Below are 137231 nucleotides of genomic sequence, written 5' to 3'. Positions count from 1 at the left end.
ATTTTGCTCTGTGCTGGGGTGCAATATGGGCCTGCCCAGTAGCCTCCTGCCCAGCTCCAAAGGAGAATGCTGCGGGGCTCCAACATCTACAAGCAGGGCCACAGCCAGGACAGCCACTCGCCGAGGCTCCATAGTGAGCAACTGTGTGTGTGTGTGTGTGTGTGTGCGCGCGCGCGCAAGCTGGGGGAGTCAGATTGGAGGCAGAAGTGGAATGAATCCTTTCCCAACGAGCCTACGCTGGCCTGGAAGTGCTTTAGGACCAGCTGTCTCTCCAGCACAGGGCTCTTGGGCAGGGAAATTGCTTTGGCTCTGGGGGAGCCAGGCTGGCAAGAAGGAAGCCAGCTCTTCAGCAGCTGGGTGGGGGAACTGGGGTCCCCAGTTGCTGGGCAGTGCTGGCCATGGGAGGAGCTGACCTCTGGCCTCAGCCTTCGCAGGCCTCCTGACCAAAGGCAGCCCTGCCTCTGCCTAGCCCATTCCTACCAGCCCATTCCACCAATGGGGTGGCCCCCGTAGGCCTCACCCACCCATGCCTGGGTGCTGCCTGGGGGCCCCTCTGTGCCCAGGCCCCCATGCCTTGCCTGACCATTCACTGGCTCTCACATTCACTCATGCCCTCAGTCAGCCAGCCCTTTACTGGGCAGCCACTGTGTGCCACGTACTGTGCTGACACGCAGTTTGTGGGGTCTGCTAGGTGGGCCCGAGTCGTGAAGGCAAAGAACAGCAGGCTAAGGGGGAGAATGTGGGGTGGTGACTCGGAAAATTCTCTCTACAGAGATGGACAGGTGCTATCATTTTTTCTGGCCCCCTACCTGAGTTTAGGGACACGCCCGTGGGAGATGAGGACATCTGACCCATAGTCCCCTTCTGTCCTCGTGCCTGCTGCTGGTCCACAGCTGCTCACACCCACCTACCCTGGGCGTGACAGCGTGGCAGCTCCTGGCAGGGAGAACCTCAGCCTGTTCCAGAGGTGCACCTGAGAGCTTGGGCAGCTATGACCGGGAGAGAGGGACCCATCTGTTCCCGGTGATGGGAAAGGACCTGAGCCAGGCAGGTGACCCAGGGCAGGTGTTTCTCCTGGATGTGCATGGTCTGGTAGACCCCTGCAAAGACGTTAGTTGCACGGTGACATCCGCCTACTGAGCAGGCTAAGTTTTAAAAACTAAACATAGATCTGTGCTTTGGCAGACCTGTACACGTGTGCATGTGTTTGTGCTACCCACTTCTCGGCCTTGCCCCGAGAACTCAGGATTGAACCATCAGCAATGGATGTGCAGCCCTAGCCTCGCTTCACCCGCCCTGGAGAAGACCCTCTGGACAGGGACCGATGTGTCTTGGCACAAAACTCTCCAGAGAGCCAGGTATCCATCTTCCTGGTGGCCTTTGGCAAAAGACATCTTCACATCAAATCACTTGTGCCCTGGCTAGAACCAGCAGGTCAGCGCTGAATAGGAGTGTCAAGACTGAGCTTCCTGCTTCTGGTCTTGTCCCAGTGTTCCGTGACGTCAGCCTCAGGTGTTTGGGTTTGGGTTTTTTTTTGGTTAAATGGTCCGGGAATCGAACCCGGGTCTCCTGCATGAAAGCTGGGCATTCTAACGTGTTTTTTTTTGTAGACATCCTTTATCACATAAAGAAAGTTCCCTTCTATTGTAGTTCGCTGTGAGAGCTTTTTTAAAAAATCGTAAATGGGTCCAGTGAGCTTTTATTCCATGGTAATTATTATTTTTAAATACTGTACCCCAGAATCTTTTTATTTTTTTGCAGGTATGCAAATAAACTCCCCTACCTTTGTCTCTGTTATACAATTCTCTGTACCAATTTGCTTGCTTCATCATTGTATTTTTTTTCTTTCTTTTTTTGGCACGAGCAGGCTCCAGAATTGAACCCAGGTCTCTAGCACAGCAGATGAGAACTCTGCCACTGAGCCACTGTTGCCTGCCCCATTACCGTATTTTAAAACAAAAAATATAAATGAATTTAGAAAGTGGTGCCCCGAGATCCTGCCTTTGTGTCCTAAGTCTCCTCTTCATTACTCTCCATCTGATGAGAAAATACGTTCTGGACTGACTTCTCTTACTATCTGTTTGCAACTGGAAGGCCTGGCTTTGACTGCATCCAAGAAGCTCTTTGTAATCGTGTCGCTTGAGAAAGGATTCAAACCTCAAACTTCCTGGTCATGAAGCCATAAAAGAAAACAAAGAATTTAACTGAAAGGAGAGCCATGCACTCTGGGGAGCCGGGGGTGCTCAGGAGTTCCCTTCGCTTCCCGGCCACCCTTCTAGGACCTTGAGGCTGTCTCCCCTGTCCTGCTGAGCACCCCCAGAGCCCTCAGCACCTCTCACTGTCTTGGAGGGGGCCAAGAACCCTGCATCCATCGTGCCTTGTCCTTCAGAGGGTGGGGCTCCCTCCCCATGGCCGGGGTGCCATTCAGCCAGTTTGTGGGGCTGCCCTGTCCCCCACTGCTCCACTTTGCCAGCCTCCCGGGCATGGTGCTCAGGGGTGTCCTGGCTGACCCCCCTAAACACGGCTGTCCTGTAGCAGGGTCAGGGGTCTGGCATGCCCTGGGGATCCAACAAAACCCCACCCCAGTGGTCCTGGGGTGACACTCCGAAGAGGGGAGGCCGCATGAACCTCCTGGCGCCCCGTGCCCCGTGGAGGAGCTGCAGTTGAGCAAGTGCTCTTCTGCAAGAGACATCCTCAGGAGTGCGCCCCACTAAGGCCTCTCTCTGAGCACCCCTCCTGGCGCCCTCCCTGCCCTGGCACAAGCTGGCACAGCAGGGGGCAGCCAAGGCCCTGCCCCACGCCCCTCCCCCCCACTCACCTGCATGCTTCCCCCACCTGCAGGCTCCCCAGCTGGCCAGGTGCTCCCTGCCCTCTCCTGCTTTCCCACTGACTCATAAAGCCTCGTGGGCTTGGGGGGAGTGGTCGGGGGGTGCAGGTCCCCCTGGGGACCCCTGGTGCGTCCATCCCGCCAGCTGGCTCCTGAGGTCTGTCTCTAGGATGATGAGAGCTTGGGGCGCCCCAGGCCTTCCACCTGAGTCTGGGCCTGTGAGACTTCGTACTGCGCCTCTGCCCTCTCGGTGACCTGCCTGGCCTTTCACTGCTCCTCGGTGCCTGTATTATTAGGGTTCTCTAGAGAAACAGAATCTACAGGGAGCACTCGCAAATATAAAACTTATTAAAGTGTCTCATGTGACCACGGGAATGCAGAGTCCACAACCCGCAGGGCAGGCTGTGACGCTGAGGACTCCAATGGAGGGTCTGGATGAACTCCACAGCAGAGGCTCGTGGGCCGAAACAGAAAGACCCTGTCTCTTCTGAATCCTCCTTAAAAGGCTCCAGTGATTAGATCAAGCTTCACTCATTGCAGAAGACACTCCCCCTGGCTGCTTACAAATGGAATCAGCTGTGGATGCAGTCGACGTGATCATGATTTAATTCTATGAAATGTCCTCATTGCAGCAGACAGGCCAGCACTTGCCCAACCAGACAAACAGGTACCACCACCTGGCCAAGTTGGCACATGAACCTGACCGTGACAGTGCCCAACGTGGAAAAGCCACTTGTCCCAAGACCAGCACTTTGGGGTAACAGTAAGAGGGTTTGACTGGGCTCCTGTAGGGTGGCGACAGGTCCCCGGGCGGCCTGGGTTCACGTGGAGCAGGCGGGAAGAGGCATGGGGAGAGACATTGCTTGTGCTTCTGTCCTCTTCCAGCTCCCACTCAACCGACCAATCCCTACAAGGGGGAGGAAGGGAATTGGGAGACCCCTCAACGCTGGAGGGATCCCTGACACGATCCCACGTGATCAGGCTGCACGTGGGAGCTCTGGTGGCTGTCACCAATGACCCAAGAAAGGTCAGTGCGGAGGTGCTGCTGAAGGGCTTCCTGTCCGTGCAGTCGGCCATGCGGGGCCAAGCTTGACCCGCCCAGGGGACATGGGAAGCAGGAGAGGGCCCGCGGGGCAGCTCCCTGTCGCTCAGCACACTGCCCTGATTGGCCGGTCTGGAGGGTCTTGTGTCCAGAGCATGTGAAAGCGCAGGGCTCCCGCCTGCCCCACACTGCTCATCAGGAAGCGGGGCCCAGCACAGAAACGCCCCCCTGGCCTTTTCCTCCCACCTCCTTCCCTCCCGCTGTCTGGGACTGCTGCCCCCAATAAAGCACTTTTTCTTTTTTAATATTTTTATTGAGAAATATCCACACATGTACAGTCTGATGATATTACACAATCAGTGGCTCACAATATCATCACATGGTTGTGAATTCTTCACCACGATCATTTGTGGAACATTTGCATCACTCCAGAGTAAGAACTAAAAAGAAAAAAAAAAAGAACTCATACATCCCATACCCCCACCCCTTCCTCTCAGTGACCCACAGTGTTCCAATCTGCCCAATCTTTACCCTTTATCTCCCCTATTATTTATTTATTTATTTTTTATTAATTAAAAAAAATTAACAAAACATTTAGAAATCATTCCATTCTACATGTACAATCAGTAATTCTTAATATCATCACATAGTTGCATATTCATCATTTCTTAGTACATTTGCATCGATTTAGAAAAAGAAATAAAAAGACAACAGAATAAGAATTAAAATGATAATAGAAAAAAATACCTATACCTCACATGCAGCTTCATTCAATGTTTTAACATAATTGCATTACAATTAGGTAGTATTGTGCTGTCCATTTCTGAGTTTTTATATCCAGTCCTGTTGCACAGTCTGTATCCCTTCAGCTCCAATTACCCCTTCTCTTTATTTATTTTTTATCCTTATTATTTGTTTATTTTACTCATCTGCCCATACCCTGGATGAAAGGAGCATCAGACGCAAGGCTTTCACAATCACACAATCACACTGTAAAAACAATGTAATTATGCAGTCGTCTTCAGGAATCAAGGCTACTGGAGCACAGCTCAACAGTTTCAAGTACTTCCCTCCATCTGTTCCATTAGACCATAAACTAAAAAGGACCATCTATATAATGCATAACAATACCTCCAGGATAACCTTCTGACTTTGCTTGAAATCTTCTAGCCACTGAGACTTTATTTTGTCTCATTTCTCTCTTCCCCCTTCAGTCAAAAAGACTTTCTCAATCCCGTGATGCCAGGTCCCAGCTCATCCCGGGAGTCAGGTCCCACATTGCCACGGAGATTCACACCTCGGGTGTCATGTCCCATGAAAGGGGCGGGCAGTGAGTTCACCTGCGGACATGGCTTAGAGAGAGAGGCCACATCTGAGCAGCAGAAAAGGTTCTCTGGGGGTGACTCTAGGCATAAATATCAGTAGGCTTAGCTTTTCCTTTGCAGGAATAAGCTTCCTAGGGGCAAACCGCAAGACTGAGGGCCCAGCTTATTGAATTTGTTGTCTTCACTGCTTATAAGAATATCAGAAATTTCCCAGATGGAAAGTTTAATATTTCTTCCTTTCTCCGCAGTCCCCCAAGGGATTTTCCAAATAGTTCTTTATTCTCTGCCTGTGCCGGTTTGAAGCTATTATGTACCCCAGAAAAGCAATGTCATCTAATCCTCATTCAGTATTGCTGGGTGGGATCTTTTGATTGTTTCCATGGGGATGTGACCCCCCATCCCAGGTAGGGTTATAGCACTTGTTCTCAAGCCTATCCTCACACCATCTTTTCCAGGGATCTTAAAGTAAGACGGCTGACATTGGAAACGGTTCTGGAAAGCAAACCCTCAAAGTTTGACTTTGGACTTGAACTGCCCAATGGTCTCAGAGCCACAGGCCCTAGTTCCCAGTGGCAGGTGGGGCTGTGATGACTGGGGGTCAGCAAACTACGGCCTGCAGGCCCAATGCAGCCGCCACATGTTTTTGTGTGTCTCAAGTGCTAAGAATGGTTTTCACATTTTTCATAAGGAAAGGAGAGGAAAAAAGAGGATAGGCTACAGAGCACAGACTAAACTGTTTTGTCTCTGGCCCTCCACAGAAACATTGTCCCGGCTTGTGACGCCTGTGGGGCAGCCTCGCTGTCGCCGGGGCACAGGGGACCCGATAGACTTGATGGCCAAGGGGAAGGGCAGCTCCTGCTGTCCCTATCAGAGACCTTGAAAGAAGGAAATGATCAGCTTAGGACAGTTAATTGCCAACCGAAGACCGATTCTGGAAGCATTAGGGCCTCCATGGCAGCTTTAAAGGACACGCCTGTTTCCTGTGGCCCCTGAAGGACCTAGAATCTGATTATAAGGGGGGGCAGAGTTACACAAGTCACAGCCTCGGCAGGTCTCCTATGCCAAGGTCAGGAGCCAGAGAGGCGGGGGCGGACAGTTGGGCCTCAGATGAGCTGAAAAGCCCAGACCTCCAGATTCCCCCAGATGCCTCCAAGCCGGCCGACGCCCCGCTCCCCTCTAGGTGGAGGGCAGCCTGTCCTGCTCGGCGCTGCACCTGGAGCAGGGGCCTTGCCGTTTGCTGCCTGCTGTCCTCAGACCTGCCCTCCCCAGCCCTCACCAACCTGCCCTGCAACCTGGTCAGGTCTCAGCACGGCGGGGCAGGGGCGTTGTGGCCCAGCTCTGGCAGGAACCAGCCTATGCCCCAAGGGCCCTGCCCGCCTGGCTAACGTCCACCCAGGAGGACAGTGCAGGAGTGCGGGACCCGCGGCCGGCCTAGGGGGAGACGGTGAGGTGGGGCGGGCTCCTGGGGGAGGGGCCTCTGGCAGGGGCGAGCTGGAACCCACACGCGCTGGGGTAGCGCCCGCGGGGACAGCCAGCGGCCGGCTGCAGCACCTCTGTGACGCAAATGCTCCCACCGGGGCCAATTTCCAGCCACCAGTCTGGCATCCTCAGGAAAGTGCTGACGCCTCCCCGGGCCACCTGCGTGGGAGAAGCCCCCCCACCCCCCACCCCGCGCTCAGTCCCGCGTGGCCTGCCCACACAGGAAGGCAGAGCTCCGATCGGCTGCGAGGACGGACGGGCCCCTCGAAGGCCAGCGTCTAGAAGGCCATTTTGAAAGACACTGCTGTCGCTGTCATCTCAGCCATGCGGTCATCGTACAGCAGGGACAGCTGGTGGGTGGCGGGGGGGCCCAGCCACCTGGGTGTTCTAACATGGCTCTTGGCCGTGGTTTGTGGCAGGCACCGCACAGGAGGTCAGTGTGTGGCCCAGCCCCGCGGCTCTGCATGGCCGCCAACCTGAGCACCAAGGGGGTCCCGCGGCCCGGGCCCAGGGGAAGGAGGGGTCTGGGCCACCAGCCACGGGCACTTTGCAGGATGCAGAGTCCGTCCCAGCGTGGAGAGTGGAAGGCAGGGCTGACCTTGACCCACACCGAGTCCAGCCCTTGGGTCAAAGGCCATGAGAGGTCAGCAGAAGTCCCGGAGGCCAGGCGACGGGAGGGTGGTGAGAACTGGCCACCGTGGGGAGGCTGGGCCTGAACCCCCCCTCCCTGAGGGGTGCAGATTTGCAGCTCAGGAGAACATAGAAGGACACGCCTTTGGGGTCGGGTGGATGAGTTACCAGCAGTCTAGGGTTCCAGGGGGTGTGTCTGTGTGAGTGTCTGCAGAGGAGGCACGGAAAGGAAGGCCCAGCTTTCATGGGGATTGTGGGCAGTGCTGGGTGTCCTCCCTCCGTTTGCAGTGTCCTTCCTGTGTTCTGTGATAAGCTTTTATATGGTCTCTGCATGTACATAAACACCTAATGTATGTCCATAGATACATAGGTACTAAGGTGAGCATTTTTTTTTTAATTTTTAGTAATTTGTTCATGTTCATGTTATGCAATATGAAGATGTGAAAATAAGCCATAATTAAATTAAAAATCTGGAGATATTTCAGAACCAAAATGCCAGGCAAAATGGATTAATTTATATTACTTTTTAAATTTATTTATTTATTTTTATTTATTAATTTAAAAAATTAACAACAAACAAAACATTAACATATCATTCCATTCTACATATATAATCAGTAATTCTTAACATCATCACATAGTTGCATATTCATCATTTCTTAGAACATTTGCATCAATTTAGAAAAAGAAATAAAAAAACAATAGAAAAAGAAATAAAACGATAACAGAAAAAAAAAGATTATACATACCATACCCCTTACCCCTCACTTTCATTTATCACTAGCATTTCAAACTAAATTTATTTTAACGTTTGTTCCCCCTATTATTTATTTTTATTCCATATGTTCTACTCTTCTGTTGATATAGTAGCTAAAAGGAGCATCAGACATAAGGTTTTCACATTCACAGAGTCTCATTGTGAAAGCTATATCATTGTTCAATCATCATCAAGAAACATGGCTACTGGAACACAGCTCTACATTTTCAGGCAGTTCCCTCCAGCCTCTCCACTACATCTTGGATAACAAGGTGATATCTACTTAATGCATAAGAATAACCTCCAGGATAACCTCTCAACTCTGTTTGGAATCTCTCAGCCACTGACACTTTGTCTCATTTCACTCTTCCCCCTTTTGGTCTAGAAGGTTTTCTCAATCCCTTGATGTTAATTCTCAGCTCATTCTAGGGTTTTTCTCAATCCCTTGATGCTGAGTCTCAGCTCACTGTAGGATTTCTGTCCCACATTGCCAGGAAGGTCCACACCCCTGGGAGTCATATCCCATGTAGAGAGGGGGAGGGTGGTGAGATATTACTTTTTTTTCTGAAATTTTCTTTATGAGATTTTTTTTATCACCACAATTGACTTTTTTCTTTCTTTTCTGTGAAAAATAACATACATACAAAAGAGCAATAGATTTCAAACCACAGCACCACAATTAGTTGTAGAACATATTTCAGAGTTTGACGTGGGTTACAATTCCACAATTTTAAGTTACTGCTCTAAGATACTGGAGACTAAAAGAAATATCAATTTAATGATTCAGCATTCCTATTCATTTGCTAAATCCTATCTTCTCTGTATAACTCCACTATCACCTTTGATCTTTCCATGCCTCTCTCCAGGGGTGTTTGGGCTATGGCCATTCTAACTTTTTCCTGTTGGAAGGGGCTGTCAGTAATGTGGGGTAGGGAGACAGAACTATCTGATGTTCTGGAGAGCCTGGGCCCTCCTAGATTTCAGGACTTTTCTGGACCAGGGACCCTTGTGGAGGTTGTAGGTTTCTGGAAAGTTACTCTAGTGCATGGAATTAAGTGCATGGAATTTTTTTTTTTTTGAGATTATGAAGGAATGATTATGTAATTAAAAATTTTTTTTTATTAATTAACAGAAAAAAAAAGAAATTACCCCAACATTTAGAAATCATACCATTCTACATATGCAATCAGTAATTCTTAACATCATCACATAGATGCATGATCATCGTTTCTTAGTACATTTGCATCGGTTTAGAAGAACTAGCAACATAACCGAAAAAGATATAGAATGTTAATATAGAGAAAAAAATAAAAGTAATAATAATAGTAAAAAACAAAACAAAACAAAACAAAAAAAACAAAACAAAAAACAAAAACAAACAAACAAACAAAACCTATAGCTCAGATGCAGCTTCATTCAGTGTTTTAACATGATTACTTTACAATTACGTATTATTGTGCTGTCCATTTTTGAGTTTTTGTATCTAGTCCTGTTGCACAGTCTGTATCCCTTCAGCTCCAATTACCCATTATCTTACCCTGTTTCTAACTCCTGCTGGACTCTGTTACCAATGACATATTCCAGGTTTATTCTTGAATGTCCGTTCACATCAGTGGGACGATACAGTATTTGTCCTTTAGTTTTTGGCTAGATTCACTCAGCATAATGTTCTCTAGGTCCATCCATGTTATTACATGCTTCATAAGTTTATCCTGTCTTAAAGCTTCATGGTATTCCATCGTATGTATATACCACAGTTTGTTTAGCCATTCTTCTGTTGATGGACATTTTGGCTGTTTCCATCTCTTTGCAATTGTAAATAACGCTGCTATAAACATTGGTGTGCAAATGTCCGTTTGTGTCTTTGCCCTTAAGTCCTTTGAGTAGATACCAGCATTGGTATTGCTGGGTCGTATGGCAATTCTATATTCAGCTTTTTGAGGAACCGCCAAACTGCCTTCCACAGTGGTTGCACCATTTGACATTCCCACCAACAGTGGATAAGTGTGCCTCTTTCTCTGCATCCTCTCCAGCACTTGTCATTTTCTGTTTTGTTGATAATGGCCATTCTGGTGGGTGTGAGATGATATCTCATTGTGGTTTTGATTTGCATTTCTCTAATGGCCAGGGACATTGAACATCTCTTCATGTGCCTTTTGGCCATTTGTATTTCCTCTTCTGGTAGGTGTCTGTTCAAGTCTTTTTCCCATTTTGTAATTGGGTTGGCTGTCTTTTTGTTGTTGAGTTGAACAATCTCTTTATAAATTCTGAATACTAAACCTTTATCTGATATGTCATTTCCAAATATTATCTCCCATTGTGTAGGCTGTCTTTCCACTTTCTTGATGAAGTTCTTTGATGCACAAAAGTGTTTAATTTTGAGGAGCTCCCATTTATTTATTTCCTTCTTCAGTGCTCTTGCTTTAGGTTTAAGGTCCATAAAACAGCCTCCAATTGTAAGTTTCGTAAGATATCTCCCTACATTTTCCTCTAACTGTTTTATGGTCTTAGACCTAATGTTTAGATCTTTGATCCATTTTGAGTTAACTTTTGTATAGGGTGTGAGATATGGGTCTTCTTTCATTCTTTTGCATATGGATATCCAGTTCTCTAGGCACCATTTATTGAAGAGACTGTTCTGTCCCAGGTGAGTTGGCTTGACTGCCTTATCAAAGATCAAATGTCCGTAGATGAGAGGGTCTATATCTGAGCACTCTATTCGATTCCATTCATCGATATATCTATCTTTATGCCAATACCATCCTGTTTTGACCACTGTGGCTTCGTAATATGCCTTAAAGTCAGGCAGCGCGAGACCTCCAGCTTCGTTTTTTTTTCCTCAAGATGTTTTTTGCAATTCGGGGCACTCTACCCTTCCAGATAAATTTGGTTATTGGTTTTTCTATTTCTGAAAAATAAGTTGTTGGGATTTTGATTGGTATTGCATTGAACCTGTAGATCAATTTTGGTAGGATTGACATCTTAACTATATTTAGTCTTCCAATCCATGAACATGGTATGCCCTTCCATCTATTTAGGTCTTCTGTGATTTCTTTTAGCAGTTTTTTGTAGTTTTCTTTATATAGGTTTTTTGTCTCTTTAGTTAAATTTATTCCTAGGTATTTTATTCTTTTAGTTGCAATTGTAAATGGGATTCGTTTCTTGATTTCCCCCTCAGCTTGTTCATTATTAGTGTATAAAAATGCTACAAATTTTTGAATGTTGGTCTTGTAACCTGCTACTTTGCTATACTCATTTATTAGCTCTAGTAGTTTTGTTGTGGATTTTTCCGGGTTTTCGATGTATAGTATCATATCGTCTGCAAACAGTGATAGTTTTACTTCTTTCTTTCCAATTTTGATGCCTTGTATTTTTTTCTTGTCTAATTGCTCTGGCTAGAACCTCCAACACAATGTTGAATAATAGTGGTGATAGTGGACATCCTTGTCTTGTTCCTGATCTTAGGGGGAAAGTTTTCAATTTTTCCCCATTGAGGATGATATTAGCTGTGGGTTTTTCATATATTCCCTCTATCATTTTAAGGAAGTTCCCTTGTATTCCTATCTTTTGAAGTGTTTTCAACAGGAAAGGATGTTGAATCTTGTCAAATGCCTTCTCTGCATCAATTGAGATGATCATGTGATTTTTCTGCTTTGATTTGTGATATGGTGTATTACATTAATTGATTTTCTAATGTTGAACCATCCTTGCATACCTGGGATGAATCCTACTTGGTCATGATGTATAATTCTTTTAATGTGTTGTTGGATACGATTTGCTAGAATTTTATTGAGGATTTTTGCATCTATATTCGTTAGAGAGATTGGTCTGTAGTTTTCTTTTTTTGTAATATCTTTGCCTGGTTTTGGTATGAGGGTGATGTTGGCTTTGTAAAATGAATTAGGTAGTTTTCCCTCCACTTCGATTTTTTTTAAGAGTTTGAGGAGAGTTGGTACTAATTCTTTCTGGAATGTTTGATAAAATTCACATGTGAAGCCGTCTGGTCCTGGACTCTTCTTTTTAGGAAGCTTTTGAATGACTAATTCAATTTCTTTACTTGTGATTGGTTTGTTGAGGTCATCTATTTCTTCTTGAGTCAAAGTTGGTTGTTCATGTCTTTCCAGGAACCCGTCCATTTCATCTAAATTGTTGTATTTATTAGCGTAAAGTTGTTCATAGTATCCTGTTATTACCTCCTTTATTTCTGTGAGGTCAGTTATGTCTCCTCTTCCATTTCTGATCTTATTTATTTGCATCCTCTCTCTTCTTCTTTTTGTCAATCTTGCTAAGGGCCCATCAATCTTATTGATTTTCTCCTAGAACCAACTTCTGGTCTTATTGATTTTCTCTATTGTTTTCATGTTTTCAATTTCATTTATTTCTGCTCTAATCTTTGTTATTTCTTTCGTTTTGCTTGCTTTGGGATTAGTTTGCTGTTCTTTCTCCAGTTCTTCCAAGTGGACAGTTAATTCCTACATTTTTGCCTTTTCTTCTTTTCTGATAAAGGCATTTAGGGCAATAAATTTCCCTCTTAGCACTGCCTTTGCTGCATCCCATAAGTTTTGATATGTTGTGTTTTCATTTTCATTCGCCTCTAGGTATTTACTAATTTCTCTTGTAATTTCTTCTTTGACCCACTTGTTGTTTAAGAGTGTGTTGTTGATCCTCCATGTATTTGTGAATTTTCTGGCACTCCACCAATTATTGATTTCCAACTTCATTCCTTTATGATCCGAGAAAGTGTTGTGTATGATTTCAATCTTTTAAAATTTGTTAAGACTTGCTTTGTGACCCAGCATATGGTCTATCTTTGAGAATGATCCATGAGCACTTGAAAAAAAGGTGTATCCTGCTGTTGTGGGATGTAATGTCCTATAAATGTCTGTTAAGTCTAGCTCATTTATAGTAATATTCAGATTCTCTATTTCTTTATTGATCCTCTGTCTAGATTTTCTGTCCATTGATGAGAGTGGTGAATTGAAGTCTCTAACTATTATGGTATATGAGTCTATTTCCCTTTTCAGTTTTTGCAGTGTATTCCTCACGTATTTTGAGGCATTCTGGTTTGTTGCGTAAATATTTATGATTGTTATGTCTTCTTGTTTAATTGTTCCTTTTATTAGTATATAGTGTCCTGCTTTGTCTCTTTTAACTGTTTTACATTTGAAGTCTAATTTGTTGGATATTAGTATAGCCACTCTTGCTCTTTTCTGGTTGTTATTTGCATGAAATATCTTTTCCCAACCTTTCACTTTCAACCTATGTTTATCTTTGGGTCTAAGATGTGTTTCCTGTAGACAGCATATACAAGGACCCTGTTTTTTAATCCATTCTGCCAGTCTGTGTCTTTTGATTGGGGAATTCAGTCCATTAACATTTAGAGTTATTACTGTTTGGATAATATTTTCCTCTACGATTTTGCCTTTTGTATTATATATATCATATCTGACTTTCCTTCTTTCTGCGCTCTTCTCCATACCTCTCTCTTCTGTCTTTTCGTATCTGACTCTAGTGCTCCATTTAGTATTTCTTGCAGAGCTGGTCTCTTGGTCACAAATTCTCTGAGTGACTTTTTGCCTGAGAATGTTTTAATTTCTCCCTCATTTTTGAAGGACAATTTTGCTGGATATAGGAGTCTTGGTTGGCAGTTTTTCTCTTTTAGTAACTTAAATATATCATCCCACTGTCTTCTAGCTTCCATGGTTTCTGCTGAGAAATCTACACATAGTCTTATTGGGTTTCCCTTGTATGTGATGGATTGCTTCTCTCTCGCTGCTTTCAAGATCCTCTCTTTCTCTTTGACCTCTGACATTGTAATTAGTAAGTGTCTTGGAGAACGCCTACTTGGGTCTAATCTCTTTGGGGTGCGCTGCACTTCTTGGATCTGTAATTTTAGGTCTTTCATAAGAGTTGGGAAATTTTCAGTGATAATTTCTTCCATTAGTTTTTCTCCTCCTTTTCCCTTCTCTTCTCCTTCTGGGACACCCACAACACGTATATTTGTGCGGTTCATATTGTCCTTGAGTTCCCTGATACCCTGTTCAAATTTTTCCATTCTTTTCCCTATAGTTTCTGTTTCTTTTTGGAATTCAGATGTTCCATCCTCCAAATCACTAATTCTATCTTCTGTCTCTTTAAATCTATCATTGTAGGTATCCATTGTTTTTTCCATCTTTTCTACTTTGTCCTTCACTTCCATAAGTTCTGTGATTTGTTTTTTCAGTTTTTCTATTTCTTCTTTATGTTCAGCCCATGTCTTCTTCATGTCCTCCCTCAATTTATCGATTTCATTTTTGAAGAGGTTTTCCATTTCTGTTCGTATATTCAGCATTAGTTGTCTCAGCTCCTGTATCTCATTTGAACTATTGGTTTGTTCCTTTGATTGGGCCATATTTTCAATTTTCTGAGCGTGATCCGTTATCTTCTGCTGGCGTCTGGGCATTTAGTCAGATTTCCCTGAGTGTTGGACCCCACAGGTTGAAAAATTTTTCTGTTAAGTCTCTGGGTTCTGTTTTTCTTATCCTGCCCAGTAGGTGGCGCTCGTGGCACACATTTGTCTACGGTTTCCACCAGTAAAAGGTGCTGTGGGTCCTTTAACTTTGGCAAACTCTTGCCGTCGGGGAGGTTCGGCAGCCGAAGTGACTTGGAAGAGTGCCAGCCAGCCCGGGGGTCCGAACGCGGGGAGGGTCGCTGGCCGCCGCAGCCCAGGAGAGCGCCCGACCGAATTTCCTAGTCGGCCCGGGGCGCCAAGCGTGGCGGGAGGGTGCCAGCCGCCGCGGCCCAGGAGAACGCCCGTCCGAATTTCCTAGTCGGCCCGGGGCGCCAAGCGTGACGGGAGGGCGCCAGCCGCCGCAGCCCGGGAGAGTGCACTGTTCCCAGCTGGACCAGGGAGTCACGTGTTTGGAAGGGGCCCCCCGGTCACCGTTCTCCGCGGTCTGGGGATTTCTGACCCAACTCTCTCAGTTGGTCCGGAGGGCATCGCGTGGTGGGGGCGCCAGCCGCTGTGGCCCGAGGGGACTGCCTGCCCAATTCTGCCAGCTGGCCTGGGAAGGAGGAAGGGAGGGACTCCGGCCGCTTGCCATCCCACCCGGGAAAGCCCGCGCCCCTCGGTAATCTCACTGGAGCTGGTTCTCCCAGACAGTCAGCCGTTCCAGGATGGGGTACGCCGTCCCTTTGATCTCAGTTGTGGCTCCGGGAGCTGCTCTGTATCGTCTCCACTCCCCCAGTAACTGTTCTGGAGGAGGAAAGGTGAGGGTGGCAAGGCTGTCAAAGCTGGTGGCGGAGGAGGCGGTGAAGGGGGAAGAGGTCACGGTGGTGGTTGGAGAGCCGCTGGAGCAGGAGGAGAAAGGGAAGGACAAGATGGCTGATGGAGCACCGCCGGAGGAGAAGGGGGAAGAGGGAGAGGAGGGCGGGCTGGCTGGTGGGGTGTGAGCGCCGCCAGTGCATGGAATTTTTAAAAGCAGAAAAGTATAGTTTAAAATGTTATAAACGATGAAATAATAAAATAAAAAATTAATTCCAAATGAGTTGTTTACCATGAGTTTGAAATGGATTGATTTGTAGTCCCAGCTGTGTTCACAGAGATGGAGAATTGAGACTGGATGAATGGAAAGCAAAAGCACCAAATTCTTCTATTGATACATTGTTATTTTTATTTTACTTTTGTTTATTTCTAAGGTTTTGTATTTAATAATTAGGTAAGTATAAGGTTACTACTATTCTGAACAAGCACTGCAGGAAATTTCCAAAGCTTACAATTGTCCCCAAACCTTTGCAGAAATTAAATAAAACAAAACAGTTTGTTGAGCAAAAGTCAGATGCTTAAACAAGTTACTACAAAAGATAATTGGACTGGAAGAGATCTGGCTGCTAAATAGAGCCGGGAGCTCTCAGCAGGGAGTGAACACAGCTTCCGTTGAGATTTGTGCCAAGACTAAATGCTACAAAAAGGTGAGACAAAACAGCGGGGTGGTTTATCTGTGAAACAGAGAGAAAGCAGGGGTGCCGATACGGATGACAGCTTGCATCTTATATTTATGACCACATGAAACATTCAAGCGATGTGCTTGTGTTGGGGGGCAGGTGGGAATGTCCCCTCACTTGGCCCCTCCGTTTTGGGCCTACAGGCCGCCCAGGGGAGGGGTTGCTAATTCCCAGTTCTCTTCCTCACCGGATTTGTTTTCACACCTAAGGCTGTTTGCGGAAGGCTGGACCACAGGGCTTTCAGACAGTTGCAGTGGAGGTTTGTTTGGAGCTGGTGGGTGTCCCTGGGTCAGAGCTTCAGAGCAGGAGGGGGTGCCCTGGAGGGGGTGACAGCAGGCAGCTCATCCCCTCCAGTTCCCTGCTCCCGACGTGCTCCCCATGACGGAGCCCCGACAAAGGCTGGGTTGGCGCGTGGCACCCCCTTCCCCTGAGGCCCAGCCAGCACCTGGATCTGGAAGCAGGCCATCCTTCTCCGAAGCTCACACTCTTTCCAGGAGATTCGTCCCAGCCCCGTGGGTCCTCTGGGAGAGAACCCTGAGGCCCTGAAAGGATCGATGGGAGCCGGTGCTGGCTGGGGGCTGCTCACGGAGTCCTGCAGTCACAGAGCGAAGGGCTCGCTCGTTCTCCAGCTGCCGCTTCCACCGGGCCTGGCCCTGCCATGCCTCTCGTCGTCCACTCTGCTTTGCCTACGTTCATTTCACCTCCTCTGCACCCGCCCACCCCTCAGTGCCCTGGGGCTCTGCTCCCAAACACAGATCTGGCCTTTCTGGCAAGACTGATCTACACCTGGGATAAGGGGGGAGTTTCATTCTTAAGAATTAAAGTGGTCTCTCCTTGGGCCACACGTCCCAAAGTATCCCCAGGTCGGCTGGGGATGCACTCAGGATGAAGTGACCTTCCCTAGTTTGCTGTGGTGGCCACCACCACAACACCTGCCCAACACCTGCTGGGGACTCTCACCCCCATTTCTCCTGCTCCCCCCAGCATCCCGGTCATCAGGATTCCAGGCCACGTTTATATAACTGCAGAGACCAATGGTCGTGTAAGAAATCCTCTGCCTGCCCGCAACCTGCCGAAGCCTCTGACCGCTTGCAGCTGGAGTGAGTCAGTGCAGACCTGCAGGGGGACCTGCCACTCTGGAGAGTTGTCCTCCCGGTCTTTGGCAGGTGTCGGGGCCATGGTGGTGTAACACCTGGGGTGAACTGAGCTCTGTCCTGGCGGCTGAGGACCTGGACTGCAATGAGGTACAGTGTACATGTGTGTGTGTATGTGTGCTTGTGCTGCATGCACACGAGTGTGCAGTACGTGTGTGCACGCACGTGGACATCTGCATGTGTTTACACAGTGCATGTATGCCTGTTGTGTGCAGGTGCGGGCACATGTGTGTGCACTTGTCACCAGAGACCAGCGTCTCCCACTGGCCTTAAAAGACTGACCCATTTTCAGAAATAGGCTTTTGTGGCCGGTGAGGGCTTTGTTTGGCTCTGTTGGGAGACGTGAGGTGGGTCTCCGGTTGAACAGAGGGTGTTTGAGAGGCATGTTGGGGTCTTGGCAGGTGGGAAGGAAGCTTGGCCTTTGCCAATCTAACCTCCTTTCTTCCTGGAAAATGGTCAAGACTGTGTTTACCTTTTTCTCAGTCCCAGTGTGAACCTCTGTTTAGATGCAGCGACTGTCGTGGACAATGGGGACAGAACCCCCTTAGGTCTGTGAAAGCCCCCAGGGCTGGGGGTGCCCGGCAGGTGTCAGGGTGGGCTCTGGCACTCTGCCACGCCCTGCACCTGCCACCTTCCGAGCCGGGATGAGGGAGAGGGCTCAGCATTTGTTGAGGGCCCGCTAGGCCTCAGTAAGGGGAAGTCTTTTTTTTTTTTTGTAAAATTTTGCTGCACTTAAAAACGATCGCTTCACCCTTGCAATATGCCATTTCTCCTGCATGTGGCTCCCCCAAATCCTCCAGGGTGGGCCTGCCTCATGGGGCGGCTCCAGCTCTGCCTTCTAGGCAGCACGTGCTCACCTGTCCTACATTTATAGCAGTGGCTGAGTACATCTAAAGTCTGTCTATTGGAATTAGAGAGAATGGACAAGCCTGAAGTCTGACTTGTTAGCCAAACATTGAGTTTCCAAGGGAACGCGTCACTCCTGGGTCTCTGTCTGGAAGTGGACCTGTGCACGGGGCGTGGACGGGGTGTGGATGGATCCCACGCCACCAGCCCAATCCAGGCCCCCCCGCCCCCCCCACCCCCACCCCAGCGCCCAGCTGCGTCCTGGGCACCCTGCTTTCCAGGTCCTCACGTGACTCCACTCTGGATCTTCACCTCTGCGCAGGGGTCCTGCCTAGGTGCCCTCTGACCCCCATGGCACACAGCTGCCGCACCTCCCCGCGGGACCCCGGTCCCCTGTACCGCAACAATACAGGAATTCAGTCTGTGAGAACCCTCCGCTGGCCTCTAAGCAGAAGGGAAGACGACGCGTCTCTCATGTTCTCAAATGATTGTGCTTAGGCCTCTCGCCTGGTTAGCCGGGTTGTGCATGCAAAGGAAAGTTCTCGAGGGGAATTTCAGTGCTGCTCTGGTGAACACAGGGATGCTAAGAAAGTGTAAGAGCCTACTGCTGATATGGGGGAAGCTGTATGGTCTGGATAGAAGATCAAACTGGCCACGGTGTTCCCCTCAGCCTAAGCCTCACCCAGAGCAAGGCCTAGGTCTGCAGCCCCATGAAGGCAGGGAGACATGCACTCACGGGGGTTTGGAAGGAGAGACTTCCAGACCTCCTGGGGGACTCTCAGGGGTTCCCAACTTCAGTGGGGGAAGTGACTGCAGATGTGGTAGAAAGAACAAGAGAACTAGAATCTGAAGTGGAGCCCGAGGATGTGGGTGAATGGCTGCAATCTCTTGATAAAGTTTTAACAGACGAGGAGTTGCTGCTTCTGGACGTGCAAAGAACGTGGTTTCTTGAGAGGGAATCTCTTCCTGATGAAGGTGCTAGAGCACTGCCGAAGTGACAATGAAGCATTTAGAATATTACTGAAACTTGTTGATAAAGTAGTGGCAGAGTTTGAAGGATTGACTCTAATTTCACAAGAAGCTCTACTGTGGATAAAAATGCTGTCAAACAGCATCGCCAGCCACAGAGAAGTCTTTTGTGAGAGGAAGAGTCAATCAATGCAGAAAACTGCTTTGCTGTCTTGTTTTAAGAAACTGCTGCAGCAACCCCCACCTGGTCGAAACTGAGGCGAGACCCTCCCCCAGCAAAAGCCATCATGACTTGCTAAGGCTCAGCTTTTTCTAGCAATAAAGCTGACAGGCAGTAACTGTTTGCCCTATCCAAAAATAAGTGTGGTCAGGGCACAGAAGATCAGCCAAGATACACATGTTGAAATTAAAGATTCCTGCCAAAAAAGGTGGCAGTAGACAGGCAGGTGAGAACCAGGAGACAGACATCTGGACAAACGTCTGCACAGACTTCTGCTTCCGTGCTGACCTGGACACTAGCTTGGCAGACTCCCTGGGAGAGCCCTGGGTGGCACTTTGTCCCACAGCAGAAGGTTCTGCCTCTCTGTGAGGGAACCAGCCCCTCTGCACTTAGGATGAGGGCTTCAGACCCTCGCTCCATGAGTGTGCACCTACACAAAATATTCTGCACATTTTCAGGGACTTACATCCCCTGTCCTCCAGATCCCCAGACCCTGGGAGCGCCTGCTTTCAGCGGGCGCTGGTGGAACCTGCTCCCATCCTGCTTCTTCCCAGCAGAGCTGTTGCTCAGGGTTTGCAGTAAGGCTGCTGGTTGGAGGAGGCCTTGGAGCTTATTTAGTGCCCGTCCTTCACTGTCCTAGTGAATAACTGAGGATCGAAAAGGCCAGAGTTGCTTGAAGTCCACAGGCAGTTAAGGGTAAAGGCCTCTGAAGGTGAGAACTCTCCTGACTGCAGGCCCAGGAGGCTCTCCCCTGTATCGCACAGGCCCAATCTTGTAGGTGACCTGTCCAAAAGCCCGTGACATAGGAATGGCCATCTGGTGCAGTAGCAGCAAGGAACCCCCGTATCGTGTTTGCCCCTAAGCAGGCTTCTCCTCTGACAACTAATTTTTTTTTTTTTTTAACATTTGTTTCTGATTTCAGGAGTTATTATTTATTGATAAATAAATTTAGAAGAAAGGGGGCAGGTCATTAGGAAAATGGTATTGGGAACACGTTCTGGATGGACATACATGCCAAACAACACTGGTAGGTTCTAGAGCCCACTACAAACACTGGCCTTGAAAGCTCAGGAGTCCACTATAGAGGGTCATTTTCAGCTTCATGCATCAGCGCTGGGAAGGTGGCAGGAGAAAGTCTCTCAGCGTTGGTGTAGAACGATGTCCTCCATCCTTTGTCCTCTTGGACCTCAAGCCCCACCCCCACCCCCACCCCCAAAAGAAGCCACTGCTTCTTTGACCTCTTGCTTGGATCACTGCAATGGCTTTCCCACTGGTCGTCCTGCTTCTTGCCCTCTGAGAGTCTGTTCTCAATAATAAATGCTTTGAAAATGGAAGTCAGATCACGCTGCTTCCTTTGCTGAGAACCCTGCAGGAGCCGGGGCTTCCCCCTCACTTAGGGCCCTGGCCATCTGGCTCTCACCACCTCTCTGGCCTTCTCCTGCCCCAGGGGCCGCCCTGCTCCTCCACTGTCCTGGCTTCTCAACTGCGCTTTGACTTGGTTTTAACGTCTAGTTGGTTTTCTCCTTAATGAAGGAAGGAATAAACTCTTCCACGTGTTCCTTTTGTATTTGTATGAGAGTCATGATTTTACCATTTTGAAAATTACCCTTTAGCAGTTTTGAAGTTTCCGCTGGGACGGCCAGGTGGGTTGACCTGCGGGGGCCGAGTCAGCTGCTTTGCTGGACAAGCCCACCTCTTGGGCTGCTCAAACCCACCCATGTCTTTCTTGGTTCCTGGAGAGAATAAAGGCAGCAGCTTTCCCTTTGCTAATTCTCTCTTTTTATCCTACTGGTTTTGTGTTTCTGGTTCACTTGTGATTGATACATTATCCCTCACTGGTGGCTGCATGCAGGGAATTGTATTTTTTTTTTAACTTGGGTGACTTCTGTGGATGGATGTGGGAGATGCATGCGGGTGAGAGACAGAATCCAGTTTTTTGGTCTTTTTGCTTGTTTGCCTATTGTCTACTTGTGAGTCAAATCAATTAAGCTTTTTTGCTTCTTGGGAAGGAGAACAATTCTTTGGGATCTGGACTGGTGTGTTTCAGTGTTGGTTTTCGGCCTGTGGCTGAAGGTACAGATCTGCAGTTACATATATATATACTCTGTGTGCTCATGTGTCTGCTCAGAAGGGACTTTTCCTCTCATTTTGTGAGGATAAAATAACACACAGTATTTTTCCATCTCTAGAGGGTACTACTCAATTAGATAAATACATCTCTTAAATTAACGGAGCTCTGTTGAATTTGATTTTTAGAGATAGATAAGAGTTTACATAAACAGAATATTCTAAAAATTTACAGGAAATCAAGAATCTGAACTCTGAAGTCTCTTTAAGTTTTTTTTTTTAATATGGGCAGGCCCCAATAATTGACCCCGGGTCTCTGTGAAAACTCTGCCACTGAGCCACCATGGCCCACCCTAAGTGTGCTTTTATTTTAGGGGGAAAAACCCTCTTACATTCACAATTGCCCAAAGATGGAAGCAACCCAAATGTCCATCAACCGATGAATGGATAAACAAAATGTGGTCTGTACACACCATAGGAGATTACTCAGCAGGTAAAAGGAATGAAGTTTGGATACCTGCGAAAATATGGAGAAACTTTGAAGATACCCTGTTGAATGAAATAGCCCAATTACAAATGGACAAATTTGTATGATTTCTCTGATGTGAAATAATTAAAATAAGCGAACTCGCAGAGTCAGAATCTAGAATGTAATTTACCAAGGGGTGGAGAGGAGATAGGGAATGGGGAGTGAAGGTTTAAAATGCGCGGAGTTTCTATTTGGGACTGTGGGTAAGCTTTGGTAATGGATGATGGCAATAAAAAAAGAAAAGAAAAGAAAAAACAAACATTTGGCTCAGAAACCCCACAGGGAGGTACACAGGTATAAATGTGTTGACCATATTTTAATAAAATACTGAGTATCTTTTCTTTTCTTATGAGTGTCTTTTTAAGTTGAATGTGTTTAGCTATGTGCTAGTGAGGAAAACAATCTGCGCCTCTCATATCAGAAGGTGTGAATGGACGAAGCTGGGGGCAGCAGCTCAGATCTGTAAGGCACCTTTGAAGTCCCGCAGCCCGAGACTTTCAAACCCATCTAGGCCCTGCTGGCTAATGTTATCTCCCTTGACCGAGAGATGGGGGCCACCTGTGCTGACCCTGTCCGGGGGGGTGCCTATGGACCCACGTCCCTGGGAAGGGGGAGCTGTTGGTCCGTTCTGCGGCTGCTAAGTCCATGGGTCATTGGCCTTCCGTGGCCCTGCCTGGCTTCTGCAATGGGCCTGTGAATGGAAGCGGCCATCTTGGAACACGGTCTGGAAGATGGAAGGAGCAGTTCTTGCTTTGCCGGGCGTGGTGTGTCTTAGGGATAAGGCAGGCGTGGAACTTAGCACACGGGAAAGGCTCTGAGAAGGGCGACTATGTGTTATCACGCAGCACCCAGTTACTCACTCGGCACTCAGCTAGGAGTTACTGAGATCCCAGGTAACGGCTTCGGGCTGTGCATCTCTCCCTCAGTCCCCAATATATTTCAAGGTCATTTCCTGGTGTTGAAACCTTCAGCTCTGCCTTTGGTCATTGTCCCAGTCGCCAAGCTCTGCCTTGGTTGCAGACTGTTCTTGTTTTTCCAGGGAGCTCTCTCTTTCCTCCCACTGCCCAGTCCCCACAGTTCCCTCCAGCCAGCTGTGGCCCATGAGGCCGCAAACTGCTCTGCACCAGAGGTCAGCTTGCACCGCTGCAAGTCTGTGTCAGAGACCCATCACAGCTCCTGCCCTGCTGGAGGCCAGAGAAAGTGCTAGAGTGTGAGAGTGAGCTCCAGCACCCCCACCTCCACCCCGTTACTATTGACTCCCAGGGCAAAGGCTGGTGCAGCTGTGTGTGTGTGTTTGTGTGTGATTGGTGGAGCCAGGTCACACCACCAAGCCCTGGTGCTTGGCCAGCTGAGAACTCAATATTTTTCTTTTCTGGATTTTAGAAGGGCAGAACCCTTACTTTGTACCCCAAAATGGTGAGGCAAGATGCAGCAGTAACAGACGTTTCCACCCTAGGGGTATCTGCCTCCACTGGGCTTCCTGGGCCCAGTCCACCTTCCTTCAGCCCAGTGGATGGGCGTTTGGTTCCCCAGCAAGAGTTATCGGAATTAGCATATGAAGATACTGGATGCCCAGTTCCATTAGAATTTTAGATAGAGAATAAATATATTTCTTTAGTATAAGTATATCCCAGATATTGCATGGGATATACTTATACTAAAAAAAATTATTGTTTATCTGAAAGTCTCATGGAGCTGGGTAGCCTGTATTTTTCCTGGCAGCCCCAGCCACCATCGCCACTGCCCCTGTAGGCCCAGGGCTGCTTGAGTTCTCCTCCTGCCTGGAACCTGCCCCCCTTCCCTCTTCCTGACCCACTTCCTGGGCTTTCGGCAGATGTGGAGCTCTGGGGTTGGTCCTGCCAGCCTCGCCAGGCCTTTGTCGCTGGGAATACTTGCCTCAGACACAGGGCCTGAGAGCTACCCTGCTTTGTGTTCCTCCCCATCTGGGGTGAGTCATGGCCACGATAGCTCATTCATTCATTCAGAAACTACTTATTTCAAAAGCATCCCCTGCCAGCTTTTTATTTTTCAAACGTTTTCTTTGTGGTATTTTTCTATAGTTATTCAGGCGGTTCTCTGTGTTTATGAATGACTCTGTTTTTTTTATGCTCTCTGCCTTTCCCCCCAGCGCTTTCAGGACTCTTTGGCGAGTGTGGAGGTGATGTAGGCCATGTAGCCGCTGCCTCCCAGCACCCCCCAACAGGAGGCTCCATCCCACGCCTGCTGCACAGAGGCCCTGATGTCCAGCGTCCTCAGCTGCGTGTTCCCACACGCGCTCTCCGGGGCGCGGGCTTGGCCCTCCCGGGGAGCCGCGGGCCCACCAAGGGGCAGTGCCCAGGCCGGAGGGAACGTGGTAGCCGGCGAGGCCCGCGTAGAACCCAAGCTCCCCAAGGCCTCTGGGTTGTGTGTCCACCCATGGCCAAATCCTCCAGGCCGGCTCCCCATGGGGCCTGCAGCCATGCCCCGGACCCCTCCAGACGCCCCAACGCGTGCACTGGGGCTGGGCCACTGCCAGGAGGCCACACGGCCTTATACATGGCATAGTCTCTCTGCCCTCCAGGTCTTCGAGGCGGGCAGGAGACGTCATTTCTCACTGGATGGCCAGAGGGAGACCCTCAGAGGCGCCACGCCAGAGGCAGGGGAGCTGTGGCGCCTGAGGGCCGCAGCGTCCTCATGGAGTGGAGGGGACCAGCCGCGACATCTTCCCTGATCGGCCCGCCGCGGCCACACTGGGAGCCCAAGTCCCAAGTGCGCCATCCCCTAAGCAACGGATGCCGGCTGGGGTCGGCCTGAGCCGGGGCAGAGGGGGACTCAGTGGTTGCTGACCTTGGCTACTGACCCGGAGGCCCTGAACACTGTTCTAAGGCAAGGCCTGCCCAGTCCCACCCTCAGAGCTCACGTCAGGTGGACGCGACTTCGGGGCCCGGGTGGCAGCAGCCCCTGGCCAGCAGCCAGCTTGCCCACGGGCAGCTAGCCTGCACTGAGGGCAAGGCGGGCGTGGCCCTGGAAAGCCCCCAGCCTTTGGCATCACACCCCAGGACCCCACACCAGCACCACATGAGGGGACAGCCCGGCTCTGCTGCCCATGGCCTGGGGAGAGCAGAGAAGCACCCAGGTCCCAGAAGCCTGTGGCGTCCCCGTGCCCAGCCGCTTGGGAACTGCAGGGCACAGAGAGCCTGGATGATGAGGGCCAGTGTCCCGGGGCCCGGCCCGTTCCGAAAACTTTCTGGGAGGCCTGAGGTGAGGTCAAGGGGAGAACTGTCGGGAAATTAACGTTTATTCCTGGGAAGCGGGATGCGTATCAGCTACCGGGGTGTGTGGACAACCAGGAGAAGGAGGGGGCTTTGGGCAGCCCTGGAGGGGCCCCCTTCGCGGCGACCACCAGCAGCCTGGCCTGCTCCAGGGCATTAGAGGGCCGGGTGCCACCTGCGGAGCCCTGGAGAACGGATGCTGAGGACTGTGGTGCCGCAGGAAAGGGGATGGACGCTGGAGGAGGGCAGCCCCCAGGGTAGAGGGTGGTGTTTCCTGAATGTCGGGAAGATTCAACAAGGCTGGGTCAGACAGAGGCACCTGGCCAAGGGTGACCTGGAGGTGGGGAGCAGGGGCAAGAATGGAGGGCCACCCAGGAGGGAAGCCACCCAAGGGTGCAGTGCCTGGAGGACTTTCTCCCGTGGACCCCAGGCGGTTCGGTGGGAGATGTTAAACTCCCTCCTTGAGGGCTTGTCTTCTTCTTGGGTGTTTCCCAACCTCTCTGGAACGTCTCACGCAGCTGGCCCATCTGTGTGGTGACAAGAAGCAAGGTTGATGCCTCTGGGGGGAGGTGAGCCCTGCTCCCCTCACCCACCCCTGCCCGGGTCCAGGATGTGATCAGTGGCACAGAGAGGGGTGGGCCCAGGGGCAGTGGACAGCAGTGGACATTGCTTACTAGGAGAGCTGTTCCTCTTTACATCCCGGCACCTAGACAGAAGTCAGCTCAAAGCCGTGATGCAATAGATGCTTGGTGACACTCTGTGGAATATTTTTGTCAAAGGTATATAAATGGACACAAAGCAAGTGAAAAATGCTTAAAATCACTAGTCATCAGAGAAATGCATGTTTAAAACACAATACAATACTGCTAGAACCACTACAATGACTGTAGTTAAAAAGACGGATGATGCCAGCTGCTGGCAGGCGTGGGGAGGAACTGGAACTCCTGGCCATTGCTGCTGGGAATGAAAAATGGCACAGTCACTTTGAAAAGAGTATGGTATATAGTTAAACATATTCTCACCACATTATCTTAGTTTGCCAGTTTTCTATGACAAATAACACACAGTGGGTTAGTTTAAACAACAAGCACTCATTGGCTCAGGGCTCCGAGGCTAAAAGACTTCCCAAATCAAGACATTGGCAGGGCTTGCTTTTTTCTGGAGTCTGGAGCATTACAGTTGCTGGCAAACCTTGGGCTTCCATGGCTGGCATCTCTGCCTCCCACCACATGACAATATGCTTTCCTTTCTGGCTTCTATGACTTCTGGGTTCTCTTTATAAGGCCAATAATATGGATTAAGTCCCACCCTGATTCAGCTGGCCACACCTTAACAAAAATAACATCTTCAAAAGGTCCTATTTACAATGAGTTCATGCCCCCAGCAATGAAGATTAAAATTAAGAATATGTATTTGTTGGGGGACACAATTCAACCTACTCTACCATACAACCCAGTAGTAGGAGTAGACTCCTAGATATTTATCAAAGAAAAATGGATTATATCCACAGAAAGATTTGTATGTGAATGCTCATAGTGGCATTATTCATACATAATCAAAAGTGAAAGCAATCCAAATGTCCATCAACTGGCAAAGGGATAAACAAATTGTGGTATATACATGCAGGGCATATTTATATGTTACAAAAAAGAATGACATATTGATACATGTAACAACATGGGTGAGTCTTAAAAACATTATGATAAAAGAAAGAATCAAACACAAAAGCTATGCACTGTTTTATTCCATTTATATGAAATTCTAGAAAAGGCAAAATTATAATGAAAAAAAATTCATCAGGGTTGCCTGGGGCTCAGGGTGGGGCAGGAGGAAACTTCTTAGGGTGCAGGAACTGTTTCCTACCTTGATTGTGGTGGTGGCTATCTGATTGAATATAATTACCAGAAGGTAACAAAATGTATCACTTAAAAATGGGTGGATTTTATTGTACATAAATAATACTTAATATAGAATTTAAATTAAAAAACACATCTAGATGCATCATAGTCAAACCTCTGAAACGCAATGGCAAAAAGAATATCTTGAAGGCAGCCAAAGAAAAAAAAGTAACTTCATAGACAGAATACAGTCAGAATTACAGCAGATTTCCTGTCTGAAACTATGCAAACCAGAAGCCAGTGGAGCAACAGCTTCAAAGTACTGAAAAAAAAACAAAAAATTATTTCTATCCAGAATTCTACATCCAGTGAAACTGTCCTTTAAATGGAAAGGTGCAATAAAGACTTTGCCAGACAAACGGTGAGAGCACTCATTGCCAGCAGCTGCGCTGAAAGAAAAATAAGAAGTTCCTCAGACAGGAGTGCGGTGTACCAGATGGAAGTTTGGATCTACACAAAGAATGAAGGACTTTCAAAATGGCAGAAGTGAAGGTAAATAAAAAGTTATTAAGGCATCCATTCGAAGAACTAGAAACCACCATAACGCTTCCAAGGTGCTAGAAGGATTTAGCGGTGAGCCTGCGCATGGCAGACGAGGCCCGCAGGGCCGACCACGGACCCCGCCGGAGCACAGCAGCTCGGCTCCGCAGGGTGGGCGGCCACGAGGTGTCACTGTGCACGCCGTGACACAGCCTCACCTGGCTGGGATGGGGGTCGGCTGGGCAGGTGCGCTGTCGTCCTATTTTACAGGACCATTCACGGGGTCTCAGAGCACACAAGGGCCTTGCCCAGTAAAGCCATAATCAGTAACAGGTGGAAACGGCGTTTCCCATTTCTGGTCTTTTGAGATAACACGCCCGCCCCCCACCCCTCCCCCGGAGAATCAAAGCCGAGGAGAGCCTCGGAACTTTGGGGAACCGCCAACCCAAATGTTGGCGCCTAGGTCGCCGTCACGCAGCGCTCGGGCCCCCGGTAACGCGAGGAGCGCTCGCTCTGCATCCTGGCCGAAACGGGGCGGCGGCCCGGGGCCCCAGACCCGCCTCCTTCCTGGGGGGGCGGGGCGGGGCGGGGCGGGCGGCGCGTCCGTTGCTAAGGCCGCGCTGCCCTAGCGACAGAACGCCCGGCGTCCTCCGCGCAGGCGCCGTGGCGTGCGGCGGTGCACTGTGGGATGGGACCCCGCGGCGGCCGGCCGGGGCGGCTGGGCAGCGCGGCGGGGGCCGGACCGGGCCGGCTGAGGGGCGCGGGGCGCCGCCATGAACGCGGCGGTGGTGAGGCGCACGCAGGAGGCGCTGGGGAAGGTGATTCGGCGGCCGCCGCTGACGGAGAAGCTGCTGAACAAGCCCCCCTTCCGCTACCTGCACGACATTATCACCGAGGTGGGCGCGGGAGGCTGGGGCCCGGGATCGGGGCCGGGCTGCGGGGGATCGAGGTCCGGCCGGGGCCTGGGCCGGGCACCAGCGGGCATGTGGCCTGCGGTGCGTGCGGGGGGCCGGGGCCGGGCCCGGGGTCGGGGTCGGGGTCAGGCCGGGGCTGGGGTCGGGACCGGGGTCGGGGCCGGGGCCGGGGCCGGGGCCGGGATCAGGCCGGGGCCGGGGCCGGGGCCGGGGCCGGGGCCGGGATCAGGCCGGGGTCGGGGTCGGGACCGGGGTCGGGGCCGGGGTCGGTGTCGTGGCCGGGGCCGGGGTCGCGGCGGGCGGCGCGCGGGCCTCGCGATGCTGTGCGCGGCCCTGGACCTGCAGCCCGAGGGGCGAGCGCTTGGGCTCGACCTGTTGGTCGCGGAGGCCCTGGCCCTGCCCCTGCCCTCCAGGTCTCGCCCACCCTCCTGTGCCGTCTCCAGGGAGCGCGCGGGCGCCCCAGGCCCGGCCTTTCCAGGCCACCCCTGTGTCTCGTCGGAGCGCCTGGTGTTCTGCTCGGCAGAGCCACTGCTGTGACTTTTCCCTCCAACCGGGGCGCGGCCCTGTGTGCTCCCCTCGGTTACCCCCGAGGCCTCGCGTGTGGAAGGGTCCCAGGAAATCCTGGGAGAACGGAATCCTTCCTTCTGTTTCTCTCCCTTTTTTCTTCCGCCTAGTTTCGCGGCCCACTGCAGAGAGGGCACCACATTTTGGATGCTTGGTCTGCACCTGTTGGAGGAAGTTGTAGGGGGACTTGAATGTTAGTATTTGTTGATGGTCCGCCCGGGACGATTTAAGTTGAGATTGGGTGTCTGTGTAGCTTCCCCCCACTGGATTTTGAATTCCTGGATGGCAGAGACTGTGATTTGTTTGTCTGGGTGACCTGCCCTGGGTAAGGTACATAGAAGCTGCCCCACAACATTCACTTGTAGAATGGAGTTGCCGGGGCTCCTGCAGCTCTCCAGAGTGTGTCTGCAGAGGGTGCTGCATCTCCATGGTGCACTGAGGGACTTGGGGTGTTCTGTGGGAAAGGGAATCGGTTGCCTCCAGGGCTGCGTCATCTGGCCTGATGTTCGGCCCACACTTAATTTTCCTCACTCTTTTCAACAGGCTGGTTGCTTTACCCTTCTATACATTTTTCTTTACCCGTCCTCCCTTAGCTTATAATGTGTACACCCCTGGGATGTCTCGGGGGTGAACATCCTACTTGTGCTGAAAAACTCTCAGAGCCTCCCCAAATCCCAAGCGTGGTCTTACCTGGTCTGCTCATCCCCCTGGCTGGGCCAGTACTTCCAGTGCATCCTGGACAGTGTTTGGGGAACGCACAAGCTGCAAGGAGAGCCTGCTGGGGGCTGCTATGCCCTCGTGGTCAGCACAGAGACCACCCCGTGAAGTCAGCAGGTGTCAGAGTGGTCAGGACGTGAGCCTGGCTGGCCTCCACTCTGTAGGGACTTCTCCTTTTAACTTTTATTTTCTGCATTAGTCCTGACCTCCTTCCCCCACCCCACCAAAATGTGGCCAGAGAAGGGAGGTGGAGAGAGTAGGCCTCGGACTTACCTTGCTTCTAGGGCACTTAGCCTCTTGCTGGAAAGGGGTTCAAATGGGAAAGGGAAGAGGACAGTTCAAGCAGGAAGGGACTTGGTTCCGTAGGAACGTCGTGTGCCAGAGGTTATACGTTCCGAATCAGCAGTGGCTGCCCTGCTTTTTCTTTTAAAGGTTTTTGCTAATCTAATGCCAAAATTAATTTCTCTACCTATGTGAAGATAACCATTTAGTTGTCACCTATTTGATAAAGAAGTTAGAATGATTGACATATTGGAAAGCATTTTCAGATAATAGCTGAAAAAGCCTCCTATGAAAATTCTTCACTGTTTGCATATTGGATTTAAGTCACTGTATTAATATTTTAGCTACAGCTAAACACACTCTCCCTGTTTCATAAAGCTAAGTGTTGATCCTCTGACATGACAATCTCTCATAGTTCACAATTATTGCTCCTACTTTTAACTATCAGCAAACTGAGAAAACTTCAAAAGGGACCAGATGAAAATATTCTGGAAATATTAAATGCAGAACAGTTCCACTTGCCTGTCAAGAAAAGCAATAACATTACTCTGAAGTAGTTTGGTGTGAAGTGAAAACGTATCTTTATTAATAGATGACAATGCAAAGTTAGTATTTGTAGCTTGATCGCAGAGAAGGAGCCAGACATTAGAATGGGACTGTCGTTTTTTGTTTTGTATATAAATCTTAAAGTAGTGAATGCAGTTTATAGCTGACCTGGGACGCATGCGTATGTAGGCATGCTTGTCCTCACTGCATGTGATACAGTCTGTTTTTGCTGTTCTGTACATGTAAGAGGCCATCTGTTTGGGTCCTTTTGTGCTTTAGAACCTTCCAGGACTCCTTGGGGCTAAAGTTCATGTTCCCTACCGGCTCTGAGGGCCATCCTGGTTAGGCCCCCAGCCAGTGGCCCTGGCCTCAGCCTCCTGCCGGCCAACTTCGTTGACCCTTTGGACAGGCTGGACCTGGCGGGGATTTTCTTTCATCCAGTCCAGACTTCCTAAGTGCCCCTCCTGCCTTTTCCCTTCCTGTGGAAGCCTTCGGGTCTCAGTGTAGACTTGGGGCCCCGAGGCACCTGCCTGCCCTCTCCTTGGTTCGGATTTGGCGTTGCTCCCGTGTGCTTCCCGGGAAGCAGAGCCCGCGTCTCAGGAGAGCAGGCATTTGTGATGAGTGTCCGCCTTTCCTCGCAGGGAGGCTCTAAGCTCCGTGAGGGCCGGGCTGGGATCTGGCTGGTTCCTGGCTGGCTCAGCACCCCACACAGGGACGACCCTCAGATGTTTGTCCACTGAGTGGAATGTGCCGAGTCCTGGGGCCAGTGGGGTCAGAGAGTCACACATTCTGGGGTCTAGCAGACAAGGCCACGAAGAGGCCGTCCCCTGGAGGGTTGGCAATAGATGCTCCTGAGGTTTTTTTTTTTTTAATATTTTAAATATTTTTGTTGAGTATTATCCACACACTCTCCTGAGCTTTTTTTAATGTTTCTTTTTTTGTTGTTATTGTGATAACATATGTATAACGTAAAATTTCTGGTTTTAACTACTTTAAAAGCATACAGTTCAGAGGTATGAATCACATTTCAATGTTAGGCTACCAGCACCACCATCCAAACTTTTTTCCCCTCTTCCCTTCCCCTCATAACCTTTGCTTCCAGGGATCTGCATATTCTAGTTATGTTCTGAAGTGAAGTCACATAGTATTTGTCCTTTTGTATCTGGCTAATTTCACTCAACGTGATATATTCCAAGTCCTAGCATGTGTCTTTTTTTTTTGCTCTTCTGCTAACTATCCAAGTTCATGGCATAGCATGTGTCTTTTAATCTTTTATTTACCCCCTCCCCCATTATGTTTTTCTTTATCTTTCTTAATAATCGCTTTATCTTTGGAAGGTGATTAGAATAACTGGCTTCATGAAGGGCCTCTACACAGATGCCGAGATGAAGTCCGATAATGTAAAGGTAGGTCACAGTGGGAATTCCTCCTTCCCCAGTCCTCGCGTGTTTTTACAGACTCAATATTGCAGTGTGTCTTATTTTTATGCTGATACAGGGTTGGAACACAAGATCAAATTCGCCAGCCCACACATACCCTTTCTCATTTCATTTTCTCAGTTGTGGCAACTGCATGTCATGCTTATTTTATCTACTGAGAAATGAAATTTGCATTAATGAATTATTTTTGTTTTGTTATTAAGAGTCAGTATTTCTTTCATACATCCCCAAATAACTTTTGCTATGACCAGGGACTTTTTTTGAAGTATTTTAATATTTGTGCTTTAAATGGAAACATTTCAGGATAAAGATGCAAAAATTGGCTTTCTTCAGAAAGCCATCGATGTGGTCATAATGGTTTCAGGAGAACCACTGTCTGCCAAACCCGCCCGGATCGTGGCTGGGCACGAGCCAGAAAGAACAAACGAGCTGCTCCAACTCATTGGAAAATGCTGCGTCAACAAGGTAACGCCGCAGTTTGGGAATCTTAAACCTGCCTGGGCCGATAGCAAGAAGTAGAGGCTGAGTCCCTTACCGCAACGGGGGGTGTTTGAGGGGGAGCCTTTGGTAGTGTCTCCTGAATCCAGCCTGGATCCAACCTGGGGAAAAGTGTGCTCTGCACTGTGGAGTGTCAGAGCTGCAGGAGAGGCAATTTTAATGCTGTGTAAACAGAACGCACACTGATGTGTTCTGCACCATGCACACACCCTTTAAATGGGAAACAGGGATGCCCGGGGTGGCTGCTCTCAAGACAAGGAAGTCCAGGTGTGCACCCCGACTCCTAGGACCCTGCCCTACTCCTCAGAAGACAAGGGGCTGCTGGGAGCTGCTTCTCTTCTCCCCTGGGGCTCGTGGGACATCCTGGTGCCTTCCCATCCTCTGGCACCTGGTTCCCTCACTGTTGTCTTCCATCTCTCCTCCCCTCCTCCTCCCTTCCTCGCTTTCTTGGTAGAAGAGTTCTGTTGTTTTCAGAGAAATACAGTTTCATTTGTGCAGGGACTGCATTTGCTCCTTCCTGAGATCCTCACCTCGTGCTGGGGCTTGGGTTGCCAGGTCTCTGGCCTCTCAGTAGGTCAAACCTTGGCTTCTCTGTAGGTCCAGCCTTGGCCTCTGTGTCAGTTTGAAAGTATTCTGTACCCCAGAAAAGCCATGTTTTCATCCTGATATAATCTTGTAGGAGCAGATATTTCTTTTAATCCTGATTCGATATGCTAGGTTGGAAACTTTTGAGTAGATTATCTCCATGAAGGATATGACATGCCCAGTTGTGGGTGTGACTTTTTGATTAGATGGGGATGTGACTCCACCCATTCCATGTGGGTCTTGATTTGTTTGTTAGAGTCTTTAAAAGGGGAAGCATTTTGGAAAAACCTCAGAAACGACAGAGCTGACAGAAACTTCAGAGCAGAGCTGAAGTTTCATCCCTGTAATCTAAAGGTCACCCACAATTTGGTGTGCCACATCCAACCTGCAGTATCAAATCAGGATCAGAAGAACAGGAGCTCCCACAAGATCAGATCAGGATTAAAACATGGCTTTTCTAGGGTACATAATACTTTCAAAATGGCAGATTCTACCCTCTGGACCCCAAGAAAATACATGTTTTTTTCTATGTACAGAATACTTTGACTACATCACAATAGCACAGAAGCCTTAAGTCATTTCAGTAACACTACAAATACAATACAAGGTTAAAACCAGTATAAAGTCTCATCAGTTAGCTACAGGCATGGTCTGTACTAAGGCAAACTTCTCCTCTGGCCCTGGACTTGTAAATCTTAGAACCTGTTATCTGTTGCCAATATACAAAAGAGGGACTGTCATAGGATATTTGTTTCCATTGCCATAGGGAGAAATCGAAAGGTAAACAGGTCATTGGACTAAAACAGTTTCAAAAACCTGCAGGGCAAGCTCCATTTGACTTTAAAGTCTGAGAGTCATTTATCCTTGGGGCTTTAGAAAGTGGCAGTCCCACCTTTTTCAATGGCCTACGTAGTGGTTTTGCTCTCTCCGAACACTGGGGTGGTGGCAGTCTTTGGGGACATTGGGGAGACCACCTTTTTCTCAGCTCCACCCTCTCCAGGGCCTGGGGTGGCACAACCCTACCTGAGCAATGAAGTGGAAGGCCTGCCCTCTGCCTCTGTAGCCAACTCACCCTGTCCACAGGTAGGGGTGGGTCCACTCTTCTGGCACGAAACTCGCTGGCACCAGACCTTAGCTTCTAAGGTTCTGTCTCTGAAGCCATTTTTCCTTTTCTGTCCCTTTTAGTCCAGACTGGCAGTGGTTCTATTTACAAAGATCCCACACCACTCTTGTTGGTTTTCTATGCAGTATACTGGAATCATACCTATTAGACAATAGAACTTTCCACAGTTCCTTTCTGGATAACTCCATCTCCTATCCTGGCTTGTTCTGTAATGGATGACTCTTCCTCTATTTGGATAAATCCTCACATGTGGCCCTATTCACTGGGTTCTCACTTCTTGGGAAGCCAGACTTTTCTAGACCTCAATTTCTGTTTTCCTTGAACACAGAAGTTCAGTTCTGAACTTATCTCTTTCCTCTTGCATTTTACTATAAGCTGCGAGGAGCAGCTAGACTGCCTTTTCCACATTTAGTTTGGAAATTTCCTCGGGTCGTTGCCTTTAAATTCTAACTTCCATCCAACAGCAGTACTCACTTTGGTCAAATTATTTGCCATATTAAAACAAGGGTCAGGGTGGGCCACAGTGGCTCAGTGGCAGAGTTCTTGCCTGCCATGCTGGAGACCTGGGTTCATTTCTCAGTACCTGCGCATGTAATAAAAAAAAAAAACAAGGACCACTTTCTTTCCAGTTTGCAATGATGCATTCCTCATTTCTGTCTAAAGCCTCATCAGAGGTATCTTTAGAGTCAACATTTCTGTCAGTAGTCTCTTCAAAGCACTCTATGCCTTCTTTGTCAATTTCCTCACAACTCTTCCAGAATCTTCCCCTTATTCATTTAAAAAGCCATTCCAACATGTCTGATATTTGCAAACCGCAGCAGCACCCGACTCCTGGTGCCAAAATCTGTTTTAGTTTTCAGACTACCAGAATGTGACATACCAGAACTAGACTGGCTTTTATAAAGGGGAATTTAATAAGTAACAAGTTTACAGTTGTAGCCTTTAAAATTGTCTAAACTAAGGAAGGCATCCAGGGAAAGATACCCTAATTCAAGAATGGCTGATGGGTCAGAAACACCTCTGTCAGCAGGTAATCATGTGGCTGGCATCTGCTGATCCCTTCCTTGTTCCTGGGCTTTGTTACTTTCAGCCTCTGTCCCTGTGGGGATTCTTCACTTTGCTTCTCTGGGGCTGGGTTTCATCTCTTGGCTTCCCTTGGTGCTCCCCAGGTTCTGGCTTGCTTAACATCTCATGGTGACATATGCTGGGCTCCAAATGTCTCCATACATCTGTGTCTCTGATCTGTGTGTCCGCATCTGTGGATGTGACTCCACCCATTCTAGGTGGGTTGTGATTAGTTTCCTAGGCTCTTTAAGAAGGGAAACATTTTGGAGAAACCTCAGTTACGACAGAGCTGGCAGAAACTTCAGAGCAGAGCTGAACTGACACAGATGCCAACACTTGGAAAACAGAGACATGGATGTCTGGAGATTCTTGGAGCCCTGCACGTGTTGCCATAAAATGTTAAGCAAGCCAGAGCCTAGAGAGAGCCAAAGGAAGCCTAGAGATGAAAGCCAGCCCCAGAGAAGCAAAGTGAGGCACCCCCGCAGGAACAGAGGCTGAAAGCAACAGAGCACAGGAGCAAGGAACCAGCAGAGGCCAGCCACGTGACTTCCCAGCTGGTAGAGGTATTCCTGACCCATTGTTCTTCCTTGAATTAAGGTGCCTATTCCTGGATGCCTTAGTTTAGACATTTTATAATCTCAGAACTGTGAACTTGTAACTTATTAAATTCCTCCTCTTTTTTAAACTTTTTGATTGTATAATATAGCATATATACGAATGAAAGAAAGAAAAAAGCAATAGTTTTCAAAGCACTGTTCAACAAGTAGTTACCGGACAGATCCCAGAGTTTGTCATGGGCTTCCATACGATCCTCTCAGATTTTTCCTTCTAGCTGCTCCAGAATTTAAGAAGCTAGAAGGAATAAATATTTCTTTATCATCATATTCGACTTTTTTTTCTTTTTTGTGAAAAATAACATGTACAAAAAAGCAATAAATTTCAAAGCACAGCACAACAATTAGTTGTAGAACAGATTTTAGAGTTTGGTATGGGTTACAATTCAACAATTTTAGGTTTTTAATTCTTGCTGCTCCAAGATATTGGTGACTAAAAGAAATATCAGTTTAATGATTCAGCAATCATATTCGTTTGCTAAACCCTACCTTCTCTGTAGAACTCCACCGTCACTTTTGATCTTTCTATCCAATTCTTTTGGAGTATTTGGGCTGCAGCTGTTCTAACTTTTTCATGTTGGTAGGGATGCCAATAATATGAGTTTTGGGGGATGGAATTAGCTGATGTTCTAGAGAGGCTGGGCCTTCTAGGTTTCAGGACTTATCTGGTCCAAGGACCTACCTGGAGGTTGTAGGTTTCTGGAAAGTTACCGTAGTGCATAGAACCTTTGCAGGATTGCCCTAGATGTTCTTTAGGATTGGCTGGAATGGTTTTGATTGGGGTTTGGCAAGTTATGATAGGTAGCAGTGTCTAACTGAAGCTTGGATAAGAGCAACCTCCAGAGAGCCTCTTGGCTCTGTTTGAACTCTCTCAGCCACTGATACTTTATTAGTTACACTTCTTTTCCCCCTTTTGGTCAGGATGGAATTGTTGATTCCCTGGTGCCAGGGCCAGACTCATCGCTGAGAGTCATCTCCCATGCCGCAAGGGAGACTTTCACCCCTGGATGTCAGGTCTCACGTAGGGGGCAGGGCAATGATTTCACTTACAGAGTTGGGCTTAGAGAGAGTGTGGCCACTCTGAGTAACAACAGAGGTCCTCCAGAAGTAACTCTTAGGCGTACCTATAAGTAGGCTAAGCTTCTCTGCTACTGTTCTAGTTTGCTAGCTGCTGGAATGCAATATACCAGAAATAGAATGGCTTTTGTTCTAGTTTGCTAGCTGCCGGAATGCCACACACCAGAGATGGATTGGCTTTTAATAAAAGGGGATTTATTTTGTTAGTTCTTCAGAGGAAAGGCAGCTAACTTTCCACTGAGGTTCTTTCTTACGTGGAAGGCACAGGATGGTCTCTGCTGGTCTTCTCTCCAGACCCCTGGGTTCCAACAACTTTCCCCGGGGTGACTTCTTTCTGCATCTCCAAAGGCCTGGGCTGAGCTGCAAGTGCTGAGATGAGGAATGCCAAGCAACTTAGGCTGTGTTACGTTGTGCTCTCTTATTTAAACACCAGCCAATTAAGTCAAACGTCACTCATTGCAGCAGACATGCCTCCTAGCCGACTGTAGATGTAATTAGCAACAGATGAGGTTCATGTACCATTGGCTTATGTCCGCAGCAACAAGACTAGGTATGCTCACCTGGCCAAGTTGACAACTGAATCTAACTAACAGCTTTTAAAAAGAGAAATTTAATAATTTGCTCATTAACAGTTCTAAGGCCAAGAAAATGTCCCAATTAAAACAAGTCTATAGAAATGTCCAATCTAAGGCATCCAGGGAAAGATACCTTGGTTCAAGAAGGCCAATGAAGTTCAGGATTCCTCTCTCAAGTGGAAGGGCACATGGCAAACACAGTCAGAGTTTCTCTCTCATCTGGAAAGGCACATGGTGAACACAGTCAGGGTTCCTCTGTCAAGTGGAAGGGCACATGGTGAACATGGAGTCATCTGCTAGCTTCTTCTGGCTTCCTGTTTCATGAAGCTCCCCAGGAGGCATTTTCCTTTTTCATCCCCAAAGGTTGCTGGCTGGTGGACTCTGCTTCTTGTGGCTATGTCATTCTGCTCTGCTCTCTCTGAATCTCCTTCATTCTCCAAAATGTTTCCTCTTTTATAGAACTTCAGAAACTAAGCAGGACCTACCCAAATGGGTGGAGACACATCTCCCCTAATCCAGTTTAACAGCCACTCTTGATTAAATCACATCTCCAGGGAGATGATCTAATTACAGTTTCAAACATGCAGTGCCGAATAGGGTTTAGAAGATACGGCTACCTTTATGAAATGGGATAAGGATTAAAGCATGGCTTTTCTAGGGTATGTCCATCATTTCAGACTAGCCCAGCTACCTACATAAGCTTCACAGGAGTAAGCTGTTCCGGTTCTGGTATATTGCATTCCAGCAGCATGCAAGTGAAAACAGCCTCTCTGTTGGTCTAGCCTTGGCCTCTCTGTGGGTTGAGCTTTGGACCTCTGATAGGTCAGGCCTTGGCCCCTCTCTAGGCCCAGCCTTGGCCTCTCTAGGTCTGGACCAGCCTTGTTTGCCAGGAGGCTGAAGGAGAGAGGGAAGTGGATTGGCTCTCTATGGAGAGTGTGGTTAATACAGCACTATGTGTCCCTGATGTGAGTTGGGTGGCAGGGGGTGGGGGGCTCCCCTTAGCTGTCACCACAAAGGGAAAAAGGTCAGTTTCAGCCTACGTGGCACCTGTGGGGAGAGTGGACTGGGAGTGGGGTCAATGCCCTGCTCATGTCCAACTCTCAGCCTTAGAGACTCAAAGCTGGTGTGTCCCCAGCATCCCCTCCCCTGCCTCCTCTAGGTTGTTCATCTTTTTAGAACGCAGACCTGATTGTCTTCCCTGCTGAGTCCTTTGCCAACTTCCTTTGGCCTCAGGGCCCAGCTCCCCGCAGGCTCAGAAGGCCCTGTCATTCACAACTTCTTCCTGCCATGCCAGGTTCTTCCCTCTTGTCTCTTGCCCCTGTGCCCCTCCATACCAGTTGCCATGGCCACAAAGTCTCCTGAGCTTGTCACCTCTGTTGCTTCTTGCTTCTAGTCTCAGTGCCTGCTCGTTTCTCGGTGCCCAGGCTGCCTCCTTCCAGCTTCATTGGGCACCAGCGGGTAGTCGGTGTGCTCTTCCCTGAGCCCTGGCCCTTTGGTCCTTCCCTGTCTACCATGAGCCCGCTGTGTACCCATGGCCCCCTGGTGTCCCTTTATATGTGACATGCCCTCAGCCTTGGCATAGGCCTGTCCTGACCAGTCACTCCGTGCCTACATGTGAGGTGAGTGAGGTTTCTGCCTGCAGGTGCCTGGGGCCAGGGTGGCTGTCAGGGGTGCAGGGGAAGGAATTTTTGCATTTGATTCACCTTGAGTTAGATGGTCCCCTAAGGCCCTCTCTGTGCTGGGATTCTGTAACTCTGTCAGAAGTGTGAAATTTCTTAGAGTCGCATGGGTCGACATTTCTTCTCTGAGCAATGCACGTAGCCACACTTGAACTGGGATTCATTTAATTTGAGTGGATTCTGCTGTTAAAGACCCTTGAAGTGCTGGAAAGTGATAGTTATCAGGAGATGCTGTGCTTTATGATAATAGAATTTTCTTTTAGTATTTTATCCTTTGAATGTCAATATGACAAGATGAAATTCAATGAACTATCTTTGAATGTTGATTCATGTGCTAATCTCATTTTTCCCTTGCACTTTATCTTGCTACATTTTGATAATCAGCTCTCCAGTGAGGATGCAGTGAAGAGAGTTTTATCTGGAGAGAAGGGAGATGCCAAAGGAAAATCCTCATTGATGCCGAAATCTCAGGAGCTGGATAATAAGAATGCTAAAGAAGAGAAGTCCAGAATTCATAGAGATAGAGAGGTGAATTTCTAGTTATGTATCTCAAATGAAATAATTTCTGTCTGTATCTCAGATAAGCATATTTATCTATGATACTGCCTTTCGATTTTTTTTTTTTTAGGATAGAAGAAACTCTGAAATAAAAGAGAGAAGTGCAAGCAGAGATCAAAAACAGAAAGAAGAATTGAAAGAAGAGAGCAAACCAAGAGAAAAAGAAAGAGACAAAGAAAAGGAAAAGACCAAGGAAAATGACAGAGATAGATATAAAGATTCTGAACGAGACAAGCACAGAGAAGGAGAGAGAGAAAAAAGTAAAGTCAGGGCCAAGCAGGAGCGAGAGCGGGAGAAGGACTCCGAGCGCGAAAAGGAGAGGGAGAGGAAACACGAGGGTGGGAAAGGCAAAGAGAAATTGAGAGACCGAGACAGGGAGCACGACCATGACAAGGGCAGAGACCGAGAGAAGGACAAACAGAGAGGGAAGAACAGGGAGCATTCGAGAGACCGTGACAGGGACAAGAGCCGAGAGCGTGAGAGGTTCGAGAGAAAGGTAACGGCTTCTTTGGAAGCCTCTGCCTTTGACAGAATGGGTTGGGGTTGCTTTTCTGTAATGATTTTGTCCTAGTGATGATGGAATTAGAAAACTGGTTTTCTTTTTATGCCAATTGAAAATTTTGACAGTCTTGGTTACCCAGTATAACCCCAGATTCTCACCAGGAGCTTTAAGATGGGTTGCTTTTCCTCTCTGTGTTTGTGTCTGGGTGTCCTTGTGAGGCCTTTGGAGTGATTTATACCTTAGTATTGTGAGCAGTATTTAGAATCAGCCTCAGATGTGTGGCTTTGTTTCCTTTAGGACCTGGAAATTACAGGAGGAGGGAGGCATAAAGTGCCTGGCAAGCAGTAATCTGTAATAACTGTTGATACAAATCTTATACTTTTGTAAATTAAGTTTTGGGGGTATTTAATTGTGGATATATTGAAGAGGCATTCTTTGCTTCTCAGTTGTCATGGAAGACAATCTTGCAATGATTATTATCTGTTCTGCTCTTATAGTTGAGATGAGTCTTTTAGGGAGTAGTTAAGGCATGAGGTGGTGCTTAGACTTTCCTGCAGTTCAGGTCAGGAAGAGTCCTTTCCTGACCCAGACTCTGAAGCCTTTGCTTGACAAGAGCGGCTCCGTTCCAAAGCCGCCCTGCAGTCAGAGTTGCTGACCAGGAGCTCTGCTTCCCTGCATCCTTCCCTTCCCCATTCTCTGGGCCTGTTTCACAGGGATGTGTCTCCAAGAACTGTGGCCTGCCAGAGATTTCATGTTGTTTTTGGAGAGTACTCAGCTTGTGACATCCTTGTCCCCTCGATCTGTGCTTTGCGGAAGAGACCCACCTGCTTTGAGCACTGGACATCCAAGCAGCAGGGGAACCGTACATCAGACCTGTAGTGCTGGTGTGATGTGCTCAGGGGATTGTTTATCCTGCTGCTGGCCAGTGCTGCATACAATGTCTTGATATACTTTTGGATTATGTTTTTTTCATATGTTACAGAAGATATTCTAGAGTTTGAAGATTTTTTTTCTTTTTTAATAGTCTACTGGCTCAGGGGAAGTATCTAAGAAGCTGTCAGATGGATCCTTTAAAGACTCCAAAGCTGAAACAGAGGTAAACAGAAAAAATAATTTTAAAAGCCATAAATAACCAAGATGAAGTGGTAAATGCTGTGCTTGTTGTCCTTTTCTGGTCCAGTGAGGCAGAGGAGCAGAGCATGGGGTAGACTTATGCATACTAGAGTCGTGCTTATTTCGTTCCCCAAGTTATGGTTTAAATGGTTTACTACCTGGTCAAGGCGACGGGTTGTGTTTCTCCTTCAGTTTTTGGTGGGGTCTCCTGGATTTGTCATGCCTTTTTTGACAAATAGGATGTACAGTGTGCACAGGGTCACTTGGGAAGAGGAGATGGTGTTTCAGCTGAGTTCATGAGAGGTCCAAGTCCCCATGCAGAAGGGTGGGGAGGGGGTCCTCTCCAAGCTCTGCGTGGCCAGTTCGGGATGCCCCATGGCATTTCCTATGGCTGAGCCCATTTGAAGCTGGGCCCTGTCACCTTCACATGAGCCAGTTTTCTGAGGTTAGACTTTATCCCAGGCCGTCAGGCAGGAACCGCGGAACAGTTTAGACAAGTTTCACAAATCTGGTGTTCACTTCAGAAGGAATGATTGGGCAGCCACAGGGGAATGGGTTCAAAAGTGGGAGGAGAGGCTGGAAGACCAGCCAGGCACCCTTGTGGCAGCCTGAGGGAGGTTCTGGGATCAGGATCTGCCTGCTGGGGGTGATAGGGTATGCCTTGTTCTGTGGGTTGTGTTCTTTGTAAACATAGTGTGCAAGTTTTCACTCTTGCAGCTGTTTGCAAATGCATTTAAGTAATTGAACAGATAGCAATAGAGGTTGAGTCCTTACAGACGCACATACTGAGACTTGCTTCTCAAAGTGAGGGCGGTTCATCCCTGTGGGGACCCCGAGGTCTTTACAGGGTGTTTGCGAGGTCACAACTTTTCCTAACACTGAGTGGTCACTTGCCCTTTTCACCTTGTGGCCACAGGCCCCGATGGGGGCTGCAAATCAGGGCAGTGTCATCAAACTGCACTTGTCAGTCTGTTTTTAATCACTGCACAGTCATAGTAAAAAAAAACATAGTATCTATTATAAATAATTATAATAGTATCTATTATAAATAATTATAATTTTAAACCTTTCTCTAAGAACAGCTTGGGCTAAGAAACAAGAGGGCAGTGTTTTTGTTAGAGCAGTTATAGGTTTACAGAAAAATCGTGTAGAAAGTATAGAATTCCCATATAACCCTCATTCCCCCACCCACCAGTGCAATTTTCCTTGTTATTAAAGTTTTTGAATTAGTGTGCTGACTTTGTTACAAATTATGAAACAGTATCATTATAATATTTATACTATTAACTATAGTGCCTAGTTAACATTCTTTGTGTTCTGTGGGGATTTTTGTCTGTCTTTTTATCCTGGTAACATATATACAACCTAAAAATTTCCATTTTAACTACTTTGAAATACACAGTTAAGTAGTTAAGTAGTGTTAATTGCACCCACAGTGCTGTGCTCCTATCCCCACCATCCATCACCCCAATTTTCTGTCACCCCATACAGAAACTACCAGCTAAGCATTAGCTCTCCAGTCTCCACCCGACCCCAACCCCTGGTAACCCGTATTTTGGTTTCTGATTCTGTCATCTGCATATTCTAATTATTGCATATCAGTGAGATCACATGTTTGTCACCTGGGGTCTGGCTTACTCCACTCAACTATCTTCACAGTTCATCCATGTTGTCACGTGTCAGACTTCATTTCTTCCTGTGGCTGAATAATGTCTCATTGTCTGCATAGGCTACATTCGGTTTTCATTCTGAGTGTAACTATTTTGTAAGTTCATAATGTAGGAAAACCAGTTAGTGTCAGATAGATATCCCAATAATTATGTGCTTTTATTTTTGGCATCCCCTTTACTCTTTGGATGGTCTGGTTGTATGATAAGTATATCCCACTGGCAAGGGTGGCGTTTCCTGGGGCACGGGGGCCGAAGCTTCTGGAGCCTGACCCTGTGGGGCGTAGAGCTCAGGTGCCGGCCTGCTACCCTCACCTGGACTGCCGCGACCCCCTCCCCCCAAAGCAGCCCACAGCCCCCGGCCCTGTCCCGTGAGGAGCCAGGCGGTGTTCCTCACTTTTTGTCCTCCCCGGGCGGGTCTCAGTCTGTGCAAAGGGTAGGTTCACCCCCTAGCCCTTGTCAGGCCAGAGCTGGGGTGGCAGGTCTGCCTTGGGCCAGCCCCTCCATGGAAGGTGAGAATAGGGGGGTGCCAGTGTGGCCGGGAAAGAAGAGCCCCTGGAGGCCCTGCTTGCAGAACTGACAAAAGAGTGTTTTGAAGCAAAGAGCTTGGGAGCAAGTCTGAGGAGCTACTAGCCCTGGAGCACATGGTGAATCTTGCTGGCCGGTTTTAAGCTGAGGTTGAAAGGAATTAAGAAGAGTAGGGGAAATGCCTGATTTCCATCATAAGCCATTTGATTCACTCAGCGGTCATGCCCCGCTAGGCATGCTTGGCTCCAGTACTTTCTCCGCTGTGCAGTCGGAACATCTTCACAAAGTGGAATGGTGTGTCCAGAGGTTCTTTAGGATGTTCTCTTTCTCATGATTTGTATTTCTCAGAAGAGGAAACTGCAGGATAGACGGATTATGATGCCTTTGTCACAGGTCTTTATTTCTTTATGCCACTTGGAACTGCTGTCTAGTTCCTTTCCTTTCAGTCTGAAGCGTCCTTTAGCAGGGCTTGTAGGGCAGGTCTAGTGAAAGTGAAGTTCTCAGCTTCTGCTTATGTCTGGGAATGTCCTAATCTCTCCTTCATTTTTGAAACAAAGTCTTGCTGGACATAAAATTCTTGGCTGATGTTTGTTTCCCTTCAACACTTAAAGTAATTCAACCCATTGCCTTCTTGTATCCATGGTTTCTGATGAGAAATCAGCCTGAAATCTAATTGGGTCTCTCCTGTACAAGATATGGTGCTTTTCTCTTGCAGCTTTCAGAACTCTCTCCTTGTCCTTTGCATCTGAAAGTGTGATCAGTATAGATGAGGTGTATTTTTATTCTTATTTAGCCTGTTTGGGGTTCTTGAGCTTCTTGGGTGTGCATGTTGTAGTTGGGTAGTTCTCTGCCATTATTTCTTTGACCACTCTTCCTGCCCATTCTCTCTGTCCTCCCAGGACTCCTGTGATGCACAGATTGGTTCGCTTGATGGTGACCAGAGCTGTCTTAGGATATATTTGCTTTTTTTTTTAATTTTTTAATTAAAAAAAAATGACAAGAAACACAAACATTCCCAACACATACACTCAGCAATTCACAATATCATCACATAGTTGCATATTCATCATCATGATCATTTCCCAGAACATTTGCTTCAATTCAGAAAAAGAAATAAAAAGACACAGAAAATTTAAACAAACAGAAAAAAAATTTTACATACCATACCCCTTACCTCTCCCTTTCATTGATCACTAGCATTTCAAACTAAATTTATTTTAACATTTGTTCCCCCATTATTTATTTTTATTCCATATGTTCTACTCATCTGTTGAAAAGGTAGATAAAAGGAGCATCGGACACAAGGTTTTCACAATCGCACAGTCACATTGTGAAAGCTTTATCATTATACAATCATCATCAAGAAACATGGCTACTGGAACACAGCTCTACATTTTCGGGCAGTTCCCTCCAGGCTCTCCATTACATCTTGGTTAACAAGGTGATATCTACTTAATGTGCAAGAATAACCTCCAGGATAACCTCTCGACTGTTTGGAATCTCAGCCATTGACACTTGTCTCATTTCACTCTTCCTTTTGGTCGAGAAGGTTTTCTCAATCCCTTGATGCTGGGTCTCAGCTCATTCTAGAGTTTTTCTCAATCCCTTGATGCTGAATCTCAGCTTATTCTGGGATTTCTGTCCCACGTTGCCAGGAAGATCCACACCCCTGGGAGTCATGTCCGACATAGACAAGGGGAGGGTGGTAAGTTTGTTAGTTGTGTTGGCTGGAGAGAGAGCCACATCTGAGCAACAAAAGAGGTTCTCTTGGGGGTGACTCTTAGGCCTAATTTTAAGTAGGCTTGACCTATCCCCTGCGGGGTTAAGTTTCATATGAACAAACCCCAAGACTGGGGGCTCAGCCTATAGCTTTGGTTGCCCACACTGCTTGTGAGAATATCAAGAATTCAACTTGGGGAAGTTGAGTTTTCCCCTGTTCTCACTATTCCCTGAAGGGGACTTTGCAAATATTTTTCCACTCACTGATCAGATCACTCTGGGATTCATCAGGGCATCACCTGAACAAACCAACAAAATCTCATGTCCTGAGCCGACCCGCCCGCCCTCCTTCTCCCTCTCTTTCTCCGCCGGCCCGCCGCGCGACGCCCACGCCCGCAGCAGCCGACCCGCCCGCCCTCCTTCTCCCCTCTCTTTCCTCTCCTGCTCCGGCCGCTCTCCAACCACCACGGTGCCCTCTTCCCCCGCCTTCACCGGCTCCTCCACCACCAGCCTCTACAGCCTTGCCGCCCTCAACTTTCCTCCTCCAGAGCAGCTACTGGGGGAGTGGAGATAATACAGAGCAGCTCCCGGAGCCACGAGGGAGATCAAAGGGACGGCGTACCCCATCTGGAACGGCTGACTATCTGGGAGAACCAGCTCCGGTGAGATCACCAAGGGGCACGGGCTTTCCTGGGTGGGACGGCAAGCGACCGGAGCCCCTCCCTTCCACCTTCCCAGGCCAGCTGGTAGAATTGGACAGGCGGCCCCCTTAGGCCGCGGCGGCTGGTGCCCCCACCACACGAGGCCCCCCGGAACAACTGAGATAGTTGGGTCGGAAATCCCCAGACTGCGGAGAACAGACTGGGGGATCCCTTCCAAACACGTGACTCCCCCGTCGGCTGGGAATAGTGCACTCTCCCAGGCTGCGACAGCTGGCGCCCTCCCGCCACGCTTGGGGCCCCGGGCCGACTAGCTAATTCGGCCGGACGCTCTCCCGTGCTGCGGCGGCCGGCGACCCTCCCCGCATTCGGAACCCCAGGCCGGCTGGCATTCTTCCAAGACGCTTCGGCTGCCGAACCTCCCCTACGGTGAGAATTTTCCAGAGTTAAAGGACCCACAGCAACTTTCATTGGTGGAACCCGTAGACAAACGTGTGCCACAAGCGCCACCTACTGGGCAGGATAAGAAAACAGAACCAGAGATTGCACAGAAAAATCTTTCAACCTGTGGGGTCGAACACCCAGGGAAATCTGACTAAATGCCCAGACGCCAGCAGAAGATAACGGATCACGCTCAGAAAATTGAACATATGGCCCAGTCAAACGAAGAAACCAATAGTTCAAATGAGATACAGGAGCTGAAACACTAATGCTGAATATACGAACAGAAATGGAAAACCTCTTCAAAACGAAATCGATAAATTGAGGGAGGACATGAAGAAGACATGGGCTGAACATAAAGAAGAAATAGAAAAACTGAAAAAACAAATCACAGAACTTATGGAAGTGAAGGATGAAGTAGAAAAGATGGAAAAAACAATGGATACCTACAATGATAGATTTAAAGGACAGAAGATAGAATTAGTGATTTGGAGGATGAAACATCTGAATTCCAAAAAGAAACAGAAACTATCCGGAAAAGAATGGAAAAATTTGAACAAGGTATCAGGGAACTCAAGGACAATGTGAACCGTACAAATATACATGTAGTGGGTATCCCAGAAGGAGAAGAGAAGGGAAAAGGAGGAGAAAACTAATGGAAGAAATTATCACTGAAAATTTCCCAACTCTTATGAAAGACCTAAAATTACAGATCCAAGAAGTGCAGCGCACCCCAAAGAGATTAGACCCAAATAGGCGTTCCCCAAGACACTTACTAGTTAGAATGTTAGAGGTCAAAGAGAAAGAGAGGATCTTGAAAGCAGCGAGAGAAAAACAATCCGTCACATACAAGGGAAACCCAATAAGACTATGTGTAGATTTTTCAGCAGAAACCATGGAAGCTAGAAGACAGTGGGATGATATATTTAAATTACTAAAAGAGAAAAACTGCCAGCCAAGACTCCTATATCCAGCAAAATTGTCCTTCAAAAATGAGGGAGAAATTAAAACATTCTCAGACAAAAAGTCACTCAGAGAAATTGTGACCAAGAGACAGCTCTGCAAGAAATACTAAAGGAAGCACTAGAGTCAGAACCGAAAAGACAGAAGAGAGAGACATGGAGAAAAGTGTAGAAAGAAGGAAAGTCAGATATGATATATATAATACAAAAGGCAAAATGGTAGAGGAAAATATTATCCAAACAGTAATAACTCTAAATGTCAATGGACTGAATTCCCCAATTAAAAGACATAGACTGGCAGAATGGATTAAAAAACAGGATCCTTCTATATGCTGTCTACAGGAAACACATCTTAGACCCAAAGATAAATATAGGTTGAAAGTGAAAGGTTGGGAAAAGATATTTCATGCAAATAACAACCAGAAAAGAGCAGGAGTGGCTATACTAATATCCAACAAGTTAGACTTCAAATGTAAAACAGTTAAAAGAGACAAAGAAGGACACTATATACTATTAAAAGGAACAATTAAGCAAGAAGACATAACAATCATAAATATTTACGCACCGAACCAGAATGCGCCAAAATATGTGACGAATACACTGCAAACACTGAAAAGGGAAATAGACACACATACCATAATAGTTGGAGACTTCAATTCACCACTCTCATCAATGGACAGAACATCTAGACAGAGGATCAATAAAGAAATAGAGAACCTGAATATTACTATAAATGAGCTTGACTTAACAGACATTTATAGGACATTACATCCCACAACAGCAGGATACACCTTTTTTTCAAGTGCTCATGGATCATTCTCAAAGATAGACCATATGCTGGGTCACAAAGCAAGTCTTAACAAATTTAAAAATATTGAAATCATACACAACACTTTCTCGGATCATAAAGGAATGAAGTTGGAAATCAATAATAGGCGGAGTGCCAGAAAATTCATAAATACATGGAGGCTCAACAACACACTCTTAAACAACAAGTGGGTCAAAGAAGAAATTGCAAGAGAAATTAGTAAATACCTAGAGGCAAATGAAAATGAAGACACAACATATCAAAACTTATGGGACGCAGCAAAGGCAGTGCTAAGAGGGAAATTTATTGCCCTAAATGCCTTTATCAGAACAGAAGAAAAGGCAAAAATGCAGGAATTAACTGTCCACTTGGAAGAACTGGAGAAAGAACAGCAAACTAATCCCAAAGCAAGCAAAAGGAAAGAAATAACAAAGATTAGAGCAGAAATAAATGAAATTGAAAACATGAAAACAATAGAGAAAATCAATAAGACCAGAAGTTGGTTCTATGAGAAAATCAACAAGATTGATGGGCCCTTAGCAAGATTGACAAAAAGAAGAAGAGAGAGGATGCAAATAAATAAGATTAGAATGAAAGAGGAGACATAACTACTGACCTCACAGAAATAAAGGAGGTAATAACAGGATACTATGAACAACTTTACGCTAATAAATACAACAATTTAGATGAAATGGACAGGTTCCTGGAAAGACATGAACAACCAACTTTGACTCAAGAAGAAATAGACGACCTCAACAAACCAATCACAAGTAAAGAGATTGAATTAGTTATTCAAAAGCTCCCTAAAAAGAAAAGTCCAGGACCAGACGGCTTCACATGTGAATTCTATCAAACATTCCAGAAAGAATTAGTACCTACTCTCCTCATACTGTTCAACATAATCGAAGTGGAGGGAAAACTACCTAATTCATTCTATGAAGCCAACATCACCCTCATACCAAAACCAGGCAAAGATATTACAAAAAAAGAAAACTACAGACCAATCTCTCTAATGAATACAGATGCAAAAATTCTCAATAAAATTCTAGCAAATCGTATCCAACAACACATTAAAAGAATTATACATCATGACCAAGTAGGATTCATCCCAGGTATGCAAGGATGGTTCAACATAAGAAAATCAATTAATGTAATACACCATATCAACAAATCAAAGCAGAAAAATCACATGATCATCTCAATTGATGCAGAGAAGGCATTTGACAAGATTCAACATCCTTTCCTGCTGAAAACACTTCAAAGATAGGAATACAAGGGAACTTCCTTAAAATGATAGAGGGAATATATGAAAAACCCACAGCTAATATCATCCTCAATGGGGAAAAAATTGAAAACTTTCCCCCTAAGATCAGGAACAAGACAAGGATGTCCACTATCACCACTATTATTCAACATTGTGTTGGAAGTTCTAGCCAGAGCAATTAGGCAAGAAAAAGAAATACAAGGCATCAAAATAGGAAAGGAAGAAGTAAAACTATCATTGTTTGCAGACGATATGATACTATATGTAGAAAACCCAGAAAAATCCACAACAAAATTACTAGAGCTAATAAATGAGTACAGCAAAGTAGCAGGCTACAAGATCAACATTCAAAAATCTGTAGCTTTTCTATACACTAGTAATGAACAAGCTGAGGCGGAAAATCAAGAAACGAATCCCATTTACAATCGCAACTAAAAGAATAAAATACCTAGGAATAAATTTAACCAAAGAGACAAAAAACCTATATAAAGAAAACTACAAAAAACTGTTAAAAGAAATCACAGAAGACCTAAATAGATGGAAGGGCATACCGTGTTCATGGATTGGAAGACTAAATATAGTCAAGATGTCAATCCTACCTAAATTGATTTACAGATTCAATGCAATACCAATCAAAATCCCAACAACTTATTTTTCAGAAATAGAAAAACCAATAAGCAAATTTATCTGGAAGGGCAGGGTGCCCCGAATTGCTAAAAACATCTTGAGGAAAAAAAACGAAGCTGGAGGTCTTGCACTGCCTGACTTTAAGGCATATTATGAAGCCACAGTGGTCAAAACAGCATGGTATTGGCATAAAGATAGATATATCGACCAATGGAATCGAATAGAGTGCTCAGATATAGACCCTCTCATCTATGGACATTTGATCTTTGATAAGGCAGTCAAGCCAACTCACCTGGGACAGAACAGTCTCTTCAATAAATGGTGCCTAGAGAACTGGATATCCATATGCAAAAGAATGAAAGAAGACCCATCTCTCACACCCTATACAAAAGTTAACTCAAAATGGATCAAAGATCTAAACATTAGGTCTAAGACCATAAAACAGTTAGAGGAAAATGTTGGGAGATATCTTATGGATCTTACAACTGGAGGTGGTTTTATGGACCTTAAACCTAAAGCAAGAACACTGAAGAAGGAAATAAATAAATGGGAGCTCCTCAAAATTAAACACTTTTGTGCATCAAAGAACTTCATCAAGAAAGTAGAAAGACAGCCTACACAATGGGAGACAATATTTGGAAACGACATATCAGATAAAGGTCTAGTATCCAGAATTTATAAAGAGATTGTTCAACTCAACCACAAAAAGACAGCCAACCCAATTACAAAATGGGAAAAAGACTTAAACAGACACCTACCAGAAGAAGAAATACAGATGGCCAAGAGGCACATGAAGAGATGCTCAATGTCCCTGGCCATTAGAGAAATGCAAATCAAAACCACAATGAGATATCATCTCACACCCACCAGAATGGCCATTATCAACAAAACAGAAAATGACAAGTGCTGGAGAGGATGCGGAGAAAGAGGCACACTTATCCACTGTTGGTGGGAATGTCAAATGGTGCAACCACTGTGGAAGGCAGTTTGGCGGTTCCTCAAAAAGCTGAATATAGAATTGCCATACGACCCAGCAATACCATTGCTAGGTATCTACTCAAAGGACTTAAGGGCAAAGACACAAACGGACATTTGCACACCAATGTTTATAGCAGCGTTATTTACAATTGCAAAGAGATGGAAACAGCCAAAATCTCCATCATTTAGAAGAGTGGCTAAACAAACTGTGGTATATACATACGATGGAATATTATGCAGCTTTAAGACAAGATAAACTTATGAACCATGTAATAACATGGATGGACCTAGAGAATATTATGCTGAGTGAATCCAGCCAAAAACTAAAGGACAAATACTGTATGGTCCCACTGATCTGAACGGACATTCGAGAATAAACTTGAAATATGTCATTGGTAACAGAGTTCAGCAGGAGTTAGAAACAGGGTAAGACAATGGGTAATTGAAGCTGAAGGGATACAGACTGTGCAACAGGACTAGATACAAAAACTCAAAAATGGACAGCACAATAATACCTAATTGTAAAGTAATCATGTTAAAATACTGAATGAAGCTGCATCTGAGCTATAGGGTTTTTTTTTGTTTTTGTTTGCTTGTTGGTTTGTTTGTTGTTGTTGTTTTTTACCATTATTACTACTTTTATTTCTTTTCTTTATATTAACATTTTATATCTTTTTCTGTTGTGTTGCTAGTTCCTCTAAACCGATGCAGATGTACTAAGAAACAATGATCATGCATCTATGTGATGATGTTAAGAATTACTGAGTGCATATGTAGAATGGTATGATTTCTAAATGTTGTGTTAATTTCTTTTTTTTTTCTTTCCGTTAATAAAAAAAAAAAAAAAAATCTCATGTCCTATAGAGAGTTCCATGCACTTAAGGTGTTCAACCAACTATCTACATAAGTTATATTAGGAAATGCACTAGTCAAAATAGAAATTTTGTAACAAATAAACACTTTTTGCTTTAGTCTCACACATAAGTTGAAATTTAAAATATTAATTACCATCTATTTTCAGCACACTGCAGTAATGACATTCTTTTGTTCTTCCTCATGCAAAAACATTTTTTAAATTTGAACATTTAGTCACTATCATTATACACTCTAGGCATTTCTAGATTATACCATCTCAGTCTTTTATCGTCTATCTTTCTTTGTGTTTTCATTTATGCCCCAGCCCTCCTCCCTCTATCATTCTCATATACAGCTTCATTCAGTGTTTTAACATAATTGTATTACAGTTAGGTAATATTCTGCTGTCCATTTCTGAGTTTTTATATTCAGTCCTGTTGCACAATCTGTATCCCTTCAGCTCCAATTACCCAATATCTTACCCTATTTCTGTCTCCTAATGGTCTCTGTTACCAATGAAATATTCCAACTTTATTCACTAATGTCAGTTGATATCAATGAGACCACACAGTATTTGTCCTTTTGTTTCTGGCTAATCACACTCACAGTGTAATGTCCTTAAGATCCATTCATGTTGTTATATACTTCATAACTTTATTTTGTCTTACAGCTGCATAATATTCCATCTTATGTAAATGCCAGAGTTTGTTTAGCCAACCGTCTGTTGATGGGCATTTTTGGCTGCTTCCTTCTCTTGGTAATTGTAAATAATACTGCTGTAAACATTGGTGTGTAAATGCCCATTTGTGTCCTTGCCCTCATGTCCTTTGAGTAGAGACAGCATATAGATGGGTCCTGTTTTTTAATCCATTCTGCCATACTATGTCTTTTGATTGGAGAGTTTAATCCATTAACATTCAGTGTTATAACTGCATGGGTAGTACTTTCTTCTACTATTTTGCTTTCTGGATTTATGTCTTATCTAATTTTCCTTCTTTTTACCTTTACTCAGAGTCTTCCTTTCTGTACTCTTCTCCACACCTCTCTCTTCTGTCTTCGTATCTGTCTCTGGTGCTCCCTTTAGTATTTCTTGCAGAGCTGGTCTCTTGGTCACAAATTCTCTCTGATTTTTTTGTCTGAAATGTTTTAATTTCTCCCTCATTTTTGAAGGACAGTTTTGCTGGATATAGAATTCTTGGTTGGCAGTTTCTCTTTCTTTTTTTTTTTCACACTCTTTAATATTTTTATTGTAAAAACTTAACATACAAATATACAAACGTTCTTGACATATAAACATTCCATGCAGGCTGTACAATCAGTGGCTCATAATATATCACATAGTTGTGTATTCATCACCATGATCATTTTTTTTTGAACATTTGCATCATTGATTTCCTACCACTTTTTTTTTTATTAATTAATGGAAAAAAAGAAATTAACCCAACATTTAGAAATCACACCACTCTACACATGCAATCAGCAATTCTCAACATCATCACATAGATGTATGATCATTATTTCTTAGTACATTTGCATCGGTTTAGAAGAACTAGCAACACAACAGAAAAAGATATAGAGTGTTAATATAGACAAAAGAAATAAAAGTAATAATAATAGTAAACAAACAAACAAACAAACAAACAAAACAAGAAAAAACCTATAGCTCAGATGCAGTTTCATTCAGTGTTTTAACATGATTACTTTACAATTAGGTATTATTGTGCTGTCCATTTTTGAGTTTTTGTATCTAGTCCGGTTGCACAGTCTGTATCCCTTCAGCTCCAGTTACCCATTATCTTACCCTGTTTCTAACTCCTGCTGGACTCTTACCAATGACATATTCCAAGTTTATTCTCGAATGTCCGTTCACATCAGTGGGACCATACAGTATTTGTCCTTTAGTTTTTGGCTAGACTCACTCAGCATAATGTTCTCTAGGTCCATCCATGTTATTACATGCTTCATAAGTTTATCAAGCAGTTTTTCTCTTTTAATAATTTAAATATATCATCCCACTGTCTTCTCGCCTCCATGGTTTCTGCTGAGAGATCTATGCAGTCTTATTGGGCTTCCCTTGTATGTGATGGATTGCTTTTCTCTTGCTGCTTTCAAGATTCTCTCTTCCTCTTTGACCTCTGACATTCTGATTTGTAAGTGTCTTGGAGTGTGTCTATTTGGATCTGTTCTCTTTGGGGTATGCTGCACTTCTTGGATACGTAATTTTAAGTCTTTCATAAGAGTTGGGAAATTTTCAGTGATGATTTCCTCCATTAGTTTTTCTCCTCCTTTTCCCTTCTCTTCTCCTTCTGGGATACTCACAACACGTATATTTGTGCGCTTAATATTGTCTTTCAATTCCCTGAGTCCCTGCTCATATTTTCCCATTTTTTTCCCTACATTTTCTTTTTCTTGCCGGCCTTCAGATGTTCCGTCCTCCAGTTCACTAATCCTGTGTTCTGTCTCTCGAAATCTACCATTGTAGGTTTCCATTGTTTTTTTCATCTCTTCTACCTTGCCTTTCATTCTCATAAGTTCTGTGATTTGTTTTTTTCAGACTTTCAATTTCTTCTTTTTGTTCATTCCTTGCCTTCTTTATATCCTCCCTCAATTTGTTGATTTGGTTTTTGATGAGGTTTTCTATGTCTGTTCGTACATTCTGAATTAATTGTTTCAGCTCCTGTATGTCATTTGACTTGTTAGTTTGTTCCTTTGACTGGGCCATATCTTCAATTTTCCTAGTGTGATTGGTTATTATTTGCTGGTGTCTAGGCATTTAATTACCTTAATTAGTTTATTCTGGAGATTGCTTTCACTTCTTTTACCTAGGGTTTTCTTGCTGGATGAATTTGTTGTCTATCTGTTCTTTGACATTCAGTTCAGCTTTATCTGGACCTCTAGCTTAAGTTTTGTATAACAGAGAATTTTTCAGTTCTTGTTTTCTTGTTTCTTGCCCTGGTTGTATGGTGTCTTCCCCCCCACCCCTAGGAGGGTCTACTTAGGTATTATAGACCCCAGCTGGATTTTCCCAGACCAAACTGGCCTCCTATCAGGAGGAAAGAGTCACCTGTGTCGTTTTCCCTGAGGGTGAGACCCAGCAGGTTGAAAGACCTTCCTGTGAAGCCTCTGGGCTCTGTTTTTCTTATCCTGCCCTGTGTGTGGCGCTTGTCTGACTACAGGTCCCACCAGCATAAGATGATGTGGCTCCTTTAACTTTGGCAGACTCTCCCTGCTGGGGGTGTGGTGGAGACAGAGGAGAGGTTGTAGGCTGGTTTTAATGGCTTCAAATTACCAAGCCCTGGTGTCTGAATTCCTTGAGGGAGGGATTCCACCTGAGTTGGGCTTCACCCCTCTCCTGGGGAAGGCACAGGCTCCAAGACAATCCCCCCAAAGAGCTTACTTCTGCCTATGTCTGGGGCAGCTGCAGCCTGAGAAGTCCTGCCGCTGTATCCAAAGGAAGTCAAGCCTTTGTAGAAACACAGCCACAAGAACCTCTGTTTCCTTCTTTTTTTCCCCCTTTTTCCATCAGCCTGCCCCCTTGGCACCAGGGCAAAAATGAGCGACCTCCACTTTGATCAGGTTCACCTAAACAGGGGGCCTATTTTTAGTAGTCAGAATTTGTTAATTAATTCCACAATTGGCATTTGATTGTGCTCAGCCCCTGCTGCAGGTAAAGTTCCTTTCCTTTCCCCTCTGGGAAGCAGCCTGTGGGGGGAGGGGCGCCGCCGCTGTGGCTTGGGGAACTCACAGTTCTGGGGGGGGCTTGCAGCCAGCCCAGCTGGTCCAGACTGGGGTACGCTGTGTGTCTGGTCACTGACGTGGCCCCAGGAGCTGTCCTGTACTGTTTCTGGTTATTTAGTAGTTGTTCTGGAGGACGAACTAAAATGCATACATTGTTAAGCTGCCATCTTGACCCGGAACCCTGTATTTGCTTTTAATATTTAATTTTTCTTTCTGTTCCTCAGCCCGACTCATTTCAAGTGTCTTGTCTTCAAATTCACTGATTCTTTTTCCAGCTCTAATCTGCTCCTGAAACCATGCTGGGCATTTTTCATTTCAGTTATTGTGTTTTTCAACTCAGTATTTCTGTTTGTTCTTTTAAAAATGTCTTTCTTTTCACTGAGTCTTTCATCTTGTTCATTCCTAAAACACCCTCTAGTTCTTTCTCTGTCCTTTCCTTCATCTCCGTGAGCTTTTTTCTTTTTTTAATTGAGATATATTCTATATTCATATACCGTATAATTATCCAAAGTGTGCAGTCAGTGGTTCACAGTATCATCATATAGCTGCGCATCCATCACCACAATTGAGTTTTGAACATTTTCCTTACTCTCCCCCAAATTAAAATAAGAATAAAAATAAAAATAACAAAAGAAAGCAAAGCACCCAAAATGTCCCATACCCTCCATTCCCACTATTGTTTATTTATTTACTTTGTTTTTTTTCTTCTCATCTGTCTACACACTGGATAAAGGGAGTGTCAGTTACAAGGTTTTTGCAGTTACACAAAGGCATTAAAAGCTCTATAGTAATTCAGTCATCTTCCAGAATCAAGGCTATCAGGTTACACTTCAACAGTTTCTGGTACTTTCCTCTTGCTACTGCAATACACCAAAAACTGAAAAGGGGTATCTGTATACTGCATAAGAATTACATCCAGGATGACCTCTCCTTGAGCATTTTTAAGATCATTTTTAAAAGGCATTGTTTGGTATATCCCTGTCCTCATCTTCCTCGTTGGTGTTTTCTGGGTTTTTATCCTCTTCCTTTGGATGGGTTGTCATTTCCTGCTTCTCTGTCTTGTAATCTCTTGTTGCACACTGTACATTTTCATACTTTAAAATGTTTGCTCTGGGACTTACTCCCTGGGATGTTTCTTGGTTTTGTAACCAGCTGGTGATGAGACAGATTTTCTCAGCTCCGGCTCTCCTAGCAGGAAGGTCTGCCCTGGTGAATGCAGTGTGCAGCGCTTCCCTGTCTTCGGGGCCTCTGTTGTGTCCTGGGCTTTGGCTGGTTGTTTTGGAGTTGGTTCCCTCTGTTTCCTAGGATACCGACCTCCCTCTCCTGGGCATTGGGCACTCCCAGGCCTTTGTCCCAGACTGTTACCTCTAACAATTTTTTTTTTAAGTTTTTTATTGTATAACATATATACATAGCAAAGAAAGTAAAAAGCAGTCGTTTTCAAAGTACTCTTCAACAAGTAGTTACAGGACAGATCCCAGAGTTTTTCATGGGGTCCGTACCGTCATCTCAGATTTTTCCTTCTAGCTGTTCCAGAACATAGGAGGCTAGAAGGAATAAATATTTTTATTATCACAATCAACTTTTTTGTAAAAATAACATGTATACGAAACAGCAACAAATTTCAAAGTGCACAGTGCAACAGTCAGTTGTAGAACAGATTTCAGAGTCTGGCATGGACCACAATTCCACAATCCCAGGCCCTTCTTACCGCTAGCTACTCTAAAACACCAGAGACCAAAAGAAACATCGGTTTAATGATTCAGCACTCATACTCATTTGTTAAACCCTAACTTCTCTGTACAACTCCACTATCACCTCCGATCCTTCTCCCACTCTTTAGGGGTATTTGGGCTGTGCCCATTCCAACCCCTTCATGTTGGACGGGCTGTCAGTAACATGGTGTAGGGGTGGGGCTAGCTGAACGCTCTGGAGACTGGGCCCTCTAGGCCCCAGGATCTGTCCAGTCCAGGGACCCATCTGGAGGTTGTAGGTTTCTGGAAAGTTACCCTAGTGCATGGAACCTTTGTAGGATCTTATATATTGCCCTAGGTGCTCTTTAGGATTGGCTGGAATGTTTTTGGTTGGGGTTTGCCAAGTTATGCTAGTTAACAAGGTCTAACTGAAGCTTGCTTTGTATGACCTCTAGAGTAGCCTCTCGACTCTTTTTGAACACTCTCAGCCTCTGATACTTTCTTACACTCCTTTCCCCCTTTTAGTCAGGATAGGATGGTTGATCCCATGGTGCAAGGGCCAAACTTATCCCTGGGAGTCATCTCCCACGTCGCCAGGGAGACCCCTACCCACAGGTGTCATGTCCCACGTAGGGAGAGGCAGTGGTTTCACTTACAGAGAGGGTGGGCCTCTATCGTTTTTTACACTCCTTTTGTTGTCTCACACTGCTTTTGCCTGGAGGGAAATTCTGGGAGGAGGGTTACCCTGAAGAGGGTTTCCGGTCAGTCTTTCCCAGGCACAACAGGGCCAGGGACCCAGGAAGGGGGCGAGACAGCTCCAGAGTGCCCTGGGGAGGGGATCAGGACGGCGCCAAGAGCTTCTCCAGCGGCTCCCCAAAGCTGAGCTATCCTGGCCTGCCCAGCAAACGCAGCCCTTTGGGTCATGTCCCCCACAGTCCTGAGGAAGCGCTGCATCTTTAAATCTCCTCAGCCTCCGCCCCTGTCTGGGGAGGGTTGAAACCATGGCTGCTGCCACCTTTGTCAGCGTGGGGTTAGAACAGTGGCTGCCCTTAGAGCCGGGAACGAGCCATCCAAAGCCCTGGTTGGGGATCGATCAGCCGCGCCCACCCCGTTGCTGAGGAATTGAATTTTTTTGTCCCTGGTACTTAGCCAGAAACTGGCCCCCACTGCGGCCTGCAGTGAGAGTGGGGTGTGGGTGCCGCAGTCGCCTGCAGAGAGCGGTCACAGTCCAGCACTTGCACCTTCTCCCCTGGGGACTGCAGAGTTCTTCTGGCCTCTGGACATCCAGAATGTGTTGCAGACGGCTCCTGCCTGTGCGGTAGCTGGAGCTCTCTACTCTGACGTCGTCCCTGAAGTCCCTAAAATTCTTTTTAAAATCCTGTGAATTGTATGCCTCTTATCCATGTACAGCCCAAATTCTAAATTCATAATAATTTTTATAGTTGGAAGAAAATAAAATTTGTTTAATATTCTTGAACTTCAAAAAAATTTTAGTAAAAAAACATACTTCAGGTGGTTATATGTTTCAAATTTTCCTGAAATTTATTAGACTTTTTGGAAAATAATCCAGTAACATTTGTTTAATTTTTTTTCCTGGATTTTAAAAGTAGTGCATGTTCATTGTAGTTAACTTTTATAGTTCTACAACTAAAATGTGCCTCCAGCCCATTTCCTTGTGATTATTGGCATAAATTATTTCATTTAAAAAATCTGGTCTGTTCTGTTTTATAATCTGCTCTTTAATCACTTGGTACGGCACATAACTTTTTTTTTAATAGGGAACGCTTCGCGAGTTTGCGTGTCATCCTTGCGCAGGGGCCACGCTGACCTTCTCTGTATTGTTCCCGTTATAGCGTATGTGCTGCCAAAACGAGCACGGCATAGAACTTTTTATATGTACACATTTGTACATGTTTTTAGGCTGCGGAGTGCGGGGGCTGTGGGGTACGGGTATGGGGGGTGTGGGATGCAGGTGTAGGGGATGTGGGTGTGGGTGTGGGGGGTATGGGGTGCGGGTGTGGGGACTGCGGGGTGAGGGGGGCTGCATGGGGTGTGGGGTGCAGGTGTGGGGGCTGTGGGGTGTGGGGGGCTGCATGGGGTGTGGGGTGCAGGTGTGGGGGCTGCGGGGTGTGGGGGGCTGCATGGGGTGTGGGGTGCAGGTGTGGGGGCTGCGGGGTGTGGGGGGCTGCATGGGGTGTGGGGTGCAGGTGTGGGGGCTGTGGGGTGTGGGTGCGTGAAATTGGCATCAGACCCGCCCAAAGCCGATGTAGACATTCTCTGTGCTTCTTGGTTCTTCCTTATGAAGAGCTGAAGTAGGTGTGTTAATTTGCTAATGGTTTTACTATTCATTACATAAATTAATGTTTTTTAAAATTCTCTTTTCTTGAAGACTGAGGTTTCCACTAAAGCGTCCAGGTCACTGACGACAAAAGCGTCAAAACGGCGGTCCAAGAATTCAGTGGAAGGTACTGCAAAGCTTATTATCTCTTTAGCGAAAAGACTGATGTCACTTTCTTTGCCGCTAATCACAGTATCTAGTAGAGGCATTCCTGTGGTTGGGAGCCAGCTCTACCTGGGGTGGGGTGTTCGCAGGCTGCACAGGCCCCACCCACACGCGCACCTGGGCAGTGCGGCTGCTCTTCGCTGGAGAGCTGGGTTGTAATCTACAGTCTCTCGGAAGGTGTGATCAAATTTCAATTTTCTAGAAATATTCTGATCTGTCATATTTCTTGGTGCTTGTGTTTTGGCACTCTCAGGCTAAATTTAATCCTGAGGTGGGATGAAATATAGAGAACATATAGGCAGCAAATAGTTGCACTTTAAAAAAGCCAAATAAATTATTATTGGGAACCATGGCTAGGACTAAAACTGACATGGCTGTGGGGCTGCTTCGCTTTATAACAGACCAGTAAGCAGGGCAAGTGTGTCAGGCAGATGCAGAGAAGTGGTGCTGGAGGCTTACTTGTAATTAAAATATAAGGTTACTTTAGATGAGCAGTAGTAGTTTCTGAAAAATCTTCCTTTTCTTAAATTGTGTCACTTAAAGAAGGGTAACAAAAATGTGTGGGATGAATTTTTCCTGTAGCAGTTGTACTTAGGTGGTAAGTTCCACCTTTGCACAGTGATAAGCCATGCTTTAGTGGACATCTTTGTGCCAGTGGCATTTTCTTCTGTTTCGCACCCACACGGTGTGGGCAAGGTGGGATTTTAGCTCTGTGTGCCCTGAACTGTTCCCTCTGCCCTGTGCCTCCTCCAGTGTTTTAAAATGGTTTGCTGACTTTGATAGGTGAAACCGGAAAACTTTTGACTGCTGGTGAGATTGAACATCTGTCAGTTTGTTAGTCCTTGTGTCTGCTGTGTTCCCTGCTGCCAGGAGCTCCAGGAGGCTTCTTCCCATGGGCACAAGGCCCTGCCTGCCTGGGCACCAGCAGTAAAAAAAATTGCTGCATTTTTCTCACTTGATTCTTTCAATGATGTTTGGCTTGTTTTTTGACTTGCCTGAGTGTTTAATTTTTATGTGGTAGAAGCTGCCAGTCTTTTTTTTTTTTTTTTTTTTTGGTGTGTTGTAACTTGTCCAGAGATTTGAGAAATAAAGATTTGTGTTTTATCATGGGTTTTTATTTTTAATCCTTCAGTTACTGCTTTTTCATCCATGGTATAAGGCAGCAGTCTGGCTTTGTTTTTTCAGAAGAGTCCCTCATTGTTCCAGTACCCTCCCTTCTCACCTGATCCCCTGCCTGCCTTCGCAGGTGGGAGTCTGTTTTTCTCACTGCTGCTACCTTCTATTTTTCTACAAGTTTCATATCATTGTTCTTTTCTAAAGTTTTAAACGATTTTGCTTATTTATTCTTCTAGATGAATTTTAAAATCACCTCATGATTCAAAAAATCCCCACTGCAAAAAACCAAGAAACAAAGTAACTTACCCGGACTTAGTTGGCAGTGTTGGAGCTGGAGCTGTCATTTTCTGGGGAAGGCTGGCCCCTCCAGGTTCAGGCTGACCAGACGCCAGGCCCTGCTGCCTTTTTAGGCTGACTGGGTGATCGTGGGATTGGTTGTTTTCTTTTGAGGTTTGTTTGGAAATGGTGTTTTTCCCCCTCATTTTAAAATGACCCCGGCTGGCAAGGAGATGCTTTCTTGATGTTTGTAAATGTGTCTTTAATACAGCCTGTGGCTGGCTGCAAGTCCAGTGGTTCTCCCCTTGAGGCTCTTGGCTCTCTGGACTGTCTTTTTATCGACTTTTCTTTTCTGATAACTCTCAGTGTCTGTGCCGATGTTTCCTGGTGAGCATGGGCTACAGGGTTTTGTTTTTATTTTGGACAGTCATTGAGAAGTTTTATTATCAGAGCTCTGGAAGCGTTACACATTGAACCTCACTGAGCTCCCAGAAACATGGTGGCTGCCTGGGCGCTCCTGCCTGCTGGCCTCCTCTGGGCTCTCACCCAGCCAGAGCTGCTTCTTTGGCCTCACAGTGTTGGCCTTGCTGAAGTGGGCAGGCACTGGGGCAAGTGCCCAGTACCCGGGAGGTGCCCGAGACAGAGGGCCTCGGTGTTTTCCTCAAGGACTTAGGCCTCGCATTTCCTGTGGGGTGGAGAGCTCCATGGCGGCCAGATATATTTAAAAGAACTCTGTAGAATCCAGAAGGCATTCTTCATGAGAAGACAGTCATATTTACTTCTTCTTAAGTGGTGCATTGTATCAGAGCAGTCCTTTGAGTCAGTGAGTACATTTGAAGTTTATTTTATTGGATAATTATACTGCAATAGGTATTCATTTTCATACGTATTTTCATTGTGCAATTTCATGTCAGGAAAAAGAGACTCTAGAACCAGTGAAAATAGTCTTTCCCTTGAAAGAGATCATAACTCTTCCTACACTAAAGCTAAGAAGGAACATACCATGAAGCAGCTCGGTAAGACCATGGGGCCGTACGGCAGCTGTGAGTAGGGTTTGGGGGAGGAAACTGTTAGCCACCTGGCACAGCGCTCTGGGGGCACACAGCGGAGCCGGGCTCTGCTGGAGGTGGGGTGTGAGCCCAGAACGCTGCCCACTGGCCAGAGTGGCTCCCCCCTGGGGCTGTGCCCCCCGTCCTTACCTCCAGAGGCCTTGGGGCTGACCCTCCCCACACTGGTCCTAGCGCCAGGGCTGGCTGTTTCCACCCGAGGTCAGTCTGTGCCCTCCGTTCTGTTCTGCAGACGTTCTCAGGACATGTCATCTAGAACACAGAGTAAAGAGGAAGCAGGGATAGAAAGCATTAGTAGTGAGTCTTTTGAAGGAAAATGAAGCAGAGAGAAGTGGAGAGGGCTTCTGAGCAGAGAGCCACAGATGAAGGGGGACACGCAGATACAGGGCTGGGCAGAGGCCCTGAGTGGACACAAACTGGCCATTGGGTGTTAAGTGGTCTGGTCGGCGAGGCCAAGCAGAATGAAGTGGCTGGACGCAGGGCCTCCTAGGCCAGGTTTTACAGTGGGTGTGAGCAGGAGCCCTTGGAGAGAGTCATGAGTCGGCTCTCATGTGGGCAGGCCCACACTGACTGCGATGCAGAGAACAGGGTGGGCCCGGGAGTGGGAGGAGGCCCCGCGGCATCCAGAGGTGGCCTGGACCTTGTCAGTGGGAGGACACCCAGGGCTCAGGTCTGCGTGACTGTGGGGATGGCGCGTGAGGAAGGGTTGGATGTCAGTTGTGCGAATGAGGAAGGATCACGGATAAGGTCACTCTGGGGTGGGGCTGCTGAGCACCTCGTTGGGGCCGTTTGCTGGAATGGGGAGGCTTTGGGAGAAGCTGCTGGGTGGGCTGGGGACAGCAGGGGCATTCTGTCTTGACTCCTCAAGTCTGAAATGCCTGCCCTGTTGCACTACCGATGTGTTGACAGTTGGATGTGCAGGTCTGGAGCTCAGGGCAGAGAGTTGGGTAAACTCAAGGTAAACCAGAGAACTGGGAGCTGCTCTGAGCAGGCACAGGCCCTGGCGTGGTAACCCGGGGTGGGTCTCGGTACAGAGGGGGCTCGGGGAGCTCAGAGAGGTTCACAGGGTGGAAGGGGAGCAAGCAGCGGGGACAGCCAGCCCGGGGGAGGGCCGTTTCCAGAAGGAGGGTGGGGCAGCCTGGAAGCACTGCAGAGGGCCCATCTTGTGAGGCTGAGAATTGACCACTGGGGTAGACAGGACAATTGGTGACCCTGACTTGAAGCTCCTGTAAAACTGAACTAAAGCAACCAAATGCAGAAGCCATTACAATATTTTAATCTGTTGTTAACTATTTTATGTCAGGAAGAAAGGAGGATAATGTTTCAGCTAAAATTTTAGACCCCATAGTCTCTGGATTAAATAATGAACCAGATCAGGAATCTACAACTTCAGAAATAGGTAAGAAATCTATATTCCTTAGTTTAAATTCCTCACCACTTTGAAGTATTTACATTTCAGTATAGTTCTAAATTATTTTTGATTTTTCTCACTAATGTTCATCAGATTTTTTACCACTCAGATGACTTGATATTTTATTTGCTTCAGTTTGCTAAGTTATATAGTAAAGAATAACTCGGCTTTAAGTTAAATCTTTAATTTTAAATATACCTAATTTACTTTTACATCTAAATAAAAATGCTTTCTTCGTTTTGCTGTTGGAATTTTATAAAATGGTGTGGCTGATTAGATGAGGAAATTGTTATTTTTTTTAATCTCCAGCCTCTTCTGCTGTGCTATATGAGGGAAATGTTGCACAGTAAGGATTTTTGAAGTGCTTGTGCCCCACCGGGGAGTCGATGCTATTGTCTGCAGGTTTGCGTGTAAGGCTGGCGTGCGCCTGCTGGCAAGTCCTCGCCTCGGCTGCCTGGGAAGAATCAGACCAGTGCCTGTTGGGTTTCAAAAGGGCTAATTTGGGGATCAACATCCGCAACCTGGTCTTGTGTGATTTTGACTAAATTCTTCAGGAAACGTTAGAATCCTTGAATGACATTTGTCTTGCTCAAGACTGAACCTGCCTCGTATGTGTCTGACTTTCACTTGGTTTTGGTCGCCGTAGCTAGGGTAATGGGCATTCCCCCTTGGTGTGCCTTTCCTGCGAGGGGTGTGTTTGTAAACCGGCACAGCAGGTCCAGTCAAGGGTGACGCGTGGTCATTTATTCCATGTGGGCCGCAGCTGTGTGGTTCCTCAGGTCCTCGGCCATCTGGGATGGTGAGGAAAGGGTGTCGGAGCGCAGCAGAGTCACTTCTCACCGATGAGAGCTGCGGTTGTGCATGTGGGGGGCAAACCACGTTTGGGACAGTACGTTTTATTTTTCTCAGAGCTTGTCTCAGCCCAGGGCCCTGCAGTGGGAAACACACAGGTCGTTCTGGGCTACAGGAGAGGGAAGCGGGCAGGGGGCAGCTCCTGGGGACATGGCCCTGGGAGGGTAGCTGGGTGGTCGTGGCTTCCCGGTGACCCACAGCCGAGGCCAGTGGGCAGAGCGGGTGGCAGTGTCAGGCCGACTGGCCTTGCACCCAGCCCCTCTCCTTCTGGCTCTGCGGTCGTGAGTGGGAAGCACAGGAAGTTTTCTGAGCCAGTTTGCTCATGGGGGTGAAATGGGTAAATGTGGGGCTGTGTGTACCTGCAGGCTTGTCCCAGGCCCCCCGCATCTGCCCACGAGGTTACCTGGGCGTGGGGACGTGGCAGAGACCTGCTGAGAGCATGAGTAAGAGTGAAGCGAAGGGAAGTGCTTCCTAGGAACCCGCTGTGCTCCTCACAGAGCCCACCTCTCAGTGCAGAAGCAGTGCGAGCCCCGTCGCTGAGGCACCCAGAGCACGGCACAAGTGGTCTCTCACCTGAGCTCTCCAGGCAGGAGGCTGGCATGAAGCCTGTCGCCCCTGCATGGGCAGCCCCTCCCTCCAGACCGTGCTCCCCTCGGCCTTGCCTCTGCCCAGGCCCAGGGCGGGCGCCACACCCAGGCTCTGCCTGGCCGTCCTCTCACAGATGCTCTGACCTGGCCACTCAGCACTGGCCGGCAGGTGTTCTCCTCCCTCTGTGTCTCCCGTCTCCGTGCCGTCGGCCTGGTGAGTGGGCCTGTCACCCCAGGGAGTATTTGTTCCTCGGGCTGCGCAGGAGGATGGCGCGGGTACTGCCGACAGCCCAGGCTGCCACTTGTGCCCATGTCTGGCCCACGTGGTGCTGCCGCCTCGGCTGGACGGCGTTGGTGGGTTCAGCCGGTGCTTTGCCTTGTCACGCGGGTAGGAGAATTCAGCAGGGAATTTATCCATCTCTATTGCAAAACATGAGCAGTTTCTCCCCGAATCCTGTATTGTGACACATGCTGCCTGTGGTTCCTCATTCTCTTTGCAGCTGTTTGACAGCTTCAGGTGCTTCTGGAGTGTTAAGCCAGATCTTTATTTTGCCTGGGTTCCCTTATTTTGTTTTGCTTTGGTATTCAAACTTTTTCATTATGAAAAATACAGAAGAAAAGGAAGAATGGTACATTTATAGTTGTACACCTCTCACCTAGATTTAGTAATTCTAATACTTTGCCATTGTTCTGGTTTGCTAGCTGCCAGAATGCAATATACCAGAAACAGAATGGCTTTTAAAAAAGGGAATTTAATGAGTTGCTATTTTACAGTTCCAAGGCCGAGAAAATGTCCCAATTAAAGCAAGTCTATAGAAATGTCCAATCTGAGGCATCCAGGGAAAGATACCTTGGTTCAAGAAGGCTGATGAAGTTCAGGGTTTCTCTCTCAAGTGAGAAGGCACATGGCAAACACAGTCAGGGTTCCTCTCTCATCTGGAAGGGCACATGGCAAACATGGTGTCATCTGGTAACTTCTCCTGGCTTCCGATTTCATGAAGCTCCCCGGGAGGCGTTTTCCTTCTTCATCTCCAAAGGTTGCTGGCTGGTAGACTCTCTGCTTCATGGTGCTGCAGCATTCTCTGTGCTCTCCGAATCTCCCATAATGTTTCCTCTTTTATAGAACTTCAGAAACTAATCCAGACCCACCCAAATGAGTGGAGACACATCTCTAATCCAGTTTAACAACCACTCTTGATTGGGTTACATCTCCAGGGAGATGATCTAATTACATACAGTATTGAATAGGGATTATTCTGTCTTTACAAAATGGGATTTAGATTAAAACATGGCTTTTCTAGGGGACATACATCCTTTCAAACCAGCACATCCATAGTGTTTCACCAATAGCTCTATATTTGTATGAACCATTTCAGAGTATATTAAAGATATCCTGTCACTTTACCTCAAAATATTTAGGCCTGTAGTTGAAAAAAAAAAAAGACATCCTCCATTGTCACAAACCCTGGTCACAGTCCTCAGAAGGATTATCCTTCAGTAGCATCTAAAATCCAGGCTGTGTTCTGATTGCTTCACAAATGTTTTCCATGTTTCTTTTTTTTTAAACCAAAAATATCAGCATCCAAATAAGCTGACCATACTGTATTTTTATTATTCTTTTCGTTTCCGTAACATCCCCCTCCGGCACCCCTTTTATGCCCAGGGCATTGGCTTTTTTGGAGAGATTGCGTTTTGTCCTGCAGAGTGTCCACTCTTCAGGCCTCTTTTTATGGTTGCTTGTGGTGGCACTCACCTCTCTCGCCACCCTCTTTTTAGACGTGGGTCCGTATTTGCTTGACCGTCGTTGCCTGCTCACTTGGGTGCCCGTGCTTCAGGCTGCGCCCTGCCGGCCTGTGGAGAGCCCTGGGCACGCGTGTCCTTGGCCTAGGCACGGCCGTGTCATCAGCCGGGCATGTGATGCAGGTGTGGGTCTGACCACCCAGCTCTGAGAATGGACAGTGGCCTGCAGGGGACCCTGTGCCCGGGGCCGTGCGCCCTGCCTGCAGCGCAGCCCACGTACCTCTCACTGTTGCCCCACGTGGGGGCCCCTGTGGCCCCAAGGCCCTAGCCTAACCCCGTGGTCACTGGGCACCACGTCATTACAGGCAGCATATTCTGCCGTGTCTGTCATTTTATGCCATCTCAGTCATGTGAATTTTTTTAATAAGTGTATTATTTTTCTTTTAAAACTGCTATTTGGCAAGCTGGCTAGTCTGCCCTCTGTGGTGTTCATGGTACTGTCAGTGGATGTGTAGGCTGTCTGGGGCTCTTTCTGTTTGTTAAGTTTGGGGGTTGGGGAAGCTTATCTAAGAACACCCTAGAGCTGTGGAAAGGTGAAGTCGTGCAGAGTGTCCTTGAATTGCAGAAACAAGGTCGTGCACACGTGCTCTCCCTCCTGTGCTCACGGGTTCATTGTCGAGTCTAGAAAATGCTTGGCACTTTCAAATAAAATACAACAGAACTTAAAATAATTGGGGTATTTTCTTCCAAAGTTGATAATGGTTAGCAGCCAAATCTGCATTTATTTTTAGAACTGTTTTTTAGAAACTTTGGCTGCCCTCCATAAAATATCATAAGTAATTAACCATTTGAATCAAACTGTTTAAGTCAGTATTATCATAGATTGAAAAAATTATAGATTTTTCAGTATAAATTATAGATTGAAAAAAATTTCCTTGGAAAATTATGTCATCTAATTTATGCATTTTGTACATAAATAAAGCAGTTCTGTGATAGCTAATGACAGGTTGATTCTGGTATAAACTACTTCTTTGACTAGTTTTAAAAGATTATAAATCTGTGTTTTAGGTAAGGGAACATGCTGCAATGTTATTTCTGTCTTCTGGTTTCCTCTCATGAGTCCTGGGCTTAGTGAATGGGTTTGTTTTCCAGCTCTGGATTCCACCATGATCCAAACCTGTTTCTCTGGCACCCCCTCCCCACCTCCCACCCACACTTTTGCAGTTGGTAGGAGGAATATTTTATTTCCCAGGAACCCGATTCTCCCCACCCCATTTTCATAAACTTTGGAACATCGTGGGTCATCCGTAGCCAGGGGTGTGGGAGGCAGCGTGTGCAGTGCTCGCACTGTGCCAAGGGGTGTGGGAGGCAGCGTGTGCAGCGCTCGCACGGTGCCAAGGGGTGTGGGAGGCAGCGTGTGCAGCGCTCGCACTGTGCCAAGGGGTGTGGGAGGCAGCGTGTGCAGCGCTCGCACGGTGCCAAGGGGTGTGGGAGGCCGTGTGTGCAGCGCTCGCACGGTGCCAAGGGGTGTGGGAGGCCGTGTGTGCAGCGCTCGCACGGTGCCAAGGGGTGTGGGAGGCCGTGTGTGCAGCACTCGCACGGTGCCAAGGATGCGTTCCTTCTCCTCTGCTCCCCGTCGGCCTCCTTCTCCTCCTCCTCCTCCGCTTCCCTGTCAGCCTCCTTCTCCTCCGCTCCCCTGTTGGCCTCCTTCTCCTCCGCTCCCCGTCGGCCTCCTCCTCTGCTCCCCCGTCAGCCGCCTTCTCCTCCACTTCCCTGTCAGCCGCCTCTCTGTGCTGCTCAGCTCCTGGGCCTGGGTAAGCAAGTGGGGTGACGGTGGGCAGTGGGTCTGGAGATGGGAAGCAGAGGAGCCGTGGGCCGGGCTGCCAGTGGGCTCGGGGCCCGGGGCTCTGCTCCCAGCCTGGGGCGCCCCTGCCCTTCCTCCTGACCCCATAGCTGCAACCCAGGCAGGGAGCCTCTGGGAGCTGCAGCACAGGAGACATAGATAAGTCAGTGTCGTGGGTTGGTGAAGCCCTGCACCTGCCTAAGGGCACCCCTTAATGACTGATTTTAAACTGTTTTGTCAGGAGCAAAAGAAGCTAATACCCATTCAGCTAGTGTTTCAGATGAGAATTCGACTGGTCTGTGGCGTGAGACTCTTGAGGCAGACCCCATGGTGAGACAGAAAGGTAAGATGAGGCCCTGCCCTGCCCTCTCCCTGCCAGGGGATGTGGGGGGCGCGCCCCAGAGGGAGGCCATGGTGCAGCCCCTTTTTCTCCTGGGCCGCCAGGCTCCAGGGGCCAGCTGAGCTGCAGGGGGGCCCCGGGCTCGCCGCCCCACATGTACTCCTGGGGCTGCAGGACACATCCCAAGGCTGCCTGAAAAAGTGGGGGGGGGGCGGGGGTGTCACCGTGTGGGGCCCTGCAAGCCAAGCCAGGCACACTCTGACTTCATGCTCACAGAGCACTAAAAAAAAAAAGTTTTGCGTTTTGAAATCATTTCAAACTGAGAGGACAATTGCAAAAATAATACAAAACCCACAGAGAGAACTCCAACACCCCCCATCCAGATACTCAGGCCCAACAACTTTTAATATTTTGCCACATTTGCCATCCCTTCCTCCCTCCCTCTTCCTTTCTCTCTCTTTCATGTATCTCCCTCACCCTATGGAGGATGCTGGGGGGCAGAGCAGAGGCTGGGCTGTGAGGGATGGAGGAGTGCCAGGGGGGCCTGAGTGAACAGGGGGTGGGCAGGGGGCTGGACTGCGTGGAGGCTGGGGGTCAAGGGGGATGGGGACTGAGGGAGCCCCTCTGAAAGTGTAGGCTCTGCTCTGTCCCTCTGCGGGCCTGGCCTCCACCTCTCCGATCTCCTGAGTGCTGAGGGAACCCCCAGTCAGGCCCCAGCGCCCAGGAGCAGCCCTGCAGGAGAGGGTCCTGGCAGAAGGCTGAAGGCTGAAGGAGGCCACGGGGAGCTGGAGCACTGTCCTCTCCTGGTGAGAAGCTGCTGGGCAGCTGCTCCTGGAGGCCCTCGGTGGGTGGAGGTTTGCACTCCCACAAGGTGGTCGGGACGGAGGGGGCAGGCCCCAGCTCTCCTGCCCCATGCCCACTCCCACGGTCTCACGGGCGTTGTCTAGTTATTGGTCTGATGTTGTCTCTATGATACACTTTCCTCCTGTGTTTTTACCTAATACGTGTTACAATTCATAGTTTTTATTGGCTTTTGGCTTTCCATCTTTGAAAATAAAATGATGGTAGGAACTGGAAAAACAGCTAAGAGGAAATGGTTGCTTTTTTCCTAGTACAGATTCATAATTACTTATTTACATGTGTTATTCTCGAATCCTGTGATGCTTATTTAATATTTCAAGGTTTGCTAACATGAATGTTAACTTTCTGATATGTGTTTCTTTTTAGGTGACTCCACCAGTGATGGAGGTAAGAAATGGACTGAAATAAATACGTCTAAGTGAATAAAAAAGTATTTGCAAAGTCCCCTTGGGGGAATGGCAAGAAGGGGGGAAAATTCAACTTCCCCAAGTGGAGAATTCTTGATATTCTGACAAACAGTGGGGACAACCAAAGCAATAGGCTGAGCCCCCAATTTTGGGGTTTGTTCATATGAAACTTAACCCTGCAAAGGATAGGTTAAGCCTACTTAAAATTAGACCTAAGAGTCACCCCCAGAGAACCTTTTCTGTTACTCAGATGTGGCCTCTCTTTCAACCACCACAACAAGCAAACTCACTGCCCTCCCCCTCTCTACGTGGGACATGACTCCCAGGGGTGTGGACCTTCCTGTTAACATGGGACAAAATTCCTAGAATAAGCTGGGACTCAGCATCAAGGCATTGAGAAAACCTCTACCAAAATGGGGAGGAGCAAAATGAGATAAAATGTCAATGGCTGAGAGATTCCAAACAGAGTCGAGAGGTTATTCTTATGCATTAAATAGATATCACCTGTTTAATAAAAGTGTAATGAAGAGGCTGGAAGGAACTGCCTGCAAATGTAGAGCTGTGTTCCAGTAGCCATGTTTCTTGAAGATGAATGTATAATGATAAAGCTTTTGCAATGTGACTGTGTGATTGTGAAAGCGTTGTGCCTGGCTCTCCTTTTATCTGCCTTATCAACAGACGAGTAAAACATATGAATTAAAAATAAATGAATAATGGGGGACCAAATGTTAAAATAAATTTAGTAGAGTGAAATGCTAGTGATCCGTGAGGGGGAGGGTTGGGGGTATAGTATGTACGAATTTTTTTCTTTTTATTTCTTTTTCTGGATTGATGCAAATGTTCTGAGAGGTGATCATGGTGATAAATATACAACTATGTGATGATATTGTGAATTATTGATTATATACCAAGATCATATGGTAAGAATGTTCATGTTTGTATGTTGTTATGTTTTAAAAAATTTTTTTTAATTAAAAAAATATGTTTGGTATAAATTGTATACCTTTATAGAAATAGGCATGCAATTGCAGATTTATATTTTACATGATTGCATTGCATCAGTGAAAGTAACTTCAGGAAGCATCTTTTTTCTATTAGAGGATTTGTAGATATACAGGAAAATTACACAGGGAGTGCAGAGTTCCTGTGTACCCCTCCGCACACACTCACGGTTTTATCTGTTATTAACAGTTTGATTAGTGTGGCATCTTTGTTACAATTGGTAAGACAATATTATTGTAATTGTCCTATTAACTGGAGTCCATGGTTTACATTTGCGTTCACTGTTTGTGATGTGCAGCTTGAGGGTTTGTAAAAGTGTTTGTTCTGATGACATGTAGAGCCTGAAGCATTTGGGTATGCGGTTCGCGTGCTGCGCTGCTGCTGCTGCTGCCCAGGCCTTTCCGTTGCCCCGCGCCCAAGCCCCGCTCCGCCAGGCACTACCCCCCCCCACATCCCCCCTGGCCCTGGAACCTGCATTCTGTTTTCTGACTATGAATTTGCATATTCTACTTATTTCATATAAGTAACATGATACAGTATTTGTCCTTTTGCAGTGGGCTTACTTCACTCATCATGATGTCCTAGGAAAATGTATCTTCACTGTATCAATTTAAGATTTAATTTACGTTTAATTTTTAAAATAATACATATCAGGAGTTTTTTCAGAGTGTATTTCCAGTGCTCAAATTCTGATTTATTTTTTCTGCTCTGTAAAGCACAAATATCTTTTACTTTAAATAATTAAGTAAATATAATTCTTTTAATACTTTGGTTTGCTATTTACTGATTACATTCTTTTTATCAAAATGAGGAAAACATATAAGATTATAAGAATATGGTACATACCCAAAGTAGTAAATAAATAGATAAGCAGAGAGGAACCTGAAGAAGAAAATGGAAAAGCACGGTCAGCCCCGTCTGCTGGGTGTGGGCTTCATCCAGGGGCACACGTGCGTGTCGCTGCCAGACGTATGTGTGTGTCGTTACTAGGCATATGTGTGTGTCGCTACTAGGCGTTACGTGTGTTACTACTAGGTGTATGTATGTCATTGCCTGGCGTTATGTGTGTGTCACTACTAGGCATATGTGTGTGTCACTGCCAGGCGTATGTGTGTGTCACTACTAGGTGTTATGTGTGTGTTACTACTAGATGTATGTATGTGTCACTGCCTGGCATTATGTGTGTGTCACTACTAGGCATTACGTGTGTGTTACTACTGGGCATATGTATGTGTCGCTGCCTGGTGTTACGTGTGTGTTACTGCTAGGCGTATGTATGTGTCGCTGCCTGGCGTTATGTGTGTGTCGCTACTAGGTGTGTGTGTGTTGCTGCCAGGTTTATGTGTGTGTTACTGCTAGGCGTATGTGTGTGTCACTACTAGATGTATGTGCGTGTCTCTGCCAGGCGTTGTGTGTGTCACTCCTAGGCGCACGTGTGTGTCGCTGCCAGGTGTGATGCCAGCCTGCGTTGCCTGTGCGATGCCCACCTGGGGCTGCTGTGGCCATGGTCAGCTTCCTGGCTGGCGAGCCAGAGGGCGGTCAGTGTGCCACTTACTTAATGGTCACCTTCTGCCAGTGTTGTGACGATGACGAGGTGCCTCATGGGGTGTGCACCTTGTTGCAGGTGTGGTTGCATTTGTGTCTGTTTCTTTGCTCAGGCTGTGTTTCTTACCACTTACACTGCTGAATTGATTGGCCACCTTTTGAATTTTGATTTCTAGAAACATTGAGCTGGTTCGTATTTCCAGGGCTTGAGGGTGCCCTTTCCTAAAACCCTCACCCAACTTGAACATCAGAAGTCTATTTTATCTTTTTCAAAGTGATGGGTGAAAAAAAAATAGCTCCTTTATCTTTGCAGTTATTGATTGCTGTCTTTTCAAGTGGTGTTGTTGTGTTTCTTCCTTTGTGAACTCTGTCCGAATTGTCCTGTGCAGAAGGAGAAGGCGGACGTGCTGGCCAGGATAGATCAGAGGCCTCGGAGAATGTGGAAACCCCCAGCGAGCTCTCATCCAGCGTCAGGTCTGTGTGCCTTTTACCCCTTACCTGGGAGGATAGTCACGACCGGGACACAGCTTTTTTCTATATCATTGGCTACTTATTTAATGCTTGAGCTTAATTATGGGGAAATATTGTACAAAGAAAGAACAGTTTGTGTAATTTTTCTACTGTTGAGGTATAACTATATGTAGAACATTCTAGAGATTTAGGGAAATCCATAATTATGGCTTAACCTCATTGTGCTTTGATTACTGATAGTTATATTAAATAAAATTAGGTTTTGTACCCTGAAATATAAGGTTAAAAATGGATATTTTTTAAGTTTTCAGGTTGGTGCAATGTTTAGAATATCCTGTAGCACAGGTCACAGCCAGCAAGATGCTGGTGTGAAAACTGGTGTTGACGTTAGCCTGGTTTTCTCTTGTCTGCTTTGAAATGTGCAACTTGTATCCTTTTTGGTGCTCACACCTTTGGCTTTAGGAGAATACCTCGGCCTGGTAGTGCACGGCCAGCTCCTCCCAGGGTCAGACGCCAGGAGAGCACGGAGGTGCTGGTGGCCGACAGGTAAGGCGGGAGGTACTGATGGCGGACAGGTAAGGCGGGAGGTACTGATGGCGGACAGGTAAGGCGGGAGGTGCTGGTGGTGGGCAGGGGAGGTGGGAGGTACTGGCAGCAGACTGATGAGGCAGGAGGTGCTGGAGTTCGGCAGGTGAGGTGGGAGGTACTGGTGCCAGACAGGTGAGGTGGGAGGTACTGATGGTGGACAGGTGAGGTGAGAGATGCTGGCAGCAGACTGGTGAGGCAGGAGGTGCTGGAGTTCGGCAGGTGAGGTGGGAGGTACTGGTGCCAGACAGGTGAGGTGGGAGGTACTGATGGTGGACAGGTGAGGTGAGAGATGCTGGCAGCAGACTGGTGAGGCAGGAGGTGCTGGAGTTCGGCAGGTGAGGTGGGAGGTGCTAGCATGGACAGGTGAGGTGGGAGGTGCTGGCCTGGTACAGGTGTCTTGGCACATTCTCTTGGGCAGGGGCGAGGGCAGACCCCTGGCCACATGCACTGCCTCTTACTCTGTGGACCCTGTGGCTCTGACCTCCGGCTGTGCTGTTGGCCTTTCTCCGAGACCTCCTCTATAGGACTGCATGGCAGGAAGGCCCTTCTGATGAGGCCCTTGAGGCGCCCATCACAGGCCCTGCTGACAGTGTCACACCCACATGAAGGGGTTGAGCTTAAGAACGTGATTTTCTGGGGCTTGTGTAGCTCTGAGCCATCCCAGGTGGTCACTGGGGCACGTTTGGGCTCATTTTGTTGCTGTGTTGGGGGATGGGTGGAGGAATGAGGGGTCTTGACGTCTGGTAGCAGGACCCTGGGTGCCGGCTGGGCCTGGCCTTCTGTTTGACTGGGTGGGAGGTAGGGTGAGGCGAGGCTGGTGTGGGCGGGGAGGGGTCACGGGAGGCTGGTGTGGGCGGCCAGGGGCAGCAGGGCAGAGGCCTGGCCGATCAGTGGGCACCTTGGCCTGCGGAGTCCCTGCCTAGAGGCCCGGCTTGTGCGCGTGGTTGTCCTGGGTGGGTGGGTCTGTTCCTTTCAGACACTCCCACAGTTCCAGAACCTGCCATTCACAGAAGCCTGTGACTGATGGGCAGCTCCCAGTTTACTTTGATTTCTTTTATTTAGGACTGGGAGCGGTAAACCGGTCTCGAATGTGATTGTAGAGTCCCAGCATTCCGACAGCGGGGAGGATGACCCGTTTGTGGTGGAAGCCGCCCCTCAGATCTCGGCAACGCCAGAGGTTGAAATGGTCAGTTATTGAAGGCTAGGGCTTTTGGGTAACTGTATTTCAATGACACTGAAATTATTCTAGCTTTTAAAATTATGTAGACCAATGTTCCTCTAATTTTCAGTTAGTTACCCTCTTTAATTTGGTCATTTATTTTGAAATCCACAAAAATAGGATTTTCAGAATTCAGCCAACGGGAATCTTCTTTCTCTCCTTCCTGTTCAGGCGCCAGCAGTGGGAGTGGAAGAGGACGAGAGGCACGGTGGGTTCTGGGTGCGGGCATACACACTGTGTGCGTCTCTCTGGGTGTGTGGAAGGGATCCGATGCACACGCGTTTGTGTCTGTTCTGTCCGTGGTTTGCTCAGAGGTCACAAGAGCCATCGCAGGACACTCCAGGGTTGACTCTCCCCATGCTGGCGGTGTTTATTCTGGGAGGTCATGAGCTCTGTGACCTGTCCCTGTAGAACTGGGGGCAGCCACCCCAGGACCCCAGCACCCAGCTCTGTGCTCCTGCCCGGCAGCTGTGCTGCACCCCAAGATGAGGTGGCTGGAGTAGGCTGTGTGCTGTTCTACAATGCCACTGCTCTTTCCCAGCGCGGGGGTGTCCATAGCCCTCACCCCTCAGCAGCACGGAGCAACCCGAGGCCACCTGCACCTGCTTGCGCCCCCATCCCGAGGCCCGTGTCACCTGCACCTGCTCGACCCCCAGTCCCCAGGCCCGTGTCACCTCTCCTGCTCGCCCCCTAGTCCCCAGGCCCATGTCATCTGCACCTGCTCAACCCCTAGTCCCCAGGCCCGTGTCACCTGCACCCGCTAACCCCCCAGTCCCCAGGCCCGTGTCACCTCTCCTGCTCGCCCCCCAGTCCCCAGGCCCATGTCCCCTGCACCTGCTAAACCCCTAGTCCCCAGGCCTGTGTCACCTGCACCCGCTAACCCCCCAGTCCCCAGGCCCGTGTCACCTCTCCTGCTCAACCCCTAGTCCCTACGCCCGTGTCCCCGGCACCCACTCAACCCCCAGTTGCCAGGCCTGTGTCACCTCACCTGCTCGCCCCCCAGTCCCCAGGCATGCCGATGAGTGAGCATCCAAATAAGACCAGGCTGTTGCAGTTTATGGCTCTAGCTTTAATCTGCACTTTCTCCCTCCCCCTCTTTCCCGCTGTGATTTGTTTGCTGAGGGAGCTTGTTCTCACAACCAGGCACTGGTTATTGCAGCCCCATGGTGTGTTTCAATGTATTCATGTGTCCCTCCTGTCCTGTAAGGTCATTCTAGAAACATGATCAGATTCTGGTTTGATATTTGGGAAGGCTATTTGGTAGGTGGTGCTTGTTCTTCCGGCTGTCTGTCTGTTTCTCTCCTTGGGGAAGATCTGTTATTTCAGCATTCAGGGTTGCAAAGTGGTGGTTTTCCCAAACTGTTCTTTCCTTACTCTTTGGCTGGAAAATTCCAGTGCAAAGCTCTCCCTTCCCAGCCCATCCGATGCCCTCAGGCACCATTCCTGAAAGAGGCTGGATGCCTGACCCATGTCCTTTATGGACCAGTTTTCCTAGTAGTGAGTTTGTTTCCTGCCATCCAACACAGGTGGCTAATGAAGGATTTGGGGTTTGTGTTTTTTGGTGATTAATGATTTCAAGGAATTTTAACATATTTATTGTGCTTCATTTCATTCCATCTCAGTTTTTCTTGTGACTTTCAAGTTGCCTGGTCTTCGGCCAGTGGGAACCCTTTGGCACTAGACTTTGACAGCTTTATTTTTCTGATATGGCAAGAGGTTTCTGGCTCATTTTGTGTATTTCCTGCCCCATATCTGGAATCTGCTGTTTCCACAAGGAGCCTGGGGGCCTGTTGCTTCTGGACTAGTCCTTGTATTTAGATGTTTTCCCTGAACAAAATAGAGCATTTTTTTATTTCAATTTTTTAAATGTGTTAAGACTTGCTTTGTGACCCAGCATATGGTCTATCTTTGAGAATGATCCATGAGCACTTGAAAAAAAGGTGTATCCTGCTGTTGTGGGATGTAATGTCCTATAAATGTCTGTTAAGTCAAGCTCATTTATAGTAATATTCAGATTCTCTATTTCTTTATTGATCCTCTGTCTAGATGTTCTGTCCATTGATGAGAGTGGTGAATTGAAGTCTCCAACTATTATGGTATATGAGTCTATTTCCCTTTTCAGTGTTTGCAGTGTATTCCTCACGTATTTTGGGGCATTCTGGTTTGGTGCGTAAATATTTATGATTGTTATGTCTTCTTGTTTAATTGTTCCTTTTATTAGTATATAGTGTCCTTCTTTGTCTCTTTTAACTGTTTTACATTTGAAGTCTAATTTGTTGGATATTAGTATAGCCACTCCTGCTCTTTTCTGGTTGTTATTTGCATGAAATATCTTTTCCCAACCATTCACTTTCAACCTCTATTTATCTTTGGGTCTAAGATGTGTTTCCTGTAGACAGCATATACAAGGACCCTGTTTTTTAATCCATTCTGCCAGTCTGTGTCTTTTGATTGGGGAATTCAGTCCATTAACATTTAGAGTTATTACTGTTTGGATAATATTTTCCTCTACCATTTTGCCTTTTGTATTATATATATCATATCTGGCTTTCCTTCTTTCTACACTGTTCTCCATGCCTCTCTCTTCTGTCTTTTCGTATCTGACTCTAGTGCTCCCTTTAGTATTTCTTGCAGAGCTGGTCTCTTGGTCACAAATTCTCTGAGTGACTTTTTGTCTGAGAATGTTTTAATTTCTCCCTCATTTTTGAAGGACAATTTTGCTGGATATAGGAGTCTTGGTTGGCAGTTTTTCTCTTTTAGTAACTTAAATATATCATCCCACTGTCTTCTAGCTTCCATGGTTTCTGCTGAGAAATCTACACATAGTCTTATTGGGTTTCCCTTGTATGTGATGGATTGCTTCTCTCTCGCTGCTTTCAAGATCCTCTCTTTCTCTTTGACCTCTGACATTCTAACTAGTAAGGGTCTTGGGGAACGCCTATTTGGGTCTAATCTCTTTGGGGTGCACTGCACTTCTTGGATCTGTAATTTTAGGTCTTTCATAAGAGTTGGGAAATTTTCAGTGATAATTTCTTCCATTAGTTTTTCTCCTCCTTTTCACTTCTCTTCTCCTTCTGGGACACCCACAACACGTATATTTGTGCGGTTCATATTGTCCTTGAGTTCCCTGATACCCTGTTCAAATTTTTCCATTCTTTTCCGGATAGTTTCTTTTCTTTTTGGAATTCAGATGTTCCATCCTCCAAATCACTAATTCTATCTTCTGTCTCTTTAAATCTGTCATTGTAGGTATCCATTGTTTTTTCCATCTTTTCTACTTTATCCTTCACTTCCATAAGCTCTGTGATTTGTTTTTTCAGTTTTTCTATTTCTTCTTTATGTTCAGCCCATGTCTTCTTCATGTCCTCCCTCAATTTATCGATTTCGTTTTTGAAGAGGTTTTCCATTTCTGTTCGTATATTCAGCATTAGTTGTTTCAGCTCCTGTATCTCATTTGAACTATTGGTTTGTTCCTTTGACTGGGCCATATTTTCAATTTTCTGAGCATGATCTGTTATCTTCTGCTGGCGTTTGGGCATTTAGTCAGATTTCCCTGGGTGTTGGACCCAACAGGTTGAGAGATTTTTCTGTGAAATCTCTGGGCTCTGTTTTTCTTATCCTGCCCAGTAGGTGGCGCTCGTGGCACACGTTTGTTTACGGGTTCCACCAGTGAAAGTTGCTGTGGGTCCTTTAACTCTGGAAAATTCTCGCCATAGGGGAGGTTCGGCAGCCGAAGCGTCTTGGAAGAGTGCCAGCCGGCCCGGGGTTCTGAACGCGGGGAGGGTCGCAGGCCGCCGCAGCACGGGAGAGCGTCCGGCCGAATTACCTAGTCGGCCCGGGGCGCCAAGTGTGGCGGGTGGGCGCCAGCTGCCGCAGCCCGGGAGAGTGCACTGTTCCCAGCCGGACCGGGGAGTCACGTGTTTGGAAGGGACCCCCCGGTCACTGTTCTCTGCAGTCTGGGGATTTCCGACCCAACACTCTCAGTTGGTCCGGGGGGCATCGCGTGGTGGGGGCACCAGCCGCCGCAGCCCAAGGGGACCGCCTGCCCAATTCTGCCAGCTGGCCTGGGAAGGAGGAAGGGAGGGACTCCGGCCGCTTGCCGTCCCGCCCGGGAAAGCCTGCGCCCCTTGGTAATCTCACCGGAGCTGGTTCTCCCAGACAGTCAGCCGTTCCAGGATGGGGTACGCTGTCCCTTTGATCTCCGTCGTGGCTCCGGGAGCTGCTCTGTATTGTCTCCACTCCCCCAGTAGCTGTTCTGGAGAAGGAAAGGTGAGGGTGGCAAGGCTGTCGAGGCCGGTGGCAGAGGAGCTGGTGAAGGCGGAAGAGGGGAGAGGAGGGCGGGCGGGTCGGCTGCTGCGGGGCGTGGGCGCCGCACGGCGGGCCGGTGGACAAAGAGGGGAGAGGAGGGCGGGCCAGAGCATTTTTTAAATAAGAAAATATGTCCTGAGTTCATACTGATATTTCTAATCCAAATTTAGGCCTGCAGAGTTAATCCAAATTAAGTCTTTGCGTGCATGCATCTCTTCCATCTCCGGCGTCCCATCCCAGCCCCCAGCAGCCGCCAGCAAATCTCCTTGCTTGTGTTGCCTGATCCTGAGCCATGTACACAGCGATTTCAGAGCAACAGTGCCAGCGCTCATTAACAGCTGCATGATGAAAGCACTGGGGATTTTTTTTTATAGATGTTTATCTCTCTGTCCTTAAAATATATCCCATTAGGGATGTATACAGTACTTACTCTGTTTTAAACTTATAAAGTAATTCTTCTCCATTAAGGCTAGGCTGTTAATTTGATATGTTTAAGTTCATTGGTTTCATTTTGCTTTCAATTTGTAAGCATTAAAGTTTTTTCTTTTTGTCATTGGCACACACCTGGAATTGAACCCAGGTCTCTGGCATGGTAGGCAAGAATCCTGCCACTGAGCCTCTGTCCCACCACCCAGCATTGAACCTTTTTTTTTTTTTCTGTCTGTTTTAGTTTGTAAGCAGCCAGAATGCAATATATCAGAAATGGAACAGCTTTTTAAAGGGGAATTGTGCTGGTCTGAATCTGTGATGGACCCCAGAAAAGCCATGGCCTCTGATCCTCATTCAGTGTTGCTGGGTGGGAGCATTCTGATTGTTTCCATGAAGATGTGACCCACCCAATTGTGGGTGGTCACTTTTGATTAGATGATTTCCATGGAGGTGTGTCTCCACCCACTGAAGGTGGAGTTGCTTGCTGGAATCCTTTAATTTTTTTTTTTTTTATTAATTAACGGAAAAAAAGAAATTAACCCAACATTTAGAAATCATACCATTCTACATATGCAATCAGTAATTCTTAACATCATCACGTAGATACATGATCATCGTTTCCTAGTACATTTGCATCGGTTTAGAAGAACTGGCAACACAACAGAAAAAGATATAGAATGTTAATATAGAGAAAAAAAATAAAAGTAATAATAATAGTAAAAAAAAAAAAGATAAACAACCAACCAGACAGACAAAAACAAAACAAAACAAAACAAAACAACAACAACAAAAAAACTATAGCTCAGATGCAGCTTCATTCAGTATTTTAACATGATTACTTTACAATTAGGTATTATTGTGCTGTCCATTTTTGAGTTTTTGTATCTAGTCCGGTTGCACAGTCTGTATCCCTTCAGCTCCAATTGCCCATTATCTTACCCTGTTTCTAACTCCTGCTGAACTCTGTTACCAATGACATATTCCAAGTTTATTCTTGAATGTCGGTTCACATCAGTGGGACCATACAAACAGTATTTGTCTTTTAGTTTTTGGCTAGATTCACTCAGCATAATGTTCTCTAGGTCCATCCATGTTATTACATGCTCCATAAGTTTATCCTGTCTTAAAGCTGCATAATATTCCATCGTATGTATATACCACAGTTTGTTTAGCCACTCGTCTGTTGATGGACATTTTGGCTGTTTCCATCTCTTTGCAATTGTAAATAATGCTGCTATAAACATTGGTGTGCAAATGTCCGTTTGTGTCTTTGCCCTTAAGTCCTTTGAGTAGATACCCAGCAATGGTATTGCTGGGTCGTATGGCAATTCTATATTCAGCTTTTTGAGGAACCGCCAAACTGCCTTCCACAGTGGTTGCACCATTTGACATTCCCACCAACAGTGGATAAGTGTGCCTCTTTCTCCACATCCTCTCCAGCACTTGTCATTTTCTGTTTTGTTGATAATGGCCATTCTGGTGGGTGTGAGATGATATCTCATTGTGGTTTTGATTTGCATTTCTCTAATGGCCAGGGACATTGAGCATCTCTTCATGTGCCTTTTGGCCATTTGTATTTCCTCTTCTGAGAGGTGTCTGTTCAAGTCTTTTTCCCATTTTGTAATTGGGTTGGCTGTCTTTTTGTTGTTGTTGAGTTGAACAATCTCTTTATAAATTCTGGATACTAGACCTTTATCTGATATGTCATTTCCAAATATTGTCTCCCATTGTGTAGGCTGTCTTTCTACTTTCTTGATGAAGTTCTTTGATGCACAAAAGTGTTTAATTTTGAGGAGCTCCCATTTATTTATTTCCTTCTTCAGTGTTCTTGCTTTAGGTTTAAGGTCCATAAAACCGCCTCCAGTTGTAAGATTCATAAGATATCTCCCTGCATTTTCCTCTAACTGTTTTATGGTCTTAGACCTAATGTTTAGATCTTTGATCCATTTTGAGTTAACTTTTGTATAGGGTGTGAGAGATGGGTCTTCTTTCATTCTTTTGCATATGGATATCCAGTTCTCTAGGCACCATTTATTGAAGAGACTGTTCTGTCCCAGGTGAGTTGGCTTGACTGCCTTATCAAAGATCAAATGTCCATAGACGAGAGGGTCTATATCTGAGCACTCTATTCGATTCCATTGGTCGATATATCTATCTTTATGCCAATACCATGCTGTTTTGACCACTGTGGCTTCATAATATGCCTTAAAGTCAGGCAGTGCGAGACCTCCAGCTTCGTTTTTTCTCTTCAAGATACTTCTAGCAATTCGGGGCACCCTGCCCTTCCAGATAAATTTGCTTATTGGTTTTTCTATTTCTGAAAAATAAGTTGTTGGGATTTTGATTGGTATTGCATTGAATCTGTAAATCAATTTAGGTAGGATTAACATCTTAACTATATTTAGTCTTCCAATCCATGAACACGGTATGCCCTTCCATCTATTTAGGTCTTCTGTGATTTCTTTTAACAGTTTTTTGTAGTTTTCTTTATATAGGTTTTTTGTCTCTTTAGTTAAATTTATTCCTAGGTATTTTATTCTTTTAGTTGCAATTGTAAATGGGATTCGTTTCTTGATTTCCCCCTCAGCTTGTTCATTACTAGTGTATAGAAATGCTACAGATTTTTGAATGTTGATCTTGTAACCTGCTACTTTGCTGTATTCATTTATTAGCTCTAGTAGTTTTGTTGTGGATTTTTCCGGTTTTCGACGTATAGTATCATATTGTCTGCAAACAGTGATAGTTTTACTTCTTCCTTTCCAATTTTGATGCCTTGTATTTCTTTTTCTTGTCTAATTGCTCTGGCTAGAACCTCCAACACAATGTTGAATAACAGTGGTGATAGTGGACATCCTTGTCTTGTTCCTGATCTTAGGGGGAAAGTTTTTAATTTTTCCCCATTGAGGATGATATTAGCTGTGGGTTTTTCATATATTCCCTCTATCATTTTAAGGAAGTTCCCTGGTATTCCTATCTTTTGAAGTGTTTTCAACAGGAAAGGATGTTGAATCTTGTCAAATGCCTTCTCTGCATCGGTTGAGATGATCATGTGATTTTTCTGCTTTGATTTGTTGATATGGTGTATTACATTAATTGATTTTCTTATGTTGAACCATCCTTGCATACCTGGGATGAATCCTACTTGGTCATGATGTATAATTCTTTTAATGTGTTGTTGGATACGATTTGCTAGAATTTTATTGAGGATTTTTGCATCTATATTCATTAGAGAGATTGGTCTGTAGTTTTCTTTTTTTGTAATATCTTTGCCTGGTTTTGGTATGAGGGTGATGTTGGCTGGACTTTTCTTTTTAGGAAGCTTTTGAATGAGTAATTCAATTTCTTTACTTGTGATTGGTTTGTTGAGGTCATCTATTTCTTCTTGAGTCAAAGTTGGTTGTTCCTGTCTTTCCAGGAACCCGTCCATTTCATCTAAATTGTATTTATTAGCGTAATGTTGTTCATAGTACCCTGTTATTACCTCCTTTATTTCTGTGAGGTCAGTAGTTATGTCTCCTCTTCCATTTCTGATCTTATTTATTTGCATCCTCTCTCTTCTTCTTTTTGTCAATCTTGATAAGGGCCCATCAATCTTATTGATTTTCTCATAGAACCAACTTCTGGTCTTATTGATTTTCTCTATTGTTTTCATGTTTTCAATTTCATTTATTTCTGCTCTAATCTTTGTTATTTCTTTCCTTTTGCTTGCTTTGGGATTAGTTTGCTGTTCTTTCTCCAGTTCTTCCAAGTGGACAGTTAATTCCTGCATTTTTGCCTTTTCTTCTTTTCTGATATAGGCATTTAGGGCAATAAGTTTCCCTCTTAGCACTGCCTTTGCTGCGTCCCATAAATTTTGAAATGTTGTGTTTTCATTTTCATTCGCCTCGAGGTATTTACTAATTTCTCTTGCAATTTCTTCTTTGACCCACTCGTTGTTTAAGAGTGTGTTGTTGATCCTCCACGTATTTGTGAATTTTCTGGCACTCCACCTATTATTGATTTCCAACTTCATTCCTTTATGATCCGAGAAAGTGTTGTGTATGATTTCAATCTTTTAAAATTTGTTAAGACTTGCTTTGTGACCCAGCATATGGTCTATCTTTGAGAATGATCCATGAGCACTTGAAAAAAAGGTGTATCCTGCTGTTGTGGGATGTAATGTCCTATAAATGTCTGTTAAGTCTAACTCATTTATAGTAATATTCAGATTCTCTATTTCTTTATTGATCCTCTGTCTAGATGTTCTGTCCATTGATGAGAGTGGTGAATTGAAGTCTCCAACTATTATGGTATATGAGTCTATTTCCCTTTTCAGTGTTTGCAGTGTATTCCTCACGTATTTTGAGGCATTCTGGTTTGGTGCGTAAATATTTATGATTGTTATGTCTTCTTCTTTAATTGTTCCTTTTATTAGTATATAGTGTCCTTTTTTGTCTCTTTTAACTGTTTTACATTTGAAGTCTAATTTGTTGGATATTAGTATAGCCACTCCTGCTCTTTTCTGGTTGTTATTTGCATGAAATATCTTTTCCCAACCTTTCACTTTCAACCTCTATTTATCTTTGGGTCTAAGATGTGTTTCCTGTAGACAGCATATAGAAGGATCTTGTTTTTTAATCCATTCTGCCAGTCTATGTCTTTTGATTGGGGAATTCAGTCCATTAACATTTAGAGTTATTACTGTTTGGATAATATTTTCCTCTACCATTTTGCCTTTTGTATTATATATATCATATCTGATTTTCCTTCTTTCTATGCTTTTCTCCATACCTCTCTCTTCTGTCTTTTCGTATCTGACTCTAGTGCTCCGTTTAGTATTTCTTGCATAGCTGGTCTCTTGGTCACAAATTCTCTTGAGTGACTTTTTGCCTGAGAATGTTTTAATTTCTCCCTCATTTTTGAAGAACAATTTTGCTGGATATAGGAGTCTTGATTGGCAGTTTTTCTCTTTTAGTAACTTAAATATATCATCCTACTGTCTTCTAGCTTCCGTGGTTTCTGCTGAGATATCTACACATAGTCTTATTGGGTTTCCCTTGTATGTGATGGATTGTTTTTCTCTTGCTGCTTTCAAGATCCTCTCTTTCTCTTTGAGTTCTGACATTCTAACTAATAAGTGTCTTGGGGAACGCCTATTTGGGTCTTATCTCTTTGGGGTGCGCTGCACTTCTTGGATCTGTAATTTTAGGTCTTTCATAAGAGTCGGGAAATTTTCAGTGAAAATTTCTTCCATTAGTTTTTCCCCTCCTTTTCCCTTCTCGTCTCCTTCTGGGACACCCACAACACGTATATTTGTGCGGTTCATATTGTCCTTGAGTTCCCTGATACCCTGTTCAAATTTTTCCATTTTTTCCCGATAGTTTCTGTTTCTTTTTGGAATTCAGATGTTCCATCCTCCAAATCACTAATTCTATCTTCTGTCTCTTTAAATCTATCATTGTAGGTATCCATTGTTTTTTCCATCTTTTCTACTTTATCCTTCACTTCCATAAGTTCTGTGATTTGTTTTTTCAGTTTTTCTATTTCTTCTTTTTGTTCAGCCCATGTCTTCTTCATGTCCTCCCTCAATTTATCGATTCCGTTTTTGAAGAGGTTTTCCATTTCTGTTCGTATATTCAGCATTAGTTGTCTCAGCTCCTGTATCTCATTTGAACTATTGGTTTGTTCCTTTGACTGGGCCATATTTTCAATTTTCTGAGCGTGATCCGTTATCTTCTGCTGGCGTCTGGGCATTTAGTCAGATTTCCCTGGGTGTTGGACCCAACAGGTTGAAAGATTTTTCTGTGAAATCTCTGGGTTCTGTTTTTCTTATCTTGCCCAGTAGGTGGCGCTCGTGGCACACGTTTGTCTGCAGGTCTCACCAGTAAAAGGTGCTGTGGGTCCTTTAACTTTGGAAAACTCTCGCCGTGGGGGAGGTTCGCCAGCCGAAGTGACTTGGAAGAGTGCCAGCCGGCCCGGGGGTTCGAACATGGGGAGGGTCGCCGGCCACCGCCGCCCGGGAGAGCGCCCGTCTGAATTTCCTAGTCGGCCCGGGGCGCCAAGCATGGCGGGAGGGCACCAGCCGCTGCGGCCCGGGAGAGTGCACCATTCCCAGCTGGACCGGAGTGTTACGTGTTTGGAAGGGACCCCCCCGTCACCGTTTTCCGCAGCCTGGGGATTTCCAATCCAATTCTCTCAGTTGGTCCGGGCGTCGCGTGTTGTTGGGGCGCCAGCCGCCGCGGCTTGAGGGGACTGCCTGCCCGATTCTGCCAGCTGGCCCGGGAAGGAGGAGGGGAGGGACTCTGGCCACTTGCCGCCCCGCCCGGGCAAGCCCGTGCTCCTCGGCCATCTCACCGGAGCGGGTTCTCCCAGCCAGTCAGCCGTTCCAGGATGGGGTACGCTATCTTTTTATCTCTGTCGTGGCTCTGGGAGCTGTTCTGTATTGTTTCTACTCCCCTAGTAGCTGTTCTGGAGGAGGAAAGGTGAGGATGGCAATGCTGTCGAGGACGGTGGTGGAGGAGCTGGTGAAGGCGGAAGAGGGTACGGTGGTGGCTGGAGAGCCGCTCGAGTAGGAGGAGAAAGGGAAGGATAAGATGGCGGCGGGAGCGCCGGCAGCGAAGAGGGAAGAGGAGGGCTAGATGGCGGCGGGAGCGCCGGCAGAGAACGGGGAAGAGGAGGGCTAGATGGCGGTGGGAGCGCCAGCGGAGAAGGGGGAAGGGGAGGGCTAGATGGCGGCGGGAGCACCGCCGGTGGAGAAAGAGGAAGAGCTTTTTTTTTTAACTTTTTTTATTGTATAGTATAATGCAAAAATAAAACATGAAATAAAAAAGCAATAGTTTTCAAAGCACTTTTCAACAAGTGCTTACAGGACAGGTCCCAGAGTTTGTCATGGGCTCCCATATGATCTTCTCATATTTTTCCTTCTAGCTGCTCCAGAATACAGGAGGCTAGAGGGCTTAAATTTTTGTTTTATCATCACAATCGACTTTTTTTTCCTTTTTTTTTTGTGAAAAATAACATATATACAAAAAAGCTGTAATTTCATAACACTCCACCACAATTAGTTGTAGAACATATTTTGGAGTTTGACATAGGTTACAATTTCACAATTTTAGGTTTTTACTTCTTAGCTGCTCTAAAATACTGGAGATTAAAAGATATCAATTTAATGATTCAGCATTCATATTCATTTGTTAAACCCTTTCTTCTCTGTATAACTCCACCATCACCTTTGATCTTTCTGTCTCTCTCTTCAGAAGTGTTTGGGCTATGACATTTCTAAATTTCTCATAATGGAAGGGTCTGCCACTAACATGGGGTAGGGAGATGGAACTATCTGATGTTCTGGAGAGGCTGGGCTAGATTTTAGGACTTATCTGGACTAGTGACCCATCTGGAGGTTGTAGGTTTCTGGAAAGTTTCTCTAGTGCCTGGAACCCTTTGTGGAATCTTCTGTATTTCCCTAGGTGTTCTTTAGGATTGGCTGAAATGGTCCTGGTTGGGGGTTGGCAGGTTATGATAGGTAGCATGGTCTGCCGGAAGCTTGTGTAAGAGCGACTCCCAGAGTAGACTCTCAACTCTATTTGAACTCTCTCTACCTCTGATAACTTAATTAATTATACTTTTTTTCCCCCTTTTGGTCAGGATGGAATTGTTGATGCCATAGCGTTAGGTCTGGATTCACCCCTGGGAGTTATCTCCCACATTGCCATGGAGACTTTCATCCCTGGCTGTCATGTCCCACATAGAGGGGAGGGCAATAATTTTATTTGCAGAGTTGGGTTTAGAAAGACTGAGGCCACACCTGAGCAACAACAGAGGTCCTCCAGAAGTAACTCTTAGACATTCCTATAGGCAGTCTAAGCTTCTCTGCTACCTACATATGCTTCACAAGAGTAAGCCTCCTGATCGAGGGCATGGCCTATTGATTTGGTTGTCCCAAAGTTTGACACAGTATCAGGGGATTCCCTGATGATAAGGTTTAATAGTTCCATATTCTTTCTCCCATCTCTCAGGGGACTTTGCCAATACTTTTTGATTATCTGCTTAATATACTCTAGGATATATCCAGGCATTAAAATAATCTATACAGGATTAAAGGACCTCTTTCTTATTCTGTGCTCCCTGTGTTTCAGTTGTTCAAATGAGCTATACAGATAGGTTGAATTAGATTATGCACTACAGAAAATTTCAGTTCCAGACCAAATAAACCTTTCTTCATTTGTCTCAAAGAGTATGTGTGGTTCTAAAATACAGACGCTGTCTTCCTTACCCCTATGTTCTGAATTACTTTAACCCCAACCTGTTAGGCTTCATTCTTATCTCTGAATATCAGGTTATGTATATGAAACAGCCTTTCAGAATCCAGAAATAATTATCACCACTCCGGACTTAATGTGTGTGCTCTAAAAGCTTATAATCTAGGCCCCTGTTTTCTTATGAGCATTTTCTTAAGGTGACCACACCATTCTTGTTCTTTTCTTTCTGGCTCATTTTGTCTCAGCAGACGTCCCACATGTTCATTCACATCGTGGCATGCCTCACGACTTTGTTCCTTTTTGTAGCAGCACAAAATTCGCTCATAAGTATACACCATCATTGGCCAATCTACTTCTCTGTCAGTGCATCCTTCAGCCACCTGCATTCATCAGGCATCATGTAGAGGGCCCAAAGTCCACAGTCCATCAACATTCTCAATTTTAGATAATTTCATTGTTCCCAAAAGAAAGAAAACCATTAAATACACCTTTGCCAAATAGGAAATCCAAACCTCCCCTTAACTCTTGTCCCTCCCCCCATTATTTACCTCTCCTGTTGCTGTGGTAGTGCTCATGGTTTCTTTTTGAACATAGCTCATACCATGCAATAGCAGTTTCCCCCATACCCTGGATTTAAACACTCTTTATGCAAGAGTCATATCTTTGAAGTAATTCTTGCAAGAACTAATTCATATTTCTAGTATTAATCAATGGGACATGTAGGTCTGTACAACCTGTTTCAATCTTGTTCATCTTCAATATGGTAATATTACTTCTAGACCCACTAGAGAACCACCTTCACTCCTATCTATTCCCTTACATTGGAGTTCAACTCATTAGCTAACAGTCTCTAGCTATTCTGTATTATAACTCTGATTACACCTTTGTGCTGGTCGTAAAAGTGGACTCATACAGTATCTATCATTTTGTGTCTGGCTAATTTCACTCAGCATTATGTCCTCAGGGCTCATCCATCTTGTCATGTGCTTCAGGGCGTCATTTTGGCTTACTGCTGCATAATATTCCATCGTATGTATATACCACATTTTGTTGATCCACTCATCTGTTGATGGGCATTCCCCTCTTTTGGAGTGTTTTCTCAGAAAAGGATGCTGAATTTTGTCAAATGCTTTTCAGTATCAACCAAGATGATCATGTGATGTTTCCCTTTCGATTTGTTAATGTGCTGTATTACATTAATTGATTTTCTTGTGTTGAACCATCCTTGCATTCCTGGTATAACCTCACTTGGTCATAGTGTATAATTCTTTTAGTGTGCTGTTGGATTCGATTTGCTAATATTTTATTGAGAAGTTTTGCATCTGTGTTCATTACAGAGCTTGGCCTGTAGTTTTCCTTTCTTATAGCATCTTTACCTGGTTTTGATATTAAAATATTAGCTTTATAAAATGAGTTAGGTAGAGTTCCTTTTTTCTCAATTTTTCGGGAAAAGTTTGAGCAGGATTGATGTTAGGTCTTTCTGGAATGTTTGATAAAATTCCCCTGTGAAACAGTCTGGCCCTGGGCTTTTCTTTGTAGGAAGATTTTGGATGACCTGTTGGTCTTCTGTCTGGTCTCTTTACCTGTGACTGGTTTGTTGAGATCTTCTATTTCTTCCTGAGCCAATATAGCTTGTTTGTGTGCTTCCAGGAATTTGTCCATTTTATCTAATGTATTTGCATATAGTTTCATCTATATATTTGCATATAGTTCTTCATAGTATCGTCTTATGATTTCTTTTATTTCTTCAGGGTCAGTGGTAACGCACCCTTCTCATTTCTGATTTTGTTTATTTGCATCCTTTTTCTTTTTTTCTTTGTCAGTCTTGCAAATGGCCCATCAATTTTATTGATTTTCTCAAAGAACCAACTTTTGGTTTTATTGACTTTTTCTGTTGTTCTTTTGTTCTATTCATTTATCTCCACTTTAATCTTTGTTATTTCTCTTCTTCTGTTTGGGGTTAGTTTACTGTTCTTTCTGGTTCCTCCAGGTGTGCTGTTAAGTCCTCAATTTTTGCTCTTTCTTGTTTTTTAATATAGGCATTTAGGGCAATAAATTTCCCTCTCAGCACAGCCTTTGCCATATCCCATAAGTTCTGATAAGTTGTGTTCTCATTTTCTTTCATCTCCAGATAGCTACTGATTTCTCTAGCAATTTCTTCGTTAATCCACTGGTTGTTTAAGGGTGTGTTTTGAGCTCCATATATTTGTGAATGTTCTCATTCTTTGGTGGTTATTGAGATCCAGCTCCATCCCATTGTGATCAGAGAAACTGCTTTGAATAATTTCAGTGATTTTAAATTTATAAAGACCTGTTTTGTGCCCCCGCATATGATCTATCCTGGAGAATGTTCCATGAGCACTAGAGACGAATGTATATCTTGTGCTTTGCAGTGCAGTGACCTATATATGTCTGTTAGATCTAATTCGTCTATCAAGTTATTTAACTTCTCTATTTCCTTGTTGATCTTCTGTCTGGTTGTTCTATCTATAGAGGTGAGTGGTGTATTGAAGTCTCCCACTATTATAGTTGAAACCTCTATCACTCCCTCCAGTTTTGCCAGCGTCTGTCTCATGTACCTTGGAGCTCCTTGATTGGGGGCATAAACATTTATGATTGTTATGTCTTCTTGGTGAATTGACCCTTTAATTAGTATATAGTGTCCTTCTTTGTCTCTTATGATGTCTTTACATTTACAGTCTTTTGTCTGATATTAGTATAGCTATTCCTGCTTTCTTTTGCTTACAATGTGTGTGGAAAATCTTTTTCCATCTTTTCACTTTCAGTCAATTTGTATCCTTGTGTCTAAGATGAGTCTCTTATAAGTAGCATATAGCTGGGTTATGTTTCTTGATCTATTCTGCCAATCTGTATCTTTTAATTGATAAATTTAGTCCATTAACATTCAAAGTTATTATGGGAAAGGCGTTTCATGATTCCACCATCTTATATTTTTTATTTTATTTGTCAGATCTATGTATTCTTTTCCCTCTTTCTCTTTGTATTATTTAAATTACTCTTAGTGGTGCTCTTCAATTCTGTGCCCTCCTGCAGACCTCCCTCTCCTGTCTGTTTTTTCAGCTGGCAGAACCCTTTTTAGTTTTTCTTGTAGGGCTGGTCTCTTGTTGACAAATTCTTTCAGGATTTCTTTGTCTGTGAAAACTTTAATCTCTCCCTCAATTTTAAAGGACGGTTTATCTGGGTACAGATTCTTGGCTGGAAGTCTTTCTCTTTCAGGATCTTGAATGTATGATACCACTGCCTTCTCGCCTCCAGGGTGCTACTTAGGGAGTGTGAACTCAGTCTTATTTGGTTCCCCTTGTATATAACAGATTGTTTTTCTGTTGCCGCTTTCAGGATTTTCTACTTCTTTTCAGCATTTGACAGACTGATTAATATGTGCCTTGGGGAAGGCCTATTTGGATTTATCTGTTTGGAGTTTGTTGGGCTTCTTTGACTTATATATTTATGTCCTTTATGAGGGTTGGGAAGTTTTCTCCCATTATATCCTTGACTACTCTTCCTAGGCCTTTACTTCTCTCTTCTCCTTCTGGGACACCAATGATTCTTATATTTGTGTGCTTTGGTTTGTCTGTCATTTCCCTGAGTTCCAGTTCAATTTTTTCCATCTTTTTTGCCATTTGCTGTTTTGAGTCTTTGAAGTCAAATATCCTGTCCTCTATATCACTTATTCTTTCTTCTGTCTCTTCAAATTTAGTGTTATGTGCCTCTAGTATGTTTTTTATTTGGTCAACAGAGTCTTTAATATCTGTAATATCTGCTGTTTTTCTGTTTATTCTTTCAAATTCCTCTTTATGCTCTTCTCTGTCTTCTTGATCTCCTTTGTGTCATTTGCTATCCCATTTATTTTATTAAGGAGAGTCATGTGAACATCTTTGCTTAGTTGTTCCAATGTCTGTGTCTCCTCTGGTGTTTTAATTTGGTCGTTAGGCAGGCGATATCTGTCTGTAATGTGATATGCTTAGTGATCTTCTGCTGTCTTCCTGCATGTAACTATCTTGACTGACTTATTTTGGGAGTTGATTTCTTTCAGTCGTCTAAGGCCTTGTGTTTGCAGGATGGTTGTATAGCAGGGAGCAGGGCACAGTGTAGGGCACTCAGTACAGTGATTTTTTTGAGGGCAGGTATGGGCGCAGGTTGGGGATGTTATGCTGATGCTTATGAGCGTGGGCGCCCAGCAGCCAGGGAGGATGTAGCTGTGCAAGTGCACCGGTCCTGGGGCATAAACCTGGTGAGCGCTGGTGTAAGGCACAGGGCACCTTGTGCGCATGCGTAGGGCTTTACTCCTGTGTGGACTGGGGGCAGATGTGATCCGGATGCACAGGTCAGCACTTTCTCAGACCTGGGAAGTGAGGCCGAGGGCTGTGCACATGTGCGGTTCTAGGACTGCTGTAAAGTGTGGTTCCCAGAGCTGAATGATGTGATTGGGGGCCCATGCGCATGCGTAGGTCTGAGCGTGCCGTAAACAGATGCACAGAGCTGGGGGGGGGGGTGGTGAGGGTGTGGGACACTACGGGCTGGGGTTGGGTGTAGCCTAGGTATGGAGGTTGGTGCCAGCAACCTTTATGCACTGGCAACAAACTGCAGGGAACAGGGAGGGGGAGGCAGTGCTCAGGAGGGGTGCAGGAGAGGTGGGTTGGGCTGCACTTGGGGTGGGGGTGGGGGGCAGGTATGTACAGTGGGTGCTGGTGGGGTAGGGGTATCTGGAGTGCAGGAAATGGGAGCGGGTGATAGGGTTTGGGTGCATGGGGTGTGGGGTGAGTCACCGGTCATGGAGCTGCACTGGTGAGGGTAGCGCGCCCAGGAAATGCGGCCTGGCTTACGTCCTAGTCCCAGGTTCCTGTCCGTGCCCTGCTCCACACCAGGCTCCGGCTCTCTGCCTCTCGGTTCCTCGGCTAGTCCCAGGTTCCCGTCCGTGCACTCCAACTGGCCCTGCTCCATGCCAGGCTCCAGCTCTCTGCCCCTCAGCTGCTCGGCCTCTGCAGCCAGGGCTGCCCCAGGTGGTGCAGAGGCTCTCCCAGGTCAGCCGCACTCCCGAATCACCACCTCAGTCGCCCTCCTGTCCTTCTCTAACTCTTCCATAGAGCAGGGCTCATCTTGAGCTGCTCTATCCAGCATCTTCCCGGAAGCCCAGCATTGAAACGTTTGATTTACTTTTTTTCTTTGTGTGAAATATTCACATGGCTTCAAGGTCGAATGTTCAAAACCAGGTCTGTTCAGAGACGCAGGGCTTCCCTGAAACTCTCAGTGATTTTGTGATTACTTTTAACTGCCAGCTGTTGTATTAGTTTATTATACATTTTTATCAATAAAGTTTACTTGAAGCTGTTTTTAGTGTAGAATAAGAAATAAGAACTCTGCATTTCCCTTACCCTTTTATCCATTCAGAATAGTTTCTAATGGCAGAGAAAAAACTTTAACACAAATCCATGGGTTTTCAACAGGTGGACTGGTAAAAAAGATTTTGGAGACCAAGAAAGATTATGAGAAGTTGCAGCAGTCACCGAAATCTGGCGAGAAGGTACTGGAATGACTTCCGTAAACTCTTGACATTTTAACTGTCTATGTTTGCATTTAAAAATTAGAGGCAGGTTGTCAAATTTATGATCCCCAGAAATATATATATTTTTAAGTTTTTTTTTTAATTGTGAAATATAGCGTGTATAAAGAAAAAAAAGCAACAGTTTTCAAAACTTATTTCAACAGATTTCAGAGTTTGTTCGGGGTTACCATTCTAGTGTTTCAGATTTTTCCTTCTATCCAGCAGGTCCAAAACACTGGAGGCTAAAAGAAGTGTCAGTATAATGATTCAGCAGTCATACTGATTTGTCAAATCCTATTTTCTTTTATAATTCCTCCTTCTCCTCTGATTCTTCTCCCAATCTATAGGGATCTTTAGGCAATGCCCGTTCTGAATTTTTCACGTTGAGAAGGGGTGTCAGCAGTAAAGGATAGGGAAATGTAATTAGTTCATAATCTTGGAGAGGCTGGCCCCGCTCAGCTTCAGGAATTATTTGACCTATGAACCCTTTTGGAATTACTTCAGTTGTTTCAGGAAAGCAAACTTAGTGCATGAAACTTTTATAGAGTCTCAGTTTGAGCTCTAGGTGTTCTTAAGAGTTAACAGGGGTGATGTTAGTTGGGATTTAGTAAACCATGGCAATTAGCACTATCTAACTGAAGCTTGCATAAGTGTAACCTCCAGAATAGCCTCTTGACTCTATTGATCTCCATTAGCCATGATGCCTTAATTTATTATGCTTCTTTTCCTCCTTTTGGTCAGGAAGGTGTTGCCAATCCCATTGTGCCAGGGCCATACTCTTGCCCGGGAGCCACGCCCCACATTGTCAGGGAGGCTTTTGCCCCCAGTGTCATGTCCAGTAGGTAGGGGGAAGGGTAAAGGTGTTCCTTCAGAGTCGGGCTTAGAAAGAGGCCACAGCTGAGCAACAAAAGAGGTTTCCTGGGAACAACTCTTAGGCCTCTTTATAGGTAGTCTTTGCTTCTCCACTACAGAAATAAGTTTCATAAGGGCAAATCCCAAAATCCAGGGCTTGGCCTATTTTCTTGGGAGTCCCCAATGGTTAAGAGGGTACCGAGGGTTTCCCATATGGGAAAGTTTAATAGTTCCATTTTGTTTTTCCTTTGGACCCTCAAGGGACTCTACCAGTACTTTTAAATTATCATCCCAGCATAATCTGAGATGTATCCGGGTATTACATTAAGCTTTACAGAATTACAAGGTCTTGTTCCTTTTCTAGGCTCCAGGAGTTTGGTTTGTTTAAATGAACTATCCAGACAGGTTGATTTAGATTTTTGTTACAGAATATTTTCGTTCTAGACCTAATAAACCTCTCTGCCTTTGTTCTCCTATAGTAGCTGAAGATTTAGAGTGCATACACTTATCATCTTTTACCCTGTATTCTGATTTACCAGATTGGCTTCATTTTTAACTCTAATCGAGGCCTGATCTCTTTCTCGATTACTTTGTCATTTGTGGGAGCTATGCTCACTTTCAAGGCTGCAGCACTCCATTTCCGGGTCTTAGGTGTCACACAATTACTAAAACTTGCGGGGAAATACCAGCTGACCCACATACAGCTCAGTGTCTCAGAATCTAGAAATACACTTACGACTTCACTAAGTGTGGCTGCTAAAAGGGCTCACAGTCTAGGCTCTGATTTACTTATAAGTATTTTCTGAAAGAGATCTTAACATATTTGTTCTTTTGTTTTTACCTTATTTTGTACAATACCTTGTCCCTGAGATTTATTCTGTTTGCTGTGTGCCTCTCGACATCTTTTTGTAGCCACACCATATTCCATCATTAAATGAATCGCAGTTCACCATTCTGCTTCTCAGTGATCGAACCCTTTGGCTCCCTCCATCTGCTGGGCATCATGGATAATGCCCCACATAAACAAATCGTGTCTTACAGTATCCTTGCTTGGTTGTACAAGCAGCAGCACTCTCAATTTTAGTTAATTTTCATTGGTCCATAACGGCAAAGAACTGACAAACATAATGTCATCAACTATCAGATCAAAACTACCCCTTGGGTGGTACAAGTGCAGTTCAGTGGTAGAATTCTTGCTTCCCATCCAGGAGACCTGGGTGCGATTCCTGGCCCACGACCTTCCAAAACAACAACAACAACCTTCCCCCATCTCTGTCCCCCTCCCCCCAATTAGCTGCCCGTGGCAGTGCTGTAGTACTGTTGATATCTTCCTGTTAACTAATGGCCATGGCACACATTTTTAGTTCCCCCCCATACCCCTTGTCATGGTCAGGTTCATGTGTCAGCTTGGCCAGGGGGTGGTACCTGTTTGTCTGGTTGGGCAAGTGCTGGCCTGTCTGTTGTGATGAGGACATTTCATAGAATTAAATCATGATCACGTCAGCACAGCTGATTCCATCTGTAATCAGCTGGGGGCGTGTCTTCTGCAATGAGTGAAGCTTGATCTAATCACTGGAAGCCTTTTAAGGAGGATTCAGAAGAGACAGGCTCTCTTCCTGCTTCAGCTGGCGAGCCTCTCCTGTGGAGTTTGTCCAGACCCTCCATTGGAGTCGTCAGCGTCACAGCCTGCCCTACGATTGTGCGCTCTATGTTTCCACAGTTAACGTGAGATACTTTTATAAATTTTATATTTATAAAACCTGCAGGCAAACACCATTGGATTTCAAAGTCTGAAAGTCATTTATCCTTCGGCTGTAGAAAGTGGCAGTCCCATCCCCTTCCAAGGGCCTATGCAGTGGCTGGCCTCTTTCCAAATCAACCTCGGGGAACATCGAGGAGACCACCTCTGGGCTCCACTCTCTCCAGGCATCAGGGCCATCCCTGGGCTCTTTGCCATTTCTGGGGCACACGCTCAACCCCTCCACATGGTGGCAGCCAGGCTCTCCCAGTCCCCCAAGGAGCGTGCTACGCCTTTTCCAAGGCCCAAGGCTGCACAACTCTTCCACTGCAATGAGAGGGGAGACTCATCATCGCCCTTCAGGGTAAACTCACCCTCTCCACACATACAGGTGGGTCCACTCTCCTCGCCGAGGTTTCTTGGCTTCAGACCCGAACTTCTACGGTTCTCACTCTGCAAACTCCAATCTCTCCCTTTTGTGTCCTCCTTTGTCAAGATTGGCAGTGGTTCCATTTACACCAACAGTTTCTTCAAGCCCTCCAGGACTTCTCCATCAATCTCTTCACAGTTCCTCCAAAGTCTTCCCCTTACCCATCCAAAACACCGTTCAAACATATCTGGCATTTGCAAACTGCAGCAGCATCCCACTCTCTGGTACCAATTCTGTTCTAGTTTGCTAGCTGCCGGAATGCAACACACCAGAGATGGATTGACTTTTAATAAAAGGGGATTTATTTTGTTGGTTCTTCAGAGGAAAGGCAGCTAACTTTCCACTGAGGTTCTTTCTTACGTGGAAAGCACAAGATGGTCTCTGCTGGTCTTCTCTCCAGGCCCCTGGGTTCCAACAACTTTCCCCGGGGTGACTTCTTTCTGCATCTCCAAAGGCCTGGGCTGAGCTGCGAGTGCTGAGATGAGGAATGCCGAGCTGCTTCGCTGTGCTACGTTGGGTTCTCTCATTTAAGCACCAGCCAATTAAGTCAAACATCACTCATTGCAGCAGACACGCCTCCTAGCCGACTGCAGATGTAATTGGCAATAGATGAGGTTCACGTACCATTGGTTTATGTCGGCAGCAACAAGACTAGGTATGCTCACCTGGCCAAGTTGACAACTGAATCTAACTAACACAGATATTACCTGTTGATTCTGTTTCTCTAGAGAACCCTAACTAATACCCCCCTCTACTATTGACCCGTTGTCCACTATCAACATAGTTCATGAGAGAACTTCTTTATAATTGTAGATATAAGCAGCAGAATTTATGGCACTGTACATCCCCTTTCAATCACATTCACCTTCAGTATGGCAGTGTTACTTATAACCCCTCTAATTAGTTACCATTCTATCTGTTCCCTTACATTTAGTTTCCACCTCTTTGGGTAGGCTTTCCCCTCTCTCTAGCTTTGATGTACCTCTAGGTCTGCTATATTCTACAGTGTAACCTCTGAGGTGACCTTTACCAGAGTCATAGTGAAATAGTACAGTACCTGTCCTTTGTGTATGGCGTATTTCACTCAGCATTATGTCCTCATGGTTCACCCAGGTTGTCATGTGCTTCGGGACATCATTTTGTCTAACTGCTGCACAGTCCGTCCTGTGTATAGAAACACATTTTGTTTATCCACTCACCTGTTGATGGGCACTTGGATTATTTCCTTCTTTTGGCGATTAAGGTTAGTGCCACTGTGAACACTGGTGTGCAGGTGTCTGTCCATTCTCTGCCCTCAGCTCTTCTGTGCCCCAGTGGTGTCTCCTCACGTCTTTGAATGTCTTTCCCTCCCCGCCTTGCCTCGTCTGGGAGGGTGGACCCCAGGGGCTCCTTGTGTAGGAGTTGCTTCCCCAGGCCCAGGCGTGTCCCCCTCTGTCCCCAGACCCGCTCTGCAAGGTGATGCTGTGTCCTTCCTACTTACCCACCCCTCTCGTGCCCTGCGTGCAGGGGTGGCTGGCCGCTTGGCCCCGGCTGCTGCAAAATCCGGGCCTGGGGCTGCAGTCCAGCCGGGCTCTTAAACATGTGCGCGACTGGGCCTGGTCTCCCAGCGGGCTTTGTTTTTATTTGTTCCTTTGTAAGTTGATTTTGCCCTTGTTTTAAAAGTCTGTGCTATCATGATTATAAATGTAGTCTCAGTACTTTTCTGGTTTTTTCTTCTCTACCTTTCGGTCTCCCAGCTGTGTAGGTGTTTATGCTGGAGGACGCCGCCTGGTGCCCTCTGGGAGCAGTGGCTTTCTCGAGGATGCCCAGCTCCCGTTCATGCCTGGACATGGCTCGCCTCCTCCTTGTTCTGAGCACCGTGTTTTTGTGTCTAGGCGAGGCTCTCTGATTATTCTCCATTCACTGAATGGTCTTGGTTCTTATTCTTGGATCTTTATGTTTTCACCTGAATTTAGTCCTCCTGTATGGTCCCTGCAGAAGTTCTGTTATGATTTTTTTTATTGGAATTGGATTAATCTCCCCTCAGCTTGACTTTTATCATTAACAGCTGGCCGTTGCCCTGCCCTTTCTGTCACTGCCCTCTTCCGAGGGACTGCCCCCACTCGCCACCTGCGCTGCATCTCTCCCCTTCTCCCAGGTCACCCCAGGGAGCCCCAGTCCTCACCACCTTGCACCCGTCCAGGTCACGGGCCCTCCTCGTTGCTGAGTGCCGGGTTTGAGTGTCAGGCCTCACCTTCCTGAAACGATGGGCAGCCTTGGATGCAGGGACCACCCCCTCCTCCCTGATGACGACTTCCAGGACTTCACGGCCTGGCTTTTCCTGCCGCGCCCCGTTGCTCCTTCTCGGTGTCCCCTGCTGCTCCTCATCTCGCTCTGTTCTTCGTATTGGAGTCTTAATATTGACAGCTCTTCCGTTTCTCAATCCAGTTCTCCACCCCTACTCCTCTTCCTCCTCCCCCCCTTACTCCTTCTCCCTTTTGCCAATTCAGTTTCTTTAATGATACATTCAGTTTTTCTATTTCTTCTTGAGTTTATTTTGGTAATTGATATTCGAATCACTCAGGATTAGCTTCATTTGCAAATGAAGGGAAGATGTAAAGCAATAGTGATTAAAACAGGGTAGAGAGTGCTTTGTCTCCTGATTCCAGGTCTGGAGGCTGGCAGTCCTCATGCTGTGAGCCAGATACCTCAGAGCCATTGCTCAGATCACCTCCTGGGGCAGGGTGGCTGCCCAGCTGCAGCCTTCTTGACTGCCTTCCAGTCAGCAGGAAAGAGGAAAGGGGAGGAAGGAGAAGGGCATGTCCCTTATTTTTAAGGCTCTTTATTGCCATTTCCACTCCTGCTACATTGGCCAGAACTTTGTCACAAAGGAGACCATGAAGTGACATTTTTATTGCAGGCATCCATTTGCTTAGGTTTTGTTGCTGTAGATTAGAATTTGCCAAATTTCCTCACTGCATCTCATCCACACAAAAGATGATAATATTTACAAGGCACGTGGGTTAGTGTAGAAGACTGCTGGGGGCTGGGGGCTGAGGGCTTCTGGAACCAGTGCATCTCTTACTTGTGGGCTGCATGTTGGCTGGAATCTTTGCTGTAAGAAGGGGAGGTCATAAACAGGGGTCAGCAGGCACCCTCATCCACAGCCTTGCTCTGGAAAATGATTTATTTCATTCTCCTTTCCCAGCCTAATGGCATAAAGACACCTCAATGTACTTTTCTGATTAAAACATGTTATATCTGTAGTTATAATTTCTCCTTCCTTCCTAAAATTCTTTTTTTTATGAGACTTTAGAAAAAGTATTAAAATCAACATTCTTTAGTAACAAATAAACTTTTTGTTTTGTAGATATTCACCTTTGTTTTGTTTTCATTTCATTAATTTATATTCTCATTTTTTTCCTTTAATTCCTTTGGTTGTTTGCTATTTCTGGTCTCTGGAGTAAAACACTCATGTATTTTTAGTCTTTGTTGTTTTAAGTGTAAAATATTTAAGGCTGTACATTCCCTTCAAGTAAGCTATATCTGGGTTTCTTGAAGTCTAATAATGAAGTACTTTGTCATGATTTCCTCTTTAACACGTGAGTTATTTAGGGGTCTGGTTTTTAATTTTCAAACGTAAAGGTTTTAAAAAGCCTTTAAATTGACAATGTCTAATTTGATTGCATATTCAAAGGATATGGTCTGTACTGATTATTTGAAATTGATGAGACTTTCTTGTATGTGGTCAGTTTTTTTTTTTAATTTTTTTTATTTTTTATTTTTTTATTATTTTTTATTAACAGAAAGAAAAAAAAAAGAAATTAACACAACATTTAGAAATCATACCGTTCTACATATGCACTCAGTAATTCTTAACATCATCACATAGATGCATGATCATTGTTTCTTAGTACATTTGCATCGGTTTAGAGGAACTAGCAACACAACAGAAAAAGATATAAAATGTTAATATAAAGAAAAGAAATAAAAGTAGTAATAATAATAAAAAACAACAACAACAAACAAACAAACAAGCAAACAAAAACAAAAAAAACCCTATAGCTCAGATGCAGCTTCATTCAGTGTTTTAACATGATTACTTTACAATTAGGTATTATTGTGCTGTCCATTTTTGAGTTTTTGTATCTAGTCCTGTTGCACAGTCTGTATCCCTTCAGCTCCAATTACCCATTGTCTTACCCTGTTTCTAACTCCTGCTGAACTCTGTTACCAATGACATATTTCAAGTTTATTCTCGAATGTCCGTTCACATCAGTGGGACCGTACAGTATTTGTCCTTTAGTTTTTGGCTGGATTCACTCAGCATAATATTCTCTAGGTCCATCCATGTTATTACATGGTTCATAAGTTTATCTTGTCTTAAAGCTGCATAATATTCCATCGTATGTATATACCACAGTTTGTTTAGCCACTCTTCTGTTGATGGAGATTTTGGCTGTTTCCATCTCTTTGCAATTGTAAATAACGCTGCTATAAACATTGGTGTGCAAATGTCCGTTTGTGTCTTTGCCCTTAAGTCCTCTGAGTAGATACCTAGCAATGGTATTGCTGGGTCGTATGGCAATTCTATATTCAGCTTTTTGAGGAACCGCCAAACTGCCTTCCACAGTGGTTGCACCCTTTGACATTCCCACCAACAGTGGATAAGTGTGCCTCTTTCTCCGCATCCTCTGCAGCACTTGTCATTTTCTGTTTTGTTGATAATGGCCATTCTGGTGGGTGTGAGATGATATCTCATTGTGGTTTTGATTTGCATTTCTCTAATGGCCAGGGACATTGAGCATCTCTTCATGTGCCTCTTGGCCATTTGTATTTCCTCTTCTGATAGGTGTCTGTTCAAGTCTTTTTCCCATTTTGTAATTGGGTTGGCTGTCTTTTTGTTGTTGAGTTGAACAATCTCTTTATAAATGTGGTCAGTTTTTATAAGAAGAGCTCCAGAGTGCTTGTGAGTGGGTCTGCTTCCTGGTGTTTGGGTCTAGGCTTCACTGTTGAGTTAAGGGAGAGGTGACTGTAGGAACGTGTGTGCAAAGCTTCTGGGCATTTCTATCTGTTGCCATTATTGATTTATAAATGTTAGTCACAATGTTAATCAGTTATCTCCTTTCTGCCTCATTTGAAACATCGAATAGTAGATGGTTTATCTGCTTTTCATGTAGATTGTAGTCTGCCCTACTCTGTTCTCTTTAGTATCTGGAGAGGCACTTTCTCCATGCTGAGGGGAGGCCTGTTTGTGGCCTGGGCCCCACTCCAGCCCGTCTGTCAAGTCACATGGGAAGAAAAGCCGTTGCTTATTGTCCTCATGGACTTGTGTAATACATTGTGGAATACATTTGTGACTCCCATTGCTTTGAGCATTGCCTTTATTGTCTGGACTTACTTGCTCTCTTTTCATGAGGAAATATAAACTTTATTAATAATAAAACGTTAGCTTGTGCCAATATTTTTTTCTTTCCTCAGGTTTATGAAGTTTGGGGGAATAAACAACAACAACCAAAAAAACAGTTATATTATAGTGTTTCTTATGCTTTCTAAAACTTTACAAATAGAAATGCTTCAGAATAATGGCCAGTAATTTAAAAAACTGTTCATGTGTTTTAAAGCACTATCTAAATATCTCATTCTTAGTTTCTCAATCTCCTTTTACATTATTTTCTCTCAGTTTTCATGTTCTTTTTATATTGGTTCTAATTGTGTGGCAGATACTTTTTTCTTTTCCATTTAATTCCTTGTTTTGCAGTAGACTCAGTCTCTGCAAAAGACTTTACCTCTTTGTAGGTTTCTTTTTTTAGTTCATTTGATGTTTTTGTTATTTTCCTCTCTTTTCCACCTTCTTGGCCATGTGAAGTCTATTCTGGGAAGACTGGAAGTGACAGTGTATCTCCTCCACATGAGAGTGGGTGTGGGCTGAGTGTGACTGCACTTCTGAAAGGAAGTGTACTGAGGGCGCAGTGTGGCACACAGATGGGCTGGGGACAGTGGGTGACTGTCTTAGGGAAACATTTTGGGGGGAAGCTAAGAAGCTGTTATATCTTGATATGCCTGTCGTGAGTGGATAAAATGACCTTGTCAGAAACATGTTATGTTGTATTTAAAATAACGAGTATATTATAGTGAGCAATGTGCAGGTAAATTCTTATATGAAAGTCCGGGATTCCAGTCTTAATCTGTTTTACTTTGTCGGTCTGAGTAGATCTTCAAATTATTTCCTGTTGGGGTGGCTAAGGTGGTACAGTTTCATAAGAAATACTTCAGCCCTGTTAGAAAAATACTGTCCATACCCCTTAATTAAAGTTTGTACCTGATAGAAGCATTTTTAGTTTGGATGTTTATGGTTCTGGTATTATTGGATGTTTCTTCTGCTAGGAACAGTGTTTCCATTGAAATTGCTACAAAATAAATAGAAGGAAACATAGGTTTGCTCTTCTTTCACGGGCGGGACTTTAATTGCTAAACTGGAGAAGCACTCAAAATGATTTTAATCATGTGTATTATATACAGTTTTTCCTTTTTTAAAGACTTAAGATGATAGTTCTATCTTCCCAAGTCAAATCTCTAAATGTAATGTCTTCCAATATGTAGGCTGAGGATTTTAGATTTCGAATATAAAATCAAATTGTCACCACCAAATTGTCTTGTAAAAATCAGGTATGAACACTATCACCTAACAAATATCTACAGATATGCGCCATGGATATTACAGACCACAGAAATGGATTGGAACCATCAAATTCTTAGGTATAGATGAGAGTTTGTGGAGATGATTGTGAGGAAGTAGGCCTTCTCTGTAGTCAATTAAAGATCCCTGATACGGATAAAATATCAGAGGTTATTTTACCTGAAATATAAATGACCTAAGAAAATTGGGTTATAAAAATGTGAGTACCTGTATTTCTCACAGACATTTCCCCATTGAATGTTCAGCATCTTCTGTTTATTATGTTTTCTTAGGAAATGATAATGTGATGAATAAAGGTTTTATTTGTGCTCAAAATGTTGATTTAAGATTCATATCACAGCATGTCCATCACTCTCTTGGTAGTCAGTTGTGGCCTTGGTAGGTCTTTCTGACCTTCATTCCATCAATAAACTGTTCTGTGCTGTGCCTGAAAAAGATGTTCAGTTTGATTTAGATCTGTGGATTTAGATCCGATTAATAAGTAGTGTAGACCTTGATGTTAGCTGCCCTTGCGTCACACATGAGAAAATACTGTCATATTAGCCCGAGGACTCAGATTGCACTGAACCAGACTGACTGTAAAGAGAAACCAATAGAGCTCTGAGGAAGGCAGTAAGGAGGGAAAGAAAAGGCTTTGCTGCAAGTGAGAGGGGCTCAGCTGCCCAGTGAGTCTGGTGTCCACTGACAGGCGGAGGCTAATGGTAAAGACTAGTTCTAGCCAGTTTGGAGAGGTATGAGGATTTTAGAAAGTATCGAGCGAGACATCATGGAATTGTTTTTTAAAAATAATATTAGAAATTAGGTCTTAAAAGGCCTAGTGGAGGACCGTTTGGCAATTCCTCCAAGGGTTAAACCAGATCACCAGCAGTTCCTCTTCTAGGTGTATACCCCGAAGAACTGAAAGCAGGGACTCCAACAGACACTTCTTCCCCAGGGTTCATCACAGCATTATTCTCAATAGCCAGCAGGTGGAAACAGCCTGAGTGTCCATCGACAGGTGAATGGACGAGCAAAACGTAGTGTGTTCATCAGTGCACTCAGCCTTAGCACAAGATTGAAATTCTGACATGTGCAAGGACGTGGATGACCTTGAAGACATTATACCGAGTGAAATAAACCAAACACCAAAGAACGCATGTTGTATAGTTCCAGTCGTGTGAAATCCCTAGAATAGGCAAACTCCTGGAGACTGGAAGTAGAGGAGGAGTTCCAGGGGCCAGCTGGGTGGGCTTGGGTGTTACTGCTTAATAGGTACAGACTTGCTGTTTGGGGTGAAGGAAAAGCTGTGGGAAGGGAAGATGGCAGATGAATTATACACTTAGAAATGGTTAAAATCCCAGAGTGATCTGAACAGTGAATAAAAAGGTATTTGCATAGTCCCCTTGGGGGAATGGTCAGAAAGGGGGAAAATTCAACTTTCCCATTTGGAGAATTCCTGATATTCTCACAAGTAATGGGGACAACCAAATCAATAGACCGAGCCCTCAATCTTGGGGTTTGTTCCTATAACTTGTCCCTCAAAGGATAGGCTAAGCCTACTTAAAATTAGGCTGAAGAGTCACCCCCAGAGAACCTCTTTTGTTGCTCAGATGTGGCCTCTTTCTCCCAGCCAACACAATAAGCAACTCATTATCCTCTCCCTGTCTACATGGGACATGACTCCCAGGGGTGTGGACCTTCCTGCCAATGAGGGACAGAAATCCTAGAATGAGCTGGGACTCAGCATCAAGGGATTGAGAAAACCTTCCCAACCAAAAGCAGGAGGAGTGAAATGAGACAAAATAAAGTGGCAGTGGCTAAGAGATTTCCAACAGAGAGGCTATTGTGGAGGTTATTCTTACGCATTCAATAGATATCACCTGTTTAATGAAGGTGTAATGGAGAGGCTGGAGGGAAGTGCCTGAAACTGTAGAGCTGTGTTCCAGTAGCCATGTTTCTTGAAGATGATTGTATAATAATATGGCTTTTGCTGTGTGATTGTGAAAACCTTGTGTCTGATGCTCCTTTTATCTATGGTATGGACAAATGAATAAAACATAGGGAATAAAAATAAATAAATAATAGGGGGAACAAATGTTAAGATAAATTTAGTAGATTGAAATGCTAGTGATCAATGAAAAGGTGTGGTAAGGAGTATAGAGAAAAATAGGGGAAACAAAGGCTAAAATATATTGGGTAGATGGAAATAGTAGCAGTCAGTGAGAGGGAGTGGTAAGGGGTATGGTATGTATGAGTTTTTTCTTTTTATTTCTTTTTCTGAATTGATGCAGATGTTCTAAGAAATTATCATGGTGATGAATATACAACCATGTGATGATATTGTTAAGTTACTGATTATATACCAAGAATGGAATGATCATATGGTAAGAATGTTCATGTTTGTATGTTGTTATGTTTAAAAGAAATTTAAAAAAATTTTAAACAATGGAAAGTTTTATGTATGTATGTTTTACCACACTGAAAGTTGTTTTAGAAGAACGGGAAGTAGTGGCTCAGGGGCACTGGGAGTAGGCCAGCCCGCCCCTGCCAGCCCTGCAACCCCGGGCTTTGCCGGGTCCTGGCTCTCCTGGCCTGGCGTGGCTGTAGCCAGATGCACCCGTGTTTCCCTGCACAGCTGTCCTTCCCAGGCAGCGGGGGGCACCATGGGGCTGGGCTGCAGGGCGCTGACAGCTGGCATCTATGTAAAGTACATTTAAAAGCTAATAGAAAATACTATTGCAGTCATAACTAAAGAGGGCAAATAAAGTGAATACTTAAGCAGATTTAGAAGCAGATAATCCAGTTAAAGGACTGAAGGCCCTTTTAAGGAATGTAACTTGAGAACGCAGTTGTTCATGGTCCTGGGTGCAGAGTGCCCCTGCTCTGCCCTGTACAGCCTCGTCTCAGCGACTGGCCACACCACCTAGAGCCCCTGCCCCAGGCCCCTTGCTGAGAATGAGTTGCGGACCTCCCTCTTGGATGATTCCTATGACCAGGGCGTCCACTGAGCCGCGGCCTGGTGACCAGAATGAGGAAGCAGGTGCCCCCCCCCTCCCCCCACTCACCTCCGTTCCCTCATCCTCAGAGCCCAGGTCAGACCCTCCAGGTAGTGCTGGAGCCTGGGGCAGTGGGGGGCCACCCAGTTCAGTCCTGGCCACGTTTCCTGGGCCCCCCAGTCTGAAACAGTTGGCCAGTCTCTCTGGAATACCCCTCTTGACTGTTGTGAAGATTGGTGCATGCTGGTCATTTGGAGACTGTCCCCAATTTGGTCTTGTCGGATGTTTCAAGACTGGACTCAGGTGAAGTGTCTTGGGCAGCAGTCTCGTCCCAGCAGCCGTGTGCCCCCGCTGCCCCCCCTCCAGTGGCCCTCGCTAGGTGTGCGGTCCCCAGCCGAGGGGTGTCTGCCAAGCCCCTTTCTCCTTGTAGTACTGGGTATTTGGTGGACAGACTTTGAGACAATGTAAATAACCTGTTAGTAGCTTTCCACTCAGTTCACTTGTTTATTTGTATCATTATGAGCACCTGGTGTCACACTGTGTTCACTGGGTTGTAATATGCTACTTTCATTGTTTTGAGGCTCAAGTGACCTCAGATTTGGCCCTACGAGTGCTTCAGGCTGGCTGCTGTGTCCTTGGCTCTGTCCTGACTGGCCAGCGTGTCCTAGGCTCACCAGTCCCTTCGCTGTCCCAACTGTGACCACGGCCGCCCCTCCTGGCTTCTCTGAGTGGAGAGTAGTGCTGGGAACTAAGATGTGGTCTCTGTGTGCTCACTGCTTTTGGGGTGCTTCTGCTGCCAGGCCACTCAGTGACGGAGGTAGGGAAGAAAAACGTGTGTGTGTGTGTGTGTGTGTGTGTGTGTGTGTGTGTGTGTGTGTGTGTGTGTGTGTGTGTGTGTGTGTGTGTGTGTGTGTGTGTGTGTGTGTGTGTGTGTGTGTGTGTGTGTGTGTGTGTGTGTGTGTGTGTGTGTGTCCCCAGTATGCTGCTGCTGTTAGATTCCACAAAGTCCCTGCGCACAGGGAATGGGGGAATGCTGCCCCCTGCCCCAGGGGCATCTACTCACGTTTCATCAGCTGGTTGGTCCAGAACCTTCTTTCCTGTGCATCTCTCTGTTTAAAGACACTCACTGTACATGTTTTGCTTCCTCCTTGAATTGCACACAGTAATCTCCAGCCTTTTAGAGATTGCCCCCGTGGAATCCCTCTAGAAACAGAACCACTGTCTTCAGAATAAACAGTGTCTCTGAAAATAAGTTTAATAAAATAGTGCAGCTGGGGTCCGGTAATTGTTGCTCATTAGTAAGGTAGCATGGAGCTCGCCACCGAGTGTCCTAGTGTCCTGACGCACTGCTTGGGGCTGAGGTAATGTGCATGTGTGTCCTCCAGGCTGTGCTCAGCCCTCGTGCACTCAGCAGCACGTGACAGCACTGCAGGGCCACCTAGAAGGCAAAGTCACCAACATACAACGGTGTGAAAGGCATGTACCAAGTGTAACCAAGTGAAAAGAGGTTTGCAGCCTGAGAGCCAAGTGACAATGTGGAGTGCAGCCTGGCACATGCGCCCGGTGTCCCCCCTGCAGGCACACACAGATACATACTTACCTCTGTGCTTCTGTATCCACCTGTAACAGCCGTGAAGTGAGTTCACACCAACATGCACCTACTGGGCATGCAGATCCACAGGGCTCCCGGGCCCTCCCACGCCTCATGTGAAAGTCCCTTCTGTTATAACAGGGAGCTCCGTGGCCTACGCGGGCCTCAGTCACCCCAGGCTTGGCTTCTGACCCCCACCCTGGGCTGCCGCTGCCCCTGCCCCTGTGGGATCTCTCCTGAAGTAGCCCCTGTCTCTGCTGGGCCTCTCTGGCTGCCCTGCCTGCACCACCGTTCCTGCTGAGTAGATGGATTTCATAGAGGGGCAAAGTGGGAGGCAATGAATGATAAAGCCATGAAATAAAGGGAGGAGCAGGCCTCAAGGGGGTCTGGGCAGTGGCCGGCCCCGTGCTGGGACAGCCATGCCCACTTCCCTGTAGATTGTGCTGTTTCAGTAGCTTTCCTGACCTAGGGTAAAGGGATAGTAAATTACAAGGCAGCCTTTTTTTTAGTGGTGCCTTGACACTTTTCATGACGACCAAGAAGTTTAGCTTGCTTGGAGTTGGCCTTAGGAGGGGAAAACCAGGAGACTCTCTGCCACACAGCATTGAGATCCAGGGTTGCAAAACCCACGAACAACCCTACAAATACTGTGTCCAGGAGAAAGAATGGGTCTCTTCAGAGGAGCTGGAGGCGGGTATGTCTCCAGCTTCCCTCACCCTGCCTGCCAGCAGGAGGAGTAGTGGAGCCACAGCATGTGGAAAGATTCTTATTTAGCCAGGCTGTCATTTCACATGCAAAAGCAACAGGAAAACATTCCCAGATAATGCAAACGCTCAAAAAATACATCGCTCTTGAATTCTTGAGAAAAGCTGCTGAAAAGTGTAGTCTCTCCAGATAACTAAAACCAAAAATCAAACATCAAAGAGGAGCCCAAACCTCCCACTCCGTGAATGCAAAGTCCAGGCCTGAGTGTCCAGTGCATCGAGACGTGGCTAGTTGGAAGTGGAGCACACACAGTGACTGTACAACACACCAATTCAGAGGCTTAATACATAAAAAAGAATGTAGAATATCTCATTCCTTATCTTCGTATTGATTACATGTTGGCGCGATGATATTTTGGATATATTGGCTTAAATAAAATTTATTAGTGAATTTCATTATTTCTTTTTACGTTTCTAATGCAGCTAGTAGAAAATGTTATATTATGTGGCTCATGTAAATGGATTAAAAGTGGTTAAATATATAGAATTCAGTGTAAATATCATTCACAGGGTTGAATGCAAAAACTCTGAATCAGTTCTTGAAAAACTGGTTTTTTTTTCTTGAAAATTAGAGCTTTGCTTTTGACATTTAAACCTTCAGTCCGCCTGGCGTTGAGTTTGCTGTGTCCTGTGAGCTAGAGGCCTGCTTTCTTCTGTCCTCATGAAACCCGTGTTTCCTCCTCTCCACATGTCCTTGCCATGCTGCCTCTGCCCTTTATGAAAGTTCTGTGTTCAGGAGCCTGTTTCTGGGTGGCAGACTTTTCTGGAAGGGGTCAGAGAGTCAGTGTTTTCCATCGTGAGAGCCCCATGGTCCCGGCCACACTGCTCAGCTTTCCCTTTGTGTAGAAGCCGCCATGGCCACTGAGGAAGTAGATGAGTGTGGCTGGGTTCCTCTAAAGCTCTTCATGGACACAGGATGTGAATTTCATGTGTCATGAAATAGTACTCTTTAAACCCCTGTTTCAGCTACTTAGCACTGTCACAGCCTGTTTTAGCTCATGTGCCATTTTAAAAGCAGGCAGCAGGCGCCTGTGGCTGGAGCGTGCTGGGTCCTGCCTTGGGACCAGCCCGTGGAGTGAGCGTTGCGTCCTGGGAAGGCTGTGTCCAGTGGCTCCCCCTCCTCTTTCAGCTTTGTTTAGGCTGTTGCTGGTTGTGTTTGAAATTGTTATGTACTCCAGAAAAGCCTTGTTCTTCTAACCTTGATTCAATACTGTAAGGTAAGACCCTTTGGTTAGATTTCTTCCATGGAGATATAATCCACTCAGTTGTGGGTGTGGCCTTTTGTTAGATGGAGATGTGACTCCACCTGATTAAGGTGGGTCTTGATTAGTTTACTAGAGCCCTTTAAAAGGGGAGACATTTTGGAGAAACCTTAAATGTAGATGCTTGGAGAGCACTTGCTTCAGAGCTGACAGAGATACGGATGTTTGAAGATACCTGGAGTGCCCACAGAGAGAGCAGGTGCCCAGACACGGCAGAGCCCAGCAGAGTTCTCCATGTGCCTTCCCATGAGATGCTAAGCAAGCCAGAACCCAGAGTTGTGTCCCAGAGGAGCTAAGTGAGGGCCACAGACACTTAGAGAGGAAACCACTGGCATCAGGAGCTGGAAGCAATGAAGTAACAAGGACCAGCAGATGCCAGCCACGTGCCGTCCCATGTGACATTGGCCTTTCTTGAGTCAAGGCATCTTCTTCTGGATGCCTTAGTTTGGACATTTTTATGGCCTTAGAACTGTAAACTTGTAATGTAATAAATCGCCTTTATAAAAGCCATTACATTTCTGGTGCATTGCATTCTGGCAGCTTGAGAAAACCCAAACTCTGGTCCTTTCCATTTCCATATAAATATAGCCAGCTTATCAAGTGCCATGAAAATGTCTTTGGGATTTTAGTTGGTGTATGCATAAACAAGAGGTTTCTCTCTGCTTATTTAGACCTTCAGTGTCTTTTGGTAAACATACTTGTTTTTGTAGAGGTTATGCACATATTTTGCTAGATTTCTATGTGTGTGGTACTCCATAGTTTTTTCTGCTATTCTGAATGCTTTCTGCCTTTTAGTTGTTTTCTAATTGTTTGTCACTGGTAGGTAGAAATCCTTTTTGACTTACAGCCAGTTTCCTTGCTAGGCTCAGGTGGTTTTAAAGAAGCGGTCTCTTGATTGTCTCCCGTTTCCTACATGCATTAGCTGCAGGCCCTTCTGTAGCTACGTGTACCAGGCCGTGCTCTCAAACCTGGCACAGATGGTGATGTAGGCCGGGGTGAGGTAGGTCCTGGCTTTGAAACTGAGACATCACGAGGCAAAGGCCCTCGTTGAGGACACTGGCCTCTGCAGAGTGGGGCCCTGACCCAGGCAGGCCCTCCGCGTCCCTGCACTCTGGCGCTGCCAGTCAACCTGAGTCTCAGTGGTGTTAGTGCCTCCTTCCAGTGCGTCTGCTTTCCCTTCCTTCTGCTTGCATCCTTGCTCTGGGTGGGCCTGTCTCGCTCCTAGAATGTGCCCTTTCCTGGTGACGGCATTGCAGTCTTTGCTAGCATCACGGGTGAGCAAGTCCCACTTCTCCCCACTCAATAAATTCCCTGTGAAAAGCCTTCCGTTCCTGGTGTATTGCAGTCCAGCAGACTAAAACACTGTCTCTGTCTTTGTTTTTCTTTTCACAATTATCTCCATTTTTCTTTATTTCCTTCTACTCCCTGTGTTTAATTGTTCTTTTTTAAATTTCTTAAGTTGGACACTGAACATATAGTTTTTATTTAGCCCATTTTACCTTCTATAAATATAAAGTTGTTTTATCAGGGATGGATGGTAAAGGTCATCAAGTATCTTTCTTGTCATCTGTTAAGATTATCGTATGTTAACAGAATTCCTAATGTTGTGCAATTCTCACATTCCTAAAATAGCCTTGGCCTGGTCACAGTCTATCACTTATCTAATGCAAAATACTTTCAGTTTGCTAATATTTTAAAATAGTTGTTATATCTGTATTCATGGCACTTGGCCTGGAGTTTGTGGGTTTTATTGGGTTTTAGAATCAACTTATGTTAGTTTTGTAAAATTAATTTAGGTCTATGGTAGTTTGACGCTATATGTACTCCAGAAAAACATGTTCTCAGATTGAATCCACTCCTGTGGGTGTGAGCCCATTATACGTAGGACCATCTGATGGGGCTACTTCTGTTAAGGTGGGCCCCAACTCCTTCAGGATGGGTCTTCGTCCTCTAACTGGAGTCCTTTAAATGAGAATGATGTCCGGGTAAAGAAAGAGAGAGAAGGCCAAGAGCGCAAGAAGCTGCAGTCGGGAACCTGGAAGGGAAGGGAGAGACCACAGGCCCTGCCGTGCACCTTGCCGTGTGGCAGAGGACCAGGGAGAGCGGGCAGCTGGTCTTCAGGAAGAAAGCGTTGCCTTGATGAGGACCTGATTGGGACATTTTCCTGGATTCCAACTGTGACTGAATAAATTCCCCATTGTTTAAGCCGCACTATTTCATGGTATTTGCTTTAAGCAGCCTGGGAGGGTAAAACAGATTTTGGCACCAGGTGAATGGGGTGGGGCCTATTGCAAATATCAAAAATGTGAAAACGGTTTTGAAATTGGGTGATGGGGTAGATTCTGGAAGAGTTGTGAGGGGTTGATAGAAAAGGCCTAGATTGCTTTGAAGAGCCTGTTGGTAGAAATGTGGATGCTCAAGGTACCTCTGATGAGGCCTTAGATGGAAATGATGAGTGTCATTGGAAACTGGAAAAAAGGTGACCCTTGTTTTAAAGTGGCAGAGCACTTGGTGACATTGAGTCCTGATGTTGCATGGAAGGGAGAATTTGAAAGTGATAAGCTTTGATATCTGGCTGAGGAGGTTTCCAAGCTAAATGTGGAAAAAGCAACCTGTTTTCTCCTTGTACCTTACAGTGAAATGCAAAAGGAAAGGGATAAGCCGAGCACTGACCTCCTGGTTCAAAAAAAACCCAGAAATTGATGGTTTGAAAAATCCTGAGCTTCTAGAAAGCAGGTCCCCAGGGAACAGTGCCCAGGTGAGGGTCTCACTGACCTTGGAAGCAGCTAACATTTCAGTGCAACTCAGGACTGGAAAAGCGGTTCTCCAGGAAGGGTCTGTGGAAAGTCCTCCCATCTTGAGGGTTTGCTCCCCTGCGTAGTACATGCAAAGCTGATGAGACCTTTTGAGATCTGCATGAAAGAACCACAGCCAGCCTGGACCAAAAGGGACAGAAAAGGGTCAGATTGAGGAAAAATCACTTCAAAGGCAGAATGATGGAAGCTGAGGACTGGACTGAAGACATCTTCATGGGCCAAGAGAGGGGCCCAGGTGAGTGAGAGGGAGTGTGGCTGCACACTTGCGGAGGGCAGGCCTTCCACCCAGGGGGCTCAGGGGCCTCGGGTTCTGCAGAGATCTGCAGCCTGGTGCTGAGGGAGGGTGGATGCTTTGCCCTGGTGCTCAGGGAGAGCACAGCTGCTGCGTAAGCCCTTGATAGGGTGAGGCTGCTGTGCTCTCTAGCCCTGAGTTTGAAATGTGCCACAACCAGCACGGCTCAGTGTCGGGACTGAAGGGCAATTAAGAAAGAAAGACAAGAGATAAAGACATAGTTAAAGCTGGGACCAGGTGGGACTCTGAGCTCTGAGGGAAAATCAAGACTCCGAGAGGTTCAGGGAGGTAAAGAAAGTTACAAAAGTGTAACTGAAGAACGGGAAGGGGGAAGCAGGGGCCTAACCATCGGCTTCCCCTTCCCAGGATGAGTCAAAAGTTACAGGTTTCCCAAGGCCTCCTTACGCCCCAGACTCAAGCAGCTTTGCAACATTTTAGTCTTTTCAGGACATCAGGTGCCTGTTCCCACAGAGACAGCTTTGCTATATCTCTGCAGCTAGCATGTGACCTCTGTCTCATCCGTGCCCGACAGAAGTGTCCTTCCGTCGGTGAGTCTCAGACCTGGAAATCCCATTGAGTGTGCCCTGCAGGGCCTCTGAACGGCGTGGCACCCGTGACCCGTCTTCCTTCCCATCTCTCCCAGTGGGAATGGGAGTGTCTTTCCTACACTTGTCCGTCCTTTGTGTATCAGAAGCAGATAACTTGTTCTCCAGGTTTCTCAGGTCCCCAGGTGGAGGGGAGCTGTGTCCCAGCACAGACCACTCCCCATAACTGATTCTCATGAAACTTTGTTTTTAGGGTTGTTACTGAAATGACCTAAATCTTTGGGATATTGATGGAATGGATGCATTTTTCTCTAGGAAGAAAATGTCTTTTGGGGGTCCCAAGGGTGGAGTGTGGTGGCTTGAGGCTGTTTATACCCAAGAAGAGCATGTTCTTAAATCTAATCCCATGGTAAGTGGGCTACGTCATGATGAGGCTACTTCAGTTAAGGTGGGACCCACCTCGGTCAGGATGGGTCTTAATCCTGTTTCTTGAGTCCTTTATAAGAGAATGAAATCCAGACACAAAGAAAGCCACAGAAGGGGAGCTGAAAGCGGCAGAACCCAGAAGGAAAGGAAGAGCCCTGCAGACACTGCCATACACAGAGCAGCCAGTGAGTGCCGGCAGCTAGGCTTTGGGAGGAAAGCATCACCTTGGTGATGACTTCATCGCCCGTTTTCCCAGACTCTGCCCCTGAGCACAAAAAGTCCCATTGTTTAAGCCAAACTATTTCATGGTATTTGCTTGGAGCAGCCAAGGAAACTGAAACAGGGTCCCTTTCGTTTTTTCCTGAGCCCTAGCGCAGTTTCAGCCAGCAGTTAATCTTGTTCTCGAAGGTACCTGGGACCCTCTGGGACCCTAAGGCTCAGTGCCTCCCCCCGCACCCCCACCCGTAGTCAGAAGCAGATCTCCCGTGGCTGTCTTCCCGGGACCTGCTGTGTCCGAGGCAGGAATGCACTTCTTGCTGTCTGCAGGGTGTGTGAGAGGAGCAGCCCAAGGTCTCGAGGTCAGCACTTGCTGACTGGTATCGTCAGGACACGTGGTCAGAAGCTGAGGGGTCTGGGAGAGCCCACCTGGGCATGCTCCTGTATGACTCAGCTTGCTGCCCCCTCAGGAGCCCCAGGGGCAAATACTGAGACCATTGCCGGGCATGAGGGGTCAGTGGGTACCCAGACTCCTTCCATGCTTCCTGCCCCCTCACTCTGGTTGTCCATAGCAAGCAGGGAGGGGAGGCTGGCTGGGCAGAATAGGGCTTTCTCTCCCCGCAGTGCCAAGTCTCTTTCCCCCGATGTTGTCTGGGAGCTGTCTGGCCATCTCTGGCTCAATGGACCCTACTGGCTGCTGGTTGTGGAAACTCCCCTCTTGTCACTTCACCAGCCCTTCTTGTCATCTCTCACTGCCTGCTCACCTGCCACCCCTTCAGAGGCCTTTCAGGCCCAGCCAGCCCACTCAGAGCCTCCAAGCTGCCGCCCACACACCTCTCAGCCCCTCTTTCTGAGCTGACCTGCGTGCCCTCTGCCACTGGCTGCCAGACACACAGTGGTGGGGGCTGCTTCCCTCTGGTCCGTGCCACATCCCAGCCCCCGGGCAGGTGTGTGGTGATGGGTGCTCCAGGAGTCACTGGATGAGCAGAGAGGCTGGAGGAGGGCCGCACCCCCAGCCCACTGGGGGCCATAGCCCCCATCCCTGCCATCGCCCACCACTGGGAGCCCGGGCCCAGGCTCTACTGGGGACTCCCCGTGGGCCTGAGATGCTGCCCTGTGCTCCCAGGCCTGCGTGTCTGCCGGGCAGAACCACCGGACTGTTCCATCTACCTCTCAGGCTCCACTTCTGCGTCTGGGTTTCCTGTTTATTTGTTTGTTTCTTTTTTTCCCCTGGGATTTGATGACAGTGAGCAGGTGACTGCTTGGCTGTCCCCAGCCGAGGTTGAAACCGGGACTGCCACAGCCCATGTTGCGCCCCACGGTCTCCTGCCCCCCACTGCTCCACATGCATTAGAAAAGGCCCCTGAGTCGCCCAGAGTGGGATAAACTGAAAGAAAAACAGGGATAGATCATTGTAAAAATCTAAAATGCTAGGAAACCTCATAATAAATATCAAACAGGAACCTGGGGAATGGGTTTTAACATGTGATCGAGACCTAAAGATATTAAAGAAACAAATTATGTACAGTTGACACAGCTCGTTAAGAAACATGCTAAGGTCCAGGTTAGTGCCCGGGCAGAGGAGGTGAGCAGACCCCTCAGGAGGAGATGCAGAGCTCAGGTAGACACAGGAAATGAAACTCATTGGTCATCAGAGAAGTGCAAGTGAAAACCATGGCAGGGTGTGTGTTCACCAGGCTCCTTTCACCAGAACGTGCGTCTGCTGCTGTGAAGGTATATTATCTGAATGAATCAACCTTATCATCATTATAAAATACTCAAGATGACTGGATTGCTTCATGCTTGATGGGAATTTTAAAATGAAGAGGGCATTATGCAATCATTGATGAGAATTTTAATGAAAAAACCATATATATATGCACAAACAGGGAGTGTCTCAGTCTCCCAGGCTGCTCAAAGCAGATGCACATGAAATGGTGTTTCAGTTTGTCAGATGCTGCCAGAATGCAATATACCAGAGATGAAACAGGTCTTATAGAGGGAATTTATTAAGTTACAAGTTTACAGTTCTAAGGCCATAAAAATGTCCAAACTAAGGCATTCAGGTAAAGATATCTTGAATCAAGAAAGGCTGATGGGTCCAGAATGCATCTGTCAGCGGGGCAGGCATGTAGCTGACATCTGCTGGGGTCTTTGGCTTTTTTTTCTTTTTATTAATTAAAAAAAATTAACAAAACATTTAGAAATCATTCCATTCTACATGTACAATCAGTAATTCTTAATATCATCACATAGTTGCATATTCATCATTTCTTAGTACATTTGCATCGATTTAGAAAAGGAAATAAAAAGACAACAGAATAAGAATTAAAATGATAATAGAGAGAAAAAAAAACCTATACCTCACATGCAGCTTCATTCAATGTTTTAACATAATTGCATTACAATTAGGTAATATTGTGCTGTCCATTTCTGAGTTTTTATATACAGTCTTGTTGCACAGTCTGTATCCCTTCAGCTCCAATTACCCCTTCTCTCTCTTTTTTTTTTTAATTAACGGAAAAAAAGAAATTAACCCAACATTTAGAAATCATACCATTCTACATATGCAATCAGTAATTCTTAACATCATCACATAGATGCATGATCATCGTTTCTTAATACCTTTGCATCGGTTTAGAAGAACTAGCAACACAACCGAAAAAGATATAGAATGTTAATATAGAGAAAAAAATAAAAGTAATAATAGTAAAAACAAAACAAAACAAAACAAAAACCTATAGCTCAGATGCAGCTTCATTCAGTGTTTTAACATGATTACTTACAATTAGGTATTATTGTGCTGTCCATTTTTGAGTTTTTGTATCTAGTCCTGTTGCACAGTCTGTATCCCTTCAGCTCCAATTGCCCATTATCTTACCCTGTTTCTACCTCCTGCTGGACTCTGTTACCAATGACATATTCCAAATTTATTCTCGAAAGTTCGTTCAGATCAGTGGGACCACACAATATTTGTCCTTTAGTTTTTGGTTAGACTCACTCAGCATAATATTCTCTAGGTGCATCCATGTTATTACATGCTTCATAAGTTTATCCTGTCTTAAAGCTGCATAATATTCCATCGTATGTATATACCACAGTTTGTTTAGCCACTCTTCTGTTGATGGAGATTTTGGCTGTTTCCATCTCTTTGCAATGGTAAATAACGCTGCTATAAACATTGGTGTGCAAATGTCCGTTTGTGTCTTTACCCTTAAGTCCTTTGAGTAGATTCCCAGCAATGGTATTGCTGGGTCGTATGGCAATTCTATATTCAGCTTTTTGAGGAACCGCCAAACTGCCTTCCACAGTGGTTGCACCATTTGACATTCCCACCAACAGTGGATAAGTGTGCCTCTTTCTCCGCATCCTCTCCAGCACTTGTCATTTCTGTTTTGTTGATAATGGCCATTCTGGTGGGTGTGAGATGATATCTCATTGTGGTTTTGATTTGCATTTCTCTAATGGCCAGGGACATTGAGCATCTCTTCATGTGCCTTTTGGCCATTTGTATTTCCTCTTCTGAGAGGTGTCTGTTCAAGTCTTTTTCCCATTTTGTAATTGGGTTGGCTGTCTTTTTGTTGTTGTTGAGTTGAACAATCTCTTTATAAATTCTGGATACTAGACCTTTATCTGATATGTCATTTCCAAATATTGTCTCCCATTGTGTAGGCTGTCTTTCTACTTTCTTGATGAAGTTCTTTGATGCACAAAAGTGTTTAATTTTGAGGAGCTCCCATTTATTTATTTCCTTCTTCAGTGTTCTTGCTTTAGGTTTAAGGTCCATAAAACCGCCTCCAGTTGTAAGATTCATAAGATATCTCCCTACATTTTCCTCTAACTGTTTTATGGTCTTAGACCTAATGTTTAGATCTTTGATCCATTTTGAGTTAACTTTTGTATAGGGTGTGAGACATGGGTCTTCTTTCATTCTTTTGTGTATGGATATCCAGTTCTCTAGGCACCATTTATTGAAGAGACTGTTCTGTCCCAGGTGAGTTGGCTTGACTGCCTTATCAAAGATCAAATGTCCATAGATGAGAGGGTCTATATCTGAGCACTCTATTCGATTCCATTCGTCGATATATCTATCTTTATGCCAATACCATGCTGTTTTGACCACTGTGGCTTCATAATATGCCTTAAAGTCAGGCAGTGTGAGACCTCCAGCTTCGTTTTTTTTCCTCAAGATGTTTTTAGCAATTCGGGGCACCCTGCCCTTCCAGATAAATTTGCTTATTGGTTTTTGTATTTCTGAAAAATAAGTTGTTGGGATTTTGATTGGTATTGCATTGAATCTGTAAATCAATTTAGGTAGGATTGACATCTTAACTATATTTAGTCTTCCAATCCATGAACACGGTATGCCCTTCCATCTATTTAGGTCTTCTGTGATTTCTCTTAACAGTTTTTTGTAGTTTTCGTTATATAGGTTTTTTGTCTCTCTAGTTAAATTTATTCCTAGGTATTTTATTCTTTTAGTTGCAATTGTAAATGGGATTCGTTTCTTGATTTCCCCCTCAGCTTGTTCATTACTAGTGTATAGAAATGCTACAGATTTTTGAATGTTGATCTTGTAACCTGCTACTTTGCTGTACTCATTTATTAGCTCTAGTAGTTTTGTTGTGGATTTTTCCGGGTTTTCGACGTATGGTATCATATCGTCTGCAAACAGTGATAGTTTTACTTCTTCCTTTCCAATTTTGATGCCTTGTATTTCTTTTTCTTGTCTAATTGCTCTGGCTAGAACCTCCAACACAATGTTGAATAACAGTGGTGATAGTGGACATCCTTGTCTTGTTCCTGATCTTAGGGGGAAAGTTTTCAATTTTTCCCCATTGAGGATGATATTAGCTGTGGGTTTTTCATATATTCCCTCTATCATTTTAAGGAAGTTCCCTTGTATTCCTATCTTTTGAAGTGTTTTCAGCAGGAAAGGATGTTGAATCTTGTCATATGCCTTCTCTGCATCCATTGAGATGATCATGTGATTTTTCTGCTTTGATTTGTTGATATGGTGTATTACATTAATTGATTTTCTTATGTTGAACCATCCTTGCATACCTGGGATGAATCCTACTTGGTCATGATGTATAATTCTTTTAATGTGTTGTTGGATACGATTTGCTAGAATTTTATTGAGGATTTTTGCATCTATATTCATTAGAGAGATTGGTCTGTAGTTTTCTTTTTTTGTAAGATCTTTGCCTGGTTTTGGTATGAAGGTGATGTTGGCTTCGTAGAATGAATTAGGTAGTTTTCCCTCCACTTCAATTTTTTTGAAGAGTTTGAGGAGAGTTGGTACTAATTCTTTCTGGAATGTTTGGTAGAATTCACATGTGAAGCCATCTGGTCCTGGACTTTTCTTTTTAGGAAGCTTTTAAATGACTAATTCAATTTCTTTACTTGTGATTGGTTTGTTGAGGTCATCTATTTCTTCTTGAGTCAAAGTTGGTTGTTCATGTCTTTCCAGGAACCCGTCCATTTCATCTAAATTGTTGTATTTATTAGCGTAAAGTTGTTCATAGTGTCCTGTTATTACCTCCTTTATTTCTGTGAGGTCAGTAGTTATGTCTCCTCTTCCATTTCTGATCTTATTTATTTGCATCCTCTCTCTTCTTCTTTTTGTCAATCTTGCTAAGGGCCCATCAATCTTATTGATTTTCTCATAGAACCAAATTCTGGTCTTATTGATTTTCTCTATTGTTTTCATGTTTTCAATTTCATTTATTTCTGCTCTGATCTTTGTTATTTCTTTCCTTTTGCTTGCGTTGGGATTAGTTTGCTGTTCTTTCTCCAGTTCTTCCAAGTGAACAGTTAATTCCTGCATTTTTTCCTTTTCTTCTTTTCTGATATAGGCATTTAGGGCAATAAATTTCCCTCTTAGCACTGCCTTTGCTGCATCCCATAAGTTTTGATATGTTGTGTTTTCATTTTCATTCGCCTCGAGGTATTTACTATTTTCTCTTGCAATTTCTTCTTTGACCCACTCGTTTAAGAGTGTGTTGTTGAACCTCCATGTATTTGTGAATTTTCTGGCACTCCGCCTATTGTTGATTTCCAACTTCATTCCTTTATGATCCGAGAAGTGTTGTGTATGATTTCAATCTTTTTAAATTTGTTAAGACTTGCTTTGTGACCCAGCATATGGTCTATCTTTGAGAATGATCCATGAGCACTTTAGAAAAAGGTGTATCCTGGTGTTGTGGGATGTAATGTCCTATAAATGTCTGTTAAGTCTAGCTCATTTATAGTAATATTCAGATTCTCTATTTCTTTATTGATCCTCTGTGTAGATGTTCTGTCCATTGATGAGAGTGGGGAATTGAAGTCTCCAACTATTATGGTATTTGTGTCTATTTCCCTTTTCAGTGTTTGCAGTGTATTCCTCACGTATTTTGGGGCATTCTGGTTCAGTGCGTAAATATTTATGATTGTTATGTCTTCTTGTTTAATTGTTCCTTTTATTAGTATATAGTGTCCTTCTTTGTCTCTTTTAACTGTTTTACATTTGAAGTCTAACTTGTTGGATATTAGTATAGCCCCTCCTGGTATTTTCTGGTTGTTATTTGCATGAAATATCTTTTCCCAACCTTTCACTTTCAACCTATGTTTATCTTTGGGTCTAAGATGTGTTTCCTGTAGACAGCATATAGAAGGATCCTGTTTTTTAATCCATTCTGCCAGTCTATGTCTTTTGATTGGGGAATTCAGTCCATCAACATTTAGTGTTATTACTGTTTGGATAATATTTTCCTCTACCATTTTGCCTTTTGTATTATATATATCATATCTGACTTTCCTTCTTTCTACACTCTTCTCCATACCTCTCTCTTCTGTCTTTTCGTTTCTGACTCTAGTGCTCCGTTTAGTATTTCTTGCAGAGCTGGTCTCTTGGTCACAAATTCTCTCTGTGACTTTTTGTCTGAGAATGTTTTAATTTCTCCCTCATTTTTGAAGGACAATTTTTCTGGATATAGGAGTCTTGGTTGGCAGTTTTTCTCTTTTAGTAATTTAAATATATCATCCCACTGTCTTCTAGCCTCCATGATTTCTGCTGAGAAATCTACACATAGTCTTATTGGGTTTCCCTTGTATGTGATAGATTGTTTTTCTCTTGCTGCTTTCACGATCCTCTCTTTCTCTTTGACCTCTGACATTCTAAGTAGTAAGTGTCTTGGAGAACGCCTATTTGGGTCTAATCTCTTTGGGGTGCGCTGCACTTCTTGGATCTGTAATTTTAGGTCTTTCATAAGAGTTGGGAAATTTTCAGTGATAATTTCTTCCATTAGTTTTTCTCCTTTTCCCTTCTCTTCTCCCTCTGGGACACCCACAACAAGTATATTTGTGCGGTTCATATTGTCCTTGAGTTCCCTGATACCCTGTTCAAATTTTTCCATTCTTTTCCCGATAGTTTCTGTTTGTTTTTGGAATTCAGATGTTCCATCTTCCAAATCACTAATTCTATCTTCTGTCTTTTTGAATCTATCATTGTAGGTATCCATTGTTTTTTCCATCTTTTCTACTTTGTCCTTCACTTCCATAAGTTCTGTGATTTGTTTTTTCAGTTTTTCTGTTTCTTCTTTTTGTTCATCCCATGTCTTCTTCATTTCCTCCCTCAATTTATCGATTTCGTTTTTGAAGAGGTTTTCCATTTCTGTTCGTATATTCAGCATTAGTTGTCTCAGCTCCTGTATCTCATTTGAACTGTTGGTTTGTTCCTTTGACTGGGCCATATTTTCAATTTTTTGAGCGTGATCCGTTATCTTCTACTGGCGTCTGCGCATTTAGACAGATTTCCCTGGGTGTTGGATCCAAAAGTTTGGAAGATTTTTCTGTGAAATCTCTGGGTTCTGTTTTTCTTATCCTGCCCAGTAGGTGGCGCTCGTGGCACACGTTTGTCTGCGGGTCCCACCAGTAAAAGGTGCTGTGGGTCCTTAAACTTTGGAAAACTCTCACCATCCGGGAGGTTCGCTAGCCGAAGCGGCTTGGAAGAGTGCCAGCCGGCCCGGGGTCCAAACGCGGGGAGGGTCGCTGGCCGCCACAGCCCGGGAAAGCGCCCGTCCGAATTTCCTAGTCGGCCCGGGTTGCCAAGCGTGGCGGGAGGGCGCCAGCCGCAGCGGCCCGCCCGGGAGAGTGCACCGTTCCCGGGGAGTCACGGGTTTGGAAGGGGCCCACCCCCGTCACCGTTCTCCGCGGCCTGGGGATTTCCGATCCAATTCTCTCAGTTAGTCCAGGGGGCCGTGCGTGGTGTGGGCGCCAGCCGCCGTGGTTTGATGGGACCGCCTGTCCAATTCTCCCAGCTGGCCTGGGAAGGGGGAAGGGAGGGACTCCCGCCGCTTGCCACCCCACCCGGTGAAGCCCGCGCCCCTCGGCGATCTCACCAGAGCGGGTTCTCTCAGCCAGCCAGCCGTTCCAGGATGGGGTATACTGTCTTTTTTTTTTTTTTTTTTTTTTTCTGTCTTGGCTTTGGGAGGTGTTCTGTATCGTTTCTACTCCCCTAGTAGCTGTTCTGGAGGAGAAACTAAAATCCGCACGTCTTACTAAGCCGCCATCTTCTCTGGAAGTCGGGTCTTTGGCTTTTGATTTCAGGCAGCTTCCCTGGGAGCATTTTCTTTCTGCAGCTCCAAGTGTCTTGCTCTGTGTCGACTTTGAAGCTTTTTCCAAAATGGTTCCCTCTTAAAGGGCTCCAGCAAGCAACCCTACCGTGAATGGGTGGACACCCATCTCCATGGAAACCAACTAATCAAGTTACCACCCACAACTGGGTGGGTCATGTCTCCATGGAAACAGCTTAATCAAAAAGATCTGACCCTACAATGTTGAATCAGGGTTAACAAACATGATTTTTCAGGGGTATACAGTGGTTTCAAACTGTCACAAATGGGACTTAACATTGGGAATTTATTAGCTTGCAGTTTGAGGCCAAGAGATAGTGGAAATCATTGAGGTGATGCTTTCTTCCAGGGACCAGCTGCCAGTGATCCTTGGCTCCTGCCACATGGCAGTGTCCGCTGGTTGCTCCCTTCTCTGCCGAGTTCTGTAGATTTCAGCTTCTTGCTTCTTTGGCTCTCTCTGTCTTTGTCTGAGGACTCCAGTAACTGGGTCAAGACCCATTCTAAATGCGGTGGGTCCCACTTTCACTGAAGTAACCTCACCAGCAGATCCTGCTACTGTGGGATCGCACACACAGGAATGCGATTAAGAGCGTGTTTTTTTCTGGGCTATATACAGATCCAAACCTCCACAATAATGCTGAACAAACAAATTCCCAGGATATGTCATGGACTATTTCGTATAATCCAGTTATTTTTAAAAAATCCATCAAAGAGGCTGTTGCGTGCAGCAGTTGCTCCTGGCTGCACCTGGGATGTAGCAGCTGTACAGGAGACACCTGTGTGCTGCCCAGGCCCGGCCCCTCCCCCGTTTCCTCAGTGCACAGCGCCTGGACCCCCAGGCCTGCCAGAGGTGTGGCAAGGGCATGGGTTCAAGGGCACAGGCACTGTCCTAGGCCAAGCCACATGCAGGCTGCACTGGCAGCCAGACGGCACCTTCCAGAATAAGGAGGAGGAGCAGCCATGGCAGGTCTCGGTGTGAGGCCCGACTGACCTGTGGTTGAGTTTTCCTTTGCTCTTCCCGTAATCTGACTTGCTCCTTATAGTCGTTGTTAATTCCGTGAAATCTGTTTTCTGCTGGAGACTCCTGGTATCCCAGCCACCTTTCCATACAGGTGCGAGGTTTCTCCTTCATGTGCCGACCTTATAGCCAGCCGTGTTCATACTGCCTAGGTAACTAACTGCCTTTTAAGGTTAATACTTAATCTGGGTGTGACTTTACCTGGCATTTTTAAAGCTATTAAGTAGGTAAAAATAAAAGAGGAGCCTGAAGGATTAGGAAAGATTGTAGCAAAAGGCTCAATAGAAAATGATGGGTTTTTTTTTAACAAGAGATTTAAAGTAGCAAATTCGTTAGTGTAATAGAGAGAGGGAAATTAAAAGTAAAATAATTTAATCATATCCAGAGATGATGGTGAAAAGAGAAAAAAACACTTTTCAAGTACATTTTAAACCATAGACTCCTTTGCGGCCACTGCCTGTACATGGAAAGTGACTATAAAACATTAAAGCAAGAGAACCTTGAAGCTGGGTGTCCCTTAAAATTTACTTAACGGTACATTTGCTCAGAGCAGTCTGTGTGTTAGACTTATCCAGAGGTTTTGTCAAATGCTGGTGCCTGGGCCCTTCCCAAAGCCATTAGCACAGTCTCCGGGCAGGGTCCGGGCAGCTGGGAACGGGGTGCCCTGTGACCCTAGAGGAGCGAGGTGGGGGAGCTGCCTGCCCGGCTCCATGGGTTCCTGCTCTCGGGGGGTGCTCATGTCCAGCCCTCAGACACCTGGTGTCCTGTCTCCCCTGGCTCACAGCCAGGCCTCAGCAGGAAGCTGTGGAGTTGGGGCAGATCTCGAAGTTTCTTCTGAACCAGTGGGAATCCAATAGGCTCTGCCATCGATAGCGTTGTCTCTTGGCCCTGGGGAGGGGCCGCGTGCCTGGCTGGCTGCACCTGGAGCGAGGATTGTGTCGCTGGCCCCACGCTCCCAATGCCGAGCCCAGAGCTTCTCACAGGCCCAGCCTCACCCTGAGCACCTCAGTTTCCCCAGGGTGAGAGAGTTCTAGCTGAAGGTCAAAAGAACTGCCTGTACACATCTTTTTATCTTTGAACTCCGGAAAAAAATATAAATAACAAGTATACTGTTGTAAAGAGATCAAAGGAATGTATCATGTCAGAAAATGAGATGAAAGCCTGTCAGTAACTGCGATTTCCCTGAAGATATGTGAGTGCTGTTGTCAGAAAGAAAGGGTGGAGAACAGGATGGCTCCTGGAATGCCTTATCTGAGGACTTAAAACCTTTCCCCAAAGCTCCCTTGAGTCTGACTGCTCTGGTTTGGTTTCCTGAGGACACTCGCAAAAAGGAGTCATCTGTCGCACTGGCCAAGTGGTCTCTGTCTGCTGCACTCGAAGCGGCTGCAGTTATCAGCTGGAGGAAGTGGCAGCAGAGGAGAGCTGAAGTTTCCTTTCTGTGCCTGGAAACACAGTCTTGGTTCACAGCAGAACTTTTGAAGTTCCTTGTTTCAGTCGTTTCGGGAAACTTTGGCTCATGACGACGCCTCAGGGTTGAAGATGCGCAGATCCCAGGCCCGCCAGGCACGTCTCCTTGTGCCGCGCCTGTGCCCTGGGAAGTCTGCAAGGCGATTGCAGGTGTCCTGCCATAATAGCCCAGACCAAAACCAGCCCTGAAGCAGGGCAGCTGGACATAACTGTTCTGCAGTGAAGTGACAAGATGCCTGTGTGCGCCAGATGGGAGGGCGCGTGCATCGGACACGGCAGCCCCCAAGCGCGGGGACACTAAGGGCCAAGTCACGCAGGACACTGGCCCTGTTTTCTTACTTGGTCTAGTGCTGGGTACAGTGTCAAGTGAATGATCAAACTGTTTGACTTGTCTGGGCTTTTCTGCATGTGCCCCAGCATTGATGTCAGACTGTTTTGTTGTGCAGGACTAGGGGTTCCATTTGACCGTCATCAGAGGTGAAAACGTGGTTTTCTGAGAACCCTGGGAATGGACTGTTTCTGGAGGAACAGGACCCAAAGGTGTTACAGTGAATTGGAAGGCAGGTGTCCTTCAGCCTATGGAGGAAAGGAACTTCTGACAAGTTGTGTGTTATTCAGTTCCTGAGGCCCTGGGAGAGAGCGTTACTTCAAACAAATATTCACTCTTTGATTCGTTACCTTCCCCCATCTCACCCCAGTTACTCAGGCTCTTGGTTATTGTGTTTGCTTAAAGTAGGGTAAGGCTCTCAGGAGTGTTTTTATGTCCAGTCCATGCATTGGTGGCTGGGGGCCAGGGGACAGACACCTCCAAGTGGTGGCAGCCCCCCATGCACCCCAAATCCTGCTTCTGAGACCTCAGGCAGTAGTACCCTGATGCTTTTGAGACATTATTTTAATAATGGTACCATTCTAGTTTGCTAGCGGCAAGAATGTGATACACCAGAAATGGAACGGATCTTATGAGGGGGAATTTATTAGGTTTTAAGTTTATGGTTCTAAGGCCATGAAAATGTCCCAGTTAAAGCAAGTCTATAAAAATGTCCAAATTAAGGCACCAATAAGAGGTTACCTTTGTTTGAGAAAGGCTATGAAGTTCACGGTTTCTCTCTCAGCTGGAAAGGCATGTGGGGAACACAGCAAAGTCTGCTGCTTTCTCTCCAAGATCCTTGTTTCACGAAGCTCCCACAAGGGCATTTTCCTTCTTCATCTCCGAAGGTCTCTGGCTGCGTGGGCTCTCGTGGTTCTTGTCCCTCTTTTCCAAAATGGATCCCTCCTAAAGGGCTCCTTTGAGCAACCCCACCTTTATTGGGTGGAGACACATCTTCATGGAACCCATCTAATCAAAAGTTACTACCTACAATTGGATGGGTCCATCTCCATGGGAACAGTCAAAAAGCTCCCAGTCAGCAGCATTGAGTGAGCATTAAAGGACATGGCTTTTCCGGATTCAAACCGGCACAGGTCCTTTCTTCTCCTGAAGGATTTATTGAAGCTGAAATTATAATAAACAGATAAAATTTCTAAGGTCAATAGTTTTTATGTGTATCTAACCTATATATAATAAATACTTGTACATTTAAAAATCACTATAAACACAAATGCCCACATTTCTGGGGACGGTGTGTGTGGTGAAACGTTAATAGCTTTAAGTCCCCCCAGAGCCCTTCCTGTGAAAGCAGCTGACTGCACAGTCCCCAGCCCGTGGCGCGGGGAAGGCAGCCGGGTGGGGGGACAGCGGGGTCGGCCATGCCCGTGACACACAGGCAGGCGGCCCCTCTCCAGGTGTGCGATCTAGAGAACACCACAGCCAGGCGGCCAGGTGCGGGTGTGGAGGGGATGTTCTCTGAGCTCAAAATCTCAAGTCTTTGAGTGAAGAAAGAATTTGAGGTCATGGCTGTGGGTTATTTTTGTTTTTAAATGGAGATGGGGCAGGGAATGTATCAAGAAGAAAGAGAAATTTTTTTTTAACTTTTTTTATTGTATAGTACAACATACATACAAACCAAAAAAATAAAAAAAAAACAATGGTTTTTAAAGCACTCTTCAACACGTGGTTACAGGACGGATCCCAGAATTTGTCATGGGCTACCATACGATCCTGTCATATTTTTTCTTCTAGCTGCTCCAGAATATAGGAGGCTAGAGGGCTTAAATATTTTTTTATTATCGCGGTTGACTTTTTTCCCTCCTTTTTTTTTGTGAAAAATAACATATATACAAAAAAGCTATAAATTTCAAAGCACAGCACCACAATTAGTTGTAGAACATATTTCAGATTTTGACATGGGCTACAATTCCACAGTTTTAGGTTTTTACTTCTAGCTGCTCTAGAATACTAGAGACTAAAGGAGATATTTTAGCTGTTCAGCATTCATATTCATTTGTTAAGTCCTATTCTCTATGTATAACTCCACTATCACCTTTGATTTTTCCATCCTTCTTTAGGGGCGTTTGGGCTATGGCCATTCTAAATTTTTGATATTGGAAGTGTCTGTCACTAATATGGGGTAGGGAGATGGAATATCTGATGTTCTGGAGAGGCTGGGCCCTCCAGGTTTTAGGACTTATCTGGACCAGGGACCCATCTGGAGGTAGTAGGTTCTGAAACAGATAAATTATTTTTAATAAGAGAGCGTGGCTACCTGAAGCTGGATGATGGAGCTTGCCAGTGGGTGATGGCACCATATGGATCTGTTGCAGCCTGAGGTCCATCTAAGGGACCAGCAGAGCGCACGAGGAGGGCACACCTGGGCTGCAGGTGAGCTGGCCCCTCGGCGCCGGCGAAGTGTGGTCGCGGCCGGTGCCCCTGAAGGCAGATGCATTTACAGTCACAGCGGGCGCCCCCAGGTCCGCTCTGCACTGGCACCCACTGCTCATTCCCTGTGTGGCCTCACTCAGTCCTACATGCAGGATGAGCCTCTGGGAGAACCTGAGCCAGGTCCCCATAGCCCTGGAGCGAGGAGGGGGTGCAGTGGCCGGAGTGGGCTGCAGAGCTGTAGGGGCCACAGGAGCCTGCCCACCTCCTAGGGGTTCTGGGTAGCGGTTCTTGTAATGAGATGTACATACTTATTTATTTTTCTCTTCTGTTTCCAAATATTATGCCTGTTTCATACAGCTGATTCCTGTGTGGTGTATGAGGTAGTAGATTCTCAACTTTAACTGCACATATGAAAAGTCTGTAAAGCATGGGTTTTATAATGGCTGTGTTTCTCTGCAGAGTTGCTGATGTAGCTGCCTGGGCTCTGTAACTCAGCCTGTCAGCCCAGGGGTGTGCTTTTTAAGGCAAATAATCAATCCTCGACTTACCTATCCCCACCCCTGCCTTTTTAATTAAGTGAAAGTTTTTAAAATGCCAGAATTTAAATGTTTTGTAGTAGTGCATTACAGGGCCTTTAGTGTAAGAATGAAAGTTTCTCCTGAGGGCAATAATTCAACTAATTGTTTTAAATTCTTATCTCTTAAAAGTAAGTTTACCATCTTTAAGATGAATGTTCCAAATTCTGGTTCATTTTGTGATAAAGAAATAAGAACGAGTTTTAACATGATAAAATATGAGGGAGTTAGACCTGATGACCTCTGATTTTTTCCACATGGTAACACGCCATCTGTGCACATCCTCTCCTAAGTTCCTTCCTGAACCAGTTTACATGAGAGGATACACATAGCATTTGCTCAGTAATCATTAAGAATGGGTTTTAATCAAATTTTAAGTTCCTCTGTGAGAGATTTCCTCCTATATGCATGAACTGTGATGATAGAGGTCTTGGGAAGTGGCTTATTGCTGGATTGAAATTCATTTCAGTTGTTTAGCATTTTAACTTAACAGCATTTTTATAGCCATTACCTGTTTTTTAAATTAAACTTTTCATTTTGAGAGGATTGTAGATTCAAGTGCATTGGTAAGAGTTACAAAGAAATCTTAGGGCGGGCCACGGTGGCTCAGCAGGCAAGAATGCTGAGGACCTGGGTTCGATTCCCGGTGCCTGCCCATGTAAAATAAAAAAATTAAAAAATAAAAATAAAAAAAGAAATCTTAAGCTTCACCCTGTAGTTTTAGCCCATTTAGTTGGCATTTTCCCCACCCAGGCACTGTGCTGAGGCTTTCCCTGTGGAAACTGCCAAGGGCAGGAGAGCCAGTAAGAGAGGAGCTTTATTCTGTGCACTTTTTCCTCTGGCACATGTTCAAGGAGAGCCCGTGTGGAGGAGGGGACCGAGTCACAGCGTCCCCCCATACTGGGGCCTCCAGTCTGTCTGTGACTAACTGTGCTCAAAATATGTTGACTCTTAACAAGTTCAAAAATAAGACGATGTTAATGAATAACAACTTAGTGCCTTCAGCTCACACCCACAGTGGTAAATCAGGGGCACCGTAGCTCATCTCGATTGGGTGGGGGTGTCCAGAGAAGGCTTTCCCATGCCCAGCTGCTTATTCATTCTCATCAGCTTCCACCCATTTCTGAAATTCAGAGACGTCTGCAAGGAAAGCCTCATAGGAAGAAAGTTCTAGTATTGCTTCTCAAAAAGTCTAAGCAGTCTTGATCAAAACCGAGTCAAGTCCTCCAGCCAGCTCTGGATCCTGCTGTCTGAGCCCCATCCCCCCCCCCCCACAGCTGTCCCCTCCACCCGCAGGTGCTGCCACCCAAGCCCCACCCCTCCACCCCCACCATGTGCTGCTGCCTGAGACTTAACCCTCCCCCCACCTGTCCCCTCCAGCCTAGGGCGCCTGCTCTCCTTTCAGTGCTGCCTCTTCCTGTCCTCCCCTCAGCAGCTGCCTTCCCTCCTCCCCAGAGCTTGGATTCTGTCATTTGCCATCCTGGAATGGTGACCGATCCATGCAGGGTGTTTTTAGGGCAGCTCCCCGCCCATTTCTAACAGCCACAGTGAATTTCTGGTCAGCCAGAAATTCTCGATCACTGTCCACACACTGCCCATCCCCTCCCAGCAGGGAAGGACGCCCACGTGCTCACACTGTTGGGAGTGGACAGGCTCGTGTGCGGACCCCCTACCCCCACCCGGGGCTTTCCCCAGGACTGAGGATATCTGTGTCATTTCCCACTGGTCCTAGGAGAGATTGCTTGTCTTTGAGTCGGCGTGGAAGAAGGAGAAGGACATCGTGTCCAAGGAGATAGAGAAGCTCCGCGTGTCCATCCAGACCCTGTGCAAGAGCGCACTGCCCCTGGGAAAGATCATGGACTACATCCAGGAGGACGTGGACGCCATGCAGAACGAGCTGCAGCTGTGGCACAGAGAAAACAAGCAGCACGCGGAGGCGCTGCAGAAGGAGCAGAGGTGGGCGGGGAGGGGGCGGGGCCAGGTGTGGGGGCGGGGCCAGGGAGGGCTACAGAAGAAGCGGAGGTGGGCGGGGCGGGGCCAGGGGTGGGCATACAGGGGGCGGGGGTGTGGCCAGGGGCGGGCCTGCAGAGGGTAGGGCAGGGCCAGGAAAGTGCTGCAGAAGGAGCAGAGGTGGGTGGTGTGGGGCGGGGCCAGGGGCGGGCCTGCAGAGTGTGGGACCCGGGCAAAGGGGTGGGACGGGGCAGGGCCGGGTAGTGGCCCCCGGGAGCCTACCAGGTCCAGCTCTGGAGCAGGGAGGTCCCCAAAAGCCACTCCTTTTCAACTCTCCTCTTCTTACCACACCACCCCCTCAAAGGAAAAGATGTCATCATCGTTTATATTACACATTTATATTGCACGTTTCTTAGTAGAAATTAGAGATGTTTGAGTTAATGTTCATACAAAAAATAGATTTTGATATTAAAAAAAACGGGAACTTTGCAGTTTGGATATCAGTTTCTCATATATATTTTCAAAATCCCTAGAGCCTTGTAACTGTTTACAATTTGAAAACTAAACTTTTTACTCTAAAGAAAAGGCTGATGAAACCACTTAAAATTGTCAATGTAAAAAAACCATAGACACTAAAAAGGAAGATTTATTTTAGAGTAGTATTTTAATATTCCATATTTATTATCAGTCACTCTTGGATAAATGTAATTATATCAATGGTGCTTTTTCCTAGAAAATATTATTTGACACAATTGTATGTCTAAGTCCATATAGTAAAGATCTGCATCATTATGAGATTCTGGTTCTTATTATTCTTCTGCTTATTTTTTTTTTAAATCCCTTGAAATTTAAAATGTACAAAATGAAAGAAGTCAGGAAATTAGCAGAGCTTTTTGGTGCCTCTTCTAGTGTGTTCATGATTGGCATGTCTTATATTTTGATGTACGTCATTGAAAAGTGTCATCCTGGGAATTTCTTCTTAGAAATCTGATTGCCTCTTGGAAATATGATTTAAAAACATTGCTTTTCTTTGTTTTATATTTTGTATGCTTAAAAACCTACAGGGAAAGGGTGATTTTTTACTTTAGCTGTCCCAAGTATATTCTAGACGTTTTCCAGTGTTTAGCTGATGGTCCTCCTGTCCCCGCTGCCCTGACGAATGAGTCGCTGAGCGAGGAGACCTTTCCTTTGCCATTGCCCTCCCCCAGGGTGCCCGAGCCCCTCCCTGCCCCGGTGGGTGCTCTTGGAGTTGATGAGACCTGGCGCTCTGTTTTAGGCAGATAATATCAGCACTTTGAGTCCATGATTTGAGATATATTAGTCTCCTTTTTATAAATTTCATGTTTGCTTTTAAGTTATGGCAGGGCTGTGATAAACCAAGTTTACCCTTTATATCAGAATTGTGGTACTTTTATATTTCCGTCTTTTTATTGGAATGAAACAAATAACTTTTTTCATGTGACCTTTCAGTGGCTTAATTAAGAACCAAATATAAACAAGTTAGACATTTAAGAGCCCCTAATGTTCTCTTCCCCCAGTATCACGGACTGTGCTGTGGAGCCCTTAAAGGCTGAGCTGGCTGAGCTGGAGCAGTTGATCAAGGAACAGCAAGACAAGATCTGTGCCGTGAAGGCCAATATTCTAAAGAACGAAGAAAAAATTCAGAAAATGGTGTATAGTATCAACTTGAGCTCAAGAAGGTGAAAACGAGAAAGTATCAAAGACTAAAAGTCATCCTGAAATTAAAAATAAAAAGGAAGACAGAAAATCATTCTGCTTTAAGTTTCAGTTTGCTAAGAAAATGAAGCGTTTACAATGTCATCATACAATTAATTTCAGAGCTTTAGGCATATTAAGTATATAAAAAGCCCATGTTTTCTTGCCCTCTTCCAGCTTGAGTACCTTGTAGTTACAAATAGTGTTTTAAAATGTCTTTGTGAGAAGTTTTTTGCAAGACTGTTCTTGTTCTTTGTGTTTCTGCAGTAGCCTGTTTTGTTTATTTCTGTTCCAGAATCCTCTAGCAGGTAAGTGATGGTGCCACACCAAGGGAAACAGCCGTCCTTTAATTCATGATAAATCTGGTGAGATGACTTCTGGGGGTCAGGTTCTTATCGGGGGGTGATTATATTTTTTGATAGGGACTTTACAACCAGATTGAGGCCTGAAAATTAATAAATTTCTAGTTTTAAGTTAATTTCCATTTGAAAAAGGTTAACTCAGTCCATCTTCTTATAAGGTGCATGTGAACCTTTTTTTTTAAAACTCTTTGTAATTGCAGAAACTTCTTAATATAATTTTGTTATTGGCCCTATTGTCTTCTGTTTGTGTGTCTATCCCTTAAGGTTATTTAAAAATAAGATTTCAGGGTGGTCTTTATGGGCATTTTCCGGACATGCAGTTGTCACAGGCTGTGCCCCACGCTGACTCTCTGCGCTGGGCTCCCCCAGGTAGATACAAGTGCCGTGTCCGACATGGCCTCCCTCCCGGCTTTGCTGAGGTGGAGCCTTGGAAAGAGAGAGATGGGGAGCTTCGGAAACTCTGTGGAGGGTGACCTCAAAGCGTGTACCAGTTGTAAAAAATACATTCTTTATATTACTATTTTTTTTGAAATTGTTTTGTAAAGCAAGGGCTTTTTTTGTGAAAAGTTTATATGTGGTTTCCCACTTACATATAACCTTGTAGATACTTACTGATGTCTTAAGTTAATGTATAAAGGGCTCACTCTATTTGGAGACACGCTTATGGGGTTAAGGCGCCTGGGCCCTGAGGCTCATGCTTCTAGTGTTGGGTTATCATTAAGCTAAGGAGTGCCGGTTTCAGGGCTGGAATTGCCTGAGAAAGTTTTCTTTCAGGATTATCAAAATGATAGCGGTTACTTTTACTTAGTGCAGTTTCCAAAATAAATTCTCTGCTAAGGTAGTTACATGATTCCCTAAGCTGAATGAGTTCAAGAACAGGTGATTAAAACCTGCCGTTTTTAAAGCACTGGCCTTTCCCCCTTTACTACAGTGTACCATAAGATTCTTTTCAAACAGATTATACTAAATACATTTTGGAGGGAAAAGAGGGAATCAGTGCTTCATGTGTTTGCAATCTCCTTTTTTTTTTTTACCGAATTGAGTGACTTAGCCACAACCACGAATGGGCTCTGTCTTGCTTCCTTAACATGTCTGCCTTTTATGAACTTGTATATAGGAACAGACTTTTTGTGTAGCACAAAATGGCATACATTGTATGTGAGTAAAATTTTGTATGGAGTAGTCTATCAAATTGTATCATAAAATTTATTTTTATTTTATACATAAATCATTAAAAATAATAGTTTCTTTTCTATAAGTGTATAGATTGTACAGTTCAGTTCACACCTGCAAAAAAACACATCTGTGAGCATGGGGACGTTCTGTTTTCAAACGTACATGTAGTGTTTTCCTTGTGAAGGGGGTTCAGGGGAATTTATCTTCTCCTCCATCTTGGGGCACATCCCGTGAGGTTTTATGAGATGAGCCAGCACCAATCAGGAATTCTAAGGTCATCGGGAAGTGTTAGAGGCTCTCTGCATGCAATTATTACTGTATCTTACAGAGATAATTAAATCCTGACCTCATTTATTGTTTTGAGAAAACACATACATGATGGGACTATTACATGTTTTCCTATACTTTTCTTCATTAGTTTTCAAAGGAGTACTGGAGATTACTTCAGGAACTTGGTAGTAAAAGCTGAGCTGACACCAGTTTGTAGCCAAAGAAAATGTGTAAACCTCCAGAAAATAGCTCAAGAATAAAAATCAAGCTTTCTACTTTGGTAGCCATACTATTTTTTTCTTTTCAAGAAGCACTTTAGAAATGGTAGCTGAAACCTGCGTGAGGTGAGAGAGGGGGCAGTGGGGTGGCCGCGGCATGGGTGGCATGGTGACAGGCACCTGCAGTGTACCTGGGCTGCTTACCTGAGCCGCCCTCACCTGGCGAACAGTGTCTCTGCCCAGGCGCTGAGCGTCACGCCAGGGCCTGCCACCGGCTTCCGGGCACAGCTCTACCAGGTGTGGCAGGCTCGGGATGAGATGGGCGTCCGCCACGGAATCAGCCGTGCAGGGACAGGGCCATGCAGTCAGATGTGTCCCCCAGACCTGGCCCGGCTCCGTGTCCTCTAGCCAGCCACCTCGTTCTCACACCACGGAGACCACTGCAGCCTCCTCCCAGGAGTCTCCATGGGAAAATCACAGAAGATGCAGGCACCACAGGGGCCAGTGGAGGCAGGCGAGGAGGCAGGCACTCTTACCCAGTCTCTCAGGTGAGCTCCCGGTGCAGTCGGGCTGTTCCACTCTGTGCTAGATGCACTTTATTGACAGAAAAGGTCACGATTTCCTAAAAGATTTTTGGGTTGCGGTAGGCTGTACAGGGGCAGAAGGCCGTCCCTAGTGGGAAGCCTGGGATCTCCATAAAGAGAGAGAGAGTGAATCCTTTTTAGATTCGGTGAGAGGAAAGAAAGGAAACAGGGCTTTCGGAACGGAAAGACTTGTTTTGAAGGCCATGTTCTGTCTCCTGCAGTGCTTGCAGGAGGTGTTGTTGGTCACCTCCTCGGTGGGGCGACCATGGCCCTGGTTTGCTTGGGATATTGCAGTCGGGTAATTCTCAGTCCTGTCCCCCTTCCACGAGTGTCCTGGTTCAGATGGTGGGGTTGCTCTGCCACTCTGAAACTTGCCTGGAGTGGTGGCTGTGACCCTGGCGGGATAAGCAGACATGCTCCTGGGAGCCAGCGTGGTCTGTGCCATCGGTGGTGCCCCAACCTCGGGCTCCTCTCCACAAGGCCAGGGCAGCAGGCGTGAAGCACGGGGCCCTCGATGGCCCCCCCGAGCCAGAAGTGCAAACAGTCTCAGAACCACGTGGCGCAGTTTAGGAGTAGGGTCATCCTCACGGGGCTTTACCAGCTGGACCTTCCCTCAGGTGTTCTCGTCCGTGGCCTGGAAGCAGCTGCAGGAAGCAGGTCTGTGTGGTCAGCAAACACCGTGACTACACGCGGAGGAGGAGTGCGCCAGCGGGGACAGGGCAGGGGTGGACGCACCGCGGGCCAAAGCGCCACAGGGACCATCTGGTTATTCTTGGGGGCAGCGCCCGTGTTGGCTGAGGAAGCGGTGTCGCCACACGGGTGCCCTCCGGACCCGGGAAGGGGCCGAGTCTTCACAGCTCTGCTCGCAGGGGGGCGGCTGCAGGCTCCTGATGACAGTGAGTCTTACGTGCAGACAGGGTTTGTAAATAAAATCCTCCAACCCTTTGTCATTTATCATGTCCTTATCCTTGATCAGTCCGATTGTGGTGAGTTTGTGTGTGTATGGCCAAACTGATTTTTTTTTTTTTACATAGGCAAGCACCAGGAATCGAACCTGGGTCTCCAGCATGGCAGGTGAGAACTCTGCCACTGAGCCACCATTGCCCACCTTAAACTGATCATTTTTTTTTTTTTTTTTTTTTTTTTTTTTTTTAAAGAGAGAGGGAGGAAGGGAAGGAAAGACAGAGAGAGAAGGAAGGAAGGATGGAAGGAAGGAAGGGAGGAAGAAAGGGAAACATCTTTAAACATTTTCTTGTTTTATTGTATTTTGTTTGTTTGTTTGTTTTTTACATGGGCTGGGGCCGGGAATCGAACCGAGGTCCTCCGGCATGGCAGGCAAGCACTTTGCCCGCTGAGCCACCGCGGCCCGCCCAAACTGATCATTTTTAAAAGATGGCTTATGTATTAATTTGTTAAGCTGCTGGAATGTGATATCCCAGAAATGGAATGGCTTTTAAAAGGGAATTTAATAAGTTCCAAGTTTACAGTTCTAAGCCTATAAAAATGTCCAAACTAAGGCATCCAGGGAAGAAACCTTAATTCAAGGAAGGACAATGGGTCAGGAACCCCTCTTTTAGCTAGGAAGTCACGTGGCTGGCGTCTGCTGGTCCCTTGCTCCTGGGCTCCATTGCCTTCAGCCTCTGTTCCTGTGGGGGCTCCTCACTTGGCTTCTCCAGGGCTGGGTTTCCTCTCTTGGCTTCCTTGGCTCTCTCCAGGTTCTGTCTTGCTTAGCATCTCATGGCAACATCTGCTGGGCTTCAGGCATCTCCAGACATCTGAGCCATTCTCCAAGTGTCAGCATCTGTGTCAGCTCTGCTCTGGCCTTTCTGTCAGCTCTGTTGTTTCTGAGATTTCTCCAAAATGTTTCATCTTTGAAAGCCTTCTGGTAAACAAGACCCACCTGGAATGGGTGCAGTCACATCTCCATCTAATCAAAAGGTCACACCACAATTGGGTGTGCCACATTCCCATGTAGAGATAATCTAATCAAAGGTTTCCAACCTACAGTATGGGATTGGGATTAAAAGAAAGGGCTGCCCCCACAAGATTGAATCCAGATTAAAACATGGTTTTTCTGGAATGGAAGTACATAATACTTTCAAACCTGCACAGTTTATGTCTTCATTTATTTTTTATTTACTGTATTTTCGAGTTTGCTAGCTGCTGGAATGCAATATACCAGAAACAGAATGGCTTTTTAAAGGGGGAATTTAATGAGTTGCTAGTTTATAGTTTTAAGGCTGAGAAAATGTCCCACTTAAAACACTTCTATAGAAATGTCCAATCAAAGGCATCCAGGGAAAGATACCTTGGTTCAAGA

At 45.7% G+C, this 137231-nt stretch overlaps 1 protein-coding gene and 1 non-coding gene across 9 annotated transcripts; one reads left to right on the top strand and one right to left on the bottom strand.

Moving 5' to 3' along the window:
- Window positions 1–28179: 28179 nt before the first annotated feature.
- On the top strand, window positions 28180–132892 carry TRAF3IP1 (TRAF3 interacting protein 1). Of its 8 annotated transcripts, none has more exons than XM_077155542.1 (18): window positions 28181–28353; window positions 31818–31886; window positions 32223–32384; window positions 39520–39663; window positions 39764–40189; window positions 41220–41291; window positions 59638–59713; window positions 62058–62159; window positions 63514–63609; window positions 68885–68986; window positions 70211–70231; window positions 73188–73272; window positions 73732–73815; window positions 74920–75043; window positions 75248–75284; window positions 93516–93592; window positions 130368–130591; window positions 132124–132892. In XM_077155542.1, the coding sequence occupies exons 1-18, from the start codon at window positions 28231–28233 to the stop codon at window positions 132287–132289; spliced, it is 2190 nt and encodes a 729-aa protein (XP_077011657.1). In that variant the 5' UTR covers window positions 28181–28230; the 3' UTR covers window positions 132290–132892. The 8 variants fall into 8 exon arrangements, with proteins under 8 accessions (XP_077011661.1, XP_077011657.1, XP_077011656.1 ...); XM_077155541.1 differs by having other exon boundaries at window positions 75206–75284; XM_077155543.1 differs by lacking the exon at window positions 62058–62159 and having other exon boundaries at window positions 75206–75284.
- LOC143678481 (U6 spliceosomal RNA) lies at window positions 59019–59125 on the bottom strand. The gene has a single exon (XR_013173287.1). It is a non-coding gene; the product is annotated as a U6 spliceosomal RNA (small nuclear RNA).
- Window positions 132893–137231: the final 4339 nt, after the last annotated feature.

The sequence above is a fragment of the Tamandua tetradactyla genome, chromosome 3, assembly GCF_023851605.1.
Source record: "Tamandua tetradactyla isolate mTamTet1 chromosome 3, mTamTet1.pri, whole genome shotgun sequence".
Lineage (NCBI taxonomy): Eukaryota > Metazoa > Chordata > Mammalia > Pilosa > Myrmecophagidae > Tamandua > Tamandua tetradactyla.
Note: the sequence above shows the minus strand (reverse complement) of the source record. Positions and strands in the feature narration are given on the sequence as shown.

What these genes read in the sequence shown, in the direction of transcription:
- TRAF3IP1 (XM_077155541.1), top strand. Translation starts at nt 28,231, where the DNA reads ATGAACGCGGCGGTGGTGAGGCGCACGCAGGAGGCGCTGGGGAAGGTG. An exon ending in GTCCAAGAATTCAGTGGAAG is followed by an intron (nt 59,714 to 62,057) that starts GTACTGCAAAGC and finishes ATTTCATGTCAG; the next exon opens with GAAAAAGAGACTCTAGAACC. An exon ending in CAACGCCAGAGGTTGAAATG is followed by an intron (nt 75,044 to 75,205) that starts GTCAGTTATTGA and finishes TAGGATTTTCAG; the next exon opens with AATTCAGCCAACGGGAATCT.